This window comes from Phyllostomus hastatus, unplaced genomic scaffold, assembly GCF_019186645.2.
Source record: "Phyllostomus hastatus isolate PE091 unplaced genomic scaffold, TTU_PhHast_1.1 phas_scaffold_182, whole genome shotgun sequence".
In the NCBI taxonomy this organism is placed as follows: domain Eukaryota; kingdom Metazoa; phylum Chordata; class Mammalia; order Chiroptera; family Phyllostomidae; genus Phyllostomus; species Phyllostomus hastatus.
The window spans coordinates 6,618,659-6,753,381 of NW_025334013.1; the positions used below are offsets into that span (position 1 = coordinate 6,618,659).

The 134,723-nt window shown below is 58.8% G+C and overlaps 9 protein-coding genes across 20 annotated transcripts in view; 7 read left to right on the plus strand and 2 right to left on the minus strand.

Moving 5' to 3' along the window:
• Positions 1-42,311: 42,311 nt before the first annotated feature.
• FBXO2 (F-box protein 2) lies at positions 42,312-47,556 on the minus strand. The gene is made up of 6 exons (XM_045859443.1): positions 47,420-47,556; positions 44,147-44,503; positions 43,596-43,725; positions 43,431-43,526; positions 42,916-43,054; positions 42,312-42,737 (listed from the first exon to the last, which is right to left on the minus strand). Exons 1-6 carry the CDS (start codon positions 47,439-47,441, stop codon positions 42,603-42,605), a joined length of 879 nt encoding a protein of 292 aa, XP_045715399.1. The 5' UTR covers positions 47,442-47,556; the 3' UTR covers positions 42,312-42,602.
• A 429-nt stretch (positions 47,557-47,985) lies between these two features.
• On the plus strand, positions 47,986-53,000 carry FBXO44 (F-box protein 44). Of its 3 annotated transcripts, none has more exons than XM_045858914.1 (6): positions 47,986-48,106; positions 48,956-49,244; positions 50,407-50,533; positions 50,684-50,779; positions 50,889-51,024; positions 51,913-53,000. In XM_045858914.1, the coding sequence occupies exons 1-6, from the start codon at positions 48,101-48,103 to the stop codon at positions 52,093-52,095; spliced, it is 837 nt and encodes a 278-aa protein (XP_045714870.1). In that variant the 5' UTR covers positions 47,986-48,100; the 3' UTR covers positions 52,096-53,000. The 3 variants fall into 3 exon arrangements, with proteins under 3 accessions (XP_045714870.1, XP_045714872.1, XP_045714871.1); XM_045858916.1 differs by having other exon boundaries at positions 50,407-50,504; XM_045858915.1 differs by lacking the exon at positions 47,986-48,106 and adding an exon at positions 48,263-48,380.
• A 1,452-nt stretch (positions 53,001-54,452) lies between these two features.
• Positions 54,453-63,430, plus strand: LOC123831744 (F-box only protein 6-like). Of its 2 annotated transcripts, XM_045858912.1 has the most exons (9): positions 54,482-54,551; positions 55,931-55,987; positions 56,976-57,273; positions 59,209-59,335; positions 59,806-59,901; positions 60,797-60,932; positions 61,054-61,232; positions 61,907-61,972; positions 63,136-63,430. In XM_045858912.1, the coding sequence occupies exons 3-9, from the start codon at positions 57,006-57,008 to the stop codon at positions 63,410-63,412; spliced, it is 1,149 nt and encodes a 382-aa protein (XP_045714868.1). In that variant the 5' UTR covers positions 54,482-54,551; positions 55,931-55,987; positions 56,976-57,005; the 3' UTR covers positions 63,413-63,430. The 2 variants fall into 2 exon arrangements, with proteins under 2 accessions (XP_045714869.1, XP_045714868.1); XM_045858913.1 differs by lacking the exon at positions 55,931-55,987 and having other exon boundaries at positions 54,453-54,551.
• Positions 63,431-67,086: 3,656 nt separating this feature from the next.
• Positions 67,087-69,108, plus strand: LOC123831671 (F-box only protein 6-like). The gene is made up of 4 exons (XM_045858756.1): positions 67,087-67,208; positions 67,679-67,774; positions 68,669-68,804; positions 68,926-69,108. The coding sequence occupies exons 1-4, from the start codon at positions 67,087-67,089 to the stop codon at positions 69,106-69,108; spliced, it is 537 nt and encodes a 178-aa protein (XP_045714712.1).
• LOC123831742 (F-box only protein 6-like) lies at positions 68,673-88,480 on the plus strand. 7 transcript variants are annotated; one of them, XM_045858906.1, is made up of 13 exons: positions 74,919-74,925; positions 77,191-77,510; positions 79,449-79,575; positions 80,045-80,140; positions 81,033-81,168; positions 81,290-81,468; positions 82,131-82,196; positions 83,404-83,723; positions 85,539-85,665; positions 86,135-86,230; positions 87,118-87,253; positions 87,375-87,553; positions 88,229-88,480. In XM_045858906.1, the coding sequence occupies exons 2-13, from the start codon at positions 77,216-77,218 to the stop codon at positions 88,296-88,298; spliced, it is 1,827 nt and encodes a 608-aa protein (XP_045714862.1). In that variant the 5' UTR covers positions 74,919-74,925; positions 77,191-77,215; the 3' UTR covers positions 88,299-88,480. The 7 variants fall into 7 exon arrangements, with proteins under 7 accessions (XP_045714865.1, XP_045714867.1, XP_045714862.1 ...); XM_045858907.1 differs by lacking the exon at positions 74,919-74,925 and adding an exon at positions 76,914-76,936 and having other exon boundaries at positions 87,889-88,480; XM_045858905.1 differs by lacking the exon at positions 74,919-74,925 and adding an exon at positions 76,914-76,936.
• LOC123831748 (F-box only protein 44-like) lies at positions 70,837-73,351 on the plus strand. Its single transcript, XM_045858920.1, has 4 exons — positions 70,837-70,878; positions 71,029-71,124; positions 71,241-71,376; positions 72,265-73,351. The coding sequence occupies exons 2-4, from the start codon at positions 71,087-71,089 to the stop codon at positions 72,355-72,357; spliced, it is 267 nt and encodes an 88-aa protein (XP_045714876.1). The 5' UTR covers positions 70,837-70,878; positions 71,029-71,086; the 3' UTR covers positions 72,358-73,351.
• MAD2L2 (mitotic arrest deficient 2 like 2) lies at positions 87,893-93,179 on the minus strand. 3 transcript variants are annotated; one of them, XM_045858919.1, is made up of 9 exons: positions 92,943-93,179; positions 92,115-92,166; positions 91,907-92,025; positions 90,815-90,886; positions 90,301-90,401; positions 89,430-89,524; positions 89,065-89,138; positions 88,482-88,574; positions 87,893-88,236 (listed from the first exon to the last, which is right to left on the minus strand). In XM_045858919.1, exons 2-9 carry the CDS (start codon positions 92,152-92,154, stop codon positions 88,195-88,197), a joined length of 636 nt encoding a protein of 211 aa, XP_045714875.1. In that variant the 5' UTR covers positions 92,155-92,166; positions 92,943-93,179; the 3' UTR covers positions 87,893-88,194. The 3 variants fall into 3 exon arrangements, with proteins under 3 accessions (XP_045714875.1, XP_045714873.1, XP_045714874.1); XM_045858917.1 differs by lacking the exon at positions 92,943-93,179 and adding an exon at positions 92,578-92,714; XM_045858918.1 differs by lacking the exon at positions 92,943-93,179 and adding an exon at positions 92,276-92,504.
• An 18,283-nt stretch (positions 93,180-111,462) lies between these two features.
• On the plus strand, positions 111,463-121,227 carry DRAXIN (dorsal inhibitory axon guidance protein). Its single transcript, XM_045860030.1, has 7 exons — positions 111,463-111,904; positions 114,264-114,454; positions 114,909-114,911; positions 115,682-115,793; positions 116,158-116,247; positions 117,343-117,432; positions 121,115-121,227. The coding sequence occupies exons 1-7, from the start codon at positions 111,463-111,465 to the stop codon at positions 121,225-121,227; spliced, it is 1,041 nt and encodes a 346-aa protein (XP_045715986.1).
• A 12,068-nt stretch (positions 121,228-133,295) lies between these two features.
• The window catches only part of LOC123831903 (angiotensin II receptor associated protein), a 10,533-nt gene continuing 9,105 nt past the window's right edge, over positions 133,296-134,723 (plus strand). Inside the window, exon 1 of the mRNA XM_045859225.1 lies at positions 133,296-133,408. Within this exon, the coding sequence (XP_045715181.1) occupies positions 133,382-133,408 (27 nt within the window). The 5' untranslated portion in view covers positions 133,296-133,381. The remainder of the gene's footprint in view (positions 133,409-134,723) is intronic.

A 134,723-nucleotide genomic window follows, 5' to 3' on the forward strand; every position in this document is an offset into this window, starting at 1 on the left:
TGTGGAAGGACAGGAATGGGGGGTCTTCTGGGAACGCTTCTTGCGGGGGGGAGCAGGAATCAGCGGGGGGTGGGGGGTGGGGGGAGGGGAGGGCTGGAGAATGTCGGCGGGGGGCTGGGGGGAGGGCATCCTGTGGAAGGCCCAGGAGCAGCAGAAAGCACAGACCTCCCTTCAAGGAGGGTCCTAGCTGCTCCACCCCCGCCCACCCCACCCCCAGCACAGCTGGCGTCCTGTCCCCTTACAGGGGCATGGTGTACTTCTCCTCCGAGAAGGAGCTGGCTGCGGGTCATGCCTTGATGGCAGGAGAAAGCAGAATGTTTCGGCTTGCTCTGCGGTGATGACCTCCGTGGCAGAACACAGCCAATTTGTAAGTGCACGTGGTGCTGCGGGCGCAGTCGCAGGCCCCCATGGCCCAGAGCACACTGTGTCAGGGAGGATGGATGTGGGACTCGCGTGCGGCTCAGCAGGCAACTCAGTCGTGCCAGACAGCCAGACTCCCAGATGCGGACTGGACCAGATGCAGCCTGGGAGCGGGGCCGGCCCAGCAGGCTGCTGCCCCGGGGGGAGGAGCTGGGGCAGGGTCGCTGAGGTTCCACCCTGACTCATCCCAGGCCTCTTCCGGGCTGAGCAGCAGGCTGGGCCAGGGTAGGCCAGGGTGGTACTTACAAACCGAGGCAGCCTCCTGTGTTCCCATCTCACCTCTGCCAGCTCTGTGCTGTGTGGCCCTGGGCAAGTCACTCACCCTCTCTGAGCCTCTGTTTTCTCATCTGTCAAATGGGATACTAAGAGAACCCTCCTCACGGGGTCATTCATTCATTCAACGATTGCTAACGAAATTCAGTCATCCCGTAGAAATCCAGCGAGAACACCCGAGTGCGTGTGCAGCAGCGCAGTCTGGCCCTCAGGAGGCCTTGGGATGGTCCGCGTGACCCTTGGCCTCTTCTCTGGGTCTGCCACCCGGACAAAGGCAGGGCGGCAGCCAGCCTGGGGCCACCAGTGTGAGCGGAAAGAAGTCCCAGTGAACCATGGCCGTGAAGCTCGCAGCTCGGCTGTCCTGTGCTGGGGGCCTGAGGGTCCGCAGGGACACTGGGGACACATGTCAGGACCTTCATTCTGATGCAGGTGGAGACAGTTCACTCACTGCCTCACCATCGGGGTGGCAGGATACTTGGCTGGGATGCTGAGTTGTGTGTCTCACACACACACACACACACACACTCACACACACGCCCACCTCCAGCCTCCCCTTCAGAAACAGTAGCGTTTCAGCTGCAGTGGGGGTGGGGGTGGGGGGTGACAGACACACCTCGGGGCAGAGGTGACCCCTGCCACCATGCTTTTCAGAACCACCAGCGGTGGCCATAGGATCACGCGTGAGCTCCTGACAGCTCCATTTAGCCTGATCTAAGTGGCCACAGCAGGGACCACATTTGCTCAGGAGCTCAAGTGTGGGCCACACAGAACTCAAAGATCCTTAAAAATAGCCCACCTGTGATGTGGGTTAATGGGAGACAAAGGAAAATGACCGGCTTGAAAAGATTAGGAGGCTGGGGTGGGGGGGCAGTGAGAAAACGGCTTTCTTCTGGAAGACCTGGAGCTGAGTTTCTCCTCCCCTTCCCCCCCTCCACCCCCACAGGCGGCTCTGGCCAGGAGTCCCTCCCTTGTCACCTCCAGTTTAGGGCTTTTTCACGTAAGGGGACCAGGGGTCTCCGACACCCCTCCCACACACACACACACCTGAGGCGCTCTAGAGGGTTGGCTGGATGTGTCTCCCAAGTAAAAAAGCAAATCAATTATTCTATTCACATAGGATAATGGATTTTTCCGTTTCCAACACTTTCTTTAGCTTGTCTGTATTACTCTGAACGGTCACGCTTATGTAGTCCTTACCACGAGCCAGAGCATTACAAATGTTAATCCTTGAGACGCTCACAGCAGGTCTCCGTGGGATCAGCAGCACAGGTCAGGGAGCGGAGGCTCAGAGAGGCTGAATAACTCACCCAGGATCACACAGCCAAGAAGCGACAGAGGCTGACTGTGGGGTCCATGGCCCTGACCCTGCGTCCCTCCTGCCCATGACACCGGGTCAGCCATCCATCTCCCTCCACCGGACTCCATGAGTCAGACCATCCCCTGGGGGCACGGCTGTGCCCGTTTATTCCAAGGGCTTCTGAGACTGTTGCTCCCTGAGCCCGAGGGTCCTATTGCCAGTGTCTTCTCACCACCCAGCAATGTGGTGACATTGTGCTCGACCTGTCTTAACTCATGCAGTCCCCGCATGAAAGGGACTTCTGTTCTTATTTTTTTAAGATTTTATTTATTTATTTTTAGAGAGGGAAGGAAGGGAGGGAGATAGAGAGAGAGAGTAAAACATCATTGTGCGGTTACTGGGGGTCATGGCCTGCAACCCAGGCATGTGCCCTGACTGGGAATCGAACCTGTGATGCTTTGGTTCGCAGCCCGCGCTCAATCCACTGAGCTACGCCAGCCAGGGCTGGACTTCTGTTCTTGCTTGTCCCCAGCCCCGGCCTTTCTCCCCGCTGGCGATGGTGTGGGAGGCAGGGGTACAGTCGTCAATGAGAGAGACCTCTTCCCAGGAATGCGAGGTGACCGAGTCCCAGGGATCCGAGAGAAGACACGGCTGGGAGGGGTATTGTTTCACATCCTAGAGGGAGCCCACGGACGTCCAGATGCTTCCCTCCAATGCCTTCCCACTCACACGCTGGGTCAGACTCGTGTGTGTGGTCATTGTCACTGAGGTTCAGAAACAAGCCGGGCAGGGGTCCTCAGGAGCCAGGACGCAGAGGCAGCGGGGTGGGCGACGCAGGACCGTGGGTGACACTATCGGGGCGCCGGGCGAAGGGTTGCAGGGAGCTGCAGGGAGGAAAAGGCCTGTGTTGTTCCAACACCATCAGGTTCCAGAGAGCCAGGCACCCCGCTAGGGCCTCAGCTCCCGTGAGCAGGAATGCTCACCCGCTCTAGACCCTGTGCCGGAACCTGCGCCCGCAGCAACGCAGGTGCTCAGTGGGTGTTTGCTGAGTGGGTGCGTGACCCAGCAGAGCCTGCGGGGAGAGCGGCCATGTTCACCTTGGCCCCTCCGCTCCTCTGTGCTCCCCCCCCCGCCCTGATGGTGTCGGTAACGAGCCCTCAGCAGTAGCTCAGGAAGGAGGCGCGGATCTGGGTCACCCTGCCTTTTACTTTGTGGCCGATTGGGTGTTCGGAACATGTTTTCTGACCGATTTCCATTTGGAGTTTCTTGGAGCACCTGGTGGAGAGAGAGAGAACCGCAGTCCCCAAACCGAGCCGTGGACAGGAGGGGGTGGGGAGCTGCTCCGTGCCACTGCTGGGACTGGACCGGTGAAAAGGTCATTTGCATCCAAGACAAGCCACAGGAAGAGAAAGAATGGGAGGGAGCTGCCCGTCAGGGAGGACACAGGAGGAGATAAATGTCCTGGCGCTGCTTTTTCATTGCGCCTACGCTACAGCTGGAATAATGGAAATCGAAATAGAGGGTGAGGAAATGACCCACGGTCCTGGCAGGCTCCCTCCACAAATCACGCTGGACGTACTTATCTGTGACGACAGGCCCTGGGCGGAGGTGCGGGCCACGGTTCCAAGGACACGGCGCCGGGGACCGGGTTCCAGGGCCGCCACCCCAGGGTCCCAGCCTCGCTGCCGATGGAGCAGCTGAGCTGCTGCAGACGCAGGGCCAGCTTCCACTTTTGTCCCATCTGGACACAGCGGGCGGAGCCTGAAACACACAGGTGGCACATCCAGGAAGAGGCAGGTCGTGCAGCGGGTGAGAGGGAGGCAGGGAGGGCAGGGGCTAGAGCCCGGGGCTCGGGCACCAGACTGGGAGTCCATCTCAGCTCCACCCCCACCTGGCTGGGCGAACTTGGGCAAGTCACTTAACCTCTCTGAGCCTCAGCTTCAACCTTTGCAAAATGGGGATGCATTTCTCTCAAGAGGTTATTGTGGAAAGTCAATAACGTAATGTTTATGTATTTATATTTAGATACGTAGCGGTAATAACAAATATAAATACATATATTTATGCGCTATACACATACAATCCATCACATCTGCATGTCATTTTGCGTGTGGGTTAAGCCGTCTCAATAATAGCTATTACTATTACCACTACTCCTGCTATTATTTTGTGTATTAAAGGAAGAGCAAAGAGAACAGGGGGCAGAACTCAAGAATGAAGATCCTTTTCCTCCCCTGGGCTTAAGTAACATTTTGAGCCCAGCAGATGGAGGGTGGTGGACCTCCTTTAGAACATACTCAAAGCACAAGAAAATGGTTGTCTTCCGGGGGCGGGGGAGAAGCATCGTAGCTTAGCGCGCACACGTATTCGCTTTAATCAAAGGCAAGCCGCTGTGCGCGCAGCCTCCCAGAGACGCTCGGGGTGCACGCGCCCTCTGCACGGCCTCGCGGGCGGGGCTCTCCCCCCCACCCCCCGCCCCAGAGTCTAAAATCCACCAAGTGGGGGGGAATCAACAGCTTGGAAAATGGCAAGAACCCTGTGATTTAAGGAAACACACAGCGTGGGAGGTAAATGAGCCCTGATTCTCTCTGCCTCCTGTTTCTTCACCAGGTGCCGCCCGGAAGGAGCGGGCTGGCAGGAGGGGGCCCAGCCGTGTGCCGGGAGGCAGGAGGTGCGGAGCGGGCCGCGCAGGCTCTGCGGACCGAAGCCCGGCAGCCCCCTTCCCTCCTGGATGCGTGGGACCCTGGGCCAATCCTTTGACATCTCCAAACCTCCGTTTCCCTGTCTGTAAAGGGGATCACAAGAATCTCCTCTCCCTGAGCTGCTGGCGGTGACTGATGTGTGCAAATCAAGTAGCAGGTTGCCGGGTGGGTAAGCAGCTCTCGTAGTGGTTGCTGCGTCTGCCCCTCCAGGCCCACTGGTGCTCCCCCTTCCTGCAAAAGCCCGTGGCTTCCCCCCCGCAAGGCCTTGCCCCACGCCTGTCTCACCGCCCCGGCCCTTCCCTTCCAGATCTCAAAGAGATGATGCACAAATTGGTGGATACGTGTCTGGCTTCTTAGTCCCTTGCCTGGGGCACCTTCGAGGACTGCTCTTACCAGGTCCCCCGGGGATGAGCCCAGTTGCTCACTGCCACCTGCTCGTCACCACACCCTGTATTGGCTTTTTACTGCTTGCAACCTGACTTTCCCCAGCCAGTGTCCCCTAGGATCGCCCCCAAACATACTATTCCCACCCGCGTCTCTGTCCCTGCCCCTGGGAAGACTCACTCCACGTCGGCTATTAAAACAGTAGGAAGAAGATCGGGTGATAATGTGGCCGCATCTTGAGTCTGAGGTCTCAGCAGAACATCTAGTTAATGTCCGGTCTACAGCTCAAGAGAGAAGGTGGCCCTGGCTGGTGTGGCTCAGTGGATTAAGCGCCGGCCTGCACACTGAAGGGTCGCCGGTTCAATTCCCAGTCAGGGCACAGGCGGGGGCTGCAGACCAGGTCCCCAGTATGGGGTGCACGAGAGGCAACTGTGTCTCTCTCCCACAACCATGTTTCTCTCCTTCTCTTTGTCCCTCCCTTCGCCTCTCTCTAAAAATAAATAAATAAAGTGCTTTTAAAAAGAGAGAGAGAGAGAAAGAAGGTGGAGGAGACCACTGAGGGTCCTCCACAGAGACCAGACTGGGCTTTTTGCTGCTGTTAGGTTTTGATTTTCCGAAGATTTTCTGAAGCAGAGATGCGTTGGTCAGACCCTGGCTGGGGAGGAAAACAAGACCTGTTTTGGACTGAAGCAAAGCCCATCCCTGCAGATACCGTCTGGCACACCTTTACACGGGATCTGTAGTCAACTTCTCCTCCATCCTTTGAGGGATGCGCTTCCTAAGATCCGCCTAGTTCTGTGCCAAAGCTTGTCTGGCGCTCCGGGGAAGGTGCAGGAAAGCACTTTAAAGCTGATTCTTTAAGACATGGCTTTCTATTTCGCTCTCGTTAGAGAAACCTTGACTGTACTAAGCGTGAACCATCGCCCCTTCAGGCCGCTGAGATGGTAACAAGTTCCGAGGATGGCGCCCCCAATGCTGGCCGCAAGCCTTCCCCAGGAGGGTTATGTCTTATGGACTGTTTATCACGTAGTTACTTGGGGCCAGGAAGGGGACAGACACGATGCTGGGGGCCAGGGGTTGGAGGGATGTCAGCCAGAGGGAGATTGCAGAGGCTGGTTTCCCTCCAATTTTATAAAGGGGTCCCTGGAGAGAAAGGAAGGTGGCCAGACAGACAGCGGCGGGCACAGACATTGGTAGGGCGGCAGGGAGGCAGAGCCGGCCCTCCCTCCTTCTCCGCTCTGTCTACGTTTAGGGCCCAAACTCCAAACCCAGCTTCCCTTCGCACCTTCCCTTGTGATTCTCAAAAAATGCCCACCGTAACTGCCCCGCCTCTGTACGCTCCGGCCCCGCCTCTTTACGCTCCGGCCCCGCCTCCTTACGCTCCGGCCCCGCCTCTTTACGCTTCGGCCCCGCCTCCTTACGCTCCACCCATAAGTGATCCTGAGGCCAGGAGAGCGCCCCGCGGGATCAGGACAGTTGTCTACTAGGGCCTGCGTCGGAGAAGAGTCACAGACACCTTGTTTCAAAGATCTAGATCCCCACGCCTGGGTTTTCCTGGCATTTGGAAACGATCATGCATCCCTGAGGGAGTAAAGGAGTTTTCCAAAGTAATGATGCAGCATGCAAGGGTGCAGTAGGAGGCGGGCAGCAGGGGGCGCTGTGGGGCCACGAGAATAAACCATACGAATCCGTTCCCTGAGAAGAGGTGGTAGCGTTTGGCCCCGACGCCCGGGGCGAGTCCCCCGGAGATGGGCCTCCCAATGTCGTAGCCTCTGGCCGCGTGTGCCTGCCGAGTCCTCGGGAGATGGAGAGTCCCCAATGAGATGTGCTGTACGTGTAAAATAGACCCCAGATTTCAGAGTTGGCACAAAAATAAAAATACAAAGAATGCGACATAGCCCATGAGTGACTTTTACATTGCTTACATGTTTCAGGTTGAAATGATAATGGTTTGGCTATACTGAGATAAGTGAGATATAGTATTAAAATTTCACCTGTCTCTTTTTAGTTTTTGCCTGTGGCTGCTGGAAGATTTAAGTTCTGTATCTGGCCCTGGCCGGGTGGTTCAGTGGATTGGAGCATTGTCCCATACACCAAAAGGTTTTGGGTTCGATTCCCAGTCAGGGTATGAATGGGAGGCAACCAATTAATGTTTCTCTCTCTCCCTCCCCCCCCTTTCCTCTCTCCCTAAGGCCAATAAACATCGCCAGGTGAGGGTTAAAAAAAAATTCTGTATGTGGCTGGCGTTCAATTTCAACTGGATGCTGCTCTCCCAGAACACCTCAGGGGTCAGAGCCTGAGTGTTGGGGCCAGGAAGTGGCTGCATTAAGGGGACACGAAGCGGGCTGGGGAGAGAAGGTAGCTTTTTTCAGAAAATCGGCAGTGAATGAAAGAGGGAAGGTGGTAGACGGCCGGAGGGGAAGCGAGGGCCCGGGGAGCACCTTTTAGGACGGCAGTCTGGCGACACTGGCCGAAAACTAGGGTCCAAGAGAGGGAGGACAACTCTGCCCGAGAGAGCAGGAATGCGCAGGCCAGTCCAGAGTGGGGGTGGGGGGGGCAGACACTGGGGAGGAGGGCCTTCACGGGCTGAGTAAAGCGGCACAGTGCGGGCAACAAGTCATGAGTCCTGCACGCACAGGCAGAGCTAGGGGTCGGGCACCCACACGCTAGCGCTCTCTGGGAGTAGGGTGACTGTGTCCTCCAAGTGGGTTTTTCTGTGTCTTCCCAGTCTCCGTGTGCTAATAATTTTTTTTTCTTTTAAGACTTCAAGGGGCCCTGGCTGGTGTGGCTCAGTGGATTGAGTGAGGCTTTGAACCAAAGGGTCGCCGGTTCGATTCCCAGTCAGGGCACATGCCTGGGTTGCGGGCCAGGTCCCCAGTGGGGGCCAACTAAGAGGCAACCACACATTGACATTTCTCTCCCTCTGTTTCTCCCTCCCTTCCCCTCTCTCTAAAAATAAATAAATAAAATCTTTAAAAAGACTCCAAGAGGCCCGGAGAGCTTCTGGGTAGGAGGACACCCAGAAGGCAGTTGCCTGAGGACCCTGAGATTCACCCCAGGCCCCATCTGGCTTCTGGGATCTGATTCTTGGGGTAGGGGCTCCGCAGCCTTGCTGCACAGCCAGTAAAGGTGCCTGGAGGTACCGTGAGGCTTTGTAATGCAAATGTGGCCTTCGGTTCCAGGCGGTGGGGTCACCTGTCTCTTAGATCAGTGGCCCCTCCAGGGTTGCAGGCTCAGCAGCCAGTTCCCAGGCAGCGCCAAAGAAATGTGGGAGGGCTGCAGGGGGTCCCCCAGCTGGACCGGAGGCTGAGGGGACGGGTCGGCCACCACTCTGGCAGGGAGGTGCATGCCACAGGAGCCCCAGAACTGCCCATTACACCCTATGCCTCAGGCCCTCTGACCTTAACCCCCAGCTTCTTGGCCAGAGCTGATCTGGGTCGTCACCTTTCTCTTGGACTGCAGGATAAAACGAGTTCACAGCTCACTGAGGGAGCACCGTGTGCCCAGCACCAGGGAAGCGCTGGACAAGCCTCATGCCCCCTGAACCTTCACCTCCATGCTGCAGATGCTGACCTAATACCACCCATTTTACAGGTGAGGAAACTGAGGCTCAGAGAAGTTAAGCCACTTGCCCAAGGGAATGAAGGCCCCAGGCCGACAACAACGAAGTGGTAAGACAAAAACTCAAACCCAGGTGCGTTCACTGCCGAGCGGCCCTGAGCTTCCTCTCCTACCTGCCTCGGCCCTTGGCGTGCGGGTCTGGGAGTCTCACAGAAGCAGGGTTTGGACTCTGGGCAAGAGCAGAATCTTGCATCTCTCTGTCACCCACCAGGCAGGTGGGGAGGGGCCGGGGTCTGGCCTCCTGGACAGAGATGCTCAGAGGAGACTCTTTCAGGGATGGGGCTCCTGAGAGGGGCCCAGGGGTCCCGGGTTCATACCTCGTTATTCCAACTTGTGGGGATGTGCCCAGTGAGTTAGAAAAGCAAGCCCCAAATGACAGAATCGCGAGCCATTCATTTGAAATGTAAAACAAATAGGTGAATCTCTGGTGAGGAGGCAGAATGAATGGCATTTGGATGACATTTGGTGATTAAATTAAACAGTAATGAACTCATGAATAATGAGCCTAGAGAGGGCGAGGGAGGGCGATCTTTCCCCCGAAGCCAAGGGCTCGCAGCATCAGCCGCTCTCAGGAATAACGCCTGGGCGCCTCGCTGGGAGTCCCGGGCCCTGGGGTTGGAGGAGGGCAACCAGCCCACCTGCTTCGCCAGAGACCCAGCCTGGAGATCAGGGCCAGCCTGGGCGTCCGGGAGCCATGCCCAGGTCTGTGGGTGCCAGGGGAACCTTCGAGATCATCCAGTCCACTGTGGCCATATCACACCTTGGGAAGCTGAGACCTAGAACAGTCAAGACGCTTGCCCAAGGGTGACCAGCAAAACCAGCACTAGTCTTCTGACCCCTCCCTGAGCAGAGACCTGCCGGCTAGGACACCACGTCCTCTCTGCAGCCCTGCAGCAAGCGGCTGGTCTCCGGAGATGAACCGCACCTCCCGATACCCACACCCTCGTGCAGAGCCGTCCTGGAATCTGGGCTGGCCTGTGGCTCGCTGCAGAATAACAGAGCACGATGGGGCGGGGGGGGGGGGGGCGCACTGCCTGACTCTCAAGGCCAGGTCACGAGAAACCTGGAGCTTCCACCCGGGACTCTCGGACCACGTACTCCTGGGGAAGCCAGCCATTAGGGAGGAAGCCCCACCCCCTCCAGCATCTCCAGTGTGGCTCCAGACCAGGGCCGGCGGAAGCCACCTTGGAATCCAGCCCTGCCGCCCAAAGGACTCCTGTCCCAGCCACCATCTGGCTGTAACCACGTCCACCCAGCTGAGTCCAGCTACCTCACGGAAACGTGATCATTAACAATACACTGCTGCTTTTTTGTTTAATAATGAATGTGATTGTTTTTTTTAAGATTTTATTTATTTATTTTTAGAGAGGGAAGGGAGGGAGAAAGAGAGAGAAAGAGAGAAACATCAATGTGCAGTTGCTGGGGGCCATGGCCTGCAACCCAGGTATGTGGCCTGACTGGGAATCGAACCTGCGATGCTTTGGTTTGCAGCCCGCGCTCAATCCACTGAGCTACGCCAACCAGGGCACATTGCCGTTTTAATCTACTGTGATAGCTAGTTCTATGTGTCCACTTGACTGGCCCAAGGATGCCGGATAGCTGGTAAAACATTGTTTCTGGGTGGTGCTTGACCCACCAGCCGTGATGCTGGGCGGGCCCAGCCACACTGCGTCACCCAGGGGAAGTGCCATGGGTGAGATCGGGCCTGGGCAGTCCCTGAAGGCACAAAGTGTGTTACATGATGACGTGGCCCCAGTGCCCCTGGTCCCTTACTCCTGGTTTGGAGGGCAGGGTCAGGAAAGGAGGAAGAACGGATGAGTACGCCCTCCAGTGCGGCCAGACCTTCACATTGGAGCAGGCGTGTCCAGGAACAAGAATGCCTTGACCCCAAGGAGAGAGAAGGAGGGGGTGAGGTGGAGGAAACTGAGGTCCGGGGGCCGGGGCCGGGGGCAGCCAACGTTCCAGAACCAGCAGGTGCCCCAGCCCTGACCACAGCCCGCACCTATCTAGTTCAAAGGCTGCGCTGGCAACCCCTAGGCCATCAGGCCACAAAAGACACAAATGCCTGAGCGGGCCGAGCAGGTGGGGGGAGGGCCTGAACAGATGGGGGGCAGAATGTAGCCGTCGGGTCCCGCGGGGAGTGAGCAAGCCAAGGCCCTACGTGCACACGTGGCCAGCATTCTGCCCGGTCGGCAGTCACCACGTGGGAATGTGGGCCTGGGGGTAATGTCTTCTCGTTTTCCAGGAAGCGGGAACCCGGATTTTTACATGACGTGCTCTGGTTGGTAAAAGTATCTAACTAAAGCACGTTTACTCAGATGCTGTGCAGATCAAACAAGACACAACTACCTCCAGTTTGCATGAGTGCATTTAATAAATGTTTAATCAGCCCTTACAGGTGACAGGGAAGGTGACCATCCCTTCCCAGTGTGCCCAGACTGTCCTGGTTTGGGGACTGAAAGCTCTGCCTCCTGGGAACCCCCTCCATCCCTTGGACAGGTGCTGGGTTTTGATATATTTTGGCTGAAACATCTCCCTGACTCTGACCCACTGCATTTTATGGGGACAAGGGAACGTGTTCACTGACACCACGAAAGATGCCATTGGCAAACTCCAGACAGTGGGAAACTTGAAAATATAGAGACTCCGTTTCTTCACCACGGCAATTGCAGGAAGAGAGGAAAAGGGAGGGAGGGAGAGAGGGGGGAAGAAGAGGAGGAGAGGAGGAAGAGAGAGAAATGATGTGTTAACCGCAGTAAGGCTTAAGAGGCATGTCAACACATTGCCACATTCAGATGACCCTACTAAGTTCCTTCACAGACTACAAACTTTTAGAAGACGGGTGGCCGAGGCTTGGATGGAGGCGGCGGCAGCAGACCAGTCACTGTGGGAACTTAAACTGGGATGGGGAATGGTGCTGCGGGAAAGGCGCTCCCAGGACGCAGAAGAGAAAGATCGGGAAGAGAACAGTGAGAGAAGGGAGCGATTCCACAAACCGTGAAGGCTGCAACCCAAACGCAGTGCGTGCTCTTGAAGAAAATGGAAGGAATGGGGTAGAGGTTGTCATCGAGGGTGAAGTAAAAGAATACTTAGCTGCATCCAGAAGCCACCGGCGTCTGGAGACGGGCAGGAGCCCACGGTGTGCCAAGTGAAAATTCAATAAAAATAAACAGACACGTTGCTGTTAAAAAATAAATGGATGAGCCAGTAGGGGAAGTTTGAACACTGACTAGATGTGGAATGATATTGAGGAAATAGAGTTCATTTCTTAGATGTGATCATAGGGTTGTGGTTGTGTTTTGGGGAAGTCTCTTTATCTTTTAGCAATAACGCTAAAATATCCACAGATTAAAATACAAGACGTGTGAGTTTCACTTCACAACAATGCAGCAGAGAAGTGGGCAGAGCTATAAATAAAACAAGACTGGCCATGAATTAATAATAATCATTGGATCTGAGTGATGGAGAGAGGAGAGGTTTATTATTGTATTGCCTTTTCTTTTTTTAAAGATTTTATTTATTTATGTTTTAGAGAGAGGGGAAAGGAAGGGGAGAGAGAAAGAGAAACATCAATGTGCAGTTGCCTCTTGTGCGCCCCCTACTGGGGACCTGGCCCACAACCCAGGCATGTGCCCTGACTGGGAATTGAACCAGCCACCCTTTGGTTCACACAGGCTGGCACTCAGTCCACGGAGCCACACCAGCCAGGGCTGTGTTGTCTTTCCTATTGTATCTGTTTGAAGGTTGTCCATAATAAAAAGTAAAAACAAAGAAAACGGGATTTGGGGTGAGAACTTTCTAGACAGAGGCTATGAGCTCACTAAGACCGTGAAGCAGGTGTGGGTCTGGCCAGCTCACAGCGGTGGGTGCGGTTGGAGCGTGATGGACAACGGTACGAGAGTCAGAAGGGATCGGAGACGCAGGAGGTGTTGGCCACGCAGAGCCACGGCGCCGGCGGGGAAGTGTGGGGTTTCCTTTACTTCTCCACGAGAAGGAGCCACAAGGGAGCCTTGGGCAGGCAGGACGTGGCAGCATCTGACCCATGCCTCAGAGAGGTCCTCTTGGCTCACAACCCACGGGCTATGCCCACAACGGAACGTTGCTCGGCCACAAAAAGGGACGAAGTGCCCTGGCTGGCGTGACTCTGTGGATTGAGTACCGGCCTGGGAACCAAAGGTTTCGCCGGTTCGATTCCCAGTCAGGGCACGTGCCTGGGTTTCGGGCCAGGTCCCCAGTAGGGGGCGCGTGAGAGGCAATCACACATTGATGTTTCTCTCCCTCTCTCCTTCCCTTCCCCGCTCTCTAAAAATAAATAAATAAAATCTTAAAAAAAAAAGATGACGTGCTGATACACCCTATAACCTGGATAAGCCTTCGGAACACGCTAAGTAGAAGAGACCAGACACAAAAGCCACACGCTGCGTGATTTCATGTATCAAAAGGCCCGGAATTGGCAAATCCATAGAGACAGGAAGCCGACCTGTGGTTGCCAGGGGCTGAGGGAAGAGGAGAAGTGGGACTAACTGATAATCGGCACAGGGTTCCTTCCCTTCCAGAGGATGGAATGTTCTGGAATTAGAGTGCTACTGGTTGCCCCACATCATGACGATACTAAAAACTGCTGAATCACACACTTTAAAAGGGTGATTTTAAGTTTTATAAATTACACATTTTTTAAAAGACAAGCTCTTTGATGGTATTGAATGCTGAGCTGAGGCAGGGAGAGGCCCTCTTCAAGCCAACCCTATGCGTGTTTAGTCCGGGCCCTTCCGTGTCCAAGCTGCTGGGGCCGGCACACAGGAGGAACCCAAAAAGCATCCACGGTGTGCCATCGAAGGGGAGGCCCCAGAGCAGAGGCGGAGGCAGGAGTTGAAATCAGGTGGAAAGGGTACGTGGAAGAAGCTCTGTGCAGAGGAGAGAGAGAAAAGAGAGGGAGAGAGAGATCCCCCTCGGTGGCTTAGGCCACTTTGCACTGAATCCTTCTATCTTTATTGCAAGAGTGACAGAAAACAGAGGGACCTGGGGACCAGCCACCACGCTCTCCCCGATCATCTCTGTTCTGCCTGATGCCAAAGGTGGCCAGTGGCTAAAAGATGTCTGTATTTGTCGGGGTTCTCCAGAGCAACAGAACCCCTGGTGTGTGTGTGTGTGTGTGTGTGTGTGTGTAAACAGAGATGTATTTAAGGAAATGGCTCCCATGTGTATGGAGGCTGGCAAACCCAAAATCTGCAGGACAGGCCAGCAAGCTGAAGACCCAGAAAAGAGCCCAGGTTGCAGTTCAAGTTCAAAGGCATCTGCTGGACAGTCTCCCCTTGCTCAGGGGAGGTCAGTCTTTTGTTCTATTTAGACCTTCGACTGCTTGGATGAGGCCCACCACATTATGGAGAGAGCAACCTGTTTGACTCAAAGTTCACTGATTTCAATGTTATTCTCATCCAAAAATGCCCTCACGGAAACATCCAGAATAATCTGGACACTGTCACCAACCAAGGTGACACATAAAATAAATCATTCAGCCCTGGCCCATGTGGCTCAGCTGGTTGGAGTGTTGGCCGGTAACCATAGGGTTGTAGGTTCAATTCCTGGTCAGGGCATGTGCCTAGGTTACGGGTTCAATCCTCTATCAGGGTGCATTCATGATGCAACCAATCGATGCTCCTCTCTTGTATCGATGTTTCTCTTTTCCTTCCTTTCCCCCTTCCTCTCTCTAAAAAGCCATCAAAAAATGTCCTCGGGTGAGGATAAAAATAATAATAAAATCAATGTTTCAGACACATCTTGTCTAACCACCCATGTATACATATAAAGAAACACAGGTCCAGAGAGGCCCAGCAGTCTATCCGAGGTCACACAGCAATGTAGCAGCAGAGCCTGGCTACCTCCACCCTGACTCCCTGGCCAGTGCTCCCTGGACAGTCCCGTCACTCCTGTGGTGGCTGCTGGGAACCCAAGGGCTAGATGAGAGCAAGAACCTCCGACAGGGTGGTCACATTGCCAAGCCAACACCCCTGAGCAATTGGCCCCTGAGAAAAAAACTCTGGCTGCTGTGAAATTTGCATATCATTTGCATGCTGTTCCCTAAAGTTCAAAACACACGGAAATTCCCTGGCTGGTGTGGCTCAGTGGACTGAGTGCCAGGCCTGTGAACCAAAGTGTTGCTGGTTCGATTCCCAGTCAGGGCACATACCTGAGTTTTGGGCCAGGTCCCCAGAAAGGGGGGGGTGGTGTGTAAGAGGCAACCACACATGGATGTTTCTCTCCTTCTCTTTTCCCTCCCTTCCCCTCTCTCTAAAAATAAATAAATAAAGTCTTTTTAAAAACAATATACAGAAAGTCCTCAGATCCTCATATTTCCCTACAGCCTCCTAACTTCTTCAGCAGCATGTGTTTGGAAGGGCCTCCCAGGGCACTGGTCCTTCTGGGCTGGTCGCTGCCCACCTGCCTGCCTGCCTGCCATCCTTCCCCCCACGTGCCTCCCGACGCCCACCCTGGGGCCACAGGGGCCATGAGGCCAGGAAGTCCTTTCCTCAGCCCATCCAGGTTTCCCACCAGGTGGTGAACACGCCACTGCCCACGCGGGAGGCGCTTCAGGTGGTGAGCAAACAGGCATTTGTTACTTTAATAGGCATGCATTCATTTTTATGTTGCTTTGAATTTATGACTAGGTATGCTGTTTGCCATTTGTGGCAGTGACATAAAGTTTCCCTTTAAACTAAATCTAAGGTGTTTTTTTTTTAAAGCGAGTCCATGGAAATCAAAGTAGTAAATAAATAATAAGAACAGCCAGCCCTGACTGGTGTGGCTCAGTGGATTGAGTGCCAGCTTTTGAACCGAAGGGTCACCAGTTTGATTCCCAGTCGGGGTACCTGGCTGGGCTGTGGGCCAGGTTCCCAGTAGGAGGCACATGAGAGACAACCGCACATTGATGTGAGGGTTCTCTCCCTCTCTTTCTCCTTCCCTTCCCCTCTCTCTAAAACTAAATAAATAAAATCTTTTTAAAAATTTTTTAAAAACAGAACCGGACAGGCAGTATCTCAGTGTGGCCAAAACAGGACGGAAGTGACTGAGATTAATTGAAATGTCACCTGCCACCACATCGACCCGTCCTCTCGGCCTGCTCCTCGGTGAAGGTGAAGACCAAGGGGACAGCGTCCCGGGTGTCGGGAAGACATGCTGTCTCCCCCACGCGTGTCTAGCTTCGAGACCCACGGCCCAGGCACCACGGCACGTCTGGCCACGCCGCCCCAGGCTCCTGTGGGTGCTGGGAAAGGTCCCAGCACCGGGTGTGGGGACCCAGTGTCTACCAAGCAAGCATCTTCCCAGGACCCACCTCTCGGACCTCCCAGAAGTGGAATCGTGTTTTCCCACCCAGACTACCCACCCATGTGGAAAAAAAGCTATTTCCCCACACATACAAGCCTGCAAGGTAATTAATTTCCCAGTCATTTAACTCAGCTGTAATACCCTCCCCTTTAATAAGCTAGCTAAGAGAGCCACTTGAAATTAATAACTTGCAAATGACCCATGAGCCCTGCCTTCGTAACTTCTTTTTAAAAAAAAAAAACAAAAAAACAAAACAGAATTTAAATGGAAAGGCCATTTTCATTTATGAGCCAGTATCATTATTCATAACTGGAGAATTGTAAGGGGGAAGAGCCTTTCCCACTTAATTAGAATCTTAAACATCACAGGAAAAGGGAGAGGCCACATCGAGCGCAGGGGACAAGGAGGCGAGAAGCATGAATCAATAAAAGCTCCCCGCCCCCGCGCAGCCGCAGGTGGGCACAGCTGCGTGCGAAGCGGGACCCCGGGTCCGTGCGCGCACTGAGGCCAGAGGGTCCGGCGGAGCAATCCCTTGGGGAGCTGAGGCTGGCCGGAGAGGAAGACCCAAAGACACCAGCGTGTGATAGCCACGCCCTCAAGACACGAGCGATGAAGTCTATCTAATCTTCACTACGAGGCACGCCACGCGGGAAGGAGCGAACAGAGGCAGTCAGTGAAGATGCAGAAGCGAGGTCACAAGCCTCACAAAACAACTGGTATGTTTGGACAGGTAGGGAGGAAGCCGAGGGACTGCCCTGGCGCCGTCCCCCTGGTGAGTGGCAGAGCAGCCAAGCAAATCCAGGTCTCTTTGATTGCGTGCAGGGCTGAGTCACCGTAGCCACCAGCCCCTTCCGTGTGCACAGCTGTCTGTGCTGGTTTATCCCCCACCCCCACCCTCTCCTTTAAACCTCCCAGCCTCCTGGTAAAGGGACCTCATCGTCACACTGCACAGATTTGGAAACTAACGGTCAGGCCAGCCCAGAGCAAGTCTCGCCCAGGACCAGGGCCGAGACTTGAACCCAGGCCTTGGACTCAAAGTTCAGCGCTTGCTTCACAGCAGGGCACAAACCTCAGGAGGGCTGACGGGTGAGCGAAAACACACCAGGGTCAGCTGGGCCCAGGGCTGCCTGGAGGGCCAGGACCTGCCTCCACCCGCCCCCTAGGGCTGGGGGGAAACACATCAGTAATGGTACGGACACCCCAGACTCAGTTCTGCTCCATTAATAGTAACACCAACAACAAGAATCGCCTTTTTTAGAGTCTGGTGTAGGCTGGCTGCTGGGCTAAGCCCCTTTACCTGGAAACTCACAGGAGACTCACCCCAATAAAATAGATACTGTTCTCCTCCTTTTAGAAGGGGGAAACTGAGGCACGGAGTGGTCAGGCAACCAAGTCACATGGCCAGTCAGTGGCTCAGCCTCCAGGGACCTGTGCGTAACCGCTCAGAGACACTGCCCTGGCACTGATATAATGGCAGCAACGCCAACACCAGCTAATGCTCGGGGGGCACTGTTCTAAGGCTGACCTTGGAACCCCCGAGAGAGGGGCTATTACCACCATCCCCCGTTGTATATGTGAGGAAACTGAGGCACAGGGGTGGAGTGGCTTCCCCAGGATCACACAGCTGGGAGGGGGCTCAGCTAGCATTTGAACCAGAAAGAGAAGCTCTGGGGTGTGTATCTTTAGCACCGCCCCGCCCCCCCCCCCCAGCAATGACAAGGGGATCCCAGAGTCGGCCTGTGGCTCCTCCCATTTCTACCGGCCTCACCGGCCTCCCTGAGCCCTTGCTTTCCTGCCCCCACCCCACCAGGTTGGCTGGGGGACTCAGCCGCCCACTGGCTCCTGCAGGCAGAGCCCCTCCCCACACCCTGCTCCACACCCAGCAGCCCCCACTGCGTCCTCTCTGAGGCCCAGACTACATGCGCTCAGAACGCCGGAGCTGTAAAGGCCTGACAAGTCACCTCCGCCACGCCCGTGCTCGTTCTACCCGCGGGAAGGCTGAGGCTCCCCAGGGGACGACCCGACTCGGCCCAGCTCACGGGCTGCTCCCAGCCCCGGCCCGACCCCAGCAGGCTGTTCCGGGGCCCCTGGTGCCCCCCCCAGGCCCATGGCCCATGTCTCAGCCCCACACGCTGGCCTGGACTGAGACCTCCTGAGGAGGCTTCGATGTCCTTCACCGGCCGGGAGCCCTGGGTCCCCGGGGGGCCACCTGCCATGTGTGGGCCCAGGACAGTCACCACCAGGCCTGGGGCTCCTCCCACTTGTGTGCGCGACAGGCCTGGCAGCTGTCAACCAGCCGAGGAGGCCGGCGGAGCCTCAGACAGAAAGCGGTGCGCCGTGCCTTTTGAGGACCTGGATTGGTCAGGCAGCGGTTCCCAAACGCCAGGCTCTGAACCAGCCACACTGGATCCCTTCTCAAAGATGCAGCTTCCTAGGCTTTGCCCCCAAGGCAGGGTGACCTGGCAGGCCCAGGAATCGCACATGAAACGCCCTTGTCCCCACCCAGCCCGTTAGGGCAAGCGGGCTGGGGAGCCGCCACTCAGAGCCCTGGATTCACTGTCAGGTCTGGGGGCACTGTAAGGAGGCCTCGCCCAGCCCACCCATTGTACAGATGGGAAAACTGAGGCCCGTGGGGCTTATCCTGGGTCGAGGGGTGGCTCAGCCACAGCGCTGGGACTCAAACCCGGGTATTCTGGTCCCCCCGCCCCCCGCACTGAGATGCTGTGGTCTGTTAAGCCAACTCGGGGGACAGCAGGAAAGTCCCCAGCCCTCAGGGCTGAAGGCAGGGCCTTGGTGGAGAGGTGTTGAGGGGGATTAAGAACGTTGAAAGGGGGCAGGCCGTGCCTGTTTCGGCCCACCTCTCCCTGTCCCCTGAGGTCCTGATGGAGCGTCGTCACCGCGCTCTGTGCCACACACATGCGCACAGATGCACACGCGATGTGAGGGCTGGGGACCGGACTGGGCTGCCCCGGGTTCCTACCCCTCATTTCCATTTCCATGCCCCCTCCTCTGGGGACCTGTGAGGAGCAGTGTTGTTAAGGGCAATCGCCTCCTGACCTGTAGGCTCACCACCGCTAAAGAATGATAAGACCAGGCCCTGCCTGGTGTGGCTCGGTGGACTGAGTGCTGGCCTGCGAACTGAAGGGTCGCTGGTTCAATTCCCAGTCAGGGCACATGCCTGGGTTGCAGGCTAAGTCCCCAGTTGGGGGCGTGCGAGAGGCAACCACTTGATGTCTCTCTCACTCATTGATGTTTCTCTCTCTCCCTCCCTTCCCATCTCTCTAAAATAAATAAATAAGATCTTTTTTAAAAAAGAATAATAAGACTGTATTTTAAAACACCCCCGAACCTCAGTGTCCCCCATTTATAACCTGGGTTGCATCCACCCACTGCAAACAACCTTGAAACCGCATTGAACCCTGCAGACGGGAGGAGGCCTATCTAAGCCCACAGGCAGCCCTTTGAAAACCCCAGCATCCGACAGGCAGCCCCCTGACCAGCCCCCCTTCAGAGCAGGGAGGGCCGGAATGGTCACCCCTCTCCGCAGGTAGGTGTACTGAGGCACAGCCAGGTAGGCGACTTACCCAAGGACGCACAGCTGGTGATCCGAAGATCCGCGACTGGAAATCCAGACCTGGGAGAAAGTGTGATCCAGACCGGCGGGTGTTAACCAGGGAGCAGACCCTGAGGAGGTGGGGAAGCAGAGTGACAGGCACTAGGGGCCCATGCATGTCCACGCCCTCCATTTCCCCCCGGCCCCCAGAATTAGGGATGCGTGCGGTGCAGAGGACAGGCTAGACGGTTACCCTGCCTCTCCCGCCCCTCGCTGCTCCCTCCTTGTCCTGGGTCACCACTGGGAGTCTCTTTAGACTCACAATTAGTCTCCTTCCCCAGCTGGCCTTGTTTCCCCGCCTCAGCACGTGACTCCCCTCTCCCCAAGCTTTTCAGTCGCAGCCCAGAGAAGCCAGACAATCCCTCCCCGAAACAACGTACGTCTCGGGCTCAGAATAACCTCCCCAAACAAAGCAAAAAACCCTCATGAAGTGATTCCATTTATCTCAGAGCCTCCCGTTCACAGCAGCACGTCCCAGCGCCTGCTTTCCCCCAGGTCACAGACATTTCTTGTCCACAGTAGCCGTTCAGGCCAAGTCCAAGGACAGCCAGGGAGGCCCACGTCTCCAATGACTCCGAACAACCAGACCACAGTGATCAGACACCCTGCCTTCCCACCTTGAGTGGGTTGGGGGTCAAGAAAGAAGGATATCTGGTCTCTTGTGATGGTAGAGTGTAATAATTATAATTGTCACTATAAGTAACTGCCACTTACTGTATGCCAGGCACTATTCTAAGCACTTTGCATTAGCTCACTGAGTCCTCACGCCAACTCCATGAGACAGGTATTAATATCGTGCCCATTTTACAGATGGGGGCACTTGCGAAGACTGAGACCACCTGACAACCAGAATCAGCATCCTCACATGGCAATGATCATTGGAGCTCCTCCTTTAAGTGCAACCTGCACACTCCAGTTAGCCACAGTCCCCACCACTCCCTATTGTCTTGCACCTTGTCTGCCCGGCTCATTTAAGGGACTTGCTCCACCCCAAAGGTGTCTAAGCTTTCAACTCCTACACCTCCTCCCCTGTGCTTCCTACACACTCACCTGCTTCTTAAGGAATCAGGGTCTGAGACCTGCAGATGTGCAAAAAAAACTCCACCCTTCTCCGTCCTTCTGGCTGACTCCTCCAGGAAGCCTTCCTTGTTTAATCATCACCATTGCAAATACCTGAGCTGAGAGGACTCTTGGGGCCATCTGGTCCTAACCCAGCAGTTACAGATGAAGAGACGGAGGCCCAGGGAGCCATGAAATGCCGCTCGCCCCTCACCCAGTCACTGAGCTCTGCCCCACCTACACGGTCCCCACTCCCCTTACTACCTGTGGGGGGAGGTAGGAAGGGTCCTCATCCTTGTGCCCATTTGACAGATGCAGAAACTGAGCTGAGACACTGGGCCTTCCTTTGCAACATTCGAGGCTGCTCTCATTTCCAAGGTGTCCCGGCCCACAAGCCAAGGCTGGTTCTCTTCATTATTCACGACTCTCCTATTGGTCCCTGAGCTCTAGGGCCAGGGCTGTGTCCCCCTCGCCCTCGCCGGGACACAGGCCTCCAGTAGCCTGAGTCTGGTGCCCCTGTTGACCCTCCTCCTCTGAGATTCGGATCCTTCATCCCGCCTCCCCCACTTCACACCCGCCCCAGCGGCATGCTCCCTCTGGCCCACAGGGGGCCTGATTCTGCCCCTAATTTCCCAGCCGAAGAAGACGCATCGCAGAGGCTCAATGCGACCCAAGGTGACAGCTGCTCCTGGCAGAGCTGAGACCAGCCCCTCCCCCCTGACCCCTTTTCTCCTTGTTTCCAGCTCCACTCCGAGTTGCTCTCCACAGAAGCCAAAAAGGGACACTGTGATGTCACTGTGACCGTGTCCCTAGCTTGGACCTCCCCCCAAGGACCCCGGTCACCAGGGAGCCGCCTCCTTTTCTGGGTGGGCAGTGGAGTCTTGGACCCAGCCCAAGAGAGTCATTTACCGAGTGCCTTTGATATACGGGTCCTGGCAGACCCACAAGCTCACCCTCCCAGCTCCTTCCCGGGACTGCGACTGTCTCTGGACACCCCCAGCGCCGCCCATGCCTCTGCGCAGGTGCGCACAGCTCCCCTGGCACCTCCACGGGCTGCTGTCATAACTGTCACTCACGAGGCATCACCATTCGTCCCAGTGGTGCAGCTGCCCACCACTCCGCAGACCAGGGAGCCCCTCCTCCCCCGCCCCACCCCGACGCCCCCAGCCCCAGGGCCACCAAACTCCCTCAAGCAACTACGGACGGACCTCTGCCGGGACTGGCAGAAAAGCCTTCCCTAGCAGGGAAATCTTGCTCAGCTGTAATTGGACTCCGTCACCGCCCAGGCTGCAGACAAAAGGGAAGCCATAATGGGATTAGAATTGTCATAAATTAAAATCATAAATTCAATAAACTCCTTATCGGCTTCCCTCTGAGACTGGCTGGCCCACAGCAGCCGGCTTCCATAGGCACAACAGAGGGGCGGCGGGAAGAAGACCGTCAGTGCAGCCAGGCCAGCCTCAGGCAGGGGAGACTCTGGCCCCGCGTCCAGCCCACGCCGATGGGGCCGGGTCGGGGGGCCTTCACCAGAGAAGCCTCCTGCAAAGGCGGCCCATGGCGCTCCAGAACCAGCCACCACGATCTAATCCAGCCTAGCTCTTCGCCAGCATCCTGCCTCAGAGTTGCTGGCGCACTCTCTGCCGCCCGACCCATGGACACCCAGCCAGTGGCCTTTGGCCTCGAATGTGCAGTGTGGCTGGATGTACTCAGACCCAGCAAAGTTCCGGGTTCGGATCCTCATCCAGTTTTCTGAAGGCCTTGGACAGGCATCTGTGTTCAGGAGCATGCGCCTTCCTTCCCACCCTGAGAGCACCGCCACCCACCCGGCCACCCATCCTTGCGTCCTGCACGTTGTAACAAATTTCCGACTGAGTGCCAGGCTGTGCTCACCACTGGGGGAAAGAGCAGTGAGCAAGATACTCAAGGTCATGGAGCTGACATTGCGATGGGGGAGACGGGCAAGTTCATGAGTAATTGATTACAACTGCAGAGGGGCCACAAATGAGAAGCCCAGGAGACCCAAGCAAATTGGGGAGCACGTAGGGAGAAAAGATTTGTGTGAAAACTAGAGCCTGAGCCGGGGTCTGGAGGGTGAGCCAAGAGGACAGGGTGGGGGAGCGGTAAAGAGCTCACAACATATGGCAGAGCACGTGCAAAGGCCCTGGGGTGCGAGCAGCAGGGGGTCCTAGAATTGCGGGACCTGAAGTTTATACACCTTGGATGGGGCAGAGGCTTTTGAAAAAAGAATACAAAAATGCAAAAGAAGGCATCTTCATTCAACAGAACGCAAAACTGGATGTGAGAGTTACTGTTTATCTAGAACGAAAAATTGTTACAAACTGCACATTTTCAAGGCTAAAAATAACACAAACATCACAAAATCCGGAGGGGAAAATATTTTTATTAACTGCTTAGCACCTCCATAGTATTTTCTTCTTGTGGTTTTGGCTGCACGCTCTTGGATTCCCGTTTCAGATGTCAAGATTTTTGTAACATCATTTCCTACAGAGAAGACAGAACACTAATGAACACCCAGTCTGGTCAACAGAATCATAGTCTGATCCCCAGGACCTGTGAACGTGTCAGGGTACATGGCACAGGGGAATTAGCATTGCAGCTAGAGTTCAAGGTGTTGTTGATCAGCTGACCAGAAAAAAGGGAGATTGTCCTGGATTAGCCGAGCGGCCCCAACGTCACCACAGCAGAAGCGGGAGAGAGGAGAGGGAGCAGCAGAGAGCTGGCCCCATGAGAAGGACCCTGCTGGACACCGGTGGGGGAAGGGGCCACAAGCCGAGGAATGCACACAGCCTGCGGAGGCCGAGAAGGGCCAGGAGACCTAGCGCCTCCAGAAAGGAATGCGGTCTCTCGACACCCTGATTCTGGCCCCTGATCTGAGACCCATTTTGAACTTCTGACCTCCAGAATGTTAAGATAATAAATGCGTATTGTTGAAACCACTCAGTGTGTCGTAATCTGTGACAGCAGCCACAGGAAACGAATACACCTGCAAGCACAGGCATTCTGATCAGTTCTACTTCGGATGATTGTCCCTGAAAAAGAAACACACACACACACACACACACACACACACACACACACACTCTACACGTATTTGTATACAACGCTTCCTCAGGTATGTTCCTGCCTGGAAGAACACACTCCTTCTTTGGTAAGGCCTCAGTAACGAAATTCCCCACTGACAAATTTCCACATCTGGTGACTGGTTCCCACTCTGCCTGTGTCCGACCTTCTGGGCTGGGCACTGAAGGACACACTCAACCCCTGGCCCTCTGTCTTCCTGCCAGGACCTTCGGTGAGTCATGGGCGGGGCGGGGGGCGGGCAGGAGTGCTCCTTCTCTGGACTCAGAGACCGTGACCCACGTACGTCAATCCCACTGAACCCTCACTGCATAAACCCCCCACTCTGCTTTGCCTTAGAGGGATCGAAAACCCGCCCGTGGCCTCTCCAGCTCCCTGCGCCAAGGGCTGGAGGCAAAGATGTCCGAGCGGGCGGAGGGAGACACGGGCAGCAGGCTAGTTCTCCGAGCTCCGAGGCGTGAGGGGCGGAGCTTGTGGCCCACCCACACTCGCCCCATTGACGTAACTCAAAGTAGTGCAACGCCTGGCGCACAGAGAGCCTGGAGGAGTGATGGGAGTGGGGGCGGGCCAGACCTGGCAGGGCCTTGAACCCGCCCAGTCCACCCCGCCCAGTCCACCGTGGAGAGACAGCAGCAGCTGCTGGGTGGTGAGCAGGCTACAGGTGGAGGCGGTCCTGGGAAGGTTACTGCGGTTTGCAGGAAGGGCCTGCTGGAGGCTGGGGAGGAGGCAGAGTGACGATGGGGAAGGTGGGAGAACCACTTAGGAGGCAGCAGCCACAAGATCTGGGGACAGGTTAGAGGTGGGTTTAAGGGAAAAGCAGTGTCAGAGGTGACTTCAAACTTCCAGCTGACAGGTGGGAGGACTCGAAGGGGGGGGGCCCTGGGAGCAGGAACGGTGAGGGAGAAGAGGGGACCTTGTGTGCCTACCTCTCCTTCCCACCCCCAGCCCACAGGACCAAGAAAGAAGGTTTACCTCATTTCCCCGGAAGCCGCCCAGCCGATACACTGGGGCGACACTCAGACCTCCCCACCGCACCGCCAGAAACGGGGTTCTTCCCTTGTGCACGACACCTTCACAGCCTCTGGGGAACCCCACTCCCAAACCACGTGCTCCCCTCCCCTCTCAAACCCCACCCCAGGCCCTCTGGGGGAGCCTTTATCCCCCCTCTGCTCCCCAACTCTCAAGCCAAGGCCAGAGTCATTGCCAGCGCTTATTAAGCCACTAATTAATTGAATTTTTCCCCCTCGTTGCATGCTGTTAATTAGCTCCTTGTAGTAACAGAGGCTATGGTTCTTGGAAGTAATAAGTCGGTCCAGGAGGCAGTGCTAATGTTACTTAAATTGCTGAAGGAGATGGGGTCCAGAGCCCAGGTGGGCAGGGCTAATTCAGGAAAGTCAACATAATTATCTTATGTAAAAAATGACTTTCAGCCCTGGCTTCTGTGGCTCAGTGGATTGAGCGCCAGCCTGTGAACCGAAAAGTCTCAGGTTCGATTCCCAGTCAGGGCACATGCCTGGGTTGTGGGCCAGGTCCCCAGTAGGGGGCGCACGAGAGGCAATTGATTGATGTGTCTCTCCCTCTCTTTCTGCCTCCCGTCCCCTCTCTTTAAAAGTAAATAAATAAAATCTTTAAAAGAATAAAGAATGTCTTTTATTTTGTGTTCACGTTGTTCTGATTTTCCAAATTTCCTTCCTGGGAAACATTATTTTTATAACATCAAAAGTAAAGAATCTAGATAAATACATTAAAAGCAGGGAAGGCCTCAGAGCATCTGCGGAGATTGAGCCACCACTGCACGCTGGGCTGGCGGCCTGGGGGCGTGGTCTCCCTGGGCTCCCACCACTTCTGTTCCAGGCTGCCCTTCCTGTTCCCTCCCCGTGACCCCCCAGCTGGGGAGCACCAACACCAGGACACAAAGCAGGGCTCTGACTCCGAGCCAGGGACCTCATGCTGACCCAGGCCAAGGTACAAAACAGCTGGGGGCAGTTCTCTTCCCCGGACCGGGAATCGGGAAACGAGATAAGTTGATGAGGAAGAAGAAACACTTGCAATGGCTGAGGCCCTCTTGACTCAGTTTCCCACCTCCAGGGAGCTTGCATTCCAGTGAAAGAAACAGAGCCATGAGTAAATAGGAAGAAAACTGAAAGAGGAAACTGTGGGTGTGGGGAAACGTACTACAGATAGGACGGTCTGGGTCACCTTGAGGGGACGACATTTAAGCTGAGGTCGAAAGGATGAGGGGGAGATCCCAGCCACACAAAACGGGTATCCCAGACGACACGCCCATGTCCACCTGTGAGCAGGGGCCTCCATGCACGCCCCTGCCAGATGCCTGCCCCGTCCTCGCCGCAAAGCAGAGAGCTACCACTCACACCAATAAGGCGCCGGTTAACCTCGAATAAGACCTCAATTACCTGCAAGGCCTGAACTCCATCCTTAGCCTGGATGTGGGAGGGGAAGGTAGCTGGAACCGCATCTGATTCCCCAAACGGCCTGTGAGGTTGAAGAGTGTCCCAACAGAGGCCGGAAACCCCCAGCTCCCCAGGGAGACTTTGTTCTGCCATTCCCCAGTTCTCCCAGGATGCAGCAGCTGCTTCCCAGGAGGAGGGACAGTCCCCTCCCATGGATGTTCCCGGGGACAGCACTGGTCGCAGCACTCAGGGGTGTAAATGCCAACCCCCCGGGGGGAGTGGTAGCATCTGCCACTTTCCATGGTGTAAATACTCCCCCGCGGCCAGTTTCAAACCCTCCTGACGTCAGCAAAGGCCGCGCTGGAAAGAGTCTGCCCGGCACCGCACGTTGCTGCTGTAGGTGTGACCCTGGGCCAGCTGCCGCATCTGCAAAGTGAAGATTGAATGGGGCCCGTGCACCACCGTCGCCCTCAGGAAGGGCCTGGCTCGGGTTGGTGCTGATACGGTAAGGGTTTCTTCCTCCGCCCAAGGAACGTAGAGGATTCCTGACTTGAAGCTGGGAAATATCAGCAGAGCATGTAGGGACTGGCTGCCTTGTTTAACCCTCCGGGCAGAGCTGGGGTGAGTGGGCTCCAGGGGGCGGGGTCAGGACGGAGAAGGGAGAGCTGAATCCCCACCCCCACCAGCGCCTAGGCCAGAGTCTCACCCAATGAGTGGCAGTGGAGGGAGGAAAACGTGACACGACTGAGGATCCCCAGGACCAGGACCAGGCTCGGCTGGGTCACCCCTCTGTGCCCAGCCCCAGCCCGCAGCCCAGTGCGCAGCAGGAAACAGCAGGTGCCTAACAAATGTTTGCCAGATGAATGCATGAATGAATCGGGGTCCTCTCCAAATGGAGGGAGGCAGCCTTCTCCCTCTCTACGCCCATGCACATGCATGACAGGCGACCCAAGTCATGGGCTGCCGGGCGAGGGGCCCCGGGGACCCTGGGAAAGTGTCTTGGGCCTGCAGGGGGGCCCGTGGTGCCGCATGAGGGCAGGTTAGAGGCAGCCCTGTGATTGACGGCCAAGAATGTCCAGGAAAAAAAATACCCCACTGCCCAGGCCCAGCCCATCGCAGCCTCTAATATCCTTTCCGCAGGAAGAGGCCTCATTATTCAGGGCCCGTGGTGACAACTAACGAGTAACTGAGCGGCCCTGAGCCCGCTCCCTGGGGAAATTGGATGCAGCTTCTGGTGAGGGCCCCTCTGCAGGGGCCGTGTGGCCATTGGAGGAGGTCACTTTGGGGCAGGAGTCAGGACGGGGGCTGAGTCGGGACAGAGAAACTCCCTGCCCCTCTTTCCTGTTTCCCATGAAGCTCCCCTGATGGGAAACCCACCCCAGCCCCATCCCTGTGCTGTCACTGCCTAGATTCTCATCTGACTGGCAATGTGCCCCCCCCACGGCCCCCTCTGTCACTCACCTTCCTGACCCAGAACCAGCTCCCAGGGGACACACACGGAGGCGCACTTCGAAGGAAGCCTCGTGTGGTCGTCCATTAGGACCCTCTTCGGAGCCCCAGTCCTGGACCAAATTCACCCTCGAGGGCTGGAGAGGGCGGCAGCAGACCCACGATAAGACCCCGGGGTATCGACACCTGATTCTTCACCGCTGGCCTGGAACCCAAGAGCCCCTTGGTAAACATTGGTTTGTTGTGTGAATGGATGAGGAAGCGAAGGCACGAAGAAAGGGCTACAGGACAGAGCAGGCAGGGGTGTGTCTTTGCATCTATTTCTCAGCTGCGCCGTGTTCCTATTTTCCCAAGGACCACTTTTCTCCGCAGCAGCAGTGTCGGCCGCTGGGCCACACCCATTTCCGGTCCCTTGCTTCAGGGGCCGCTTGCTTTCACTTCCTTTCCTCCCACTCTCAGAACGGCAGTGCCCCGAAGCCCCCTCCCCCGCCCCAGATGGTGGGTGTCACATGCAAATTGGCCCGTATCCGCTGGTCTCCTGGTCAGTATAATGTGTCTCTGCATCCCCAGCAGCCCCCACGAGACAGCCCGCATGGCCAGAATTCCAGGCGCCGGGCCAGGCAAGCAGATGCTCTGGGGGCCTGAGGGCTTTGCCGTTGCCTTGAAACCTCACGGAGGAGCTGGTTTCTAGGGACCAATGCCTTATGGGACTTTGTAGAGAAGGGGAGCCATGAACTTGATAAGGGTGAAAGGCCCCGTGTCCAGCTCTCCCCGAGGTCAGCCGGATATGATAGCACCAGCCCCAGCGTCTGCCCCTCTGGCAAATTTTGCTCCTAATTATATCTGAATTATGCATATCAATACCGGTGTCGATATGTGATTTCCTCTAACAAGTGGAGAACATGCAAGAACGGAAGACCTGGGGAGACGGAAACCCATCTAATTAGGAACACGTTTCTCTGCTCTTCTCGGGGCCGGGGGAGCAGTGGCTGCGTGACCCCAGGGAAGATGAGGTCCCGGGATGAACAGGCTGAGGGCAGAGGGAACAGGATGACAGGGGTGGGCCCGAGGGCGTGGGGAGGTGGGGCCGTGAGCAGAGTAGCAGCAGCCACAGCACGAGTGGGTGATCTGGGAGACCCTCTTCCCACTGAGCAGTTTAAAGTCCCCCGAAGCTAGAAGTTGGAGGCCCAGGAACACAGAGCAGGCAGAGTCTGCCCCCTGGACGTGGGCCCAGGAGGAAAGAACGAATGGATGGATGGATGGATGGATGGATGGATGGAATGGGATGATGGAGCTGTCATACGCCGGACCTGCGCTCTGTGCCTCCGTGAAGCCCTGTACCTCCCCTCACTCGCCGAGTCCTCGACACTCGGAGGTAGGCTCTGCCGTGACCCCACTTCAGGGGTGCAGACAGTGAGGTCACGGAGGTGGAACGTCCTGCCAGGTCCCGTGGCCGTAAAGAGGAGGCAGGCCACCAACCCTGGCTGTCCCGCGGTACCCCACTGCTTCATTCAGTGCAACCGGGGGGTCCTAGGCGGCATGCATGGGCAGAGAGCTGCTCATGGGGGGATGGGAGAGGGGACAATGACTCCCCCCTTGAAGCCATGGGGGCCTTGGGCCCAGGGACCCCTTCCTGCAGGCCCCTCATGCGAGGAGACCTGAGCTTCAAGAACAGGGAGATCATCACGGGGCCGGCTCACATCCCTTTGGAGTTCACGGCCGGTCGCTTTGTCGCGGCATCTGCCCCGTGATAGAGACAGGAACACGCCTGACAGGCTGTTCGTGTGCCCAGTGCGCAAACCTTCTCTAAGCCGAGGGCCGGGCGTGAGGCGCTGTGCACAGCGGTTCGGGGCCTGGCCTCCGGGCAGCCGCCTCCTCCCACGTCCCAGCTCTGCCACGGGCGGCCATCTGGCTTATGACAGTTCCCCCCGTGCCTCAGTTTTCCCATTTCTAAAAGGGGACTGACAACAATGCCTGACACACAGTAGGTGTTCAATAAATGTTAGCTCTCGGGATGGCTCTGAGCAGAGCACCAGGTCTCAAGATGAGTGAGGCCCCTTGAGGAGCTCATAATACGAGGAGAATGGGGGAAAGGGAGCACCGTGGTAAGAAGGGGTAGGAAGAAAGTGACAGTTGTCGGCAAGTTACGGAGACGACCGAAGGGCCAGGGCAGACCAAGAAGGCACGTTTCTCCTTATCGGGCGCAGAGCTCCTGGGGAGGACAGGGCAGTCAGGGAAGGCTCCCTGCGGGTGGCGGCGCTGGGGCTGAGAAGCGGTGTTCTCCAGGTGGACAAGGGGAGCAGCAACGGCTTTGCAGGCAGAGGGCAGAGGGCTCAGCCTGTGCAAAGGCCTGAGGGCTTCAGCAGGTGGTCGTGGCAGCAGCTGAAGCTGGAGAGGTGGGCAGGGCCTTGCCTTCCTGAGGCCTTGAATGCCAGCCTCAGGGGCTGGGATTTCGTCCCAGAAGAACCAGGGTGACCCCAGAGAGGGACGAAACGAGCCTTGCACTTCGGGAAAGTTGTTCTGCAGCTGAGTGGAGGCGTGAGGAGTGGAGCCCGGGCCCCCAGCCCCCAGCCCCCAGCTCCCAGCCAGGCTCCCTCTGCGGGGGCCACGGTGGGAGCCAGAGCTCAGCGGGACCAGAGAGGTTATTAATCGCTCCACGACGCCGCAGGCCACGGTCCATTTGCTGCCTTTCTTGGTCTGTTTTGAAACTGTGAAATGAGCCCTCATCTTTAAGGCAGCTGTAATAACCACCCCAGTTCTGACATTTAAATTACAGATGGCATTTTCAATTAAACAGGCGCGCTCAGCAGGTTTAATTTAGCTATCAGTTCTGGTCTGTTCTTTAAGTGCTAAAAAAAAAAAAGAAAGAAAGAAAGAAAAAGGGGGGGAAAAAAGGTCAGCAGTGAGTTCTAGATCTCTTTTTAGGAAGCGGGAAGGTCTCCGAGATGTGACCCCAACTCTCATCCTCTGACTCCCACGGGGACTCCCAGGGCCTCCCGTAGATGGTCACATGGCACGGAATTCACACGCATGCACGCCAGAGGCATGCACACACCACACACGCAAACAGACCCAGAATCCCGCCTGCAAACCCAGGGGTGCTGGGGTCATCGTGGCCACAAGCCTGCAGAGGCCAAGCCTCTCTCCTGTCTGACCAGAGAAACCGCAAGAGGCTCTGGAGCCAGAAGAACGCGGGTGGAGGCCCACGGCCTGCTCCTAGTAACCAGCTGTGTGACCTGGAGCGACTGAGCCTCGCAAAGCCACCGGTCCTCAGCTGTCCCGCGAGAGCGAAGGCGAGGCCGGGGTGGCAGAATGTCTTCGCGCCCGGCCCTAGGGCCCTGGTTCTGGCTGATGTAAGTGTCCGACCACCCTTGTGCCTTCGCTCCGTGCTGCCTGAGACAGTGTCGCCTCCTGCCCACCCGAAGCCCTTCCACTCAGGATTTCCACACCTGGGCTCTCGGGGCCTCAAGGACGGCGGGGTGCTGGCCGTGGTGCTGAACCACACCCACGGCTTGCTCTCGGTTCCAGACGGGTCAGCTTGATCTGAGGCTCTCACCCCACCCCAGGCAGCCACCGCAGGTGACCTGGGTGACAGGGGCCCAGATTTCCCCTGAAGGTCCTGCCTCCCCGTGTTCCCAAGTGAGCGAACCCCGAGTGGGAAGCAGAGGCACCCAAAGGAACCGTGTGACTGGACCCAATCCCCGACCCCTATTGACACAGGAAATCCCCACCTTCAGCCAAGCAGAAGTCAGGCCGCAGGACTGTGGGGAGTTGTGCTGAGGACGTTGTTGGTCGAGGCTGATCTTCCTTCCGGGTTCTGGACAGCGTGTGGACGGGCCACCGTCCCGGCCACGGTGTGTTGGTGCCAGCAGCTCGGGGCCAGCTGGCTTTGGGAACAGTGCGAGTGGCCAGTGAGGGTGCGTCTGTGTGCACTTCCTGGCCTCTCACCCCCTGACCAGGTTCTGATTGGGCAGAATTAGGGCTAAGAGGGGAAGAAAGCAGAGGTCATCGCCCCACTTTGAAAGGCGGCCAGCCATGACCCAGAGAAACCCAGAAGCCCACCCAGTGTGTCGGCCCAGGTCTGCAGCTCCAGTCTGCCCTGTGCCCAGCAGCCCAGGTGATCATCCCTCCATGGACATGAGAAACTGGTGGGGTGGGGGGCAGGGGGACACGTGAGGCTGCAGCTCAGAATCTGCTCATGACAGCGTCTCCAAGGCCGTGTGTCTGGGGCGTGGCTAGGTTTCCAAGGGAGAGTTTCGTGAGACGGAAGACTCTTCACCTCTGGCGGGATCTTGTCTGCAGGCCGCGCACAGTCGCAAAGCACTGTCTCAGCCGCTCGCCTCCTTGGCCCTGGGGGCAGCAGCGTTCTGTGTGGGGAGCACCATGATCCCATGTCACAGGGGAGGGAGCTGAGGCTCAGAGAGGTGGAGTAACCCACCCAAGACCGTCCCAGGGGAAAGCAGCAGCTGCGCGCTTGACCTCTAGACGTGGGCGGTCCTGCTCTCCTTGTCCGCACGCCCCAGGCCGCCTGGCTCAGGAGGGAAGCGGAGCCGGCAGAGGGCAGCGAGGGCCAGTGCCCTCTCAGGGCAAAAGTCGGGGGGGAGGGGGCCTGAACTGAAGCTCTAGGGACTCAGGCCGGACTCCAGACGGCAGCTGGGTGCGTGCGCCCTCCCACACTTCCAAGACGGGGCGCCCCTGGCCTCAGGGAAGGCTGCAGCACACCCTTCCCAGGCAACTCATCTACTGTCACCCTTTCCTGCAGATCCAGTCTGAATCTCTGTCCTCTGTCCTCTGAGCCACATCTTTTTAGGAGCAGCTCTGACCAGTGAGGCCCCCAGTCACAGGCCCCCACCTCCCTACCATGTGTTGGACCAGTAGGGGATCCGAGCCCCCTCCCTGCACATGTCAAAACCAGATCAAGCCCTGGCTGGCGTAGCTCAGTGGATTGAGCGCGGGCTGCGAACCAAAGTGTCACAGGTTCGATTCCCAGTCAGGGCACGTGCCTGGGTTGTGGGCCACGACCCCCAGCAACCACGCATTGATGTTTCTCTCTCTCTCTCTATCTATCTATCTATCTCTCTATCTCCCTCCCTTCCCTCTCTAAAAATAAAGAAATAAAATCTTAAAAAAACAACAACAGATCAATACCAAAGTCCTTAGTGAGCCCCTGGGTGTACGCCCAATGCTTTATGTAGAAAAAAAACAACAACCCTAAGGGTAGGCATGAAGTCCATTTAAGAAAACAATTTTGTGGAGCTACGGAAAGGTAAGCAATGTGCCCAAGGCTACCAGGCTTGCTAATGGGAAAAATGAAATTTGAACCCAGGTCCTCGCTGCGCTCCTTCCAACCACGCTGACTCTCAGAGAGGCGCGTCCATTCCCTCCCCCAGCACAGCCTCGGTTTCCTCATCTGCAGCTGGAAAGGGGCAGCTTAGGGGCTGCCCAGAGAGGAGGCCAGTGGCACCACACTCTGGGGCGGGGGCCAGACGGGACGCTCCTCCTCTCTGTCCTCCGCCCCTCCCTGCCCCCATCGCCGGGGCAGGTGGACACTCGCCGGGGTGGGCCAGAACCTCTCAGAAGGGGTTGGAGGTGGCGGGTGTCGTGTGCCAAGGCAACGGCGATGTTACAGCAGGACCTGATGTTCGGGGGAAGTAGAACAGATACCCAGGGCTCCCGCAATAGAGGCTGGAGAAAATCGGGCTTGGCGAAATTGCCTTGGCCACGGCGGTGTTTCCTACATGAGGAGGGCAGGGGGCACAGAGGAGGCCCCTGCGCCCCCTGTGCCCCCTCCTCAGTCCCCCCAGCCTCTGTCCCAGTCCAGGCCTCCAGCCCCACAGAGCCCCAGCCTGGGCCAGAAGCAGCCCCCTCCCCAGCCACTCCCCGGGCCCCAGCTCGTTAGCCCTGACAAACCTGCTCACATCCAGGAGGAGCCGCGTCGAGGACTCCTTCTTGCTCTCCTGCCCACATCATTAGTGAAAGCGCAGCCTCTGCAGCTCCCAGGGCTGCGCGGGGTGACAAGCACCCCTCCCTGGGGACCCCTGGTCAGGCAGAGGGAGGAAGGTTGGGATCTGGCCTGGGGGGTGGGGGGCGGGGAGCAGATGCAGGCCCAGAGTGGGAGGGAGGCAGGGGGAGTCCGGGCAGAGCCCCTCCTCTCCTGCGCGGAAGGACACTGCATCCGCGTCAGCAGGGCCCGGATCAGCTGGGGGCCTGGTCTGTGTGCGCCCAGCGCTGGGCGGGGCACCCACTGCTCCCCTCCCTCCCCGGGCCTGTGAGGGGTGGGACTCCGAGTTGCTGTTTTGTCCCAGCAACCAGTCCCCCTTCTCTGAGCCCCACCGTGTGCACCTCCTTCCCTCCGCCTTGGGGTTCTCACGGGGCAACTCCACCCCAGGCCTTGCCCCTCGCGGGGGTCGGCCAGGCCTCCCGCCGCAGCAGCGGTTCAGAGGTGGGCGCCCGCTGGACTTGGTCCTGGAGGGACACAGACCTGGGGGCGCCCGCCTGGGGTGAGGTCACAGAGCCGAGAGACAAGAAGCAGCACGGGGCTCCGAATGTACCCGTGGAGCCTCTGGGTCCAGCTGAAAGAAATCTACACTGGGCTTTTCTGTTGCGGGGGGCCGCCCGCTTTGCTTTTTAAGTAAGCCACTTTGCATTGCATGTCTGCCCTTTGTAGCTGACAGGGGGGCAGCCGGTATAAGGATTTTAATAAACCCCACTTTTCAGATGAATCAAGTGAGGCCCAGAGAGGTTGAGCCACTTGCCCCAAGTCACACAGCTATGGATGGACGGGACCAGTGTCGAGAGTGGAAAGCTCTCACCCCCACCTTAGTCCGCTGAAGGTTCCCTGGAGGGAGAGGGGGTTCTCTGAGGCCACGTTCAGCAGGACCCCGAGGACAGAGCACAGGAAGCGAACAGACTGCCCTGGCTGCCACGCTACCGTGTGGCCTCAGACAGGCAGCCTCATGTCTCTGGGCCTCAGGCTGGGAACAAAACGTCCCACCCCTGGGGGGCGCAGGTTCCCCCTCGGGCAGGCAGGGTGGTTGCCCCTTGTCCCCACCCCAGAGGATCGTGAGTGGGGGAAGGGGGGTGCTCCCCAGCCAGGCAGCCGAGGCTCCCCCATAGCAAACAGACACCCCCCGCCACCGACACACACACCCTCCACCTGGTTTTAAATGTCTCTCAAAGACCAAATTCAATTTGGTCTGACTCCGCCAGCTCTGCAGTGCAGAATTCATCAGATGAGGAGCCTGCTTTTCAGGGAATAATTCATTTTTCCGGCGTCGGAGAGGAGAGTAATTGATCCAGGGGGCCGATGCCTCCCTCCGCCCGCCCGCCCTACCGTCTGATTCCAGACGCAGCCCCGAGACGGTTAGGCCAAAGTCACAGCAATAAATAGGAGGGGGCTTCTGCTTTAATATATTGGATTATTCCACTCGCTGGTGACAAAAAACAAGATTTAATTCCCGAAGAAGGCCAGCCGAGAAAATCATTTCCCTGTCTGCCTCTTCCTTTCCTTTTTTTTGTTTTTTGTTTTTTTTTTCAGAGACGCCTTTGTCTTTATGCAGGCTCCCCGCTGCAGCCTCCACCGCCAGAGGCTCCCCGCACCTGCCCACCTGCCTGGCCAGGGTCTTCCTCCGTGAGCTGGAGACGGTGTGGGATCCTCTCCGCCCAGCCCCCTCAGCCGTGGGTCCCTGGGGACAGAGGCTTCTATTCAAATGTAGATGCCTCTATGGCGCTTAGCATGCTGATAAATTAGGACAATAAGCCCTGGGAAAAGACCAGTTGGTCCCACAGGTGCGACTGATAGACAGGAAGCTAAGGAAGGAAGCTTCCTTGGCTAGCGAAGTAATTTTGTATCCTACTCTTCCTCAGCTCAACTGTCCACTCAGATCCAGTGTCTACTCACTGCCTTCTCCAAGAAGCCTTCCTTGATTACGGTCCAGGTTAGATGCCCCTCCTTCAGGCTCCCAAAACACAGGGCCTGGTGTCTCACAGCCCTTCTACCGCGGGACTGCGGTCACCCCTTGTTCATTGTATTTATTTAACAAGCTCACAGGCAGCACTTTCTCCGTGCAGACGCCGACCTGAGTGCTGTGTGAATATGGAATCGTGTGATCCTCCTAACGACCCTGTGAGGTAGGACCTATGACCGGCCCTGTTTTGCAGATGAGGACACTGAGGCAGTTCCTGGTTAAATGATGTGGCCAAGGTCACACAGGCAGGGAGGGTCCAGGCTGGGAACGCACCTCTGTCTCCCGCTTTAGCCTGTGAGGTCCCAGGGGCCAGGGCCTCGCTGGCTCGCCATTGTATCCTGGGAGCTGAGCGGGGTGTCTGGCCCACAGAAGGCGCTCAATAAATGCTTGGGCACTGCGTGCCTTCGCATAAGAACCACAGGTCTGTCCCCGAGGCTCAGCCGGACACCCTGTTGGTTCCACAGAACCCCGAGGCCCATGCCCTCCACCTCCGCCCCCACCACCCACAGCACAGTCACATCCCGGGAAGTCACATCCTTGGTGTGGGGAGAACTCCAGCTCTGGAGCGAGATGGGCCGCAGGTGGACGCAGCCCTGCACAGTCCGGGCTGCGTGGCCTTGGGCAGAACTGGAAAAGCGGCACTTCTCTGGGCCTCGGCGTCATCCCAGACTCTCCAATGGGGACGCTGCTAGCACACGGGCGTGCTGCGGAAATCAAATACAACTGCGTACGAGCAGTGCTTTGAACCTACCTCGCACGCAGCGAGCACACGGTAGGTGCGAAACATCAGGAATGATCAAATATGGATGAGGCGATACTGTTGCCGTGCTCGGAAAATAACGAAGGCTTATCGACCCGCGTGGTGAAGCGAGCTCTGAGACGCGGCTGGAAGGGTGCATCGTTCTTAATGCAGTGCCGGCGAGAGGGGCAGGCCGCCGAGCGTCGCCGAGGAGGGTCTGGCAGATCACACATAATCCACGGACGCCTGGGCGTGACCACGAGGCGGGAGAGCCTGAAACAGGGACTTTCTGGACCGGAAACAGCACCTGGCAAGTGTCCCTTCGTTCGTCCAGTGCTCGTGTAACGCCTCTCGTGTGCGTGAACCAACATGGAGTCAGGGAGGGGCACACGCTTTGGGGCTCCTCCCACCAGGCCCTGGCCCAGCTGGCTCTGCTGGCCACGGCCTCGTGACCTTGACCACTAGACCCTCCTCTCTGAGCCTTAGCTTCCTCCTCCATAACCTGGGTTGACAAAATGAAGCGTCCCCAGGGGCTGCCGTGGGCAGTGGATGACAGACTGTGGAGGGTAAAAGATCAACGAACGTTAGCTCCTCCCGCCTCTCAGCTGCCAGCCTGGTACCTCTGGTGTCTGGAACCTCGGGCACGTCAGCTCCTCGGGACAGCAGAGCAGGCTGGCAGGTGGCGGGCCAGGTCCCGGAGCAGGTCCCATGTCACCAATGGGACAAGGGGCGAAGCCAGGTGAAACCCAAGGGTTTCTGTCTCCAGATCCGTGCTCTCGAGCCTGGACATGTGGCCCCCCCACGACCCCTAGGACAGGAAGGGAAGAGGGAGAGCAGGGTGGGGAGGGGCTGGAGACCCCCCGCACGCAGGTTCATTTAGCAAAGGTGACCATGAGGCTGAGGCAGGTCACAGGGACATCCCCTGAGGGAGGGAATGCCGGGGAGCATGCCGCCAGGTGGCCTGGGTGGTCAGGGGCCTCGGAGAGCAGATGCCCAGTAGTTCAGGGGTTCAGGAACTCCCCCGAGCGCCCCTCTGTGTCTCACAAACATCACCCGGGTGGGTGGTTCCACGCCCTTCGCATCCCCCTCCTTGGCCCCAGCCCCCTCCCTCACCCAGGCAGTTCTTCCTGACATCTGACCGAAAGCTTTGCTGCTGCTGCCTCACCCACAGACCCCAGCTGGAGCAGCGGGAGAGGCCCCGGCCCCGCCTACCCTGTCTGCAGAGCTCCTGGCTCAGGGCGAGGTAATCCTGCCGACAATTAATTGGCTCTTGTTGGAGGAGAATGAATACCATCTCATCTTAATCTTCCTCATTATTCTCCTGGTTCAGCAGAGTCAACACAAGATTAGGTTTAATTTATGGGAGGAAAAATAGCAAAGTCATTACTCACCAGGAGATCAGGATTGGATCTGCCTGGGTGGTCTGTGCTCACCGTGGCTCGGGGCTCTGCGTAGGGTGGACAGGCTGGGGGCTCCAGGACCCAGATCTTTGGGGGCTGGATTCCCAGAGACCATCAGCCCTCCCTAGTCTCACAGGACTTATGACCCAGAGGACCCAGCCTCTGAAATGTTTCTTGGGAGCCTCTGGCGTAAGTAAGAGCATTCCCGAAGCAGGGCAAGAGGCCCAGCCCCCTGCAGACCCAGACTTAGCCCCAAGCAATGGAAAGAAATCAGGCTTTGGGTTCAAATTCAGCCTTCGGAGGCCCCCTTCTCTTTGAAGAACTGGGCAGAACCTGCTAGTTCTAGGTACTCCCTGGACAATGCTGCCACCTAGTGGTAGAACTCGTCCCTCCTTTCCTCCTCCCTCTAGGTCCACAACGAAAGGTACCACGCGTACAAAAATCCAGATTCACAAAATAAATAAACTAGAACGAGGAAAGGGGACTTTTGTCAACTGCAACATGGCTACAGGGCTCCATCAAGAAATCTGAAAGAGAATTCATCTTACCTCCCCGGCCACCGTAGCTAAAGTGGCCCCGAGACACTTCGCAGCTCCTCCTCCTCCCCCCGGGCTGTGATGTGCTCAGAAGCATTAACGCCCCACAGCCCTTACCACCTTCGGCTCTGCCCACTCTTCCTCCCCTCGGAGCCCCTAACTGCCGCCCCTGCTCTGTCCCCTGGCCTGCGTCCGTCTTCGGTCAGGCACCAGAGAGAAGGCGCCAGGACGTGAACTGGAAACCCGGCCTCAAGCACTGACTCCCGAGTCACGCCAGACAACCACCCCACGTCGCGGAATTGTCGCTCTCTTGTCTGATAACAGGAGTATCTGGGTCTACCAGGGAGGGCCGCTGGCAGATTCAATGAGCCTGTATGCTCGGCACAGGAACTGACACCTGTGCAGCCTCCACCGACGCCTGTCACTTGTCATCGCTGTCATCATTATGTTCACCGTCATCGTTGTCATCGTTACCGTTCAGCCCGTTCCTCTTGGGAAATCTGGTTTCATCAACTAGGCTGTCAGTGGCTGGTATCTAACTCCCCGTCCCGGGTCCCGCTGGACAAAGCAAGGCTTTGCCTTCAAGGGCACTGCGATCATTTCTGCCTCCTGTAGCATTTCTGCCTTATAAGACAGTGCACACAGTAGGTGCTCAGGGAACTCTCAGGACTGCCTGTCTACACCTCCAACCTCACGTCAAACCGTTCCCCAACTTGCCCGCTGAGTTCTGGCCATGCCGGTTGCCTTTCTGGTCTGTGGATAAGTCTATTCCCACCTCAGGGCCTTCGCACTTACTGCTCCTGCACTGTGCTTCCCCCAGCTGTCTGCTGGTTTGTCCTTATCGTTCAAATGTCACTTCCTCAGGGACGTCCCCCCAGTCCCCTTGACCAAAAGAGCACTCCCACCCTCACTCTCTACTTTGTCTACTGTGCTGTAGAAGTCAAGAGCCTACATGGCTGAATAGAATGCCATTTATTAGCTGTGTGGCCTCAGACAAGTTGCTTAACCTCTCTGTGCTTCAGTTTTCTCACCTATAAGAACTGGAAGTAATCATATCCCCACTTCATAAGGTTATTATGATAAAAATATATATATATTTATATATATTATATATATATATATATATATATATATATATATAAATATATATATATATATATCTTAGAGTAGTACCTGGTGTGGATAGTAAGTGCTGTACCATGTTAGTAATTTTTTTATTCATTCATTTAGCCTCTTGTGTTTATGTTTCTCCATCTGGGCTGTGTGTTCCAGAGCAGCAGAGTCCTTGCCTGTTTTATCCCTGCCTAACAGATAGTAGGTGCTCAATAAGTATTGATCAGTTAGAGAGGATCTTAGGGGACATGCAGGCCTGTCTCTCCTTAGCCAATGTCCATGGCCTTTGAACCATGTGGCTGGCGCACCTGTCTACCATCCCTGGCTTTAGCTCACCGCACTGTCTGGGAGGGCCCTCGGGCGCCCCCTGCTGGAAAGTGTGTCGGTTTCCCTAGAAGGAAGCTGATACCTGCAGTCCCGTTAAACTGTATGGTTCCTGGGGGTCCAGCTCTGCCCTCTAGATTAGAGACAATGAAGTCGGGGGTGGGGGGGGCGGTTAAGAGCAAGCTCTTTGGAGCAGGATGCATGTGGATTAGAACTTGTGCTTCTCCGGTCATTCTGTGTGCCACTTGCTGAGAAAGTCCCTCATCCTCAGTCTCATCCCGTGAAGAAAGAGGGTAACAATGCCCTCTCCCCCTTCCCACCTCCGTCTGCGTGGGGGGCCAGGGTGGTGTGACAGGATGTGCCCTGGGCACAGCGAGGCTTGCAGGCTCCCCCCACCCCATCCCACCCCCCGCAGCATCAGCCCTTCGACAGCTCAGGAGCTGCTGTCTTGTCTTCCCGAGCTAAACACCGCCAGTCTATCCGATGGTCCCTCCAGGGACAGGTGCTTGGGGACAGTGGGTCTGGACCACCCCATTATCCAAGCCCTCCAGGTGTACTCTGCAGGCTCTGGGGGGAGAATCTAGCCTCTGGGCTTCTGGCTCTTTCCTCTGAGAGCAGGCAGTTGTCCGGAGGTGGCCTCACTGGACCTGTACCCTCTTAGCCCACCCCACCCCCCTCCCTGGCTGCTCCGTCTCCCCATCACAGCCCAGAGACGGAGGTCTCCCTGGGCCCTCTCCTGCCTCACTGCACACTTGTCCCCGGCCCTCACCAGTGCCCTTGGCTTTGACTGGTGGCCACATACCCTGTGACTCCACTGTCTCCGGCCCATAGCTCCAGACACTGCACAGGCCTCTTTCCTGAATCCCCGTGGCGGGGGGGGGGGCTCCCCCACTGCAACGTCTTCCATGCCCCCCGAAATTCCCACCCTGACACCCAATCCTCACAAGCACTGGGGCCCACTGACATCTCAGTCCGGCCTCCTCCCACAGCCCCCACATGGGCTCTGGTCCTCTCCCGACTCATCCCTGTCTGGCCCCCCACATGCCCACCCTAGTCCCTCGCCCTAGAGCTTCCCGCTGCCTGTTACTCCTATACTTAAAACTGGGAGCTGTCAGCCTGGCTGGCGTAGCTCAGTGGATTGAGCTCGGGCTGCGAACCAAAGCATCGCAGGTTCGATTCCCAGTCAGGGCACATGCCTGGGTTACAGGCCATGGCCCCCAGCAACTGCACATTGATGTCTCTCTCTCTCTCTTTCTCCCTCCCTTCCCTCTCTAAAACTAAATAAATAAAATCTTTAAAAGAAAAACTGGGAGCTCTCAGGGGTGAGCCTCTTCCTTTGTAAATCCTCATCAAACTGGACCTCCAGGCCCATTGGCAACGCAGGTGGGTGTGGACGATGCCCTCCCCCGCCCGACTGTGAAATCCCCTAGAAAGGACTGGGGGTGCCCAGGGAGCAGGGGCTGCGCGTCCCACCTTGGGACTGGGCGTCCTCTGAGGTCAGGGCTCTGCTCCCCTCTGTCAGACTGAGGATGTCCCCGGAGCTGGGACTACGCCTCCACCATTAGACTGGAGACCCCGCAGGACACCAGATAAATCCCCTCCCAGGGTGCCACCTTTTCAATGTAGCCAGGGTGATGGCTCTTCCCGGGACGAGGAGGGTCGTGCTCACCGCTGTCACTTCAGGGCCCTGCACAAGGCCTGGCTGTGACGGGGACTTCAGGAACCGTGAGTGAATGGGTGGGTGAATGAATGAACCCATGAACCAGCGCAGGCGGGCCCCGCCTGAACCCTGCGATCCCGCCCGGCCAGCAGGTGGCGTCAGGGCTCAGAAGCAAAGGGAGGCTGGAGCGGCCCGGGGACTGTACTGGTCCCCACGGCGGCGGAGAGAGCAGCTGTTTCAGGACCTGGAACCACCCAGGAGCGGCAGCTGAGAGTCCCGGGGAGGGGCCTGGCTTCAGAGCTGCTGGGGAGGCTCTAAAGAGAGAGCCTGGCCCAGAGCCTGGCGCCACACCCGTCCCTCCTCCCCTCCCCTCCAACCGGCGCCAGGGGCCAGGCCCCCACAGGGCTCAGAAAAGGACCAATGAGACCAGATGCAAACAGCTTCTGCACGAGTCAGTAGCAAGCCGGGGAGGAGAGCCGGGACGTGGGCACGAACCGGAGAGGGGTACCAAGCTGACCCTTTCTGTGCTCCCCACCCCCACCTCCCCATCCCCCACCCCAGGTCATGGGCGTCCATCCCTGGGCCCAAGAGAATTCGTACCCCAGGGGAGATGCTGCCATCACCCATGGGGATCGAGAGAGGCCTGCAGGGCGGCCCCCTTCCGTGCTGGCCTCTGGGCAGCTTGGGTGTCAGTCAGGCGCCAGGCCCAGCTCCCCGCTCCGTGGCCTCACAATCCCAGCCTTTGTCCGCCGCCGCCCAGGCCTGGCTGGCTCTGCCGCGGCCCGATGGGCTCTGGAAACCCAAGCCCCTGGAGCCCCACCAAGTATTTTTCCAGGCTGAGCCAGGGGCCCTCAGGAGACAGGGCAGGGTGCAAAGGGGTGGGTGCTCATTCGTCCGTTTGTTCATGCATTTCTTCCTTGAACAAATAATATTTATTGAACGTCCACATTGTGGCAGGCACTGTGCTAGGGGTCGGGGATTCAGTGGTGGGCCCAGTCCAGGCCCAAGCCCTCACCCATCTTATTTTCCAGATGCAAACATATGCCGGCAAAACCCTTCTCTACCTGCGTGGGGGCTGGGCTTGGAATAAGGGGCGGGAGAGGAGTGCACGGGGTGGGGGGTGGGGGCGGTGTGGGTGCTACCACTAAGGCCTGTCTACCCCGGGCCTCTGCCCCTCCTGGGGCAGCTGCGGGGAGCGGGAGGAGGGGTCACTCAGGGCTCCACCCACACGCTGCTGTTGGTCACCCGGGCCCCGAACCAGCCCTTCCAGTAGACGGAGTCCTGGCCCCCGTGCTCGAAGCGGACGAAGCGAACGCCGGGCCCGTAGTCGGTGAAAGTGTGGGAGATCTGGGGGGATGAGGAGAAGGGTCAGTCTCGGGGCCCCGAGGCCTTCCCCGGCCACCCCACCCGGTCCACTGACTCGCCCCTAGCCCTGCTGGGTCTCTCAGCCCCTGAGCGCTCTCCCAGCCCCGCCCCGCCCACTACAGCCTGGTCCCGCCTCGCCGCCCCAAGTCTCCGAGCTCACCTCGATCCAGCCCCCACCGTCGTCCGTCTGCGGCACCGCCACCTGCCCGCTGTTGAACTCGGCCAGCACGTCTTCGTGCTCCGACAGCAGCTTCACCGTGAGCTCATACACGCAGCCTGCGTCGCTGCGCCCGGAGTACCTGCCCCCGGGAGGGAGCGAGAGCGGACGTGGGCCTCAGCCGCTAGGCCTGGGTACAGCAGGTAACCCTGCTGACCCTACTGCCAGTGTTCCCATTTTACAGATAAGGAAACTGAGGCCAGAGAGAGACAGTGACTTGCCGAAGGTCCAAACCCAAGGACTAAAACCCAAATGGGCCAGGCCCAACCTTGGGCACAAAGACGTGATTTGTTTGGACAGTAGAGGCATTCAAAAAAAAAAAAAATGCCAGCATTTAAACTCAAGAAGAAAGGTGGATTTCACCTTCTCCTGGAGACAGGTTCCACGTGGCCACCACCCCTAGGGGAGGCAGTGGCTTTGGTCCCCACCCCCCAGCCCAGCCCCGCAGGGCGGCTCACCAGTCCTTCACCACGATGGCCGGCTGAGTGGTGTCCAGCAGCTCCTCCCAGTAGCCCTCCGCCTGCAGGTCGATGACCTGCGCTTTCCGACACCACCTGGGGGAAGTGGGTTAGGAAGGAGTGGAGGCCCCCTTCCCCCTCCCCATCCATCCCCCTTCTCCTTACTCGAAGGAGGAAGCAAAGAACTTCTTGACGTTCTCATCGTGGACGAATTCCACTCCACAGTCTCCGGGCATTTCCTCCACCCTCCAGCCGTCCCCGCCGTGCTCCACGTCGCACCAGCCCTCCAAGTCCTCTGCGGGAACACGACAGCCCCACCCTCGTCACCCAGTCCCTGTGATGGTGTGGCGGCGCTGGCTTTTCCCCCCATAGCCGGGTGCTGGGCCAGCCGGTACTTGAATGGTGTCGGGTGGGACACGATGGTGGAGTTGAATGGCAGGCGCTTTCTGTTTGTCCCAGATTCTCTCTCCCTCCTGGGAGGGTCCCCTACAGGGCAAGCCTTGCCCTGGGTCACGGAGGGTGGAAGAGCCTGGGAAAGAGACCCCCAGGGAGCAGGCGGACAGGGAAATAATAGAGTTTCTTGGGGCTATTCTGTGCTGGGCGTTGTGCCAAGCGCTCTCATTTCACCCTCAAGCGCGCTGGCATTGTGCATGGCCCATTTTCCAGAGGGGGAAGCTAAGCCCCCCAGTCGTCGGGTACTAGGACCTGACCCTTACCTTCCCCACACGGGTTGCGCAGCAAGTTGCGCCGCCTCTTGCTCAGGAAGTAGAACTGCTGCCAGTGGTCGCGCTCGTCCTCCGCGCCGCCCTCGGGCACCAGCCCCTCCTGCTGGCACTTCAGCAGCCACAGGGGGGCGCCGTCCACCAGCTCCTTCCAGCGCAGACACACCAGGCGGCACACCTGCACGAGCTCGGAGGCCGGCAGCTCGGCCAGCACGCGCAGCAGCAGCGGCTCCGGCAGCTCTTCCAAGAACGCCGCCGCCGCCTCCTCCTCCTCCCCGGCGCTCGCCTCCTCCGCGCACGCCTCCTCCTGCTGCTCCTCGGGGCTCGCCTCCTCAGGCTGGCCCACGCTCTCTGCGGGGGCGAAGCGGTGGGCGGGGGGGGGGGGTGATGACTCCCCCCAAACTGTCTCCCTACAACCCCCAAAACCGCCCCCCACCCAGCAGCTGGGGGACAGAGGTTCTATGACCTGAAACTGGTGCCCAGCGGAGGCGGCCCGGGGGAAACCAGGACCACAGACCAGCCCCAAGGCCGAGAGCTGCCTTAGAGGCCTCAGTTTCCCCTGCAAGGCCAGCACACCCCACACCTGAGTGGATAACAGCAGCTGATGATGTTATTAACAGGACTGCCTTACATTTCACACATGAACTTCCTTAATCCTTCCAGCCACCCTCTGAGATCCCTGCTCCTGTCACCTCCTCATGGAAGCCCTCCTGGACTTCCCCATTACATCCTCTCACCGCCGGGGTTCCAGTCCTTCCCAAGTTTTGTCCTAGTGGGTAATGGTTTTTAAAACACCTTTCCTGGGACTAGATTGAGGGCGTGATGGGCAGGAACGGGGTCTGGGGAACTCGATGCTATATCCCCAGTGCCTGGCATCTGGCACACCATCAGTAGCTCATGTTTATTGGACACTTAGGGAGTGTGGGCCTGTTCTGAGCATTTTAATTTCATTTATTCTTTAAAGCCTCACAGCGTCTCTTCAAGGCTTTTTCTGTCGCTGTCCCTATTTCACTGATGAGGACACAGAGGCACAGAGAGGTGAACCGGCTAAGGATCACACAGCAAGTGGGTGGTCGGAGCCTAGACTTGACCCCAGGCAGCCTGGCCCCAGGGCCACCTTTAGCCCGCACTCGTCAATAAAACCCCTCCCTGAATTAGGAGGCACCGCTGTGATTTGGATTCTGCAGATGGAAGTGCTCAGACTCCGGGATGCGCGATGGCTTCCCGAAGGTCACGCTGCTAGGATTAGGGAAGGGGACACAGGGGCCTGAGGCCCGAGGGGGAGGCAACCAGGGGTCCTTGACTGGAGGTGGGGGAGAGGGGCTCATTAAAAGGCCCCATGAAGCTTTTTTCCACTCCTGGCCCTCCGGTTCCTGATCTATAGAATGCCAGGCCGTTCAGGCAATGCTAATGTCCAAATCCCCTGAAGGGGGTAGGGCATTCTCAATGGTCAGGAAGTGGACAGACGTCAGGTGCTGCGGGCTAGACCGGCCTCTGGATCCCAGGCGGCCTCAGCCAGGCCGCTGAAGCCTTGAGTAAGCGGATACCAAGTGCCCAGTGTCTCTGGAGGAGGGAGACAGTGTGAGGAGAAGACAGGGCCACTCTGGGTGACAGGGGAGGCCACAGCTCTGACTCGGGGGGCAGAGTGGTTCTATGGGCTGAACCCTGGAAAGCCAAGGTGGTGGTGGAAATGGGCTGGACACTGGGGAAGGGAACAGGCAGGGCCTGGGCCCAAGTCTGGCTGTCGCCAGGACCCCAGCCTGCCAGCCCTTCACCTCCTCCCCACACAGTCAGACCCTTGCTTGCAGAACCGGGGTTTACCCCTTCGGAGCCCAGAGCGCACAGTGGGTCCTCACTAGACCTTATCTGTGAGTCTTATCATTCAGCGCAGCACGTTCCCTTAATTATTAGCCTTTTTATTATTTACTTATTTTGCCACATCTGTATGATGTGGGGCTTCACCCCTTCCCTTTTGGCAAAGAGGAAGCTAAGGCCCAGGGACGCTACCTGGCTTCTCCCAAGCCACACTGCGGATCGGTGGGAAGTCAGAGAAGAGCACACCAGGCCCCAACGACGCCACATCACCCGCCCATCCTGCTGCCCGCGGCTCTCCGGGGAGCGGAGCCCAGTGTCCTCACCTCTCCACCCCTCCCCCTGCCCTGCCCTGGCCCTGGTGGACACCTGATGCTCCCCCGAAAGGTGCACCTCGCCCAGGCCCCTCTCCTGGCCCCAGGCCTGGCACTTGAGGCCCCAGATCTGGTTACAGGCCCCCCCCACCCTTGCTGCAGCGCACACAACTCTCCACATTGTTGCGGTCCTCGGAAAGTTATCTGGCCCCTGGAAGCTGCCCCCAGGGCTGATTCACTCACCAGGGAATAGCTAGCTGGGCCCTGACAAGAAGCAGGAGCCCATGCTGGGGCGCTAGACAAGGTGCGGCAAGGGGGCCGTGGAGGACTGGGGGTGGGAGCCCAAGGAGCTGGGGTTGTCGGGGCCGGGAGGAGGGGGCTTGGCTGCCTGAGCGGGCACCAATCTGTCTCCTGTCGCCTCCCCCAGGCAGTGCCCCCTCTTAGATGGGCCTGCTGAGGGAGGGCCGGGCAGTCTGCAGGCGGGACTTGCTCCCACCACCCTGACTCAGCGGCCAACCCCTACAGGCCAAGCCAGGTCCGCCAGCTCGGAGGCCGGGGAAGGGGGTCTCTGGTGCCAGACAAGATGACTGGGCAGTCTCAGAGGGCCCCGGGTATTGGCGAGAGCTGGTGCCTAACCTCCCCTCACTACTGGCCGGGTCCCCACTGGGCACCGGGCCACCCAGATGAAGGGTGGCCCCTCCAGACCAGGGAGCCCAGGAGAATGGGGTGGGGAGAGGCTGGTAACCCCAGGACAGCCATGCGGATTCAAATAGCGCAGCAGTCGGAGCCGCCAAATGAAAGAAACTGATGGAAGGAAAGGGCGGGCAGCCTCCTGCAGTCTCCTGCATCCTAGATGTCGCCCAGACCCCGGCCTGATACACCCTCAGCAAGCTGGGAGGCGGGAACGTGGGATTACTCCTATGCTGTTTCCTGGGTAAACGGAAACCCAGAGTCCTTCCTCCCTGCCCGTCACCTCTCGAGGCCTCAGAGGACTGTGCTCTTTTGAGACTGTGTCAAGGGCTTTGCTCAGGCGAAAGTTTGCAGCGCTGGGTTTCGGCACCCCCACCCCCTGGAGCACTCGCCCGCCCGCCCCGGTCTCCCCTCCCAGGCTGAGCTAGTGGGTCCGGGGTGCGGTAGCTACCTGGGTCACCGTCTCCGTCCATCTCTGCGGAGGGCGATCGCAAGGAGGAGGAGCCGGAGCGCTGCGGGGCTGCCCGGGTCCCTAGGCGTGGGCGAGTCTAGGTGCTGCCTGCGTCTGGGTCGGGTCCGGGCCTGCGGCTCCTCTTAAAGGCCCCTGCCTCCGCCCCCGCCCCGCCTTTGGCCCCGCGCCGCGGCTGGCCGCCCCGCAGTCCGGAGCTGTCGGCCCCGGCGGGGCCTGAGGCTGCAGGTTCCTCGGCGGACCCGGGAGGCCGGGAGAGATCAAGAATCATTCTTATTTTTTGTTTGTTTGTTTTATTTTTAATTGGGGGGGTCCGATCTGAGCCTTCTCCCAGCTCCCTCCTGGGTTGGCTGCGGGGAGGAGGGCGCGAGGGGACAGGGAGAGTCTGGGTCACGCGGAGGGTGCGGGGCACGCAGCCAAGCAAAGGGGAGGGGCAGAGGCTCCTCCCGACACCCCCACCCCGGGTAATTTTCCTACTTCACGGTCGGGGGGGGGGGGGCCGCGTCCCAGGTCCCGCGCACCCGGGCGCACGCCGGCGCGGCTCCGCGCGGGGAGGGGAGCGGGCGGTGGAGGCGGGGCCGGGGCAGGGCGCTTACACCGGCGACCGCAGGCGGAGGCCGGCTCGGCTCCTGCGACCGAGCGGGATCTCGCCGCGGCGGCCGAATGCAGGTGACCGGCGGGGGTGGGCGCGGGGGTTGCCGCGGCAGGGGCGCAGGCGCGGGCGGGCGGGGGCCTGGCAGCCGGCTCTGCGGTTCCCGGCCCCGCCGCTGTGCGCGGAGGGAGGCCCAGCTCGGACGAGTCGCGGGCCGCCTGGGCTGCGCGGTGCGGCCCCCAGCGGTGGCGCGAGCGGAAACCGGGCAGAGTTCTTCCTCGATGTGCAGGGGTCCGAGTCCCGACTTTGGGGGACTTTGTTAAAGTCGCGACGCGGAATGAGAGGCCGAAGGTGCGCAAGGGGACCTGGAGCTGGAGCCCAGACACGGAAATGGGGGTGGGGGGAACAGGCAAGGCCTGTCCGTCGCCCACCTCTTCTCCAGTCCCCGCTGGGCGGATCATGTCCACTGCGGTTCGAGAATGTCGCCGGAGCCCTTTGGACCTCCGTCTGAGACAATAATTATCCCTGCCCCCAACATCGCCCCCTCTCTCCGAGGACAGGAGAGAGGCCGGAGAAGGCACGGGACAGCCTGGACTGCTCTGCGGGGCTGCGCTCCGTCACCTCCGTTCCAGAGGCTGCCTGGCCCCTGGGAAAGGCTGCCTCAAGAATCGAGAATCGGAGAAAACTCGGGCTCCTCCCCTCGGCTCCCGTGTGTGTGTGTGTGTGTGTGTGTGTGTGTGTGTGTGTGTGTGTGTGTCCTTAAGCCTCCTTTACAGAGGAGGACACGGAGGCTCAGAAAGGCACAGTGACTTTCCTGAGACAGTAAATGCCGGGCCTGGGACAGGAACCTCCGCCACCGCGGGGTGCTGCACTACCGGGCGCAGGCAGAGGGCTTGGTCTGTAGCCGGACTTTTCAATGTCCACAGGAGAGCGTCCGGAAGCCGGGAGCCATGGCGGCCGGGAACATCAACGAGCTGCCCGAGGCCATCCTGCTGGAACTGTTCACGCACGTGCCCGCGCGCCAGCTGCTGCTGCGCTGCCGCCTCGTCTGCAGCCTCTGGCGCGACCTCATCGACCTCGTCACCCTCTGGAAGCGCAAGTGCCTGCGGGAGGGCTTCATCACCGAGGACTGGGACCAGCCTGTGGCCGACTGGAAGATCTTCTACTTCCTACGGAGCCTGCACAGGAACCTCCTGCACAACCCGTGTGCAGAAGGTGGGGCGCGGAGTGGGTCTGGCATGCTCCCAGCACACACGCTGTCGGGACACCTGCTAACTTTTACTAAGCACTTACTAAGCGCTAGGCACTTTCAGTGGTTTAACTCCTTTAATCCTCTCACAATAACCCTAAAAGGCAGGTACTAGTAGCATACCCATTTTTCCAATTTACACACTGAGGCCAAGAGGGACATTTCTTATTTCACCCTTAAGACTACTTCCCCGGTGACCTTTCCTAGGAGAGGGAGTGTTGGCCTGTTAGGACTAACTATGTCCCAGGCACGAGGCCAGGAAGTCAGCCTCCAGGGCCAGGCCTACTAGACCGCCCCAGAGGCCAAAGGGGGCTTCCCTTATGGAAGAAGGACAGAGCCAGTCTTCTCTCCAGCACCTCCCAACAACAGATTAAGCAAGACCTCTGCAGCCATCCAGAGCTCCCTTGTTCCCTCGGTGTGGTGAACTCGTGGGCTGCACGCCTGCACGGGTGGGGGAGAGGGGGCGGGAACCTCGTTCTCAGTTACGCGGCCAAATCCTGGAGCAACAGGACGGTAAAACAACTCCAGGCTCTCCAGCGCTGTCGGAGGCCCGCCTCACTGGACGCCCCAACAGCCTTGTTCTCGCCCAGCAGCGGGCGCACTATGTAGTCTGTGAGCCAAATCGGGTCCAGAAGCTAAGAATAGTTTTTACAGTTTTGAAGGGTTAAAAAAAAAAGCATACTATGTGATAGAGACAGTGCCTGCAAACCCTAAAATATTTTGGCCTTTTACAGAAAGTTTGCCAGTTCCTATTCTTGACCCCAGTTTCTAGAAGACAAAACCAAGGCTCAGAGGGGGAAAGCAACTTGCCTAGGGTCACACAGCCCAGATTGGGCAGGGGCGGGACTAGACCCAGATCTGGCCGGAGTCACAGCGTTCTGCGTCACAGAAGGGGCTGCTGCTTGCTCATCACCCCGTGTCTCAGGCTTCCAGTGCAAATCACCTGCCGTGCGCGGTGCCTGACACACAGGAAGTTCCTCGTTCGAGGCAGGCGATGCTGACCTGCAGAGTTCCACGGCCGGGACACAGGGCTGGAGGGCACCTGCTGAGGTGCAGGAAGAAGGGGCCCCTGGGAGACGGCGACCACGGAGGGGCGTCCCCTTGATGTGCACGGTACTTTCCTGCCAGAGGGATTTGAGTTCTGGAGCCTGGACGTGAATGGAGGCGATGAGTGGAAGGTGGAAGATCTCTCCGGAGACCAGAGGAAGGAATTCCCCAATGACCAGGTCAAGAAATACTTCGTGACTTCTTATTAGTAAGATCCAAGGTCAGGGGGCCTTGGGGTGAGGGGGGGAAGCCCAAGTCACTTAACCCTGGGGTCTCTCCTGCTCTGGGCCGGCAGTCCTAGCCTCCCAGTGCCTTAGTGGAGAACCTCAGCTCCCCCCACCCTGCACCCGCCCCCCAGCACCTGCCTCAAGTCCCAGGTGGTGGACCTAAAGGCCGAAGGGTATTGGGAGGAGCTGATGGACACCACACGGCCGGACATCAAGGTCAAGGACTGGTGAGTGCCCGGAGCGAGGGTTTGAGGGGGGGCCCCTGCCACTCAGGCGCCCCACCCCCACCCTGCCCCCCATCTCCAAGGCCCTTATGGGCCTTCCCTCTGCCTGTAGGTTCGCAGCAAGGCCGGACTGCGGGTCCAAGTACCAGCTGTGCGTTCAGCTCCTGTCGTCAGCGCACGCGCCTCTGGGCACCTTCCAGCCAGACCCAGCGATGATCCAGCAGAAGAGCGACGCCAAGTGGAGGGAGGTATGTGGGCCGGGAAGCGGGCAAGGGCACACCGCTCAAGGCTGAGACTACAGCCAGACAGGTCTGGGTTCAAATCCCAGCTCTGCTGCTTCTCACCCGGGCTTCGGCCGCTCTGAGCTCTGAAAGACGTCAGCGAGGTGATGCCGGTGAAGCCACACTCAAAAGGCTACGATTAATGACTAATGTCGACTGTTGCTGCTGTCTCGATGCTGGCAGGTGACAGCAAGTGGTCAGCCAACATTTTCTTAAAGGGCTAGATGGAAACACTTCAGCCTTTGCAGGCCGTGCTGTCCCTGTTACGATTGTTCGACTCTTCGACTCCGCAGTTGCGTTGTGAGACGCAGCTTCGGCGAGTGGACACGTCTGTGTTCCGATCAAATTTGCAAAAGTGGGTGAGGGGCCAACTCCGGATCTGGACCAGTGGCGTCCAGGAAACTTTCTGCGGTGATAGCAATGATCTGTCTGCGCTCTCCAGTGTGGTAGCCAATAGCCTCTTGATAAGAGCCAGTTCCCAGTGTGACTAAGGAACTGAATGTTTAAGTTCCCCTAATGCTAACTGATTTTAACCTAAATAGCTGCATGTGCCCAGCGATGATGGAACTGGGCATCCTTTGAAGGCTTGCGAAATCGCCTTCATCATTCTGTGCTGCACTCGGACCCTCCAGGACTGTACCCCGTTTTACAGATGAGGAAACTGAGGCGTAGAAGGGGGAGGTGGTCTGCCCAGCATCTCAGAGTTAGAGCTGGGACTCAGTTCCTCTGACCCCTCGACCAGCACTAAGATAGCAGACGCCTACTGGCCCCCCCGTCCCCCGCCCCTCAGGCAGCGCTACCCTCAGGGTCAGCTCCCTTGACCTCACTCTCCTCCCTCCACCTGCCCCCTCCCAGGTCTCCCACACCTTCTCCAACTACCCGCCCGGCGTCCGCTACATCTGGTTTCAGCACGGCGGCGTGGACACCCACTACTGGGCCGGCTGGTACGGCCCGAGGGTCACAAACAGCAGCATCACCATCGGGCCCCCCGCTGCCCTGATGTCTCCGAGCCCCCATCCACAGAACGCTGACTGGTAAACTGTTGTCAGAGAAAGGCGGGGCTTGGGGAAGGGAGGTGGGCCAGGCTCCCCCGGAGCTCCTAGTTCAGCCTCGCTCCACCCCCCCCGCCTCTTTGTGGAGCCCCTCCATTCGTGCGCCTTCACGTGCCATGGACAGCCAGTTCTCCATCCCAGGGCTCAACCTGAACAATGAGGCCTTTAAGAGAGGGGCCCCTGAGGTTAGGGAGGTACAGGGTGTTCCCCAGGGGCCTCCCCCAGACCCTCTGAGGGTGGGTCTCCAAGCTCAGATGGCAGGCAGCCTAGATCTGGGTTTTTCTACCTTCCCCTCCTGGGCCTTTCTCCGTGTGTCTTTTGGGGCCCCTCGAAGCAGGGGCAGAGTAAAGGGCATCTGGCAAGCCTGTGGCTGCCCCGGATCGTGCAGATGCTGGCAGGTGACTGTGGAGCTCGGACAGGCCTGAGAGGGGAAGGAGGGCCCTGCTATTGCCAAGCTCTCGCTCTGCCCACCGGCTCTGAGTGGTGGCTGAGGCCCAGGGGCTCGTGCCTGGTCTGAGGCGGGCAGGCCCAGGGAGGGGTGGAGCCCACATCAGGTCTGGGCTGTCCTCACCATCGGTGACGCCCCAGAAGCCAGATGGGGTGGGGCTCTCCAGAAAACCTCCAGAATCCCCTGCGTGGTAACGCAGGGCAGGTGGGTGCAGGATTGGGCTGTGATTCTGAGAGCTAGGACGTGTGGGCATAGGATGAGTGGGGTGGGGGTTTTCGAGGACCACCCGTCCACCTGCATGCCTGGACCAGGCCCCCACCCCTCCCTGGGAAATGCCACTCACAGGGCCTCCCCGCCCTGCCCTGTGCCTCTCCCTCCTGCTGGAAGGACACCAGCGCTCTGATCCCACCCCTGCCGCATGCAGCCAAATAAAAGGCCATCCCAGCCCAACTTGTGCCGTGTGGTTTCTGGGGGGTAAAGGGCCAACTTCATGGGAGGCCCCAGACCGGGCACAGGGGCAGCACGCGTGGCCTCTGTCCAAGGAACAGAGAGGGGCAGGCCTTTCGGGAGCCGCGCCATGGAGAATCAGGGTCACGGGACAGGCCCCTCGATGAGCGGCAAACACCTGGCCCTAGTCGCCATCAGCCTCGCTTGCTTCCGCCCTGGCCTGGCAGCGCGGCCTGGCAGCCAGCGCGGCGGGTGGGGTGTGTAGATATCTCCCGGCAGCCCTTGTGTGCCCCTCGTGCTAGGGCAACAGGGGCATCCCAGCCCTGCTGGGTGTAAGGTGTTTCACCTACTCTTCCCAAAGCTTTAATGACGTGAGGTGAAGCCAAGGCACTTAGAACGGTTCTCCGTGGGTGCTCAGTAAGTACTGTTAAACTGAATTATCTCACTCAACAAGGAGCTAGATGAGGGCCTCAGCCGGGGCAGGGCCCCCACTCAACAGCTGTGTGCAAGTGAGCAGAGGACGCCCCTCCTTGGAGGAGACACAGCCCTAACGAGGAGTGAATGGGATCTGGCCAGGCACCTTGGTGCCGCTCACAGCCTGCACAACCCTTTGTGGTTCCCTGCGGGACCAGGTGCTTGATAATTATTTGTAGCATGAAGGATCAGTGAATTTTTTAATAACATTTTTAAAAAAGATTTTATTTGCCCTGGCTGGCGTAGCTCAGTGGATTGAGTGCGGCTGGGAATCAGGCATCGCAGGTTCAGTTCCCGGTCGGGGCACGGGCCTGGGTTGCAGGCCATGGCCCCCAGCAACCGCACATTGATGTTTCTCTCTCCCCTTCCCTCTCTAAAAATAAATACATTTTTAAAAAATTATTTATTTATTTTTAGAGAGGGAGGGGAAGGAGAAAGAGAGAGAGCCACTAATTTTTATAGCATTTTTTTTTATTTTAATTGCTGTTCATGGATCAGTGGATTTAATCCAGACAAGCACACAGAGAGATTTTTACCTTTGAGTAAATGGAGGCCTGCCTGTGGTCAAGCCCTAGGGAGGGTAGGAGACAGGCTAAGCCCGGGTGCCCCCGGGAGCACCCACTGATCCCAGTCAGTCGCCCTCGCCCCACCTCCTTTCCCTATCTCGGAAGCGGATTAAGAGGTCTGAGGGGGAGCCGGTGCAGGGGTCGGGTATTTAGGGGCTTGGTTAGGACAAGCCTCGGTTTCGCCGGGAGCCGGAGTAAGCAAAGGGAAAAATATAGAGTCCCGCCACCGCTGAGCCGCCCACCGCCTGGGGGGAAAAGCTGATGTTGCGAGGGAAGCGAGGACCTCGGGTGCCGCGAGGCAGCCCCAGACCCGTTTTCCCAGAGCCTCAGCCCCGCGCCGCCCACGTCTCAGCCGGCAGGCCGCCGGGTGCTGCAGCGCATGCGTCCTGCGAGGCGGGGCGCCCGCCCTCTCCGAAACGGACGACACGCCCACCGGGCCTGCCGCTACTTCCGCAGCTCTCCTCCGGGCCAGCACGTGGGCCGGGGACGACGGGGCGGCGGCGAGGGGTGAGTGTCCCGCGCCGGGAACGGGGTAGACCCAGGGCATTACCCGCGGACGCTGTGTCAGGAGGGCCCGAGAGGGCCTCCCGGGACCACGGGGTGGGGTTCCGGCGGGGCGCGGGGCTGGGGCTGGTCTCTCGGGTCTGGGCGCGCGCTGCGCGGAATCCCGTGTCGCCCAGTCCTGACTCCGACTCCGTCCTGGCCTGCGGGCCGCCCCAAAACACGCCAAGCCTCTGGGCCCACACCTCGCGGGCAAGACCCCCGCCGGCGGCTGACTCGGGACCGGCCTGCACTCCTACGCCCGCGGGGCTTGGAACCAGCGCCTGCCGGTTCCGGGACTCTGCTTCTGCTTTCGAGAGCGCTTTGAGTTGTTGGGAGGGTCCAGGGCGACCCTGACTGTGCGCGACTCCGGGCGTGCCTGTGGGAAGCTTAGTAAGTGCGAGGTGGCTTCTTCAGGCTGGCGTGGATGTCCTAGGGTGGGCTCCCGTTCCTTGGCCCACCACCACCGCGCCGTCAGATTTCCCGCAGGACACAAGGCCCACGAAGGACAGAAACTAAGGGTAGGGGGAGTGATAACAGGCGACCAGGGCCAAAGACGGGGCTTCGGATGCCAAAGTGAGGAGTTGCGGGTACCGAACTCAGAGCCCAGAGACTTTTGCTTAGCCAGGGGCGTCCGACCTGCGGCCCCCGGCCGCATGCGGTCCAGGATGACTGGGAATTTGCACCACAAAATTGTAAATTTACTTAAAACATTTTTTTTGCACATCAGGTTTCCTTAGTGTTTGTGTATTTAATGTGTGGCCCAAGACAACTCTTCTTCTTCCAGTGTGGCCCAGAGATGCCAAGGTCCTAGACAGTGCTTTTAGAAGTGGACCACATTTAAAAACTCACAGGTTTCATGATTAGGAAATGTTCACAGTTCCTCCTGAAAAATTAGATCTGGCCACGTGAGTGTTTAATCGTCACAGTATTTTGCATAGCGATTGTACAGTGATTTACTTATATTTGTTTTTCTCTGCCGTGCTAAAACGCTGTCCGCTGGGCAGGAGCCAGAGTGTGTGTGCCCACCCCCCTTCCGCTCAAGATGGCGACCTGCCTCTGTGTCCCAGTCTTTATGGGACACGAGAAGCCTTCCCCGTGCTTCTCACTGTGGGGGGCAGGAAGTTCCCTCCCCACCCTGCCCACCTGGGGGACCTACTAGGACAGCTGCCTTACCAGCCCCCCCAGAGTCAACACCCTTGTGCAGTTCAGGTGTGGGGGCAGGGAAGCCTTCCTGGAAAGGGTGAGGGGGCTCTACCACTGCCTATTTCGGTTTGGTTTCAGTTGCTTTTGGTTTTGGCCAGTGATGGAAGTGAGAATAATGTTCTGCCAAATGCTTTTCTTAGGTGTTCCTGTCCCTCTGAGGCTGAGACACTTATCACCTCCTTCTTACAGTCTCACAAGTGAGTCACTGCAGGCCAGGCTTCGAACCCGGCAGCCTCGCTCACGGCCCCGGAAGTGCTTTTCGGGTTCTGGGCCTTTCTCCGGGCTCTGGCCTGACCACCACCGAGGAGGGAAGGGGCGCGCTCACGGGGGTGCTTATCACACCTGGCCTCCGGGCCGAAGCACGCACTTTCTTCCTCGGTGCTAGCAGCCTCGGCGCTTAGTCAGGTGTGACACGGTAATCAAGATTTGAGAACAGCCCTCGCTGGCGTAGCTCAGTGGATTGAGCACGGACTGCGAACCAAAGTGTCGCAGGTTCGATTCCCAGTCAGGGCACATGCCTGGGTTGCAGGCCACAGCCCCCAGCAACCGCACATTGATGTTTCTCTCTCTCTCTCTCTCTCTCTCTCTCTGTCTCTCTCTCTCTCTGTCTCTCTCTCTCCCTCCCTTTCCTCTCTAAAAATAAATAAATAGAATCTTTAAAAAAAAAAAAAAAGATTTGAGAACAGTGAGTTCACAACACTAAAACACCAGCACAAACCCTTACCGAGCTCCCAGACAGCAGTGTGGCATTGGCAAACTCTTACTGTGCACCACTTAAAATTAAGCAATTATTTTTTGTAATGGGAGAGAAAGGCCTCTTAAAAAATTAGTCCGGCTTTGGCCAGATATCTCAGTTGGTTAGTGCCACCCAGTTACACCAAGGTTGCGGGTTCCATCCCCCACCCGGGTCAGGGCACATGCAGGAAGCAACCAATGAATGCATTCCTAGGTAGAACAGGAAATGGGTGTTTCTCTCCTTTTCTCTCCCCACCCCCGACAAATCCATTTTAAAAACTTAGTCTGTAGTTTGGGAGTCTCCTGTGAACTGGAAGGCTGCTCAAGCACTTTGGTCTTAACCTCCCGCTTCACAACAGAAGCAGGATCAGGGGTCCCTGGCCCGGGAACCCAGGGATCTCAGGCGGCCACCTCCCTGGTTGACACTCTGACCGCTATTGCCCCCCACAGGCCGTGTGCCAAACTCACCACACCCGCGCCATGGCCCTGCTCAGCATCAACGAGCTGCTGCCACGGACCGTCCTGCGGGAGGTGTTCACGCACGTGCCCGCCCGGCAGCTGGTGCTTTCCTGCCGACCCGTCTGCAGCCTCTGGCGCGACCTCATCGACACAGCGACCCTCTGGAAACTCAAGAGCCTGCGTGACGGCTTCATCACCGAGGACTGGGACCAGCCGGTGGCAGACTGGAAGAGCTTCTATTTTTTGTGCATCCTCCGCAGGAACCTCCTGCGCAACCCATGTGGTGAAGGTGGGCTGCTCCTTGTCAGAACCTCAGGACCTTTGCACTTGCTATGCCCACGCTACCCAGAGTGTCCGCTCAGAACCTAGCACCCACCATGCTCCCTCGGTCCCTCTTCCTTCTTGAGGCCTCATATTGGGGTCCTGCCCTGGCCCATCTGAAAGCAGCGTCCCCTACCTCTGTCCTTCCATCTCCATCCAGTTCCTTCCTAGACCTGTTCATACCCTAGAAGTACCTTTTCAGCTCTTTTCTTTCTCACAAACTTCCTGCTTGCCTCTGTACATCCAGCGTCCACAGCACCTTCACACGGCAGGTGCTCGAGAGGATGAACCAACCGCAGGTCCACCCTCCCCCTTCACTCAGTCCGAGCTGCCTGAGGTCCGTGGGGGCTGCTTCTGTGCCAGGCACTGTCCTGAGCTCTTCCCAAGAGGGACTGCCTCCCTTATCGCCATTATGTGGATGACGAAAAGGAGGCTTTTGAGAGGTGGCTGCAGTCACTTGATTTGAGGTCCGTTTATCTTGTTCTCGCTAGGGTTTTTCCCCTTCATGCAGCCACCTACTACGTACCAGGCACTGTTCCCCTTGTAGGGGGCTACAGCAGCAACTGACTAAGAGGCACTGTGTGTGTACTTGGAGTCCCTCTCACCTGGGTCTCAGGGGTTGCCCATTAAGGCAGGCCGGCTGCATGGTGCAGGTGGGAACATTAGGCCCAGATCAGGACGGGTTTCTGGCCAGGAGACCCAGAAACACCCAGCTGCTGAAGGCCCTTGGGCCCCTCAGCACCCCCATAGCCAGTGGCCCCACACTCAGAGCTCCCCGCCCTCCGCCCCAGGCCCCGCTCAAGCTGCCCAGCCAGGCCACCAACTCGGCTCACACAGCTCGGTGCAGCCCCGCTCCTGGCCGCCTGTGCTGCCCGTCTGCCTCTGCCCTGCACAGGCCCTAGGCCCCAGGGTGGTGGGTATGGAGCCGGCCCCTGTAGAGGAAGCAAGGGAGGGGTCTGGGAAAGCGCCCCTGGTGCTGGTTCTGGAGAGCCTTGGGGAGAACCCGCTGTTCCTTGTTGTGTGAAGGGCTTCTCAGCTCAGTCTGAAGAGGGAGACTGGAACCTGCTGCCCGAGCTGGTGGGAACCCTTCTGCAAATGGGGGGCACTGCACCCCACCCACCCAGAGGAGGCCTCTTCTCCCAGCTGTTACCCCTCCTACCCCGGGCAGAGGTTTCCCGGGATCCACCCACAAACCTGTAAACGGTCCTCACACCCCTCAGGTCCTGGTGACATGGTTAAGGCACTGGGGCCAATGTCAGTTGTCCCATTGGGACACACTCACATGAGCCACTAGGAACGGAAGTAGCACCCTGGCTGGTGGGACTCAGTGGACTGAGTGTCCACCTGCAAACCGGAAGTTCCCCTGTTCGATTCCCTGTCAGGGCACATGCCTGGGTTGCAGGCCACGTCCCCAAGTTGGGGGGCATGTCAGAGGCAACCGATCCATGTTTCTCTTGCACATCAGTGTTTCTCTCCCTCTCTTCCCCCCCCCTCAAAATCAGTAAAATCTTTAATTTAAAAAGATCAATATTAAAAAAGAACGAAAGTGTCATCCTAATGTAATGTTCTGAGAACCGAAACCTGGGTGTTTCCTGGAGATCCTCAGCACCATGGAAGGGAGAAAAGGTGACGTTTTCCCCAGCCTCACGAGGGGAGTCCATCTAGTCAAGGACACAGCAGGGGGGGCGGGTCGCAGATCAGAAGGGGTTCCCTGGGGACAGGTGGGAATGGGCTGGAGGAGCTGAGCTTTGTAGGGGTGTTCCCAGGTGCAGGGGGGCCCAGCTTGGGACCTGAGAGTGTGAGCAGGCCCTGCCTTTCAGCGCCCCCTTCCCCCTCCCTCCCAGGACCACATGGGGAGGGCCAGGCTGCGCGGTTTCGTTTACCCAGCTCCTGTCTCTTGCAGAGGGTATGGCAACCTGGCATATCGACGACAATGGGGGCGACAGGTGGAACGTGGAGAGCTTACCTGTAGCCCGTGGGACAGACTTCCCAAGCCCCCAAGTCAGGAACTACTTCGTCACATCCTACCGGTAAGACACACTGCCCCGAGCAGGCTGGGTTGTGGGCAGGAGGGTCAGGACACCTTTTGCCAAACCCCAGGCCAACCTCCTCAGGGGCTCCGTGCGGCTGGCAGCCAACTGCCTCCTGGGGCAGAGTCAGCTCTGACTGGGGGTGGACACCAACATCAGGAGTCCGGGAGCCCGTGGGCCAGTTAGGCTGTCAGGGTGCCTACAGGCTGTCCCTAACCTGGGAGGGTGGGTTCCCTGGGGCCCCGGGAGACTGGGCCTAGGGACTGGGATCAGATGCCCCCCAGGCTCAAAGGGGTCAGCCTCCCGGCATGTGTCTTACGGGTCTACACCGAGCTAGGAGCCAGAGTCAGCACCAGCCAGCAGCTGCCCTGCAGCAGTCAGGGGACACTGCTGGGTCCCCTGGGGCACCTCCCGGGTCCGGGCCATTCAGAGCGCACCTGGGAGTGCAAGCCTCTCCTCCTGCTCCTTAGCCTCTGCCGCAAGTCCCAGGTGGTGAACCTCAAAGCCGAGGGCTACTGGGAGGAGCTGATGGACGAGTACCGGCCTGACATTGTGGTGACAGACTGGTGAGTGCAGCGGGGGCCCCGAGTTCTGCATCCTCCACTGGTCCTGAGGACGCCCGGGGGAGTGCCTGTTCTGTGCCCGGTAGTGTCCTGCGGCAGGGGCCGCCCCAAGCCAGGCCACCCCCTCCCCATCGCCAGACCCGGCACTTGCTCATCCCGTAGCACCTTCTCGCCTCTCCACCACCCTGTTCGCAGTGAACACCGACCCCCACTTTACAGATGGGGGAGACTGAGGCCCACAGATGGCGTGTCACGAACAGCCACTGCAGCAACAGACAGCCAACCTCCAGCCTCCCTGCACCTCACGGTGCTCACGTGCCTTGTCTGCCTCCCTCGCCCTGGCCCCCGTGCAGCCCACGCCTCTCTCGTTCCTCCTCTGGACACAGCTCTGCCGGGCTCTGACTTGGCCCAGGGCAGAAGCAGGACCCCCGTCCCAGGCAGGGCCAGGCCTCTGAGGGCGGAGGGCAGGGATGGACGGGCGGACAGAGCTGCGGGGGGTCGGGCGGGAACAGCGGGGCTGAGTGGAGGGCGAGCTCTGTGTCAGCCCCGACTTCCCAGGCCACCGCTCCCTCAACCGCCCACGGAGGCCACAGCCCGGCCCCCGGCAGCCTGCAGGTGACACCGCTCCCACTGCCTGGGCCGTCATCTCTGTGCTCTGCCTTTTAAGGCAAACTCATCTCTGAAATCCCCAAAAGGGTCGCCCTTTGCTCAGACACAGAAACTGAGGCCCAGCCCAAGCAGACTGCTTCCCGGGGTCCAGGGAGTGGGGAGGGAGGGCCTCGTGGGCTGCACAGGAAATGAACCTCAAGAGCTCCAATGTGCAGGCCTGCTGCCGGCCCCCCACAGGGCCACCCTTTGTCTGGGGTGCACAGTCCTGAGTCCCCCGCCCCTCGCCTAGGTTCGCCTCCAGAGGAGACTGCGGCTGCACCTACAGCATCCGAGTGCAGCTGCTCTCGGCCGACAACATCGCCTTGGCCTCCTTCGAGCCCCCACCTGTGACCATCCCTCAGTGGAACGATGCCACGTGGACAGAGGTGAGGCCTCCACGGCTCTCCTGCCACCCACTTCTGCCAGGGCCTGCACCGCCCCCGGCGCTGCCACCTGGAGCTCCTGCCCTCCCCATCCTGGTGGTCACTTCCTCTGCCCTCCCTTCAGGTCACCCACACCTTCTCGGACTACCCCCGGGGCGTCCGCCACATCCTCTTCCAGCACGGGGGCAAAGACACCCAGTCCTGGGCAGGCTGGTACGGGCCGCGCGTCACCAACAGCAGCATCGTCATCAGCCCCAAGGTCACCAGGAACCGGGAGCCCTCCACGGGCCCGCACAGGCCCAGGTAGGGTCGGGAGGAGATGCTGAGCCCCCCACCCCCTGCCCCATTCTACAGGCCCTCCTGGCAGTCTGTCATCTGACAGCTGCTTGTCCGGCCTCTGTCCCTGCCAGCCCAGGGACCTCCTGCCACAGTCCTAACCTTGGGCAACCCCACCAGATTTTCCTAACTTTCTGTTACAACTTACTGTTAAATATAGCACTGCGTTGTTTTCATAAGAAATGTTTTCAGTAAAACCAGCCTGGGTTGGGGGTGGGCGTGGGGGTTGGGGTCCCTGGCACTTTGACAGAGAAGGGGCCGTTGCACCAGGTGAACTTGGCTGCATCAGCCCCTCCTGCTACAGGTGGTAAGAGTCCAGGTCGGCCCTTGGGGCCCTTTATTCAAACAACTCACAGCACAGTGTTTGAGGCAGCGTTGGCCGGCGAAACCCCAGGGGGCCGAGGCGTGCAGGTCCCACAGCCTTCCTGCCCTTCTGGGGAAGTTCCTCCATGCAGACAGCCAGCCCGAGCTGGAGGCCGAGCCATCCATACACAGAGGCAATAAGAGCACTTGGAATCAGGGGCGCCCTGCGGCGCTGCCTGAGGCTGAGGGCCCCCAAAGTCCGACAGCTGTGGCATCTGCGGGGGGCGGGGGATCAGACACACCCTCAGCTGCTTTTATGGGCTTGTTCTTCCTTGTAGGGCTGCATCTGATGGACAGGAACAAATGACCTCGTCGGGGGACGGCCCCGTCGGGGCACCTGAGTGGTGAGCCCACAAGCCCCTGGCAGGCGACCCTGTGCCAAGGGTCGGGGTGCACGGCCACAGCCAGAAGTGAAGGGAGAGGGGCGTGGGAGGAGCCTTACACCAGCACTCCCTGCAAGTGCCCCCCAGCCTTGCCCACAAGGCCTCAGCACACCCTATAGAGCCTTCCCCGTGCTTCTGTGTGGGGGCAGGGTGTTCCCTGCCCACCCCGCCCACCTGGGGGACCCCCTAGGACAGCTGCCTTACCAGGCCCCCCAGAGTCAACACCCTTGTGCAGTTCAGATGTGGGGGAGGGAAGCCTTTGTGGAAACGGGGAGAGGCGGGGTCCTCTACAACTGCGTCCTTCCGTTTGCTTTTGGTTTTGGCCCAGTGATGGAAGTGAGGAACTGTTGTGCCAAATACTTTTTTTAGCTCCTCCCGTCCCTTGAGGCTGGGACACTTATCACCTCCTTGTCACAGACTCTCATGTGAGTCACTGCAGGCCAGAATTCGAACCCGGGCAGCCTCGCTCACGGCCCCAGAAGTGCTTTTCAGTTTCTGGGCCTTTCACAGCGGCTCTGGCCTCCGGGCGGACGCACGCACTTTCTTCCTCCATGCTAGCAGCCTCGGCGCTTAGTCAGGTGTGACACGGTAATCGAGGTTTGAGAACAGTGAGTTCACAACGCTAAAACACCAGCACAAACCCTTACCGAGCTCCCAGACGGCAGTGTGGCATTGGCAAACTCTTACTGTGCACCAACTTAAAATTAAGCAATTATTTCTTGTAATGGGGGGGAAAGGCCTCTTAAAAAATTAGTCCGGCTGTGGCCAGGTATCTCAGTTGGTTACTGCCACCCAGTTACACCAAGGTTGCGGGTTCCATCCCCCACCCCGGGTCAGGGCACATACAAGAAGGAACCAATGAATGCATTCGTAAGTAGAACAGGAAATCGGTGTTTCTCTCCTTTTCTCTCCCCACCCCCGTCAAACCCATTTTAAAAACTTAGTCTGTAGTTTGAAGGTCTCCTGTGAACTGGAAGGCTGCTCAAGCACTTTGGTCTTAACCTCCCGCTTCACAACAGAAGCAGGATCAGGGGTCCCTGTCTGGGACCCTGGCGATCTGAGGCGGCCACCTCCCTGGTCTGCACTCTGACCATTGTCACGCTCCCCCCCTCGCCCCCACACAGGCCCCTGGTGTGCAGACTTCCACCCATGCGCAAACCTCGCCGGAGGTGCCCACGCACGTCCCGCACGTCCCGCCCGGCAGCTGCTGCTGCGCTGCCGACCCGACTGCAGCCTCCGGCGCGACCTCATCGATACGGTGACCCTCAGGAAACTCGAGCCTGCGTGACGGCTTCATCACCGAGGACTGCGACCAGCCGGTGGCAGACTGGAGGAGCTTCTTTTTTTTTTCTTCTTTTTTTTTTCTTTTGTTTTTCTTTTTTTTTTCTTTTTTTTAAATAAATTTTATTGATTATGCTATTACAGTTGTCCCATTTCCCCCCTTCTCTCCCCTCCACCCTGTACCCCCTCTCCCACCCACGTTCTCCCCCTTTAGTTCATGTCCATGTGTCGTACTTGTGAGGTCTTTAGCTTCTCCATTTCCCGTACTATTCTTGCCCTCCCCCTATCTATTTTCAACCTGCATTCTATGCTCCTTATTCTCTGTACCTTTTCCCCCTCTCTCCTCCTCCCACCCCCCTGCTACTAGCCCTCCATGTGTCCTCCATTTCTGTGGTTCTGTTCCTGTTCTAGTTGTTCGCTTAGTTTCTTTTGGTTTTGCTTTAGGTGTGGTTGTTAATAATTGTGAGTTTGCTGTCCTACTATACATGTCTTTATCTTCTTTTCTTAGATAAGTCCCTTTAGCATTTCATAAAATAAGGGCTTGGTGATGATGAACTCCTTTAACGTGACCTTATCTGAAAAGCACTTTATCTTCCCTTCCATTCTAAATGAGAGCTTTGCTGGATAGAGCAATCTGGGATGTAGGTCCTCGTCTTTCATGACTTGGAATATTTCTTTCCAGCTCCTTCTTGCCTGTAAGGTCTCTTTGGAGAAATCAGCTGACAGTCTGATGGGAACTCCTTTGTAGGTTACTGTCCCCTTATCTCTTGCTGCTTCTAGGATTCTCTCCTTCGTTTTTACCTTGGCTAATGTAATGATGATGTGCCTTGGTGTGTTTCTTCTTGGGTCCAGCTTCTTTGGGGCTCTCTGAGCTTCTTGGATTTCGTGGAAGACTGTTCCCTTTGCCAGATTGGGGAAGTTCTCCTTTATTACTTGTTCAAATAACTTTTCCACTTGTTGCTCCTCCCCTTCTGGTACCCCTATAATTCGAATGTTGGAACGGTTAAAGGTGTCCTGGATGCTCTTAAGCTTTTCCTCGATTTTTTGGATTCTTACTTCATCATGCTTTCCTGCTTGGTTGATTCTATCTTCCTTCTGGTCCACTGGATTGTTTTGAGACCCACATTCCTTCCTTTCACTATTGGCTCTCCTCCGCATATCTTCCTGCATCTCTTTTATGGTAACCTGCATCCTTTCATCTAAATTGCGCCCAAAGTCGACCAGTTCCGTGAGCTTTCTGATCACCAGTGTTTTGAACTGTGCATCTGATAGATTGGCTATTTCTTGGTTGCTCAAAAGGATGAGTCCTGGGGGCCTGATCTGTTCTGCTGGAAACATGTCTTATGTCTTTCCCTGTCTCCCTTTTGTTTTTGTTTTTTTTTCTTTTTTTTCCGGTCTGGTCGCTCTTGTTACGGTGGGGGGCAGAGCCTTAGGTGTTCACCGGAGCTGGGCACCCCAGTCGCTAGATTGTGACGTTATATGTGGGGGCGGGAGTGGGAGCGGGGATGGGAGGGAACAATGGCGGTAGTTCCGTTCTCCTGGGCTCAGACACCTCTTTGGGATCCTGGGCTGCGAGCTCTGCTCTGGTCCACAATCGCTGTCTCACTGGTTCCCCCAGCCACAGCCTGCGTACTCAGGGATCCCTGCTGCGTTCTTGCGCCCCGGATGGCTGTTGCGCCGATTTTGCACCAAATTTCCCCCGACCTCCGCGCGCCGTCGACCCGCGCCAGCCCCGCGCCCACCGGACTCGTTGTCCCCGACCGGTCTCGATGTACGGGTCTACTTCAACTTCTTGGCTGTCCGACTTCCATTCATATAAATCCTCTACCAGTTCTGAGTGATATTATGACTGTAAATTATTGTTGTTCTATTCTTGGTTGTGCAAGGAGGTATAGTGCGTCCACCTATTCCTCCATCTTGCCAGAAGTCCCCGAGCTTCTATTTTTTGTGCATCCTCCGCAGGAACCTCCTGCGCAACCCGTGTGCTGAAGGTGGGCTGCTCCTTGTCAGAACCTCAGGACCGTTGCATTTGCTATGCCCACACTACCCAGAGTGTCCGCTCAGAACCTAGCACCCACCATACTCCCTCGGTCCCTCTTCCCTCTTGAGGCCTCAGTTTGGGGACCTGCCCTGGCCCATCTGAAAGCAGCGTCCCCTACCTCTGTCCCTCCACCTCCATCCAGTTCCTTCTTAGACCTGTTCATACCCTAGAAGTACCTTTTCAGCTCTTTTCTTTCTCACAAACTTCCTGCTTGCCTCTGTACATCCAGCGTCCACAGCACCTTGGATAACCCAACCGCAGGTCCACCCTCCCCCTTCGCTCAGTCTCAGCTGCCTGAGGTCCGTGGGGGCTACTTCTGTGCCAGGCACTGTCCTGAGCTCTTCCCAAGAGTGACTGCCTCCCTTATCCCGATTATGTGGATGACGAAAAGGAGGCTTTTGAGAGGTGGCTGCCGTCACAAGATTTGAGGTCCCTGTTTATCTTGTTCTCGCTAGGGTTTTTCCCCTTCATGCAGCCACCTACTACGTGCCAGGCACCGTGTCCCTTATGGGGCCTACAGCAGCAACTGACTAAGACACACTGTGTGTGTACTTGGAATCCCTCTCACCTGGGTCCCACGGGCTGCCCATTAAGGCAGGCCGGCTGCAGGGTGCAGGTGGGAACATTAGGCCCAGATCAGGACGGGTGTCTGGCCAGGAGACCCAGAAACGCCCAGCTGCTGAAGGCCCTTGGGCCCCTCAGCACCCCCATAGCCAGTGGCCCCACACTCAGAGCTCCCCCCCTCCCACCCCAGCGTCCCTCTCAGAAGCTGCCCAGCCAGGCCACCAACTCGGCTCACGCAGCTCGGTGCAGCCCAGCTCCTGGCCGCCTGTGCTGCCCGTCTGCCTCTGCCCTGCACAGGCCCTAGGCCCTTGGGTGGTGGGTGTGGAGCGGGCCCCTGTAGAGGAAGCAAGGGAGGGGTCTGGGAAAGCTCCCCTGGTGCTGGTTCTAGAAAACCTTGGTGAGAAACCGCTGTTCCTTGTTGTGTGAAGGGCTTCTCAGCTCAGTCTGAAGAGGGAGACTAGAACCTGCTGCCCGACAATGGGCCTCCCGCCCCTCAGGTCCTGGTGACATGGGTAGGACACCAGGGGCAATGTCAGTTGTCCCATTGGGACACACTCACATGAGCCACCAGGAACGGAAGTAGCACCCTGGCTGGTAGGACTCAGTGGACTGAGTGTCCACCTGCAAACCGGAAGTTCCCCTGTTCGATTCCCTGTTCGGGCACATGCCTCGGTTGCAGGCCACGTCCCCAAGTTGGGGGGCATGTCAGAGGCCACCGATCCATGTTTCTCCTGCACATCAGTGTTTCTCTCCCTCTCTTCCCCCCCCCCAAAATCAGTAAAATCTTTAATTTAAAAAGATCATCAATATTAAAAAAGAACGAAGGTGTCATCCTAATGTAATGTTCTGAGAACCGAAACCTGGGTGTTTCCAGGAGATCCTCAGCAGCATGCAAGGGAGAAAAGGTGACGTCTTGCCCCAGCCTCACGTGAGGAGTCCAGCTAGTCAAGGACACAGCAGGGGGGGCGGGTCCCAGATCAGAAGCGGTTCCCTGGGGACAGGTGGGAATGGGCTGGAGGAGCTGAGCTTTGTAGGGGTGTTCCCAGGTGCAGGTGGGGCCCAGCTTGGGATCTGAGAGTGTGAGCAGGCCCTGCCTTTCAGCGCCCGCTTCCCCCTCCCTCCCAGGACCACATGGGGAGGGCCAGGCTGCGCGTTTTCGTTTACCCAGCTCCTGTCTCTAGCAGAGGGTATGGCAGCCTGGCATATCGACGACAATGGGGGCAATAAGTGGAAGGTGGAGAGCTTACCTGTAGCCCGTGGGACAGACTTCCCGAGCCCCCAAGTCAGGAACTACTTCGTCACATCCTACCGGTAACACACACTGCCCCGCGCAGGCTGGGTTGTGGGCAGGAGGGTCAGGACACCTTTTGCCAAACCCCAGGCCAACCTCCTCAGGGGCTCCGTGCGGCTGGCAGCCAACTGCCTCCTGGGGCAGAGTCAGCTCTGACTGGGGGTGGACACCAACATCAGGAGTCCGGGAGCCCGTGGGCCAATTAGGCTGTCAGGGTGTCTACAGGCTGTCCCTAACCTGGGAGGGTGGGTTCCCTGGGGCCCCGGGAGACTGGGCCTAGGGACTGGGATCAGATGCCCCCCAGGCTCAAAGGGGTCAGCCTCCCGGCATGTGTCTTACGGGTCTACACCGAGCTAGGAGCCAGAGTCAGCACCAGCCAGCAGCTGCCCTGCAGCAGTCAGGGGACACTGCTGGGTCCCCTGAGGCACCTCCCGGGTCCGGGCCACGCAGAGCACACCTGGGAGTGCAAGCCTCTCCTCCTGCTCCCTAGCCTCTGCCGCAAGTCCCAGGTGGTGAACCTCAAAGCCGAGGGCTACTGGGAGGAGCTGATGGACGAGTACCGGCCTGACATTGTGGTGACAGACTGGTGAGTGCAGCGGGGGCCCCGAGTTCTGCATCCTCCACTGGTCCTGAGGACGCCCGGGGGAGTGCCTGTTCTGTGCCCGGTAGTGTCCTGCGGCAGGGGCCGCCCCAAGCCAGGCCACCCCCTCCCCATCGCCAGACCCGGCACTTGCTCATCCCGTAGCACCTTCTCGCCTCTCCACCACCCTGTTCGCAGTGAACACCGACCCCACTTTACAGATGGGGAGACTGAGGCCCACAGATGGCGTGTCACGAACAGGCACTGCAGCAACAGACAGCCAAGCTCCAGCCTCCCTGCACCTCACGGTGCTCACGTGCCTTGTCTGCCTCCCTCGCCCTGGCCCCCGTGCAGCCCACGCCTCTCACGTGCCTCCTCTGGACACAGCTGTGCCGGGCTCTGACTTGGCCCAGGGCAGAAGCAGGACCCCCGTCCCAGGCAGGGCCAGGCCTCTGAGGGCGGAGGGCAGGGATGGACGGGCGGACAGAGCTGCGGGGGGTCGGGCGGGAACAGCGGGGCTGAGTGGAGGGCGAGCTCTGTGTCAGCCCCGACTGCCCAGGCCACCGCTCCCTCAACCGCCCGTGGAGGCCACAGCCCGGCCCCCGGCAGCCTGCAGGTGACACCGCTCCCACTGCCTGGGCCGTCATCTCTGTGCTCTGCCTTTTAAGGCGAACTCATCTCTGAAATCCCCTAAAGGGTCGTCCTTTGCTCAGACACAGAATCTGAGGCCCAGCCCAAGCAGACTGCTTCCCGGGGTCCAGGGAGTGCGGAGGGTGGGCCTCGTGGGCCGCACAGGAAATGAACCTCAAGAGCTCCAATGTGCAGGCCTGCTGCCGGCCCCCCACGGGGCCACCCTTTGTCTGGGGTGCACAGTCCTTTGCACCCCCCACCCTCGCCTAGGTTTGCCGCCAGAGCAGACTGCGGCTGCACCTACAGCATCCGAGTGCAGCTGCTCTCGGCCGACTACATCGTCTTGGCCTCCTTCGAGCCCCCACCCGTGACCATCCCTCAGTGGAACGATGCCACGTGGACAGAGGTGAGGCTTCCACGGCTCGCCTGCCACCCACTTCTGCCAGGGCCTGCACCGCCCCCGGCGCTGCCACCTGGAGCTCCTGCCCTCCCCATCCTGGTGGTCACTTCCTCTGCCCTCCCTTCAGGTCACCCACACTTTCTCGGACTACCCCCGGGGTGTCCGCCACATCCTCTTCCAGCACGGGGGCAAAGACACCCAGTTCTGGGCAGGCGGGTACGGGCCGCGTGTCACCAACAGCAGCATCGTCATCAGCCCCAAGGTCACCAGGAACCCGGCGCCCTCCACGGGCCCGCACAGGCCCAGTTAGGGGCGGAAGGACATGTGGACCTGCCCCCCACCCCCCGCCCCATTGGACAGGCCCTCCTGGCAGTCAGTCATCTGACAGCTGCTTGTCCGGCCTCTATCCCTGCCAGCCCAGGGACCTCCTGCCACAGTCCTAACCTTGGGCAACCCCACCAGATTGTCCTTTCTGTTTTCTTTTTTTTTAAAGATTTTTTATTTATTTATTTTTAGAGAGGGAAGGGAGAGAGGTAGAGAAACATCAATGTCCGGTTGCTGAGGGTTATAGCCTGCAACCGAGGAACGTACCCTGGCTGGGAATCGAACCTGCGACACTTTGGGTCCCAGCCCGAGCCCAATCCACTGAGCTACGCCAGCCAGGGCAATTTGTCCTAACTTTCTGTTACAATTTACTGTTGAATGTAGCTCTGCTGTTTTTTCATAATAAAGGTTTTTAGTAAAACCAGCTTGGCTTGGGTGTAGGAGTGGGGGAGTTGGGGTCCCTGGCACTTTGACTTGGAAGTGGCCCTTGCCCCAGGGCCACTTGCACGCTGTCGGGACACCTGCTAACTTTTACTAAGCACTTACTAAGCGCTAGGCACTTTCAGTGGTTTAACTCCTTTAATCCTCTCACAATAACCCTAAAAGGCAGGTACTGGTAGCATACCCATTTTTCCGATGCGCACACTGAGGCCAAGAGGGGCATTTCTTATTTCACCCTTAAGACTACTTCCCCGGTGACCTTTCCTAGGAGAGGGAGTGTTGGCCTTTTAGGGCTAACTATGTTCCAGGCACGAGACCAGGAAGTCAGCCTCCAGGGCCAGGCCTACTAGACCGCCCCAGAGGCCAAAGGGGGCTTCCCTTATGGAAGAAGGACAGAGCCAGTCTTCTCTCCAGCACCTCCCAACAACAGATTAAGCAAGACCTCTGCAGCCATCCAGAGCTCCCTTGTTCCCTCGGTGTGGTGAACTCGTGGGCTGCACGCCTGCACGGGTGGGGGAGAGGGGGCGGAACCTTGTTCTCAGTTACGCGGCCAAATCCTGGAGCAACAGGACGGTAAAACAACTCCAGGCTCTCCAGCGCTGTCGGAGGCCCGCCTCACTGGACGCCCCAACAGCCTTGTTCTCGCCCAGCAGCGGGCGCACTATGTAGTCTGTGAGCCAAATCAGGTCCAGAAGCTAAGAATAGTTTTTACAGTTTTGAAGGGTTAAAAAAAAAAGCATACTATGTGATAGAGACAGTGCCTGCAAACCCTAAAATATTTTGGCCTTTTACAGAAAGTTTGCCAGTTCCTATTCTTGACCCCAGTTTCTAGAAGACAAAACCAAGGCTCAGAGGGGGAAAGCAACTTGCCTAGGGTCACACAGCCCAGATTGGGCAGGGGCGGGACTAGACCCAGATCTGGCCGGCGTCAGAGCGTTCTGCGTCACAGAAGGGGCTGCTGCTTGCTCATCACCCCGTGTCTCAGGCTTCCAGTGCAAATCACCTGCCGTGCGCGGTGCCTGACACACAGGAAGTTCCTCGTTCGAGGCAGGCGATGCTGACCTGCAGAGTTCCACGGCCGGGACACAGGGCTGGAGGGCACCTGCTGAGGTGCAGGGAGAAGGGGCCCCTGGGAGACGGCGACCACGGAGGGGCGTCCCCTTGATGTGCACGGTGCTTTCCTGCCAGAGGGATTTGAGTTCTGGAGCCTGGACGTGAATGGAGGCGATGAGTGGAAGGTGGAAGATCTCTTCGGAGACCAGGGGTAGGAATTCCCCAATGACCAGGGCAAGAAATACTTCGTGACTTCTTATTAGTAAGATCCAAGGTCAGGGGGCCTTGGGGTGGCGGGGGGAAGCCCAAGTCACTTAACCCTGGGGTCTCTCCTGCTCTGGGCCGGCAGTCCTAGCCTCCCAGTGCCTTAGTGGAGAACCTCAGCTCCCCCCACCCTCCGCCCGCCCCCCAGCACCTGCCTCAAGTCCCAGGTGGTGGACCTCAAGGCCGAAGGGTATTGGGAGGAGCTGATGGACACCACACGGCCGGACATCAAGGTCAAGGACTGGTGAGTGCCCGGAGCGAGGGTTTGAGGGGGGGGCCCCTGCCACTCAGGCGCCCCCACCCCCCACCCTGCCCCCCCCCCATCTCCAAGGCCCTTATGGGCCTTCCCTCTGCCTGCAGGTTCGCAGCAAGGCCGGACTGCGGGTCCAAGTACCAGCTGTGCGTTCAGCTCCTGTCGTCAGCGCACGCGCCTCTGGGCACCTTCCAGCCAGACCCAGCGATGATCCAGCAGAAGAGCGACGCCAAGTGGAGGGAGGTATGTGGGCCGGGAAGCGGGCAAGGGCACACCGCTCAAGGCTGAGACTACAGCCAGACAGGTCTGGGTTCAAATCCCAGCTCTGCTGCTTCTCACCCGGGCTTCGGCCGCTCTGAGCTCTGAAAGACGTCAGCGAGGTGATGCCGGTGAAGCCACACTCAAAAGGCTACGATTAATGACTAATGTCGACTGTTGCTGCTGTCTCGATGCTGGCAGGTGACAGCAAGTGGTCAGCCAACATTTTCTTAAAGGGCTAGATGGAAACACTTCAGCCTTTGCAGGCCGTGCTGTCCCTGTTACGATTGTTCGACTCTTCGACTCCGCAGTTGCGTTGTGAGACGCAGCTCGGCGAGTGGACACGTCTGTGTTCCGATCAAATTTGCAAAAGTGGGTGAGGGGCCAACTCCGGATCTGGACCAGTGGCGTCCAGGAAACTTTCTGCGGTGATAGCAATGATCTGTCTGCGCTCTCCAGTGTGGTAGCCAATAGCCTCTTGATAAGAGCCAGTTCCCAGTGTGACTGAGGAACTGAATGTTTAAGTTCCCCTAATGCTAACTGATTTTAACCTAAATAGCTGCATGTGCCCAGCGATGATGGAACTGGGCATCCTTTGAAGGCTTGCGAAATCGCCTTCATCATTCTGTGCTGCACTCGGACCCTCCAGGACTGTACCCCGTTTTACAGATGAGGAAACTGAGGCGTAGAAGGGGGAGGTGGTCTGCCCAGCATCTCAGAGTTAGAGCTGGGACTCAGTTCCTCTGACCGCTGGACCAGCACTAAGATAGCAGACCCCTCCTGGCCCCCCTGCCCCCCCGCCCCTCAGGCAGTGCTACCCTCAGGGTCAGCTCCCCTGACCTCACTCTCCTCCCTCCACCTGCCCCCTCCCAGGTCTCCCACACCTTCTCCAACTACCCGCCCGGCGTCTGCTACATCTGGTTTCAGCACGGGGGCGTGGACACCCACTCCTGGGCCGGCTGGTAAGGCCCGAGGGTCACCAACAGCAGCATCACCATCGGGCCCCCCGCTGCCCTGATGTCTCCGAGCCCCCATCCACAGAACGCTGACTGGTAAACTGTTGTCAGAGAAAGGCGGGGCTTGGGGAAGGGAGGTGGGCCAGGCTCCCCCGGAGCTCCTAGTTCAGCCTCGCTCCCCCCCGCCCCCCGCCTCTTTGTGGAGCCCCTCCATTCGTGCGCCTTCACGTGCCATGGACAGCCAGCTCTCCATCCCAGGGCTCGACCTGAACAATGAGGCCTTTAAGAGAGGGGCCCCTGAGGTTAGGGAGGTACAGGGTGTTCCCCAGGGCCCTCCCCCAGACCCTCTGAGGGTGGGTCTCCAAGTTCAGATGGCAGGCAGCCTAGATGTGGGTTTTTCTACCTTCCCCTCCTGGGCCTTTCTCCGTGTGTCTTTTGGGGCCCCTCGAAGCAGGGGCAGAGTAAAGGGCATCTGGCAAGCCTGTGGCTGCCCCGGATCGTGCAGATGCTGGCAGGTGACTGTGGAGCTCGGACAGGCCTGAGAGGGGAAGGAGGGCCCTGCTATTGCCAAGCTCTCGCTCTGCCCACCGGCTCTGAGTGGTGGCTGAGGCCCAGGGGCTCGTGCCTGGTCTGAGGCGGGCAGGCCCAGGGAGGGGTGGAGCCCACATCATGTCTGGGCTGTCCTCACCATCGGTGACGCCCCAGAAGCCAGATGGGGTGGGGCTCTCCAGAAAACCTCCAGAATCCCGTGCGTGGTAACGCAGGGCAGGTGGGTGCAGGATTGGGCTGTGATTCTGAGAGCTAGGACGTGTGGGCATAGGATGAGTGGGGTGGGGGTTTTCCAGGACCACCCGTCCACCTGCATGCCTGGACCAGGCCCCCACCCCTCCCTGGGAACTGCCACTCACAGGGCCTCCCCGCCCTGCCCTGTGCCTCTCCCTCCTGCTGGAAGGACACCAGCGCTCTGATCCCACCCCTGCCGCATGCAGCCAAATAAAAGGCCATCCCAGCCCAACTTGTGCCGTGTGGTTTCTGGGGGGTAAAGGGCCAACTTCATGGGAGGCCCCAGACCTGGCAGGGGGGCAGCACGCGTGACCTCTGTCCAAGGAACAGAGAGGGGCAGGCCTTTCGGGAGTCGCGCCATGGAGAATCGGGGTCACGGGACAGGCCCCTCGATGAGCGGCAAACACCTGGCCCCAGTCGCCATCAGCCTCGCTCGCTTCCGCCCTGGCCTGGCAGCGCCGCCTGGCGGCAAGCGCTGCAGGTGCAGTGTGTAGATATCTCCCGGCAGCCCTTGCGTGCCCCTCGTGCTGGGGCAACAGGGGCATCCCAGCCCTGCTGGGTGTAAGGTGTTTCACCTACTCTTCCCAAAGCTTTAATGACGTGAGGTGAAGCCAAGGCACTTAGAACGGTTCTCCGTGGGTGCTCAGTCAGTACTGTTAAACTGAATTATCTCACTCAACAAGGAGCTGGATGAGGGCCTCAGCCGGGGCAGGGGCCACCACTCAACAGCTGTGTGCAAGTGAGCAGAGGACGCCCTTCCTTGGAGGAGACACAGCCCTAACGAGGAGTGAATGGGATCTGGCCAGGCACCTTGGTGCCGCTCACAGCCTGCACAACCCTTTGTGGTTCCCTGCGGGACCAGGTGCTTGATAATTATTTGTAGCATGAAGGAACAGTGAATTTTTTAATAACATTTTTAAAAAAGATTTTATTTGCCCTGGCTGGCGTAGCTCAGTGGATTGAGTGCGGCTGGGAATCAGGCATCGCAGGTTCAGTTCCCGGTCGGGGCACGTGCCTGGGTTGCAGGCCATGGCCCCCAGCAACCGCACATTGATGTTTCTCTCTCCCCCTTCCCTCTCTAAAAATAAATACATTTTAAAAATTATTTATTTATTTTTAGAGAGGGAGGGGAAGGAGAAAGAGAGAGAGCCACTAATTTTTATAGCATTTTTTTTTATTTTAATTGCTGTTCATGGATCAGTGGATTTAATCCAGACAAGCACACAGAGAGATTTTTACCTTTGAGTAAATGGAGGCCTGCCTGTGGTCAAGCCCTAGGGAAGGTAGGAGACAGGCTAAGCCCGGGTGCCCCCGGGAGCACCCACTGATCCCAGTCAGTCGCCCTCGCCCCACCTCCGTTCCCTATCTCGGAAGCGGATTAAGAGGTCTGAGGGGGAGCTGGTGCAGGGGTCGGGTATTTAGGGGCTTGGTTAGGACAAGCCTCGGTTTCGCCGGGAGCCGGAGTAAGCAAAGGGAAAAATATAGAGTCCCGCCACCGCTGAGCCGCCCACCGCCTGGGGGGAAAAGCTGATGTTGCCAGGGAAGCGAGGACCTCGGGTGCCGCGAGGCAGCCCCAGACCCGTTTTCCCAGAGCCTCAGCCCCGCGCCGCCCACGTCTCGGCCCGCAGGCCGCCGGGTGCTGCCGCGCGTGCGTCCTGCGAGGCGGGGCGCCCGCCCTCTCCGAAACGGAGGACACGCCCTCCGGGCCTGCCGCTACTTGCGCAGCTCTCCGCCGGGCCAGCACCCGGGCCGGGGGCGGCGGGGGCGGCGGGGGCGGAGGGGGCGGCGGCGAGGGGTGAGTGTCCCGCGCCGGGAACGGGGTAGACCCAGGGCATTACCCGCGGACGCTGTGTCAGGAGGGCCCGAGAGGGCCTCCCGGGACCACGGGGTGGGGTTCCGGCGGGGCGCGGGGCTGGGGCTGGTCTCTCGGGTCTGGGCGCGCGCTGCGCGGAATCCCGTGTCGCCCAGTCCTGACTCCGACTCCGTCCTGGCCTGCGGGCCGCCCCAAAACACGCCAAGCCTCTGGACCCACACCTCGCGGGCAAGACCCCCGCCGGCGGCTGACTCGGGACCGGCCCGCACTCCTTCGCCCGCGGGGCTTGGAACCAGCGCCTGCCGGTTCCGGGACTCTGCTTCTGCTTTCGAGAGCGCTTTGAGTTGTTGGGAGGGTCCAGGGCGACCCTGACTGTGCGCGACTCCGGGCGTGCCTGTGGGAAGCTTAGTAAGTGCGAGGTGGCTTCTTCAGGCTGGCGTGGATGTCCTAGGGTGGGCTCCCGTTCCTTGGCCCACCACCACCGCGCCGTCAGACTTCCCGCAGGACACAAGGCCCACGAAGGACAGAAACTAAGGGTAGGGGGAGTGATAACAGGCGACCAGGGCCAAAGACGGGGCTTCGGATGCCAAAGTGAGGAGTTGCGGGTACCGAACTCAGAGCCCAGAGACTTTTGCTTAGCCAGGGGTGTCCGACCTGCGGCCCCCGGCCGCATGCGGTCCAGGATGACTGGGAATTTGCACCACAAAATTGTAAATTTACTTAAAACATTTTTTTTGCACATCAGGTTTCCTTAGTGTTTGTGTATTTAATGTGTGGCCCAAGACAACTCTTCTTCTTCCAGCGTGGCCCAGAGATGCCAAGGTTGGACACCCTTGCGGGGTGTCTCGGTCCTGGACAGTGCTTTTAGAAGTGGACCACATTTAAAAACTCACAGGTTTCATGATTAGGAAATGTTCACAGTTCCTCCTGAAAAATTAGATCTGGCCACGTGAGTGTTTAATCGTCACAGTATTTTGCATAGCGATTGTACAGTGATTTACTTATATTTGTTTTTCTCTGCCGTGCTAAAACGCTGTCCGCTGGGCAGGAGCCAGAGTGTGTGTGCCCACCCCCCTTCTGCTCTGCCCCTGCAAAGAGGAGCATAGAGAAGATGGCGACCTGCGTCTGTGTCCCAGTCTTTATGGGACACGAGCAGCCTTCCCCGTGCTTCTCACTGTGGGGGCAGGAAGTTCCCTCCCCACCCTGTCCACCTGGTGGACCTACTAGGACAGCTGCCTTACCAGGCCCCCCAGAGTCAACACCCTTGTGCATTTCAGATGTGGGGGCAGGGAAGCCTTCCTGGAAATGGGGGGCGGGGGGGTGGCGCGGGGGGGGCGACTGTACGACTGCGAATTTCGGTTTGGTTTCGGTTTTGCTTTTACTTCTGGCCAGTGGTGGAAGTGAAGAAAATGTTCTGCCAAATGCTTTTCTTAGCTGTTCCCGTCCCTCTGAGGCTAGGACACTTATCACCTCCTTGTGACAGCCTCACAAGTGAGTCACTGCAGGCCAGGCTTCGAACCCGGGCAGCCTCGCTCACGGACCCAGAAGTGCTTTTCGGTTTCTGGGCCTTTCACAGGGGCTCTGGCCTGACTACCACCCTGGGGGCAAGGGGCGTGCTCTTGGGGGTGCTCATCACACCTGGCCTCCGGGCCGAAGCACGCACTTTCTTCCTCAGTGCTAGCAGCCTCGACGCTTAGTCAGGTGTGACACGGTAATCGAGGTTTGAGAACAGTGAGTTCACAACGCTAAAACACCAGCACAAACCCTTACCGAGCTCCCAGACGGCAGTGTGGCATTGGCAAACTCTTACTGTGCACCAACTTAAAATTAAGCAATTATTTCTTGTAATGGGGGGGAAAGGCCTCTTAAAAAATTAGTCCGGCTCTGGCCAGGTATCTCAGTTGGTTAGTGCCACCCAGTTACAGCAAGGTTGCAGGTTCCATCCCCCACCCCGGGTCAGGGCACATGCAGGAAGCAACCAATGAATGCATTGGTAAGTAGAACAGGAAATCGGTGTTTCTCTGCTTTTCTCTCCCCACCCCCGTCAAACCCATTTTAAAAACTTAGTCTGTAGTTTGAAGGTCTCCTGTGAACTGGAAGGCTGCTCAAGCACTTTGGTCTTAACCTCCCGCTTCACAACAGAAGCAGGATCAGGGGTCCCTGTCTGGGACCCTGGCGATCTAAGGCTGCCACCTCCCTGGCCTGCACTCTGACCAATGTCACGCTCCCCTCCCCTCCCCCACACAGGCCCCTGGTGTGCAGACTTCCACCCATGTGCACACCTCGCCGCACCCACGCCATGGCCCTGCTCAGCATCAACAAGCTGCTGCCGATGCCGATCCTGCTGGAGGTGTTCACGCACGTGCCCGCCCGACAGCTGGTGCTGCGCTGCCGACCCGTCTGCAGCCTCTGGCGCGACCTCATCGACACGGTGACCCTCTGGAAACTCAAGAGCCTGCGTGACGGCTTCATCACCAAGGACTGGGACGAGCCGGTGGCAGACTGGAAGAGCTTCTATTTTTTGAGCATCCTCCGCAGGAACCTCCTGCGCAACCCATGTGGTGAAGGTGGGCTGCTCCTTGTCAGAACCTCAGGACCCTTGCACTTCCTATGCCCACACTACCCAGAGTGTCCACTCAGAACCTAGCACCCACCATGCTCCCTCGGTCCCTCTTCCATCTTGAGGCCTCAGTTCGGGGACCTGGCCTGGCCCATCTGAAAGCAGTGTTCCCTACCTCTGTCCTTCCACCTCGATCCAGTTCCTTTTTAGACCTGTTCATACCCTAGAAGTACCTTTTCAGCTCTTTCTTTCTCACAAACTTCCTGCTTGCCTCTGTACATCCAGCGTCCACAGCACCTTCACACGGCAGGTGCTCGAGAGGATGAACCAACCGCAGGTCCACCCTCCCCCTTCGCTCAGTCCGAGCTGCCTGAGGTCCGTGGGGGCTGCTTCTGTGCCAGGCACTGTCCTGAGCTCCTCCAAAGTGTGACTGCCTCCCTTATCCCGATTATGTGGATGACGAAAAGGAGGCTTTTGAGAGGTGGCTGCCGTCACAAGATTTGAGGTCCCTGTTTATCTTGTGCTCGCTAGGGTTTTTCCCCTTCATGCAGCCACCTGCTACGTACCAGGCACCTTGCCCCTTGTGGGGGCTACAACAACAACTGACTAAGAGGCACTGTGTGTGTACTTGGAATCCCTCTCACCTGGGTCCCAGGGGCTGCCCATTAAGGCAGGCCGGCTGCAGGGTGCAGGTGGGAACATTAGGCCCAGATCAGGACGGGTGTCTGACTGGGAGACCCAGAAACGCCCAGCTGCTGAAGGCCCTTGGGCCCCTCAGCACCCCCATAGCCAGTGGCCCCACACTCAGAGCTCCCCGCCCCCCGCCCCTGGTCCCGCTCAAGCTGCCCAGCCAGGCCACCAGCTCAGCTCACACAGCTCGGTGCAGCCCAGCTCCTGGCCGCCTGTGCTGCCCGTCTGCCTCTGCCCTGCACAGTCCCTAGGCCCCTGGGTGGTGGGTGTGGAGCGGGCCCCTATAGAGGAAGGAAGGGAGGGGTCTGGGAAAGCGCCCCTGGTGCTGGTTCTGGAGAGCCTTGGGGAGAACCCGCTGTTCCTTGTTGTGTGAAGGGCTTCTCAGCTCAGTCTGAAGAGGGAGACTGGAACCTGCTACCCGAGCTGGTGGGAACCCTTCTGCAAATGGGGGGCCACTGCACCCCACCCACCCAGAGGAGTCCTGTTCTCCCAGCTGTTACCCCTCCCACCCGGGCAGAGGTTTCCTGGGACCCACCCACAAACCTGTAAACGGTCGTAACGCCCCTCAGGTCCTGGTGACGTGGTTAGGACACTGGGGACAATGTCAGTTGTCCCATTGGGACACACTCACATGAGCCACTAGGAACGGAAGTAGCACCCTGGCTGGTGGGACTCAGTGGACTGAGTGTCCACCTGCAAACCGGAAGTTCCCCTGTTTGATCCCCTGTCGGGACACATGCCTGGGTTGCAGGCCACGTCTCCAAGTTGGTGGGCATGTCAGAGGCAACCGATCCAAGTTTCTCCTGCACATCAGTGTTTCTCTCCCTCTCTTCCCCCCCCCCAAAATCAGTAAAATCTTTAATTTAAAAAGATCATCAATATTAAAAAATATCGAAGGTGTCATCCTAATGTAATGTTCTGAGAACCGAAACCTGGGTGTTTCCAGGAGATCCTCAGCAGCATGGAAAGGAGAAAAGGTGACGTTTTGCCCCAGCCTCACGTGAGGAGTCCAGCTAGTCAAGGACACAGCAGGGGGGGCGGGTCCCAGATCAGAAGTGGTTCCCTGGGGACAGGTGGGAATGGGCTGCAGGAGCTGAGCTTTGTAGGGGTGTTCCCAGGTGCAGGGGGGCCCAGCTTGGGATCTGAGAGTGTGAGCAGGCCCTGCCTTTCAGCGCCCCCTTCCCCCTCCCTCCCAAGACCACATGGGGAGGGCCAGGCTGCGCATTTTAGTTTACCCAGCTCCTGTCTCTTGCAGAGGGTATGGCAGCCTGGCATGTCGACGCCAATGGGGGCGACGAGTGGAACGTGGAGAGCTTGCCTGGAGCCTGTGGCACAGACTTCCCCAGCCCCCAAGTCAGGAACTACTTCGTCACATCCTACCGGTAAGACACATTGCCCCGAGCAGGCTGGGTTGTGGGCAGGAGGGTCAGGACACCTTTTGCCAAACCCCAGGACAACCTCCTCAGGGGCTCCGTGCGGCTGGCAGCCAACATCCTCCTGGGGCAGAGTCAGCTCTGACTGGGGGTGGACACCCAATGAGGAGGCCGGGAGCCCGTGGGCCAGTTAGGCTGTCAGGGTGTCTACAGGCTGTCCCTAACCTGGGAGTGTGGATTCCCTGGGGCCCCGGCAGACTGGGCCTAGGGACTGGGATCAGATGCCCCCCAGGCTCAAAGGGGTCAGACTCCCGGCATGTGTCTTACGGGTCTACACCGAGCTAGGAGCCAGAGTCAGCACCAGCCAGCAGCTGCCCTGCAGCAGTCAGGGGACACTGCTGGGTCCCCTGAGGCACCTCCCGGGTCCGGGCCATGCAGAGCGCACCTGGGAGTGCAAGCCTCTTCTCCTACTCCCTAGCCTCTGCCGTAAGTCCCAGGTGGTGAACCTCAAAGCCAAGGGCTACTGGGAGGAGCTGATGGACGAGGTCAGGCCTGACATTGTGGTGACGGACTGGTGAGTGTGGCTGGGGCCCTGAGTTCTGCATTCTCCGCTCGTCCTGAGGACGCCGCAGGGAATGCCTGTTCTATGCTCGGTAGTGTCCTGCGGCAGGGGCCGCCCCCAGCCAGGCCACCCCCTCCCCATTGCCAGAGCCGGCACTTGCTCATCCCGTAGCACCTTCTCGCCTCCCCACCACCCTGTTCGCAGTGGACACCGACCCCACTTTACAGATGGGCAGACTGAGGCCCACAGATGAGGTGTCACGAACAGGCACTGCAGCAACAGACAGCCAAGCTCCAGCCTCCCTGCACCTCACGGTGCTCACGTGCCTTGTCTGCGTCCCCGCCCTGGCCCCCGTGCAGCCCACGCCTCTCACGTTCCTCCTCTGGACACAGCTGTGCCAGGCTCTGACTTGGCCCATGGCAGAAGCAGGACCCCCGTCCCAGGCAGGGCCAGCCCTCTGAGGGCGGAGGGCAGGGATGGTCGGGGGGGGGACAGAGCTGCGGGGGGTCGGGCGGGAACAGCGGGGCTGAGTGGAGATCAAATTCTGTGTCAGCCCCGACACCCCGGCCACCGCTGCCTCAACCCCCCCGAGGAGGCCACAGCCCCGCCCCCGGCAGCCTGCAGGTGACACCGCTCCCACTGCCTGGGCCGTCATCTCTGTGCTCTGCCTTTTAAGGCGAACTCATCACTGAAATCCCCAAAAGGGTCGCCCTTTGCTCAGACACAGAAACTGAGGCCTAGCCCAAGCAGACTGCTTCCCGGGGTCCAGGGAGTGCGGAGGGAGGGCCTCATGGGCTGCACAGGAAATGAACCTCAAGAGCTCCAATGTGCAGGCCTGCTGCCGGCCCCCCACGGGGCCACCCTTTGTCTGGGGTGCACAGTCCTGAGCCCAGCCCTCGCCTAGGTTCGCTGCCAGAGCAGACTGCGGCTGCACCTACAGCATCTGCGTGCAGCTGCTCTCGGCCGACAACATCGCCTTGGCCTCCTTCGAGCCCCCACCCGTGACCATCCCTCAGTGGAACGATGCCACGTGGACAGAGGTGAGGCCTCCACGGCTCGCCTGCCACCCACTTCTGCCAGGGCCTGCACCGCCCCCGGCGCTGCCACCTGGAGCTCCTGCCCTCCCCATCCTGGTGGTCACTTCCTCTGCCCTCCCTCCAGGTCACCCACACCTTCTCGGACTACCCCCGGGGCGTCCGCCACATCCTCTTCCAGCACGGGGGCAAAGACACCCAGTCCTGGGCAGGCTGGTACGGGCCGCGTGTCACCAACAGCAGCATCGTCATCAGCCCCAAGGTCACCAGGAACCCAGCGCCCTCCATGGGCCTGCAAGGGCCCAGGTAGGGGTGGAGGACATGCAGACCCCCCCACCCCCTGCCCCATTCTACAGGCCCTCCTGGCAGTCTGTCATCTGACAGCTGCTTATCCGGCCTCTGTGCCTGCCAGCCCAGGGACCTCCTGCCACAGTCCTAACCTTGGGCAACCCCACCAGATCGTCCTAACTTTCTGTTACAACTTACTGTTGAATGTACCTCTGCCGTTTCTTCATAATTGTTTTTAGTAAAACCAGCCTGGGCTGGGTGTACGATTGGGGGCTGGGGGGTTGGGATCCCTGGCACTTTGACAGAGAAGGGGCCCTTGCCCTGGTGAACTTGGCTGCATCTGTCCCTCCCGCTGCAGGTGCTAAGAGCCCAAGTTGGCCCTTGGGGCCCTTTATTCAAACAACTCACAGCACAGTGTTTGAGACAGTGTTGGCCGAGGCATGCAGTTCCCACAGCCTTCCTGCCCTTCTGGGGAAGTTCCTCCATGCAGACAGCCAGCCCGAGCTGGACGGCGAGCCATCCATACACAGAGGCAATAAGAGCACTTGGAATCAGGGGCGCCCTGCAGCGCTGCCCGAGGCTGAGGGTCCCCAAAGTCTGACAGCTGTGGCATCTGCCGGGGACGGGCGGGGGATCAGACACACCCTCAGCTGCTTTTATGGGCTTGTTCTTCCTTGTAGAGCTGCATCTGGTGGACAGGAACAAACGACCTCATCGGGGGACGGCCCCGTCGGAGCACCTGAGTGGTGAGCCCACAAGCCCCTGGCAGGTGGCCCTGTGCCAGGGTCGGGGTGCACGGCCACAGCCAGAAGTGAAGGGAGGGGGGCGTGGGAGGAGCCTTACACCAGCACTCCCTGGAAGTGCCCCCCAGCCTTGCCCACAAGGCCTCAGCACACCCTAAAGAACCTTCCCTGTGCTTCTGTGTGGGGGCAGGAAGTTCCCTCCCCACCCCGCCACTTGGGGGACCCCCTAGGACAGCTGCCTTACCAGGCCCCCCAGAGTCAACACCCTTGTGCAGTTCAGATGTGGGGGGAGGGAAGCCTTCCTGGAAACTGGGGGGCTCTACAACTGCGCACTTCCATTTGCTTTTGGTTTTGGCCCAGTGGTGGAAGTGAACAACTGTTCTGCCAAATGCTTTTCTTAGTTTTTCCCGTCCCTCTGAGGTGGGACACTTGTCACCTCCTTGTCACAGCTTCAAAGTGAGTCACTGCAGGCCAGGCTTCAAACCCGGGCAGCCTCGCTCACGGCCCCAGAAGTGCTTTTCGGGTTCTGGGCCTTTCACAGGGGCTCTGGCCTGACCACCACCCAGGAGGGAAGGGGCGCGCTCACGGGGGTGCTTATCACACCTGGCCTCCGAGCCGAAGCACGCACTTCATTCCTCGGTGCTAGCAGCCTCGGCGCTTAGTCAGGTGTGACACGGTAATCAAGATTTGAGAACAGTGAGTTCACAACGCTAAAACACCAGCACAAACCCTTACCGAGCTCCCAGACGGCACTGTGGCATTGGCAAACTCTTACTGTGCACCAACTTAAAATTAAGCAATTATTTCTTGTAATGGGGGGAAGGCCTCATAAAAAATTAGTCCGGCTCTGGCCAGGTATCTCAGTTGGTTACTGCCACCCAGTTACAGCAAGGTTGCGGGTTCGATCCCCCATCCCGGGTCAGGGCACATGCAAGAAGCAACCAATGAATGCATTCGTAAGTAGAACAGGAAATCGATGTTTCTCTCCTTTTCTCTCCCCACCCCCGTGAAACCCATTTTAAAAACTTAGTCTGTAGTTTGAGGGTCTCCTGTGAACTGGAAGGCTGCTCAAGCACTTTGGTCTTAACCTCCCGCTTCACAACAGAAGCAGGATCAGGGGTCCCTGTCTGGGACGCTGGCGATCTGAGGCGGCCACCTCCCTGGTCTGCACTCTGACCATTGTCACGCTCCCCCCCTTGCCCCCACACAGTCCCCTGGTGTGCAGACTTCCACCCATGCGCCCACCTCGCCGCACCCGCGCCAGGGCCCTGCTCAGCATCAACGAGCTGCTGCCAGAGACCGTCCTGCTGGAGGTGCTCACGCACGTGCCCGCCCGGCAGCTGGTGCTGCGCTGCCGACCCGTCTGCAGCCTCTGGCGCGACCTCATCGACACGGTGACCCTGTGGAAACTCAAGAGCCTGCGTGACGGCTTCTTCACCGAGGACTGGGACCAGCCGGTGGCAGACTGGAAGAGCTTCTATTTTTTGTGCATCTTCCGCAGGAACCTCCTGCGCAACCCGTGTGCAGAAGGTGGGCTAACCTCAGGACCTTTGCACTTGCTATGCCCACACTACCCAGAGTGTCCACTCAGAACCTAGCACCCACCGTGCTCCCTCGGTTCCTCTTCGTTCTTGAGGCCTCAGTTCGGGGACCTGGCCTGGCCCATCTGAAAGCAGTGTTCCCTACCTCTGTCCTTCCACCTCCATCCAGTTCCTTCTTAGACCTGTTCATACCCTAGAAGTACCTTTTCAGCTCTTTTCTTTCTCACAAACTTCCTGCTTGTCTCTGTACATCCAGCGTCCACAGCACCTTCACACGGCAGGTGCTCGAGAGGATGAACCAACCGCAGGTCCACCCTCCCCCTTCGCTCAGTCCGAGCTGCCTGAGGTCCGTGGGGGCTGCTTCTGTGTCAGGCACTGTCCTGAGCTCTTCCCAAGAGTGACTGCCTGCCTTATCGCCATTTTGTGGATGACGAAAAGGAGGCTTTTGAGAGGTGGCTGCCGTCACAAGATTTGAGGTCCCTGTTTATCCTGTGCTCGCTAGGGTTTTTCCCCTACATGCAGCCACCTACTACGTACCAGGCACCGTGCCCCTTGTAGGGGCTACAGCAACAACTGACTAAGAGGCACTGTGTGTGTACTTGGAGTCCCTCTCACCCTGGTCCCAGGGGCTGCCCATTAAGGCAGGCCGGCTGCAGGGTGCAGGTGGGAACATTAGGCCCGGTCAGGATGGGTGTCTGACCGGGAGACCCAGAAACACGCAGCTGCTGAAGGCCCTCGGGCCCCTCAGCACCCCCATAGCCAGTGGCCCCACACTCAGAGCTCCCCGTCCACCTCCCAGGGTCCCCTCAAGCTGTCCAGCCAGGCCACCAGATTGGCTCACGCAGCTCGGTGCAGCCCAGCTCCTGGCCGCCTGTGCTGCCCGTCTGCCTCTGCCCTGTACAGGCCCTAGGCCCCTGGGTGGTGGGTGTGGATTGGGACCCTGTAGAGGAAGCAAGGGAGGGGTCTGGGAAAGCTCCCCTGGTGCTAGTTCTGGAGGGCCTTGGTGAGAACGCTTTGTTCCTTGTTGTGTGAAGGGCTTCTCAGCTCAGTCTGAAGAGGGAGACTAGAACCTGCTGGCCGACAATGGTCCTCACGTCCCTTAGGTCCGGGTGACATGGGTAGGACACTAGGGGCAATATCAGTTGTCCCATTGGGATACACTCACATGATCTACTGGGAACGGAAGTAGCACCCTGGCCGGTGGGACTCAGTGGACTGAGTGTCCACCTGCAAACCGGAAGTTCCCCTGTTCGATTCCCTGTCGGGGCACATGCCTGGGTTGCAGGCCACGTCCCCAAGTTGGAGGGCATTTCAGAGGCAACCGATCCATGTTTCTCTTGCACATCAGTGTTTCTCTCCCTCTCTTTCCCCCTCCCTCCTCCTCTCTCTAAAATAAGTAAAATCTTTAATTAAAAAGATCATCATCAATATTAAAAAGAATGAAGGTGTCATCCTAATGTATAGTTCTGAGAACTGAAACCTGGGTGTTTCCAGGAGATCCTCAGCCGCATGGAAGGGAGAAAAGGTGACGTTTTGCCCCAGCCTCACGTGAGGAGTCCAGCTAGTCAAGGACACAGCAGGGGGGGCGGGTCCCAGATCAGAAGCGGTTCCCTGGGGACAGGTGGGAATGGGCTGGAGGAGCTGAGCTTTGTAGGGGTGTTCCCAGGTGTAGGGGGGACACAGCTTTGGATCTGAGAGTGTGAGCAGGCCCTGCCATTCAGCGCCCCCTTCCCCCTCCCTCCCAGGACCACATGGGGAGGGCCAGGCTGCGCGGTTTCGTTTACACAGCTCCTGTCTCTTGCAGAGGGTATGGCAGCCTGGCATATCGACGCCAATGGGGGCGACGAGTGGAACGTGGAGAGCTTGCCTGGAGCCTGTGGCACAGACTTCCCCAGCCCCCAAGTCAGGAACTACTTCGTCACATCCTACCGGTAAGACACATTGTCCCGAGCAGGCTGGGTTGTGGGCAGGAGGGTCAGGACACCTTTTGCCAAACCCCAGGCCAACCTCCTCAGGGGCTCTGTGCGGCTGGCAGCCAACAGCCTCCTGGGGCAGAGTCAGCTCTGACTGGGGGTGGACACCCAATGAGGAGGCCGGGAGCCCGTGGGCCAGTTAGGCTGTCAGGGTGTCTACAGGCTGTCCCTAACCTGGGAGGGTGGGTTCCCTGGGGCCCCGGGAGACTGGGCCTAGGGACTGGGATCAGATGCCCCCCAGGCTCAAAGGGGTCAGACTCCCTGCATGTGTCTTACGGGTCTACACCGAGCTAGGAGCCAGAGTCAGCACCAGCCAGCAGCTGCCCTGCAGTGGTCAGGAGATACTGCTGGGTCCCCTGAGGCATCTCCCCGGTCCGGGCCATGCAGAGCGCATCTGGGAGTACAAGCCTCTCCTCCTGCTCCCTAGCCTCTGCCGCAAGTCCCAGGTGGTGAACCTCAAAGCCGAGGGCTACTGGGAGGGGCTGATGGATGAGTACCGGCCTGACATTGTGGTGACAGACTGGTGAGTGCAGCGGGGGCCCCGAGTTCTGCATCCTCCACTAGTCCTGAGGAAGCCTGGGGGAGTGCCTGTTCTGTGCCCCGTAGCGTCCTGCGGCAGGGGCCGCCCCAAGCCAGGCCACCCCCTCCCCATTGCCAGACCCGGCACTTGCTCATCACGTAGCACCTTCCCGCCTCCCCACCACCCTATTCGCAGTGGACACCGACCCCACTTTACAGATGGGCAGACTGAGGCCCACAGATGAGGTGTCACGAACAGGCACTGCAGCAACAGACAGCCAAGCTCCAGCCTCCCTGGACCGCACGGTGCTCACGTGCCTTGTCTGCCTCCCCGCCCTGGCCCCCGTGCAGCCCACGCCTCTCACGTTCCTCCTCTGGACACAGCTGTGCCAGGCTCTGACTTGGCCCATGGCAGAAGCAGGACCCCGTCATAGGCGGGGCCAGCCCTCTGAGGGCGGAGGGCAGGGAAGGACGGGCGGACAGAGCTGCGGGGGGTCGGGCGGGAACAGCGGGGCTGAGTGGAGGGCGAGCTCTGTGTCAGCCCCGACTGCCCAGGCCACCGCTCCCTCAACCCCCCACGGAGGCCACAGCCCGGCCCCCGGCAGCCTGCAGGTGACACCGCTCCCACTGCCTGGGCCGTCATCTCTGTGCTCTGCCTTTTAAGGCGAACTCATCTCTGAAATCCCAAAAGGGTCGCCCTTTGCTCAGACACAGAAACTGAGGCCCAGCCCAAGCAGACTGCTTCCTGGGGTCCAGGGAGTGCGGAGGGTGGGCCTCGTGGGCTGCACAGGAAATGGACCTCAAGAGCTCCAATGTGCAGTCCTGCTGCCGGTCCCCCACGAGGCCACCCTTTGTCTGGGGTGCACAGTCCTGAGCCCCGCCCTCGCCTAGGTTCGCTGCCAGAGCAGACTGCGGCTGCACCTACAGCATCCGAGTGCAGCTGCTCTCGGCCGACTACATCGTCTTGGCCTCCTTCGAGCCCCCACCCGTGACCATCCCTCAGTGGAACGATGCCACGTGGACAGAGGTGAGGCCTCCACGGCTCGCCTGCCACCCACTTCTGCCAGGGCCTGCACCTCCCCCGGCGCTGCCACCTGGAGCTCCTGCCCTCCCCATCCTGGTCGTCACTTCCTCTGCCCTCCCTTCAGGTCACCCACACCTTCTCGGACTACCCCCGGGGCGTCCGCCACATCCTCTTCCAGCACGGGGGCAAAGACACCCAGTTCTGGGCAGGCTGGTACGGGCCGCGCGTCACCAACAGCAGCATCGTCATCAGCCCCAAGGTCACCAGGAACCCGGCGTCCTCCACGGGCCCGCCCAGGCCCAGGTAGCGGCGGGAGGACATGCGGACCTACCCTCCCCTGCCCCATTCTACAAGACCTCCTGGCAGTCTGTCATCTGACAGCTGCTTATCCTTCCTCTGTTCCTGCCAGCCCAGGGACCTCCTGCCACAGTCCTAACCTTGGGCAACCCCACCAGATTTTCCTAACTTTCTGTTACAACTTACTGTTCAATATAGCGCTGAGTTTTTTTTAAGAAATGTTTTCAGTAAAACCAGCCTGGGTTGGGTGTAGGAGTGGGGGGTTGGGGTCCCTGGCACTTTGACAGGGAAGTGGCCCTTGCCCCAGGTGAACTTGGCTGCATCTGTCCCTCCTGCTGCAGGTGGTAAGAGCCCAGGTCGGCCCTTGGGGCCCTTTATTCAAACAACTCACAGCACAGTGTTTGAGGCAGCGTTGGCCGGAGAAACCCCGGGGGCCGAGGCATGCAGGTCCCACAGCCTTCCTGCCCTTCTGGGGAAGTTCCTCCGTGCAGACAGCCAGCCCGAGCTGGAGGGCGAGCCATCCATACACAGAGGCAATAAGAGCACTTGGAATCAGGGGCGCCCTGCGGCGCTGCCTGAGGCTGAGGGCCCCCAAAGTCCGACAGCTGTGGCATCTGCGGGGGACGGGCGGGGGGGCAGACACACCCTCAGCTGCTTTTATGGGCTCGTTCTTCCACGTAGAGCTGCATCTGATGGACAGGAACAAATGACCACGTCGGGGGACGGCCCCGTCGGGGCACCTGAGTGGTGAGCCCACAAGCCCCTGGCAGGCGGCCCTGTGCCAAGGGTCGGGGTGCACGGCCACAGCCAGAATTGAAGGGAGAGGGGCGTGGGAGGAGCCTTACACCAGCACTCCCTGCAAGTGCCCCCCAGCCTTGCGCACAAGGCCTTAGCACACCCCAAATAAAGCGTACCCAGTGGCCACACAGCTCACCTTCAGGATGTCCGACGTCATGGTCTTTAGGGGTATCAGCCGGGGGTCATGCATGTGGACGTCCTGCTCATCTGCTAGGATCCAGGGGAAGTCCTGGGGAAGGAATCGAGGGGAGGAGGGAAGGGGGGTTGGACCCTGGACTGCCCTCCCTTGGCTCTCTGCCCCCAGCGCTGGGGTCCTCAGACTTTGGGGAGCCTCAGAATCGCCAGGGCAGGGCAGATTCCCAGGCTCCTCCACAGGACAGGGTGGGTCTGTAGGTCAGACCTGGGCCGGGAACCCAAGTAACTTAATAAGCCCTAAGCACCAACTCTGAAACTGGTGAGCAAGGAACCCCCGCCCTGGAGAACCCCCACCAAAATCACCAGCATTCGGCCCCACCCCTCCCTCGGGGCTGACAATGGCAGGCCTGTGGCCACACAGTTAACACCCAGAGGGAGCCGCCCGGGTGCCAAGCCCTGTCACACGCCATGTGATCAGTGTGGTGGCCACGGGCAGCACCCCGCCCACTTGGAAGTGTGGCATCTGCTCATCAGAGCCTCCCAGCTGTCCCCCTGCCCGCCAGCCCAGACCAGCGTCATCTCACCTTGATGACCTGGATCTTCTCCATGTTGCGAGTGGCGGCCTCCCTCGTGTGCACCAGGACTGTGAAAGTACAGCCTGAAGAGAGGAGCGTTTGGTCACGCCCGGGCCACACCACGCCTGCCACTCGGCTCGGTCTCTTCCCACCTCCCCGGCTAGCTCAGCAGCCCCACAGGTCGGAGTGGAAACCAAACGTTAAGACACGGTCAGCAGGCAGACCGAAGCCAGGGTGGCGTCAGCCAGGGAAGCCTCCTGGAGGAAGTGGACTTTCAAAGGGGTTCTGAATGGCAGGAGGGGACTCGAGAACACAGACCAACCCAAGGCAGCCACGGGAAGACCCAGGGAGAAGGCCGCAGGCGGGGGGCACACCTGGGGGGTTGTGGTCCAGGACAGCGTCGCACACGCTGATCTTCAGGATGAAGGCTCGGAGCAGCTGCTCCACGTGCGACAGCAGGGAGTCTGAGCTGGAGGGGAGGGGAGGGCCTCCGGTCGCACAGGTGCCCCCTCCCCCCCCCGCGCCCGCAAGCAGGCAGCCCGGGAAGCAAACCAGGGGCTCCAGGGACCCTCTAGTCCTTCTGAGAGTTTTGGCTTCTAAGAGCCTGGCTACCTATCCTCTGGGAAGTTTAAAACCAACGCAGAGCCCCACCCCAGACTGATTAAAAGTCAGGATGGGGGAAAGGAGGGAAGGGATTCCCTACAGGTGGCTCCTATATGCTGACATCCCCCCACCGCACCCCTCAGGCTGGGAACCAGGGCCCCAAGCCTGAGGGGGAAGGGCTTGCCCAAGGCCGGACTAGGACAGGGACGGATTTTATTGTCCTGATCTCACCACAGGAAGCCAGCAGCCGACCCGCCAGCATTCCTGCCCAAGGTCAACTTCTAGTTGACCGCGGACTATATACCACTTGACTGGGAAGTTAAGACACTGGGTCTTGGCCTGGCTCTGCCACCATGTGGGAGACCCTGGATAGTTCATGTTACTCCTCTGGACCTCAGTTCCTCCAGCTCTGTAAGATGAGGCTGGGATTAGCCGTCCGCCAGCGCCATGGTTTTCCAGGCACAACAGAGGAGAACCTCTGTGTAACCTGTGTGACGTCCCAGGACCACTTGGCGGCCTGCCTGTTAGGCTGGCACACCCTGCATTTTTCCAAGGTACTAGGAGCTGCCTTAAAGGGGCGATGCAAGGGCATTCCTAGGGACCTCACACCATCAGCAGGGGGACGGCGGGGCGGCCGCTCACCTGATGGACAGCAGTGGAGGCTGGGTGATTTCAAAGACGAACTTCTCTACTGGACGGTGCTCTTTGTCCAAAATCACCACCACCACTTTCTCCACATCGTTCTGCAAGGACAGGAACCCCCTACTCCAGAAGTGGGCCCCACCCACCACCGCCCCCGCCCAAGGAAGGAATGGGAAGGGCACACTCACAGCCCCTAGGCCGAGGGTCCCCAAGAGCCCAGAGAAGTCTGAGGAGTTCAAGTAGGTACTCCCAGACAGGAGTGGTACAGGCTGAGGGGAGAGACCACTGGGTCCCTTAGGGGGTCCTAGGACATCTCAGAGAGCAGGACGAGACAGGAGGAGGAAACCCCAAGGGGCGGAGCCCCGGCAGAACTCGGCGGTGGGAGTGAGAAACAGGCGTGAGAACCCAGAACCCTCCCAGGGAGGCCCCGCTCACAGAACCATCCACCAGCCAGAGCTCCTGGGCCCAGCATGACGCCACCCCACAGCGGGGATGAGGGGGGCCGGGGGCTCACCTTCTCCAGAAGCGGCTTCACACAGTGCAGCGTGTCCTGGATGTACTGGTTCAGCTCCGGGTGGCAGGACATCTGCACACGATGCCGTGACGGCCGGTGAGGCCCGCGGCACCAGCGGGGGACGCCCACCATCCCCGCCAGGAGCCCAGGCCCTGTCTGTCTGCCTTTGGAGAGAGGCCCGGCAGTTCCCTGGAGCCTCCCACCAAGGATACTGACTTCCCATCATGGGGTGAAGAAAGAACTGAGTTATCCACAGGAGGGGATGAGTTAGAGGATAAGAATTTCATCTCAACATCAGCACTTAGCATTCGAGTTTCCTAACGTAGGGTCCTTTGGCTCCTCCAGAGTCTGAAGAAAGCCCTAAATGGTATGTATTTGGGCATGTGGGCATTATTCCAGAGAAGGGATCCAGAAATGTAATCAGTTTTCCAAAGTGAAGAATCTGGAGCTAAGGAGCTGTGTGGCCTCAGGCGAATTACTTCTCTGAGCTTTAATAAACTTTATCCGTGAAGATCTCAAAGAAAAACTGAGAATTAAATATGAGATGTATCTCAGGGGTACTCAGTAAGTGCTGTTCGCTTTTCCTTTCCCTGTACGCCCTTGAAGCTTCCACCGCCTTCCAGGATCCAGTCATTGATTCCAATGTTTACTGCGTGCCTTCCAAGGGGCAGGCACTGCTAGAGACTGGGAGTTGAGTAGTGTATGGCTTTGTCTCCTTTTTAACCTGCAATTAGGGTAAGTGAGGGCAGGAAGAAGGTGCCTGAGGTTTACAGGAATCCCCAAACCAACCACTGACCAGCTGTTTCAGGAACTCTTCCAGTATAATCATGCCCCAAGGCAACTCTAATCCGAAGGCCTGGTCCCTAACGTCTGGAGGGGAACTCCCAGTTCCGAGGGGATGGAAGTAGCTGAACTACTGCAAGGAGGGGTGGGAGTGGCTACCAGCAGCTGCAAGGACCTGGGAGGCAAGACCCCCTCCGCTGCAGAAAGGAGGCTGGGCCTGACGGTGGGAAAGAATTTTAAAATCCACTCTCCACCTACTCTGTAATTAGGGTGTGACCCAGTGGCTCCCAGCCGGCTGTGGGAACTCACCTGGACAGGCACGTTGTACTTCTTTCGCTTCTGGAAAATGCCCACCGGGTAGACCTCGCGCACGTAGAGGATCAGGTGCACGGCCACCTCCAGGAACTCACAGAGCACATCGGCCACCACTGCGAGGGGACAGAACCCAGTGTGCTCTGGAAAGCCCGCCGGCCCAGGCCCTCCCTCGCCCCTAAGTAGGCAGGCCCAGCATCCCTACCTTGGCCAAAGTTGAGATCCTGTCGTGTGAGTGTAGTCATCCTTCCCGCCTCCTAGGGGTGGGACAGGAGAGGGGGTTGTTCCAAATGTCCAGTCAGCCACAGGACCCGCCCGCCTCAACGCCCCCTCCCCTCCTCCTAAGGGAACTAGGGCAGGACTCCCCAGAACACAGAAGCAGGGCGGCCGCGAAAGACCCCCAACACTGGCGTCACAGCTCGGGGCATCAGCTGCCCCTCGATCAGCCAGCTTTCACTGGCACTTCACCAAACGTCTCGTGGCGGGTGGTAAGAAAGGCCAGAGCTGTGCGGGCAAAAAGGACCGCAGAGATAACCGCAGGATGCGTAGGGCGGGGAGCGGAACGCGGGACACGCGAGAGGAGAAACTCGGCTGCAATAAGGCTCCACCCTCTCCATGGCCGAACCCCTCCCCGTAGGGAATCCCGCCCCTCTCCCCTCCCCTAGTACCGGCTGTGGCCTCGGTGGCCAGCTCGAGGCCCAGCCCCCGCGCGGGGAACCACGGACCCAGCCACTCGCACACCCAGCTCGATCTGCGCGGTCGGTGCGCCGCTACGTGACGTCCGTGGCGCCGCGGCGGGTCCTGGAGCGCGCTTCGAGCCACGCCTACTCCCCCCCGCCCCCCCCCGCGGCCGAGGCGGGGGCGGGGGCGGAAGAGGCGGGGCCAGCCTCGGGGCCGGAGAGCCCCGGCGGCCGGAATGGGACGGCACTGCGCTAACCCGCCTGGTTTCAATTTTGAGTGGGCGCGATAGAAGACAACTTCGGCCTCCACGCCAGACCGCTACGAATCTTCTTCTCCAGGACATTTCACTCACTTTAGGAGGCGCGGTAAGGAGGTGGGTACGTGCTGCTGGTGCGAACCAGATGGAGGTCACAGCTGGGAACTCTGGACAGCGACATCTACTGCTAGTTCCGGAGTCACGGTTCCCGGGCTCCGCCGCCCAACCGAAAGCGAATCCGCCGGCTCCGGAGCGGGGAGAAGGGGGAGGACGAGGGTGCACCTGGGATGCCACCACCCCCACCCGGAACCTGTACAGCCTGGCTTTACCTCCCAAGAAGATAAAACCTCCCGGGCCCACGCATCAAAACAATAGCTGGCCTTCATAAAGGCTCATCCGTGTGCCAGACGCTGCACTGTGTGTACATGGATCGTATCACTAAATTCTCAAAACAATTCTACGCGAGTTACTCTCATTGTCCCCATTTTGCAAATGAGCCAACGAGATGTAGAGGTGCAGTAAAATGTCACACAGCAATTGGGGGAGGGGCGCGCAGAGCCGCGTTCTGCCACTCAGCTCTGGGATCATCCCCTCCCCACCCCCATGGGCTCCTGAAAGGTATTCATGTTAAAATAATTACTAACATGGATTGAGCACTTATTATATGCCACGCGCTGATTTCTTTAATTCCCTCATTAACCCTAGGAGCTAAACGCCCATTATACAGCCCCACTTACAGATGGTAAAACAGGCACAGAGATGTTCTCTGTTTTGCCAAAGTCACACCGTTGGAATACAAACCCAGTTCTGACTTCTGTTCAGACTTCAGCTTATTTTCAGCCCCTTTCTTTTACAGGTGGGGAAATTACGATCAGAGAAATGGCTGTGGAGTTATGGAAAACCAAGTCGGAACCAGAAGCCCAGGGACCTTGTCTCTGACCTCTGAGAGCTTGTCAGAAGCCACACCCATCTGTGGGGGTGCAGATCTAGCCAAGAATGTGGGAGACCCTTTACCCCAGAAGCTTTCAAATCTTCATTTACACACTTCCGATGGGGTGGGGGCAAGAGGAGAGAAGGTGTAGCTTGGCCCATTAAGCCAGTAATGCAGCAGAGCGGGTCTCAAAAGGGGTCCTTGGAAATCTGCATCTGAATCCCTGGGGAGCCTATTAAATACTGGAAACCCTGACCTCCCAGACCTACCAGTTCAGCCAGAGTGCACAGCATGGTACTGGCCCTTTAATAGCTCCCCAGGGGCCCTGATGCCCAAGAAAGTATGGGAATCACCACAACTGGTTTGGGCTGTTCCCAAGGAAAAGTCTGCATTTCATAAAACTGCAGCACTTAACCCAAAGGGGTGGATGATTTATTTCAAGAGTTGATGTGCCTGGCAACACATCTGGGGCACAGCAACTCTTTTTGAGACATGGAGACTCTGGCCCCATCATGCCATGTGTGAGAGGACCACTTTCACACAGGGGCAGCCAAGCTGCTCACTGGCTGGTAGGTGTCCCCTGGCTCGAGATTTAATCATTGTGATGCTTTGGCCACTAGGGAAGTGAGGGTCCTTCATCGCCTCTTTCTGGAGGCTGTTCAAGTAGCTTTTTCACTGGTGACAGGAAGTGGCAGTCTTAGGGAGGCAATTCGTCGTCAAAGGTCCCCAGGGCATAGTGGGAGCATCATGGGGCTTGTGCCAGGCCCCCCTTCCGTGGGCCCACAGCCCCAGCCCTCTGCCCTAAGAGGACGCAGTGCAAGCCACCCAAAGGTCTCCTGACACACAGCTCAAGAGCTCCAGAGAAACCTTGGAGGACATACAACCCAACACTTAACATTTTCCCACCTGGGAGACTGAGGTCCCAACAGCCCTTGTTAGACACTGGGGAACCCACTTTGTCAAAACCCAAAGGTAAAAGTGCCTGGGTGTGGGGCTTTGTATTCAGAGTCAGCCCTACGCAGAGGAAAGCAGGCGGGAGACAGATGAGGGATTCGAAGTGACCTGACCCCTAACCCCAAAGAGGCCCTTTCTCATTCCTGAAATGAAGAGGCTGGATGGATGTCCCCTAAACCTCTGGTGGCCTTGGGTTCCACAGGGGGTGGGGGAGGCAGGGGGCTGCAGGGGCGCGCTGTGGAAACTCATCTGTCACTCCCATCCACACGGCTCTGCGGCATCTGGCTTTTCATATCTTAATCACATCAGCATGATGGATGGTCGAGGGGCCCAGATGACATTATGGGGTTAATTTATTACATGTTTGAAAACCCATTTGCTGGGAGACTGTTTCTGTTTTTCAAAGTTATTTGCGTATTTTTCACCACAACGACACACTGCAGGAGGGTGTCTGAGAGGGAAGGAGGGATGTTCAGGAGGAGGAGGAGCTTATTTGCCAACTGCAGCAGGTCCCCAAGGGTCTGCAAATGGGAACAGAGACAAACTTGTTCCCGAGGGGCGTTTATATTGAAACTGCAGAGAAGGCAAGATGTAACAACATCCTGCAGAGAAAGGCCTTGCAAAGATGAAGGCCTACGTGGGCCAACGAGGGCTCCTGGGGCCCACCGAGCAAGCACACCACGCGTGAACTGGGGAAGACAACAGACAACAGTGTTCAGACCCTAAGATGCTTTCAAAGCCCTGCCCCCACACCCACCAGGCTGATCACAGGCTGAATCGTGGATCCTGCCCCTGCTGGAGGCTCCTGGGACACCAAACACAGGGAGTGGGAGAGTCACAGAGTCAGCCACAGACACCCCAGTGCTCAGGAACCCATCCACTTGGAACAACCCCTAAGCAGATACCCAGCCTCATTCATTCTTTTAGTTCAGCACCTCACCCAGGCCCCGGCCAAATCCAGGCTCTCGATGAGTGTGTGTTAAATGAGTGAAGGCAAGAACAGAGGAACGGAACAATGGCAGACAGTGGCTCATTGCCACTTGCCCGACTCAAACCCTAACAGTCTGGATGAGGAGCAAAGACCCCCGATTGCCACTGTAATCGGCATGGTGTGTGGCAAAGAGCTGCTTTAGAAAAGGAGTGAGGGGTGTGTGTGCTCACTGCGGCGCCCCCACACCCACTAGGCTGCTCGTGCGTGCATCCAACCTGCCGCTTCTCACCCGCCGCTGCCTCTGCACCAGCTATTTGCCCCTTCACTCTCCGAACCTCAGTTTTCTCATCTGTAAACTGGGATAGTAGCGGCACAAATTCCATCGAGTTGAGTAGAAGTAAATGAAATAACGCTTGTAAAAATTGGAGGTGTACCATGCCTAGCACATAAATGCTCAATGAATGGCTGTCACGACAAGGATATTAAAGTTGGCACACACCGTTTAAGCCCCTAGAGCAAACGCTCTGGGCCAAGCAGCATGCTTTTCAAAACCCCACCCAAAACAACCTTAGCTGTGCACCCTCCCACCCCGTTTTCATTCCCCCAGGCAGCAGGCAGCCCCCAAGGTGCCCTAACGGAGGACATGCACCTTCAGGGCCCAAGATGCCCAACAAGGGGCTGCAGCAGACAGACCGTTCCGCTCCTCCCTCATCCAGCCTTCTGGTGTGCGGCCTGGCCTGCACAGCTGTCCCAGACCCTGGGCTCCACTGCTGACCTCCGACCTCAGCCAAAGGCCAGTGACACTGGGCGCTCTCCATACTTCAGCCAGGGCTGAACTTCTTAATTTCTTCTGAAACTCTGAACTTCTGCCCAAATGCTCAGAGACTCTAAATGTCTCCCACCAGTCTAGGGGTGTCCAGGCCCTCCGACGTCATCCCGGACCTCAGGGTAAAAGCCCTTGATCCAGCTCAGCTTGTAAAAAAGAACCGTTTTGTTAAGATGCAATTCACGAAGCACAGAGTTCACCCTCAAAGTGTGCACGTCAGTGGTTTGGAGGAGAGCCCCAGAGTTGTGCACCAACCACCGCGGTCTAATCCAGGGCATTTATTTTCTTCACTCTGAAGAGGAAAAACTCCACACGCAACAGCAGTCTCGCCGCAGTCTCTCTCCCCCAGCCCCAGCCATCCCTGGTCTGTTTTCCGTCTCTGTGGACCTGCCTATTCTGAACATGTCCCATGAACTCAGTCACCTGATACGTGGTCTTGGACATCTGGCTTTCAGGTCTTATTTCCAAGATTTGCCCAGCTGTGAGGTGCATTGGTACTTCGTTTCTTTTTATGGCCAAATAATAGCCCGTGGTATGAATACACCACATTTTGTCATTCCCTCTTTGGCTATTCAACTACCACACTTTACAGGTGGGGAAACTGAGGCTCAGAGTCACCATAACCTGGGTGGGATAGGAGCCCAGGCCTCCCCTCACACCCAGCTTTCCCCACTGTGTCGCCCTGAGGAGAACCCAGAGGACAGAGAGTCTGGGCACGGCCACAGACCGCCTGCCGGGGAGCACTGGAGCCAGAGTGCCTAGCACTTTGCTTCTGGTTCAGTGAGTGCCTGACCGACCACGGCTTCCTCCTTGGAAAGGAGGACCATGACCACTGTCCCCCTCCCGGGCCCAAGTGCCCGTCCCCTCTTCTCTGCCACTGTTCCTAACCGGTCTCCCCGCTCTTGTGCTTGTCCCTGCACGGGGTGTTCTCAGCTTTAGGAACCGGAGTGAGTCGCTGTTAAAGTCCAACTCGGTCCCGTCTCTGCAGGGCTCAGACCCCTCCGGCCGGCTCCCACCTCACTCTGAGTACACGTCCACGTCCTCACCGTGGCCTTTGGGGCTCCCCGGCCCGCGCCCCTCCGACGTCAGCGCTCTCTGCTCCAGCTGCTGGGCTCTCCCAGGCCCCACGCACACTCCCGCCTCTGGGCCTCTGACTGCCTCCTGCCTTTCCCGCCTGCATCCCGCATCCTTCTCCTGGCCGCCCGGCTCATCACCTCGTTTTCTTCGCTTTCTTTCCTTTTAAAAACGTTTTTGTGCCCTGGCTGGCGTAGCTCAGTGGGTTGAGCGCGGGCTGCGAATCAAAGCATCGCAGGTTCGATTCCCAGCCAGGGCACATGCCTGGGTTGCAGGCCACGGCCCCCAGCAACCGCACATTGATGTTTCTCTCTCTCTCTCTCTCTCTTTCTCCCTCTATTCCCTCTCTAAAAATAAATAAATAAAAACGTTTTGTGTCGTCCTAGTCATTTCACTACTTCATTTTCTTTTCTTTCTTTTTTTTTTTGTCGCTGTTCTTAGTCATTCCACTACCTCATTCTCTTTGCCTAAGAAACTGCCCCACCAAAGAGGCCTTTTCTGAGAATCTGCTGGGAAACAGCTCTTCCCCTTCCATGTCTCCTCTCCTTAATGTGCTTTCTTACCCTTTCTCACAGCACTGGTCACCACTTGGCGTGTTACACAGACACGTGCTCGCTCTCTCCTTCACTAGAACGGAGGCTCCGTGAGAGCAGGCAGTCCAGCCCATGCTGCTCATCGCTGTAGCCCTGGCGCCCAGAACAGAGCTGGCACATAGTAGGTGCACAGCGGGTATTTATGGGATAGGGGGTTTAAACCTTCCAGTGAATAAGCTGCCTCGCCCTTTGGCCAGTCCACCCTGAGGCCTACCGAGTGGATAACATCACAGTGACAACAGCAGCTGGTTTTCCTAGAGCATTTCCTGTGGGTCCAGGACCTTACGAACAGCATCTCCTCACCCAGGTTATCTATCACGCTTAACCCTTGAACCCTGGAGTCAGGGATAGTAATGAGCTCAGAGAGTTTACGCCGCTCGCCCAAGGACAAGGGGAATGGCCTCAGAAGAGGAGCCCACGCATTCAGCCTGACTACAAAGCAGAGCTCTTAGACCTCTGAGCCATAATTTGCCATATTCAGGAGAAACACACACACACACACACACACACACACACACACACAGTCGAAATGGAAAGACTGCCGCTTCCCTCGCGCAGGTCCCACCCCATCGCTCTTTGATCTTTTCAGCGCCCATGGCCCCGATGACCCCGCCGTGAGCTATGGGGGCAGCGGGACCCATAACACAGCATTCCCGGACTCCCGGGGTCGGCAAGACAAGGAGCCCCGAGCGGTGATGGATGAGCCAGTTCCCGGCCACTGGCTTTGTCCCGTTCGGGCTGGGCTGAGAGCATCAGACTTTGGACGGGGCGTGGCGAGGGGCCGGTGGGGGGGTGGGGGGTGGGGGGGTGGGAGAAAGGACAGGTAGGATTGTCCTGCTTCCTTGGGAGGGTGGGGCCGCGGCGCATCAGTGCGGCCGTCAGCGCCTGGGAATCTCACCAGGTGCCGCTTTGAAGACCCCACACCCCTACGTGCAGGAGCGAATTCTCCTAGAATGCTCCCCCGCCCACCACCACTTCATGTACTTTCCGGGGCTACAAAGGCTCAGCGGTGCCGGGTCCCGCTTCCCTCGCACCGGGGCATTTTTTTCTGTCCTATTTGACAGCTTAGGCGGAATAATCCTTTTGGGGACCCGCCGGCCCCTACCGGGCCAGACGCCGCAGCAGCTGAGCGCTCAGCTCCGATTCATTGTTGGGGTCCGCCAGGGACCCCCTGCCGTGGCCCTTTGTCGCCCGCTCCCGGCGGAGCCACTCCAAATGCGCCACCGCCTCCCATGCCCCGCCCGTCCCACGCGCCTCGGGCCGCGCCGAGGCGGCTCTTACGCACCGGGAGGAGTGGGCCCGCCTCGCCCGGAGCCCGCACGGCCGCCCGGCTGCGCCCGCCTTTGTCTGCCTCCTTTGTCTGCCCCGCGCCCTCGCCGCGGCGGCAGCGGCGGCGGCTAGGCCTCTGGGGAGCGGGCCGGGAACGCCGAGGGCAGCTGGCGAGGGCGCGCCGGCCGGGAGCGCGCGGGCCTGGCGTGGCCGGGGGCTGCCCCTCCGCGGGGGGCCTCCGAGCCGACTCCCCACCGCCCCTCCTCCGCCCCCCCTCCCGTTGCTCCCGCCCTCTTCACTCTCATCCGCCTCCGCCCCCTCCCCCTCCCCTCCAGCCCCGCGCAGCCTGGGCGCGTCCTCTTGACGCCCGCGCACCTCTCCGCGCGGTTCCCGCTCAGCCGCGAGTTTGTCGGCTGCGTTCGGCCCCCGCAGGCTCTCGGCCCCCGCCCCGCCGGCCGGACAGGTAAGGCCTGGCGGTGGCCCGCCCCTGGCCCCGCCCTCCCGCCTCACCTGGCTGCGCGCCGGGACAAAGGTGGGCTACCTGGCGCGCTCAGGGGCGGAGTGCGCGTACGATTTAGGCTAGAGGTGAGGACGCTGCTTTCTGCCCTGCCCTCCCGGCCGTCGGCCGCGCGGGTCGGTCCGTCTGCCGCCTCCGCTCCCCGCCGCGTCTCCCCTCGGCTCTTGGCTCCGCTCCGGGTCCGTCATCCACCCACCTTCCGCCGGACACTCACTTTTCCACGCTTTGACACTCTGCCTCGCGCGCGCCCTCGCCGCCCTCTCCCGGTCGGTCGCGGGTGTCGCCCACGCTCTTCCTTGGCACTAGCCTTCTCCTTCCGGGACCGGTCTCTCTTTGTCTCTCTGTCTCTCATTCGCCGGGTGGTCGGTCTCTCTGGCCGAGGACCCCAGTCCACTACCGCTCGAAGAAGCTTTGAAGACTCCCCCGAGCCCCGACGGAGCTGGCAGGTACGCCCACCTGCCCCTTTTGAGGTTGCCCCAGGGGCTGAGGTGTGTGGCAGGGAGAGGGGACTCTGAGTGCGACCCCCGCCCCTCGCGAGCTTCACGTTCGGTCCCGCGTTCTCCGGTTCCGCCCGGGCAGGTACCGCGCCCTAGCCACCCCGACGGCGGCGTAAGCTCTCTCCTCCTCCCCGGGTGCAGCCCCTCTCCCTCCCCGTTGCCGGCTTCCCTCTAACTGCGGGCTGGGGTCTCAGCCTCCAGCAGGCACCGAGGTTTCAGCCGAGAGGGCTCTCGGGTTTCCCGCCAAGTCCTCTCGCCTTCCTCCACTGGGTGCGCCCCCAGCCTTGCCTCTGCCTGGGCTCGGCAGCCCAGCGTACTCCTCCACGCTGCCCACCTCCGCGCCTCGTGGCACGCAAGAAAGTGCCCAGCTCCTGGTTTAGTACCATCCCTCTGGGGTCAGGCAGACACGTTCTGGGAGTGACTTCGACAAAGGAACGCACTTCTCTGAGCCTCAGTGTCCCCTTCACAAAACGGGGATAATAATAGCACCTGCATGTGGGGATGTGTGTGGAATCAGCGGGAGGAGAAGAAAAAAAAAAAAAAAAAGCGTGCTGGATACCAGCGCAGCACCCAGCGGAGGCGGCGAGGGAGTCTACAGCCCCTGGGTGGGGTGGGGATGGGGCCTCCACAGAGAGGGGGAAATGGATCAGAAATTCAAGGTTAGAGATACCGCAGAGAAACCAGCGTGCGCGCCCCCTCCCGCACCACGGGGCCCCACCCACCCATACACGCATTTGCATTCTTACCCTGTTCTCTCTCTCTGCCCCTCTTCCCCCTGTTTGTCCTCAAACCAGAGTTGAAACATCAGGGCGAAAAGTGTCTCTGCTTTCAAAATGAGATCAGCGTAGCGGACGGTGTTGCCAACAGCAGCTCATTTATCACAGAGGCAGCCAGGGGGCCCATCCCCAGTTCTGAGCCCCTGCCTCACACTGATCGCTTCTTCCCAGGGCACTGGCTCCCAAACCCTTTGCTTTCCTCCGGGGGAGGGACCGTCTTGCTGGACCCCGGACCTGCCGTGTCGTCGCCCAAACCCTCCGATCATCCTCTGTGTCATCCTAACAGGTGACACCCACCTCACGTGTCCGCCGGGATGTGGGCTAAGTGGCCTCATGAGAACTACTTCGGAGAAGGGAAACCTTCTCCCAGGTGGCGAGTTGGCTGAGTTCTTGCCGGCAGCCACGCCCAGGGCTGACCCCTGGAGCCTTTCCCCTGTAGAGAGGCCGGGATGGGGCTGGGGACCCCTCACCTGCGCGCCCCGTTCAGCCCGCAGCTTATGATCTGCCTGGCAGACAGGCCCACTCTGGCCACCCAGAGCCTTCCTCCATGTCTGTGCCCTGCCTCCCGGGGCCGCAGCCGTCCTAGGGACAGCCAGCTGAGTGGCCCTGCGACCTCTAGGAGCCTCTTTCAGAGCCTCCTTGCCCCTCACCCCGCCCCCGTGAAAATGATGGCACCTTCTCTGTCGTCCTCACCATTCAACCTAAAAGCCCCATGGCTTCCTAACGCCACTAAATTAGCTGCCTGCCTCCAGCGCGCCCCATCCACAGCTGGGGTCTCAGCCGTGATGAAGGACAGGTCATCTCCGTGCCCTGGCTCCCTCGTAGCTTTGGCCGGGACGCCTCCCTCCGTCTGCAGTGTCGTCCCTGCTCTGCGTTCAGCGGAAGGCTGCCCGTCCTTGCAGGCCGAGGGCAGACGCCCCTCCAGTGGGAAGCCCTCCTGCTACCCTCCTGCCTCCCTGTGTCTCGTGGTCCTCACTTCCCTGGGTGGGGCTGGCTCCCACTCCACCTGTGGGCCCAGTCCCTGGCCGACGGTAGGTGCTCCGCACACACCTGTTCTGTTGAAGGGGATCCTCGGTCGAGGAGGCGGAATGAGCTGAAAATTGCAGCTCACAGGTTCCCCCCGAGGTGCCACTGGGTTCTGCTGGCCAGGCCAGGGGCGGAGTCAGTCCTGCAGCCAAGGACCGTGGCTGGGGGCAGGGGCGGGGGGGGGGGTCGGAGGGGGAACGAGCTGCCCGGAGAAGCCCCATGCACCCCTCCGGAAGGTGAGGGGGATGCTGTACCTGACCAGAGGGGAGGAAACAGACTAGCCAGGGACGGGAAGGCCAAGGTCCTCAGGGGGGTTTTCCCCCGCTGATTTGCTTAGCAGCTCCGTGACCCAGAAGGAGCTACCCCACTTGTCTGAGCCAGGACTGAGGCAGGGCTGGGATCTGCATCCCGGCCTCCCTGACGCCGCAGCCCGGGAGAGCAGAACAGAGAGGGGTCCTGGGCATGTTCCCCAGCGGGGCATCGTGCGAGCGTCCCTGTTCTGACCCTGACAGTGGAGACCTGCCTCTCTGGCTGCTCCAGGCCCTCGGCCCGCCCCACCCCACCCCTTCCTCTCCAGTAGACGTGAGGGGCTGGCTGAAGACTTACCACGAGAGGCCCTGCCCCCCCTGCCCCCAGGTCCCAGCTTCGGCAGCCCCCACACTGCAGCACCACGGCCTGGCCTTGATTGCCTGCACCCACCCCCGGAGGGATGTGGGCTTATGAGCGATGAAGACTTTGCCTGATCTAGAGCAGCTGGGGTGAACTAATTGTATATCCCACAAGTTTTTAGGGGTCCTCTCTGTGCCCCCAGAATGCGTCACCCCTGACAGTCGTGTCTGCACCAGTATCAGTCCCTGACTGTGGCATGAGTGGTCAAGACCTTGCCTTTGGAGTCAAATGGCCATGGGTTCAAATCTCAGTTGTACCACTTACCCTACCTGTGTAACTCTGGGCAAATCTCCCAAATCTTTGTCCCAATGTGGAGCCATTATTGCCATTATTATGGGAAAAATACCGCCCACTTCAGAGGGCTAACTTAGACCATGCAACTAAAGCTCCAGGACCAGCTTAGTAAATGCCCAACGCATGAAACCCAGACAAACACTCCTCTTTCACATGTGGGTCTGAAGCCCAGAGAGGTTAATGGACTCGCCTAGGGTCACACAGCTACGAAGTGCAGGGAGCCAGGACTCATGCCCAGGCTTGCCTGACTCCAGGTGTCTTTCTGCCCCACGCTGGCTCTGCCAGCGCCGACAGCAGGCACTTTTGTCACTCGATGATTAAGCTGTGGGTCTGATGGACGGCAAGTGGTGGTCAATGGTCTGGGCACCGAGATAATGAAGTTTGGGGAGCGGAGAGCGGGGCGGGAGGGTTGCCTAGGAGGGGAGGAGCACCTGTAACCAGGAGGTGGGGGTGGGGTGCCGGCAGAGGAGCACCCCTCCCCCAACATCCCTGCACAGGCTCTCAGAGGCCTGGTGGGGGGCAGGAATTCCCGAGGCTGCTGTTGGAAACAATAAAAGCAGATGGGGCTGCTCCTGCAGGGAAGCCAAACCTCGGAGACAATGACCGCTTCCAGGCTGGCCTTGGCCCGGCCCGGCCTGCCCCGTGGAAGCCATCGATCACCCCACCAGACGCAAGAGGGGACCACCTGTGCCTGCCCTGCACACGCAGGCACAGATGCACCCCCGCCCGCTCTCCTCCCTCCACAGTTGCTGCCTATCGGGTCCTCAATGGGTAACAACTCATTTACCTTTCCTTCCCTCACCCTCACACCCACTGGTGCCCTGCAGGAGGGGACGCTGAGGCTCAGAGAGGTGGACGGCTTGCCCAGGGACACACAGCTCTTTGTACTCGGCTCGGTGGGGCTCCCCCATGGCTCGGCTTCGTGGCTTTGGGCTGACGTCTGCATGTTGGCATCAGTAGGACTTACGACGGTGCCTCAGTCCTTCGTTAGACCTGTGCTCTCTGCCAGGTCAGAGCGGACACCTGGAGGGCCGCGACTGAGTCTTTGCCTGTAGGTGAGCAGCTCCGTCCGCGACATTCCAGGAACTTCCCAGGCCAGAGCTGGGTCTCTCCGGTCAGACTGGGAGTTCTGTCCCTAAGGGCAGCAGCTGGAACTCACCCTCTGGACCGGAGGCTTCCTGGGGTGAGGGCTGCTTTGCCTGCATAGACAGAGTACCCCAAGGCAAGAGCTGGAGGTCCCTGTCACACTGCGACCCCCCTCCTCCTGAGCCAGGGCTCATCGCCCCCAGTCAGACCCGTGATGTCCAGGAGCAGGGACCCTGTCTCCCCCTTCAGATGGGAGCAGGTTCCCTTGCGTGGCTCCCAGAGGGGCTCCGCAAGTGGTGACCCCCTGGCGTCACTCTGCCCAGCAGTCTCCATGGCAGAGAAGCACCTGCTGCTCCGCAGGTTGGGAGGCAGAGTTCTGTGAGGGAGACCAGGGCGGGTGAATGCATGTGGCGGAGTAGGTGGGGCTCTGGCTGTTCTGCAGCCTAAAGGGAGCCGGGACAGGCCCCTTCCTGTTGGGCAGGGGACACTGCAGGGCTCAGAGCCGCAGGGAGGCAGGAGATGGGCAAGGAGCTGGCTGAGGACTGTCCACACCCCAGCTGCCCGCGAGCGCCTCCCCAAGCAGCTGTTTCCAGTCTCGCCCACCGCAGTGAGCTCCTCCTCGCCGCCGTTCGCCCCACGTACCCTCCTGTTTCCGTCCTTCCCCAGAACCACCCCCGCACCGCACGGAAGGACCGACTTCCTAAATAGTCAAACTCTCATGGCAGGCGAAGGATCCCATTTCCCAGACTGTGAAATGGTGACTCGAGAGACTCGATGGTGGGAGAGATGGTGAGAACGGTTAGAGGGACAGTCTAGTCCCAAACTGCCTTGGGAGGAGCCCAGTCCATGTATTTAGAATCTACCCACCTATCCCTGACTCTCATGGGGAATGTAGATATTTTGATTGAACAAGCAAAACTATGCACTTTGCAACCCTGGGGGAGTCAGCACCCCCTAAAGAAGACAGCAGTCTGATCCCAGGGGCCAGGAGCTCTAAGACGCCCCCTCAACTGGAGTCCCAGGTTCGAGGAGCCACCTGCAGGGTAGCCCCCCTGGTCTAAGTGGATGGAGGGCACCTGAGGACGGCCACCTCCATCCTCCAGTTCCAGCTGTTCCGGGAAGAGTCAGGCCCATCAGTTCCAAGTTAGAGCACCCCTAAAATCTTCAGGGATGTTTGGGAACACAGCATCAGAGATTCCTGCCTCTAATAAGATCTGTCCTCGGCAGTACTGTGTCGGGGTTCTGGGCAGACAGTCTTGCCCCCCCCGCCCAGGGTCCCAGGCTGGCGGTGCCCAGGACTGAGAGGGGGGTGAAAGATAAGGAGTAGCTTGTCTGCTGTAAGTCTTGCAGCTTTGTCTACTGAAGAGTTTTAAGCCGCCAGAGCGCCAGTGATCAGGCTTGTTCTGACCACGACCTGGACAACATTTTGGCGAGAAGCAGGAACGAGGCAAAAGAACAGTGTAGGGGGCTTTCATTGCCTGCAACATGCAGGGGACTTGGAGAGAGTTTTGTCACAAAGGGGCCACCGACAGGGAGGCCAGTCCTGCCTGAGGCTGCCGCTCAAAGGGCAGAATTCAGCCCTTGGTGTCCAGACTCCCCAGAGAGGCAGGTGTGAGGTGCCCAGCTGTGCCCAGCAGGCCGAGAAACCGCAGGCCCATTCCCCCAGGAGCTGGGAGGGCTCATCCCTTGGGCCCAGACTGCATCCGAGTAAGGCGATGTGTTCGGGGTGAGTTCGGCAGGTGCTTCCCCGTCTGGGTTCTCTCAATGGAGCAAGATGTCCTTGGACGTGTTTCTTGGCCTCTCAGGGGTCAGAGGTCCCTTCCCATCCAAAGTTTGCCGAGAGCAGAGGAGGTTTAGGGTGTTTGCACGGGGAGCGTCATTTCAAGATCTGTGCTGTGACCGGAGGAATGGCCAGAATTAGGCCCCCTCCCCAGCCAGTCCCCCACCCCCACCGGAGCACCCTTCCCCCCTTTCTGAAGCTCCCACAGAAGAGAGAAGGGCCCCAGTCACCCCAAAGGGACCCCGTGCTGGTCTCAGGGTGTCCATCCTGGCAGCTCGGCAGGTGAGGGTCGCATCTGTGCCACAGAGTCGGGCACAGTCAGGAAGGTGGACAGACCAGGCAGGGCACGTCCAAAAGTGAGTGGGGTGATAGCCCTGAATGTGTCGGTTGTTGCTATGTATTGTGTTTTGCTTCATCTTTTTTTAAATTGATTTTTACAGAGAGAGAGGAAGGGAGCAAGGGAAAGAGAGAGAGAGACATCAATGTATTGTTCTACTTACTGGTGCATTCATTGGTTGATCCTTGTATGTGCCCTGACAGGGAATCGAACCCACAACCGTGGTGTATCAGGACGATGCTCTAACCAACCAAGCGACCTGGCCAGGGCTTGCTTTATCTTTTAACATTTACAGATATGACCTCTGCACACTGCCTCCATACATGTCCCTAGCCCCTGGGGACTCCCTCTAGATCCTGGAGAATTATCCGTCATCCCTCCCCACGGGGCAGTGGGGCGGGGGGGGGGGGCTGTCAGTTGGACAGACTGACAGATGGAGGAGTCTTGTTGTCCCTGTGGATCCTGAATTCCCACCGCCCTTGGCAGACCGTCTCACCCCGCGATCCAGTGGTCTTCTCCCCCTGCGCCCCCCACCCCGATGTTCTGAGCAGGGCAGATCCTTTTCCGGGCAATCTCACCCGCAATCCCAATCCCTAAGGCCAGCAGAGGCAGCGCCAGTGAGCGGCGCAGCGCCCACCACCACCACCACCGACACTGACCCCTCCCCCGCATCGCGGTTGCCCCTGCTGGCGGCCGCTCACGGTCCGACTCCGCGGCCTCTTCTCCCTAGGGGTGCTGCGCGGCCGCTGCTGTGCCCCCCCCCCACCCCCGTGTACAGTGTTGCCTGGCTTTCAAGTAAGTTGATGAGGAAAAGGAAGCTGCCCCTCAGGGACGCGGAAGGATGCAATGGACGTCGGTCGGTCGGTCGGTCGTACGTGTCTGGACGAGACCGAGCCTCTGACCAGCTCCGGTCGCTCGCGCCCGGAAACCCCTGGAGCGGACGTGCGAATACGTAGCTGCAGATGGCAGCGGTTCTTCCAAGGGCGCACCCTGTGTCTGCGGGACACTCCGGTGACGCAGGGGAACCCCCTAGTCACGACGGGGCGGGGGGTGGGGGTTGGGGAGCTGTGCCTGTGTGACAGCTGGTGGAGAACATCTCGGAGAGTGTCTGTGGTTTTCACTCCAGTGTACCTGATAGTGGGAAATACACTTTTAAAAAGTCAGGTTAGAAGCGAATGCTTGCAGAGCCCCTGACACGTCTGTGCCAAACGTGTCCCTTTTGGACACATGAGGAGGAGACTGTGGGTCAGGGTGGGGGTGGACGGGCCAAGTTCTCCCAGGGGGTGGCTGCCTGGCTTGCAGCCTGGAATGAGCACCATAGCCCACCCCTCTGAGATCCCTGTTGGGGGATTCCTATCGGATGCCCCCCCACCCCACCCCCAAACCACCTCCTTCTCCTGCCACAGCCCACCATGCGGCGGGTGAGCTGATCAGCAAGGCAACAAGACTGCCCGGTGGCCGCCCAGCTCTGCAGTTGTGCACCAGACAGGAGCCCCCCCCCACCTCGTGGCCCCCAAATGCAAGGCTGTTCGGAGGGGGAGGGGCTCAGGAGTCAAAGCAGGCTCCAGGCTGGATTCGCTGCCTTCATTTGCATGTGATGCTGCTTCCTGGCAGCCTGGATGGGGACAGTTTTGCAGCTCCGCTCTGCACAGGATAAGAGCCTGCGAGAAGCCCCTTTTCCCCTCCTTGGCCCTGGTCTCCCCTGCTGGGTGCTGACCGCACCCTCAGCCAGGACAGGACGGGGTGGGGCGGAACGCAGGGGACCCCCGAGGCAGCGCCGTGCACAGACGATGGGGAGCAAGGGCTGCCCCTGTGCAGGGAGGTCCCAGCCTTGAGTGGCTTTGCCACTCTCCAGTCCTGTCACCTTGGATCTGTGGCTCACCCTCTCCTCGCCTCGGGAGTCCTCATCTGGAAAACGAGGAAAACGACCCGCCCTGCGGGGCAGTGGAGAGGATGCGATAAGAAAGGGGCCAAAGGCAAGACCCAGCCTGGGCTTCACCCCTGTGCCGGGAGTGGCGCGGCCGTCCTCACGTTTGCTTTTGTTTGGCTTTGCTTTTAAGGAGTCACTATCAGACCCGGGCTGTGAGAGCACCGTCTCTAGGTTGTGGGTGGTCCTGATGTCCCTTGACACCTCTCGCCAGGGCAGCTCCCAGCTGCTGGTTGTCGCCCGTCTGAGAGGTGAGGGGAATGAGACCCAGCCCCAGACGAGTAGACTTTGTGAGCAGAACCCTCTGGGGCCAACTGGGGGTGGGGAGGGGTGCCTGCTGCCCCCTTTTTGCCTGGATGCTTGACGCTGTGCGACTCAGCCCCCAGCCAGCTTCCAGAGCAGCAGAAACGACGGGAGCCCCTCATCGCTGTGGATCCTTGGCACGGGCCTGTCGCAGCCCACATTTCCCGAGTGGCTCTCCGCCAGGCTGGCGTCTTGGCTGCTGGGCTGTGCCAGGATCTGCGTGAAAGCCCTGTGGGCTTGGAGAGAGTTCCAGGCGCTTGTCAGGACAAAGCGGTGCCAGGTCCCCCGGTGCTCACTCCAGCCCCTCCCCTCATGCATACGCACGAGAACATGTTCAGGATCCTGTGATCAGGGGTCAGTAGGGTTGCACTCGATCCACTTCCATTCCGATCCACGGTCTTTGGCGCCTACTATTGGCAGGGCCCTATAGACCCGATAGGACCAGAGGGAACAGTGGGACAGAGCCCCTGAGGGTCTTCCCTTGTAGCCAGGGGCTTTACAAAGAGCTGATCACCCAGCAGGAAATGGCTCGAGAGGCCCTGAAGAGCCGGTAGGAGCACATGGGAGGAGGCACAGCCAATCGGAGGGCTGAACAAGGCTTCCTGGGAGAGAGGACATGTGGGAGGGGCCAGGAGACGGGCAGGGTTGGGACAGAGGGAACAGCCTAAGGGAGAATAGAAACAGAAAAGATGGGGCGTGTTGGGGGCCAATAGTCTATTGGCTGTGCAGGGGGAGAAGTCGAAGTCAGGGCTGCGGAGCTAGGTTGGGGCCACATTATACAAGGTCTTAAGTGCCAAAGGGAGGAGTCTGTGATTAAAAGAGAAGGCACTAGGGAGCCATGGATAGTTTTGGGCAGTGGATGGGGAGGGGATATGATCCGAGAAATCTGGCAGCAGTACAGGCTGGGTCTGGGTGGAGGGGAGGGGGGTGGGGCAGGCACCAGGACTACTCACTGAAATCCCCTCTCCCCTGCCCCAGGCAGGCTGCATGTGATCCGTGGGGAACAAAGGGTGGGAGGGAACAAAGGTGACATCATGCCTCGGTTCTGGGAACAGGGTTTGAGGAGTCCCTGGGAGGGCAGCAATGCTTAACTGACAGCCCTTTGAAATGGGCCCCTTCCTCCTGCCTCCAGGACCCTCACGATGGCGAGGCTGGAGGGGAGGCTGAGGGTGCAGAGGTCCCCTGGGGCCTGCCAGGCGGACAGGCCATCCGACCAGGGCCCCCGAGTTATCAATAATGGTCTGAGGAACGGAAGGACGTGTGATGAGATGCGGTTGTCACAACAAGCCCGTCCCAGGGTCCCATGCAGCTCACCGAGGCTCACCCAGGAGACGAAGGTGGCTCCGGAGACGGGGGCTGAGCGGAGAAGGGATGGGGCAGCCTCTTTCTCAGTCCACGGTTCTAGGAAGAGCGGAACCGAGGGCGGTGGAGGCCCAGGCCCCGGCCTCCCAAGGGACCAGGACACGGGAGGCCGGGATGAAGGGGGAGTGAGGTAAAGGGCAGCAGGTGCCCGGGCCCCCTCAGAGCGGGTCAGCCTGCCCCCTGCGCCCACTTCAAGGGCCCCTCAGGCAGGGTTGGCTAAAGGCGCACCTGGGGTGGAGGGGGGGCCAGGGTGGGGGCAGCTGGCACCAGAGGGCTGGCGGAGGGCATGCGGGAGCCCTCACAGGCCCCGCAGCCCTCCCTGGACAACCCCATGGCCACCGATCACCGGGAAGTGGAGTATAAGCACCTCTGTGAGCCTAACGGGGTCCTCCGGGGTGGGGGCCTCGGGGAGTCCACAGAATTCAATCAGCCTGGCTAACCTGGCACCAAGACTCGTCTGGATGCAGTGAGGCGGGTGTAGGGGCCGCTGTGGGGGAGGGCCCAGGGGTGCTTTCCAGAGTCCGGCTGACACCCCACCACCACCAGCCACAGGCCCTGTGGGCCTTAGCTCCATGGTCTTCAGCTCCACGGTCCTCTGGACCGTCCAGGGGTCTGACTCTTCCTCCAGCGTGGGGCAGAGTTGTGGGTCCCCTGAGGGGGTGCCGCTTCTGGTAGAGAATGGGGGGGGGCTGTCGGCTCACTCCACCCTGCAGGGTTTAGCGTCAAGCCTCCAGAACCCCTCAGCCCAGCAGGGAACCTGCCCGGACCCTGGAGGGGAAAACGGGCCATAGCAGAACCAGGATGTCCAGGGATGGCCACGAGACAGCTCCGAGCACAGGCGTGAGATTGCACCCACGCCAGCCCTCTGGCCTGACCGACGTGCTCTGGGCCTTAACCTCCACTTCGGAGCACAGCAGGCGCCACCCCAGAGCGCCGTGGAGACGACCGAGCCGTGTGATGCCCCGTTGGGCACTGAACATGACTCCTGCCGTGGCGCGTGCCCAAAGGCTGTCGTTCCATCTGTTTGCATTTAGGCTTCGGTTCGGGTCCCGGGACCAGAGACGTGATTCTGAGCTCATTCCAGGGACTGGGCAGAGGGCAGAGGTGTGTGTCCGGGACTAACCCGGAGCCTGGGTGCTGTTCCAGCTATTTTCCTGCGGGGGGGGGGGCAGTGCTCAGCCCAGCGCGGTGGTCTGTCTGGGCGGGGAGTCTGCTGTGGGGGACCGTCCGGGCTTCCAGCATCTTTGCCACCGTTCTGGCCTCCAGCCAGCAGCCAGTGGCACTGCCCAGTTTTGACGACCAACGTCTCCAGATGTTGCCAAGTGTCCCCTGAGGGGCACAGTCCCCCTCTGTCCCTGTTGAGAAACTCCAGGCCGTGATGATGGAAGGGAGGGGGTTTGGGAGCGGGAAGTGGAGGAGGAGGGCCGCCCGCTCACAGGCCGCTTTTCTTGCAGGGAGGAGCCCATGGCCCGGCCCGCCCCCCGTGGTGCCCCCATGCTTTTCCTGGCCCTCCTGGTGCTTCTGGAGCTGAGCCTGGCGGGCTCCCTGGGACCTGGAACTCCTGCTCGAAACCTCCCTGCGAATCACCTCAGCCTCCCGGGCCCAGCACGATGGATGCCACAGGCCAGCCACCACCGCCGGCGGGGGGGCCTGGGCAAGAAGGATCGGGGTCCCCGTGTGCCTGGCTGGGCCCAGGAGGGAGCTGTGGGCACCTCCACCAGGCAGGCCTCCAGGCTGCCAGGGGCAGAGGTGCTGCCGCCCAGACAAAGTCCTGCTGGCCTGCTGCAGGACAGGAATCTGTTCCTGGGGTTGTCGCTGCCCTACCCCGAGAAGGAGAACCGGTCTCCGGGGAGGAAGCGCGGCAGGGAACACAAGCGACGCAGGGAGAGGTTGAAGCCGCACAGAGGTAGCTAGACTGGGTGGTGTCCTTCCACAGAAGGGAGGGACCGAGTGGGGGAGGGGAGAGGGCTCAGACCCAAATGGCCGAGGGAACTTCAGGGCTGGAGCCTGGGGGGGGAGGAGAGGGACCTGTGGCCACAGAAGCTCTTATCAATAGATGATCCTCCTAAGTCAGAAAGTTCTACTTGGTATCTGACCCAAACCTATCCTGCTGAGTAGAGATGGGCCAGTTCAGTGCCCTCCGAGAACACCGCTTAACCAGCTCTGAAGCACACAGCAGGGGCTGAGCCCTTAGTTTCTGACGCCAGACCTGCCCAGGTTCAGGTCTTGGCTCCACTGTTTACTGGCTGTGTGGCCCAGGGCAAGTCACCGGGATTTGCCTCATTTTCCCCCTCTGCAAAATGAGGATAATGGTCCCCATGTACCCTCAGTGTAGATTCGGAGACCGCTTGATATGTAGAGGGCTGAGAACGGTGCCTGGCAAGTGGCAGGGACAGTGAGCAGTTGTCACTGGTTTGCCAGCTTTCTCTCGATGCCAAATCGGTGTCCTCCAACCTGGACATAGATGTCCCAGGAGAGGCACCCCATCCTTATCCCTCCTGCCTCTGCCCTCTTGGTTTCCTGTGATGCTCCCCACCCCCCGTCAGCCCCCCTGGCCCTCCTTTAAGTTTCCTCCACGTTTGCAAATCCCCATAAGCATCTGGCCTCAGCCGCCCACTCCCTTTGCCCATTCGGTCTCTGAGCAAGCATTCCCAGCAGCTCTGCTCGGCTGGACCAGCCCCAGTCTCACCTGGCCTCCAGCCCACTGCCGAACCAGCTTCCCTCCATGTGACGAGGCTGCCCCTAGGGGCCGGTCTAGTGCTGCAAGCAGGGATGGGGCAGGGGCTGGGTAGCCGGAAGGTGGTGGAGCCTCAGACCCACCTTCCCCTGCAAATAGCTGGGGCATGCTTCCCCACCTGGTCTACTGAGACCCCCGCCCCCCGCCAAGTGTGTGCATGTGGGGGGAGGGGCGGGGAGTCTAAGCTTGGACTCTCAGCCTCCCACGCCTGGATGCTGGCATCCTTGAGGCCAAGGGAACACGGTGTGTGGATCCTGCTCAGTTCAGCTCCGGCCCCCAGTTCCAGTGGGCCAGTGGGGCCCTCCTAAGAGAGTGGGCAAGAGGAGGGGACTGCAGAGGTCCGGAGGCCAGGCCCTGCCCTGCTGACCAGCTGTGAGGCCTGGGAAATGAATGGAGCAGATTCCACGGTCCCTAAGCAGCCCTGCTGCTCCCGGGATCCATCTCTGGAGAGCAGAGTGATCCCAGCCGACCCGACCACCCTTGGAGTCAGATCTTTTTTTTTAAGGTTTTATTTATTCATTTTTAGAGAGGGAAGGGAGAGAGAAAGAGAGAGAGAAACATCAATGTGCGGTTGCTGGGGGTCTTGGCCTCCAACCCAGGCATGTGCCCTAACTGGGAATCGAACCTGCGACACTTTGGTTCGCAGCCTGAGCTCAATCCACTGAGCTACACCAGCCAGGGTAAAGTCAGAGCTTGCTGAGAAAGAAGAGGCCAGGAAGAGCCCGGCCCTTCCAGCTTCGCTCAAAGCCCCTTTGTCCCAAGCGCCCAAACCTGCCTAGTCACACCCTGCCTCGTGCCTGTGTGTCTTAGAAGGCAGCCCTGGTGGTAAAAAGTGCCGAGATTCTACACTCAGGCGTAGCTGGGTTCGAATTCAGACTCTGACCAGCTGTGTGCCCTCAGGCAAGTGTCTGAACCTCTCTGCTTGCGTTTCCTCCCTGGAGGATGAGACTGAAGGAGTGCCTTCCCGCCGCCCCCCGCCCCACCCAGAGCTGCTGCAGGGTCACGTAGTAATGCTTGTGAAGCAGGGTCGGGCCCGCCACGGGGCTGTCACACACAGTGGGGCCTCAGCACACAGGGTGATGATTCTCACCGCCTGGCAAGCCCTCCCTGCGTGTGAAAAGCTGCAGCTCAGCCTCACCCCCTCGCTCCCCTACTCAGACTGTACATCCTCGGGCCAGCCTCCTGGAGGCAACCCTGTCTGTTCCCACTTGCTGTGCATACACCCCCGGCTGCACCCAGCCAGCCCCGCCTTGGACTTGCCGGACCGTTGCCGCAGACCGAGAACCCTTGGGTGGTCTCCCCGGCAACACTGCAAGTTCCTCCAAGACTTTGCCTCTCGCCTCCCCGTCCCCGTCTCCACCTCCCCAGGGGAGTGAGCAGCAGGGATGTCTGCTGAGCCAAGGGCTTGTCAGGCTTGTCCCGTGCTGCCCGCCGCCCCTTGTTTGCAGCGGGAAATGTGGGTTCTGCTTTGGGCCGATACGGGGCGGCGAGCAGATAAAGGTCCTGTGTTTCCAACTCTGTGTCTCAGGCCGAGCCTTGGTCCGAGGCCCCAGCTCCCTGATGAAGAGGGTGGAGTTGTCTGAAGACCAGGCACCAGACACCACAACAGAGGAATCCTCCACCAGCCTGGCCCCGACCGTCCTCTACCTCTCCACCTTGGAGGCAGCGCCTGCCACAGAAGAGTCCCTGATCCTGCCTGTCACATCCCTGTGGCCCCAGGTAAGGGGCCTCCAAACGGCCTTGGAGCCAGAGGAGTCCTTACGGCCACATCATACAACCCCTCCTAGGACACGTAGGGAGACTGAGGCACAGGGGCGGGAGGGGATGGGCGGAGGCCCCTGGGGCGAGCTGGAAACCGGGTCTCCTGATGCCCGTCCAGCCCAGCTACAGCCTGGTGGGTACCCTGTCCTCTGAGGGCTGCCGCTGTCCAGCAGAAAGTGGTCCTGGGACTCACCCTAGGGACCGCCCAGGAACCCAGTGCCCGCTCAACACCCTGGCCTCTGCACCGAGAAGAGCGACGCCCTTGGGGAGAACTTAGATGCCCCAGAAAGTACAGGAAATTCCAATACTATGAAAACCCAGGTCCCCGGGACCCAGAATGAACAGGCATTCGTCAACACTTAGCACGTGCTTCAGAGCTTTAGGGCGGATGTATGGAGAGGGAGCGGGCAAGCAGGTGCGGCCAGGTCGCTACCGCTGGCAGGTCCAGAGGCAGGGACCGCGGGAGTTCATCGTGTCGTTCTTGCAGTTAGCGAGGTGCGCATTATGGCGCCTCTTCGGTAGCTTTGAAATATTTTCCAAAAATCATATCATTTAAAATGAGCAGTAACATCTGTGTGGAAGAAAAGCTTTATTTTTTTAGCAAATCTTTCTTATTCTCTTTCTTTGGGTCTTGCACCCCCTGAGATTCTGATAAAAGCTGTGGACCACCCCCATAAGTACGTGGCTCTCCCTGCTGTCCCAGTCCCCTTGAAGCCCAGCCACGGAGCGCCCAGCCCCAGAAGGTGCTTTTACTGCCCACGTCCTGCCATGGGCAGGTCCGGCCCTGAGACGGCTGGCCTGTGGCTGTGAGTGGAGTGGGGCTGTGGCCGTGGCCTTAGTGGGGAGCTGACAATTTCTGAAGGGGCAAGAAGGGGCGGGGAGGTGAACTCCCTCCACATGGGTGCAGAGCCCCTGAGCAGGCACGATTGCCTTCCCAGCCCCCACACCCCGCACCTGCTGTCTGCATGGGTTGCCTGTGGGCACCATTCTGCTCGACTGTCAGATGAGGCGGGCACCCCGGTGACTGGGGATTGCTGGGGCAGGGACCACAGGGGACTGTATTCTAGCAGAGGGTGAGCTTGCCTCCTAGGAGCCCCTCCCTCGCCCCCTGGCCCTGGGGCCCCACATTTCTGCTTCCACCAGTTGGGATCTCCTTACTCTCTCCTCTCCACCCCCGTTTTGCAGGTTCAGCCCCGGCCTGGTGGGGAGGTGATGCCCACGCTGGACATGGCTCTGTTCGACTGGACTGATTATGAAGACTTAAAACCCGAGGTCTGGCCCTCTGCCAAAAAGAAAGGTACGTCCACCTGCCTGCCACCCCTGCCTGGGCCCCCTCCCCTCCCCCACCATCCGTCTGTTCGTCAGCCCAGCCTGACCGACGGATGTCCAGAGTGGGGGATGGGTGGGGCATGCATGGAGTCCACACTGGAACGGGCACCCCAATGGAAATACCACTATTGAGAACTTGTCACATAGCCTGAAAAAAAAAATGTTAGGTCCATACTGCCGTTGACCCCATTGTAGAGAAGAGATAAGTTGAGGCAGAGTGTCCTAGCCACACGGTGGGGGTGGCACCTCAAGCACTCTGACACCAGCGTCCTGCTGCTTAGTCTCTGCTCTGCTGGGCCTTGGCTCCTGACCGCCAACCTTCTCGTCCCCAGAGAGACACCGGGGTAAACTCTCCGGCGACGGCAATGAAACGTCACTGGCCGAAGGGGAACCGTGCGACCACCACCAAGACTGCCTGCCAGGTACCGAACCAGCATCGCCCGGGCACTGGGGGACCTGGGTGGGGGTGGGGTGGGCCTTCCCGGGCACATGAGGGGGGCCTTGGGGTTCATGACCCTCTGGGGATCATAAGGGGGAACAGCTCCAGCTTCCACTTCCCTGAGAGTTGCTGTCACACTTTATTTAAATCCTCATGGCAACCCAGGGAGAGAGACCCCGTCACCCCCAGTTTTCAGGCAAGGAAACTGAGCCCCAGAGAGGCTGAGGGTCTCGGCCAAGGTCGCATAGCTGGGAAGTGGCCCACACCTGAACCTGCTGGGTAAACCACTGCCCCATGTGCTGCCTTAAGTGCTGGGGCCGCTCAAGGGCCAGTGTGACACGGGCCCAGGGTGACATCCTGAAGGTGCTAACCGCTCTCTCCACTGTTGGGCAGCAGTGCCCTGCAGGGGGAGACCCAAATGGCGCACCTCCCTGGTGGTGCCCCGTGGTTTACTCGGTGGCCGGAATAGTCTCCAAAACGGCAGCCGAGCCGGCATTTGGCCGTGTGTGAGCCCGACCACCGGCTCCCCGACCGGCTGTTTTCTTTCCAAACCGTTGTTTTCGCCCTGAGCACAGAGAGAAAAGGCCACAGTTTGGGCCACCTGGACAGTCACTCAGAGAGCTGGTTTGCGGTGGGCCAGGCTTGCCTCGGGAGACCTCCCTGTTTCCTGGGGGGCGGGGCTTCAGTTGCCCCATCTGTCCGAAGAGGACGCTGGTGCCGATGGTCCCGGAGGCCTCGCCCCCAGCTCCGAGCTGACTCCCCAATGGCGGCCCCTAGCCGTCCTGCCCGCTCTTCCAGGGAGGTGACCCCGCACCGCCTCCGCCCCCCTCCCACGGTCAATCACTCGCCCATCTGGGGCAGCTGGGGTCTCTGCCACCCGCCCGCCCGCGGGGGCCTGGGCCGTGACAGCCGTCAGTGGTTCCGGCTGGGAGCCCTGCGCACCAGATGGCCCCACCCCGCCAGGGCACGGCCCTGCCACAGAGATGATGGATCTCCTGTCCATTGGGGACCGCGCACGCCGGCCGGTGGGGCGGGCCCACTCAGCTGGGCTGACCGCGTGTGCTCGCTGTGCCGGCAGGGACCTGCTGTGGCCTGCGGGAGCACCTCTGCACGCCCCACAACCGGGGCCTCAACAACAAATGCTTCGACGACTGCATGTGTGTGGAAGGTGAGCCGGGGCCCCCGGGGAGGGGCCTCAGTCTCTGAGAACCACACAACCTCCCTCCCTCCGCGGGTTCGGCGCTGCGTGGGGGGACACGGTTCCCTGGCAGAGGGCGGGCCGAGGGGGGCCTGCGGCGAAGGCGGGGGTGGGAGAATCCCTCGGGAGCTGCAGCAGCGAGCAACGGCAGCTTTGCTCGGGGCCTTCCCAATCTGCGAACTCGTTCAGGCTGGGTTCCTGGCATCGCTTGTGAGATTTGCTTTTCTCACCTCTGAAATACAAGCTGGCGTGATCTCCCACGATCTGGAAGCGGGAGAAGGGAGCAGAGAGGAGCCTATCTCTTTAAATAAGATCAAACCTGAGAAGGCCCGAATTCTACCCCAGGGGAGCCTTCCAAGTGTGATAGCGGGGCTGGGGGTGGCTTTCCCCGCACGTCCCAGGGAAGAATGCCCTCGGCCAGCTACCCCTTTAACTACCCTGAGCGCCCGCCCAGCGCGGGAGGTGCCCTCCTGCCCAGGTGCACCCAGGTGTGCCCAGGTGTGCCGGGCTCTGTGCTAAGCACTTGACTCACACTATCCTCCTTAATCCTTAGTCCTTATGTCTCCTCAATCCTCACAGCCACCCAGGAAGGGGCTATTCTGATCCCCATTTTACACAACAGCAAAGGAAGGCACAGAGAGGTTATGTTTAAGTGACTTGCCCAAACGCACACAGCTAGAAACGTAGGGGAATCATTTCAGTGTTGTATTCTGAGAATTTTCAAACAATATGTTAAGTAGTCAGCATGATGAGCCCCCGCTGCCCAGTGCCCAGCTGCCCCAGTGACCAGCTCACTGCCGGTCCGTGTCGTCTCCCCCCTGCTCAGTGTCCCCCATTCCGGAATGATTCTGAAACAACTCCTGGGAGTTTAGAGATATTGCATCTGTGAATATTTCAGTCTATCTCTCAGAGATAAGGACGCTCTTAAAAACAAAATACCAAAGCCCTGGCCAGGTGGCTCAGGTGATCGGAATGTCCTTCCGTGCACCGAAAGGTTGTCGATTTCATTCCCAAGCAGGGCACAGACCTGGGTTGCGGGTTCGATCTGGTCGGGAGTGTGCAGGAGGCAACCAATCGATGTTTCTCCCTCTGTCTCACTCTCTGTCTCAAATCCATAAAAACATATCCTCAGGCGAGGAATAAAAAATAACAAGAATAAACAATAATTACTCAATATCATTCAATATCTCATTAGCGTTCATACCTCCTGAGTGGGGGAGTTTGGTCCCAGTTCCTCTATCAGCCAACCTGAGATACGTGCCCTGGTTTGGTTCACTTCAGCTAAAGACCGTCTGCTGTGAACGCCAGAACACTACCTAAGTCCAGTTATTCATTCATCCATTCAGTCAAGAAACACTTACTGAGTACCTACTATGTGCCTGGCACTGTTCTGGACACTGGGGATTCAGCAACTTAAAGAACCAGCAAGTTCTGCACCCACAGAGTCCATTCGAGTGACATGAGCAGACAATAAGGAAATAAATAGATAAAATGTCTTTATAAAGTGAGAAGGGCTGTAAGGAAAATGGTCCGGAGGCCTCATTAAAGGATGGACAGGAGTGGACAGTGGAGTCAGTCACCTGAGGATGTTGGGCTGCTGGAGGGGAGCCCCAGGTGAGAGGCAGGGAAAAGGCAAGGGCCTCGGGCAGCACTGAGGCCGGTGTGGAGGGTGGGCTGGGCACCTAGAGGCCCCAGGGAGGGTAGCAAAAGGCCCGGGGGCATGGAGGGGGTACTGGTCGGGAGGATCTCGCAGGCCCTTGTTTGACTTGTAATCAGACGGTGCAGGCGGGTTTTAAACGGGGGACTGACATGGTCTGACTTTGTGGTTAAAAGCTCCCTATGGCTGAAGGGCTCTGAGGGGCAGGAATGGAGACAGGAAGGACCAGCTGGGAGGTCAGAGGGGATGGGGGCAGCGGGGCCAGCTGGTGTGGGAAGCGGGGGGATGCTGGAAGCTGCTTTCTGGTACCTGCGTGCAGGGTCGGGGCCCCGTTTCACAGAGGAGATGACCAAGGTGCAGAGGGGGCAGGAGGCACTCCAGTCCATGGAGCCCGGAACCGCACTGGGGCCAAACCTCAGCCTTGGCCTCCAGGTCCAGCCCAGCCGAGTGAGGGGGGCTTGGCCCTACTGAGCTAGCTGCTCGTGCCTAGTTGGTGCCTGGCTGGGTGCTCAGTGGTGGCTCCTCTGCCCAGGAATCAAAATCAGTCCTTCCTCCCTCCCTTCCTCCCATCTTTCCTCCCTTCCTCCCTGGGCCTCCAGTGGGAAGGGACCACTTTCCAGGCATCCAAAGGGTATGTCTACAAACAAAGCCTCATCTGTTCATTTCCGCTGATCCCTCGCACTGACCGGTTCCATCCAAACCCTTGCCTCCTCCTCCTTGGAGACTCAGGCTCAAAAAAATGAAGAGCATAAGTGACAGTTCAGGCAGCTCCTTCAAGGCTGTGCAGGAGGAAGTTCCAACCGAGATGCCACCCCAGAGGGGTCCAGGGGGTGCCAGGAGCCCTCAGGAGGACCAGGAGTCCTTAGGATTCCCAAGATACCCCAAAACATTGAACACGGGGCTCAGGGCTGAAGTCCAGCAGGCGGGCCAGCCTGGTCTCTGGACGGTTCCAGAAGGGCTTCTGAAGTGGCTACCAACCACTCCTGCTCGTGAATCCCCTGCCTACTCCCGGGTACCACTTGTGTGGCCATGGGTCTGAAAGCCCAGTGACCCAGGTGTCAGTTCTAGGCCACTCAGCACACACTTCATAGAAGTCCCCTTATTCTCTTGACAGTGACATAAGTGGACCTTAAATTAGCAATGTCCTCTCTGTCTGCGGTCACTCCTAACGGGAAACGTTGGGATTTGCTCAGGCCACGCTGACATGCCCTTCCCCCACCATCCAGAGGACACGGCCTCAAATGAAAAGTGTATCTACCCATGGACCTCCGAGGGTGGCTGTGGCAGAGCGGAGAGAGCCACAGCCAGAAAGCCCTCCCACAGGTGCACCAGGAGGCCACGCCTACTTTGATTTGGGTGGGTGGGTAGGGGGTCTCTGAGACCTGAAGGCCACGAAGGAGCCAGCTATGCACAGGGCTTGGGGAGGGGTTTCTGGCTGAGAGAACGGCAGGCGCAAAGGCCCTGAGGCAGGAGATGCCTGGCTATGCGAGGGAAAGCAGGAAGACTGAAGTTAGATTTCCGTCTGAGTACAGTGGGGATCCTGGGAGGTTTTGTAGGGAAGGGCAGCACCTGCGGTCCTTTCAGAAGTCTTTCCTAGGCTTTTTTCCAAGCAGTGTGTTACCTCACATTAGCATGGTACACTTTTTACAACTGATGAACCAATCTTGATACATTATTATTCATTAAAGTCCATAATATAAGTGAGGGTTCACGCCTCGGGCTGTACGTTCTGTGGGTTTTTGTAAATGCTTAATGACGTGCATCCAGCATGACAGTATCGCGCAGAACGGTTTCACAGCTCTGCGCGCCCCCAGTGCTCCATCTGTTCTCCGTTCCCTCGCTCCGCATTCTGTAGAGGACGGGCTGGTTGTAGGGCAGAATAAAGAAGGGAGTGGGGGGAGGGTGCAGGGGCCCCAGAGGGTGTGTGTGGGAGGATGGGGAGGAGACTGGCGGGGGTGGGAGGCACCCCTGACCCTCTGGACTCCCTTCGCTCAGGGCTGCGCTGCTACGCCAAGTTCCACCGGAACCGCAGGGTCACACGGCGGAAGGGGCGCTGCGTGGAGCCCGAGACGGCCAATGGCGACCAGGGATCCTTCATCAACGTCTAGTGGCTCAGGTTGGGGCGACCCCCCGCAGGCCTGGGAACTGACCGCCGGAGGTTTGGAGAAGCAGGCAATTTGTGTATTAACTAGCAATGGGAGACCAAATCGGGGGGACCAGATGTCTGAGCCTGCAGGCTCCGGCCCAGGACCCGCAGTCCCAGGACGGGAGCCCTGGGGACCTCCCTTTGTTCAGGAGCGGAGCAGCAGCACATCCGCACCCACCATCCCTGGGGGACCCACACACAGGACCTCCGCAACAAGGTGCCCAGTTCTCCGCGATGGCAATGTCCAGAGTGCCCTCTACTGTCCGACCGCAGTACTGCAATAGCTTCGAGTTTAATTTGAAACATGGAAACGCCCTGAGATAGGGAACTCAAAGACAGCAGTTGAATAGCAGCACCTCTTCCCTACCAGGCACTGTGCTGCAAGCCGCATACAGTAGCCCATTTAGTCGTCACGTGACCTTCTCAAGTAAGCATCATCACCATTTCACAGGTGAGGACACTGAGGCACAGTTGAGTCCTATGACCTGTTCAGGGTCCCAGATCAATGCTCCTCAAACCTTAACCTGTGTACCAGCCCCCTCTGTATAGTGAAAACTAGGTTTCTATTCAGTCGATTCTGCCTTCCCAGCCAGCTCTGGGGGCCTGCCTGCCTGTGCTGCTGGCCCTCCCCGCCCCCCCACCCTGAGAGCACCCACCCATGCCTTCAGGGGTGTCCAACCTTTTGGCATCTCTGGGCCACACTGGAAAAAGAAGAGTTGTCTCGGGCCACACATTAAATACAGAAACAGTAACGAAAACTGATGAGCAGGAAAACGTTTTTAAGTAAATTTACAATTTTGTGTTGGGCCGCATGACAGCTGTCCCGGGCCCCAAGGGTCGGACACCCCTGCTTAAGGGATAGACGTGGAGCTGTGGTCAGAGCCCGGCCCAGGGTCGTCCAGCTCCACAGCCCGGTTCTTGCTTCCCCACCACTGAGCACGTGCTGTGGGCTCTCCGGGGCTGGCAGCGAGAGAAGTGTGCCCTGGTAGCCCCTTCGCTGGCGTGCAGCTGCAGTGACTGACCTCCCTCTTCCTTCCCTGGACAAATGGGCATCCTCTCGAAGACCAAACCAAACCTGCGCTGAGCACCTGCTTGTTCGTGAGGCATGCTACGGGCAGATGGGCCCCTGCCCTCTGGGGGCTGGCATCTGGAGATTCGACGGGTTCCTGAGATTCCTCTAGCCCTGCTCCCCCAGGCCTGGGACATGCAAGTTGGAGTTGCCCCCCGCATCGCCTTCCACCCCAGGGGTTCTTCAGCTTTGGTAGTTTGAGCCCTTTGAGAATCTAATGCAGCCATGGACTCGAAAAAGCACACGCATTGCCCACGTGCTTCCACTTTGCTATTTCGTGGTCCTCAGGCCTCCTGGAGACCTTGCCAGGACCCCCACCCCACACTTCTGCCACAGAGCCCGCTGAGGAGTTGGGGCACCTCTGACGTTGAGGTGCTTGAAGCTAACTGCTCCCACAGGCCAGACCCATGATGCGCACTCAGAACATCTCTCCACTCGGAGCTGGCTCTCAGGGGCAACCTGGATGCTCGACCCCACCTGGCACCTCACTCCTGGTCAACCCTCTGGCCCAGGGCAAACCAGGTCTCAAATGACAAAGGCCCCACCCATGCAAATTCTTTGCAGGCCTGGACTCCTGCAGGAGGGAGGGGCCCCGCCCCCAGGATGCCAGGGCTGTTTACTCCCCTGGGAAAATCGGTCGGGGTCAGGGGTCTGGCACCAGTGAAGGCAGACTCATCTCGCAGAAACCAAATATGCTTGCTCTTTCCTGCTCCTCAAGTTCGATGGGCAAGGGACCCTTGTGGGGTGGGGCGGGGGGACTGAAAGAGATCAAAGCCAGCTCTTTGGAAATCGAACCCTCTATCGGTCGGCAGTTTTGTCTGTTGGAGAGCTGTGTGTGCCTCACGTGAAGGGGCTGATGGGAGATTGTGATACAGCCCAGAGGGTGTGGCTGCAGGCAGGAAGCCCAGCGTCAAGTCTGGGGGCAGTGGTTAGATGGCCCCAGGCGTCAGCAGTGGAACCCGGAAGGTCAGGACAAAGCTGAAACCCCCACCCCACGGAACTCTCAGTGACCACCAGGGCACGTGGGAATTCGGGGCCTAGTTATCTCACTTGCCCTGGCTACCTCCACGTGGGGTTTGCAGAGGGGATGGGGGTGGGGGTGAAATCCTCTTATCTCCAGATTTAGCGATCCCAAGGCCCCCTCAGTATTTAACAAACCTCTCTGCCTTAGGGTCTGTCTTAGGTCCTAGTTCTTCCTTAGGTCTATCTTAAATTCCTTCTGCTGGTACAGGAGCCACTTTCCTCCAATCCAGGGTTTGGCAGACTTGACCGTGAAGGACCAGATACATATTTTAGGCTAGGTTCCATTGAAACTCCTTATGACACAGAGATTTGAATGTCGTATACTCTTGACATGTCACAAGCTGCTATTCTTCTCTTGGTTTCCTAAAGCACATTTAAAAATGTAAAAACCTCATGTAACTTGGGGACTACACGAAAATAGGCAATGGGTTGGATGGGCCCCCCAGGCCGCAGTTTTCGGGTCCCCGCTCTAGATGCAACCTGGGCTGCACGGTAGAATAATCTGGGGACTTCCAAAGGCGCTGCTGTGCAGGGTCCACCTGCAAAGATTCTGGCTTGATTGGCCTTCGTTGTGTGTGGGCTCCCCGTATTTTCAAAGTTCTGCAGGCGACTAAGGCGCAGCCGGGCCGAGGGCTGCTCTTGTCCCACTGACTGGGGGGCGTGGAGCCAGTGACCAAAGGCCTGCTGCACCCCTCACCGCCATCGTGACCTTAGAAAAGTTCCTTAAGGTCCCCGTGCCTTGATTTCTTCATCTGTGTAATGGGAACAATAACTCTTTCTTCATTGTGGGAGGTAACCACCAAATCCTTATAACGTGTTTTAAACAGTGCTGGGCACATAATAAGCCCCCAGGGTTTGAGAATTTATTTTCTAGGATCATTTGAATAGGTGTCCTGTCCTTTGCTAATGATATGTCACACATTCAGAGATCATTTCCAAGTCAGCATCAGGCTCCTTCCCCAAAGTGTATCCCCCAGAAGGCTGGGGCCCGGAGATGCTCCATTAGGAAAGAGGATGGGGGCGCGGTGTTCCGTGGTCGCAGAGGTTTGACAAACTGGTACAAACTGCTCTGGACTCGTCCGAGGCAGCAGACTGGGCAGGGCTGGAGGTGTGGGTGGCTTTGAGATAACAGGTTCACGGGTTTTTAAAAATATGCTCCGGGGGCGGGGGAGCCGAGCAGGGGCCAAGTGGACACCCGTAGCCGCTGGGACAGTCACCTGTGCCCTCCTGCATTCCTCCTGTGGAGTCTCACACGGTTCCCCAGAGATACCCGCCATTCCCACGGGCTGCCTTTCCCCGCTCTGTCTGGTGACGCCAAGCCAGGCTCTGTCAGGCTGCCGGGAGTGCCCTGAAGGTCAGAGGACACAGGAGCCCAGCCTCCTGGGGAAGTGACAGCTCCACTTGCCCTTTGGGGAGTAACTGAGATACGGGTCCAACCGCAAAGCCACGAGCCCTTCCCCTGCGGAGAGGCTGCAGGTGGGTCTTCCCTGCAAGCCGTGTCCATCACACCCCACAAAATCAAGGGTTGGGTGGTGGGCACGCAGCCCCCTGGAGTGGGATCCCCCGGCAGCCAGAGGGAGAGACGGCGAAGACCCAAGTAACCTGCGGGGAACGTGTTTGTAAAACAGGACAGCGAGGGAAACCGGGTGCTGGGAGCGAGGGGCCGAAAAGCAAACTCTTTCGGCTCCCAGTTCTCACGGGAGGCTGGGAGGAGGGTATGAGAGTGTGTGTGTGTCCTGGTCGGGAGGGGTGGCAGGCGCTAGCGGCTGGCTCACATTGCCACGGGTGTATCTTCTGCATCCCATGTCAGGGCGGGTGCCGGGAATCAGGATCGGTGGCCTCTTCCTGGCCCCTCCTGACTCCCGCTGTGCCCGACCTGGGAGCTGCGGAGAAATGCAGGACCCCCCCCCCCGGGGCCCCACCTGCTGCGTCAGAATCTCCGGGGGTGGGGGTCCAGCCACGTGAGTTTTAACAAGTTCTCCAGGCCATTTTTACGCAACGTAAAGTGAGAGACAGGTCTAGGACACAGGGACGTTTGGATGATTCAGGGGCGTTTACATTCAGGTGCAGGTGGGCAGTTCGGTTTGCCCAGTTGATAACCCGCGTGAACGCGCAGGCTCTGAGACCCTGCCTCCGGGGCTGGAACTGGTCCTTTATTTTTAGAGAAAGTCAGGTGGGGCACCTGGGCCTGGGGCCCTCCGCGCTGGCCGTTCTGACTCCCTGGAACTCCCCTGGGGGTCGGTGGTTCCTCCTGACAGTGTGGGACAGCAGGGGCGGGGGAGGCGCGAGGCCCTGCGGTCCCGTGTTGCATGTGCCCTCCTGAGCTGTAAATAAAGAGACGATGCTTACTAAGCGGACTCCTTGTCTCTCTCTGCCCCTCCAGGAGGTGGCCTGCCCGTGCAGGCTGAGTCTGGAGGGGACTGTAAGCCCGTATTTCCCCCTGCCACTGAGAGTCTCATCCATTCACGCACACCTTTGACTGAGCCTTCGCCGCCAGCTTAGCCGTAAACAAGGCAGAAAGGGTCTCTGCCCTCCCCCGGTCCTCCTATCTTTACCTCCCTCCCCATTGTCGGGCTGGGGCAGCTCAGGTCCCCAGGAGACTACCAGGCTGCTCACAGCAGGCTGGCCTCCAGCAATGTCATTCCGGGCCCCGGTGGCCCGAGAGCAGAGAAACAAGGTGCCACACTTTGCAGGATGGGGAACAACAGAGTAACGCCACCGAAAGCCCGGCCTGGGCAGGCTCCGATGCCACCTTAGGACAGGACATGAACTGGGCAAGGGGGTGGCCTGGCTCAGCACCAAGGAGGACGCTTCTTGTCTCAGTGGCCGCTGCAGCGAGCACCGGTCAGCTCACTGACCTTGCATGACCCTTATCCACGCTTTCACTTTCCATGGTTTCAGTTACCCGCGGTCCAAAATTATTCAATGGAAAAGTACGGAAATAAACGATTCATACGTTTTCAACAACTGCATGCAGTTCTGAGTAGCGTGGTGAAGTGTCCCAGCATCCCACTCTGTCCCACCTGGGACATAAATCATCCCTTTGTCCACTGTATCCGTGCTGCACCAGGGGCGTCCAACCTACAGCCCTCGGGCCGAGTGCGGCTCAGGATGTCTGTGAATGTGGCCCAACACAAAATCGTAAATTTACTGAAAACATTGTGAGATTATTTTGTGATGACTCGTCGGAACGTATTTAACATGTGACCCAAGACAACCCCTTCTTCTTCCAGCGTGGCCCAGAGATGCCGATGGCGTGGGCACCCCTGGGCGGTACTCCCAGGGGGCAGCCGCCTTGGTTACCAGATCGACCGTTGCTGCGCTTGTGTCCCAGTGACCTTTGTTTTCCTTAGCGTCTCACTCACCTCACTTCACCTGGCCACGTAGGCGCCGCGTCCTCTCCCGTCGTCACGAGGAGGAGGGGGCGCCCAGTACCGGACATAGTGTTTTGTGGGAGAGAGCACATTCACATGACTTTTATTACAGCATGCTTGTTATAATTGCCCCACTCTTATTGGTCATTGTCGTTCATCTCTTCCTGTGCCTGATTTATGCATGGAGCTTTATCCTCTGTATGTGCGTTTGCATAGGAAAGGACAGTTTATGTAGGGTTTGGTCTGTGTAGGGTTCAGTACCACCCGCGGTTTCAGGCATCCACTGGGGGTCTTGGGCTATCTAAGAGGGATGGATAAGGGGGAACTATACATGGTTAGACAAGAAACACACCCATCCAAGTACGACCCTGGCCTCTGTCTATCAGGCTGTGTCCACTGCATGTCCCCCACCCACCCCCTTACAGAGATGGAAATTGTTGGACCCCATTTTGCAGAGGAGAGAAACTGAGGCACTGTGAAATAAAGCCACTTGTCAAAGTAGTGCGGTGGCGACAGTACCAGGGGCTCCACCCAAGTCTCCCCAACTCCCAAACCTGACTGTGCTCACCCACCCCGTGTTGCCTCTGGAATGCCTCAGGTTTACTGAGTACCTGCTGGTAGCCAGCCGCCCGTCCTCGCACTGCCCACCCCCCGCACTCCCCAGCTCAGCCAGGATCTCCGAGGTCAGGGCCTGCAGGGGACGGGGGCTCCGTGGGACAGGCCCCGGCCCTGGCTGCCAGAACCAGAGGGCATGTCCTGGCCCTCCCGCTGCCTTCCCTCAAGAACCAGGGTTCTTCCCTCAAGAACCTGAGGGACCAGAGGGTCCCTCAGGTTCTCTCCCAGGGGCTCCCCAGCTGGCAGGAGCTGTGGAAGCACCCTGCTACCCCCCACCACCTGCCGCCTCATTCTGCTCTTCTCCCCGCCCCACCCCCACCGGAGCCCCAGCCTCCTCGCTGCCCTCGGGGAGCCTGCACAGAGCCGGACGGGAGCCATCTGCAATGAGCCGGCCCAGCGATCGGGAGTGGAAGCGAACTCCAGGATAAGCCCCGAGGCAGGTGGGCATCCGGGGGGCCGCAGGGCATGGGGGCCGTAACTGGCCTTGAGGGTGCATCTGAGCCACCTCCAGGGCGCAGCCAGGGCCTCCCTCGGAATTGGACTTCCATCCGCATGGAGAGATGGGAGGCTGGGAGAGAGAAGGCGGTGGCAGCTTGAACTCGGACAGTCGTGGCCCAGGGGGCAGAGCCAGGACAGGCAGGGGGAGGCGGGAGGCAGCCAGCGCACATTCAGTGTGGGCATGGGCGTGGGCGCACACACACATGTGTACACGTGTGCACACACGTCCACATGACGACATGGAGAGCGTTGCTGGAGCAGGACGAGGAGAGCAGAGAATGGCCACAGGACGGGTCAGTGAGCCCTGGGCAGACGGGCTGCCTCGGTCTGGAGCAACAGCCTCTGGAATCCGCTCTCTCTCCGGCCGGTGTCGGACACAACCACCGTGTCCTGGGGTTTGAGAAGCCCCAGGCGTCTCCTTTCTGCTCTTCCCACACGCGCCAAGCGTCCGAGGGCATTCCGACGGGTTCTCTGGTGCCCGGCGTGGGCGCCCGGGTCTGTGGAGGGCCAGAGCGACGTGGCTAAGGGTTGGGTGAGGACTCGCCAGGAAGGGGCTCACCCAGTAGTAATTTGCATAGGACCCCGACCAGCTGGGGAAACAATAGGAACATTAGACATTACTGGCTGCATTTTAAGGTTCAAGGTTGAGCATTCCAGGAGCCTGGCTGGGCCTATAAAAGTCAGCGATGGAGGCTGCTGGAAGTCTGAAGTCTGTGCCGTTGGGGCAAATAGTTCTGAATCAGCCCCCCTTCGTTTTGGTTAGTCCAAAAAACAAGCGTCTCCTCTGGAGAAGGGCCTCTCACACCTCCCAGCAGTGCCCAGCCCCCTCCAGGAAGAGGGACGCCACAGACTCGGCCCCCCAGGCCTCCCTCCAGCCACGTGCTTCCCCCAGGGTCACGCCCCCTTCCCACTTTGAGTGAATGAACGGCTGTAGGGACACAGCGATTCTACTAATGAATCATAGTGGCGTTTGATACTTTTAGAACCTTGGCATCAGCCAGAACCTGGGCCAAAGGACAGCGGGGTGGAGTCTGGGAGCCCAGAAGAGGCACCCTGACCCCCGTCCACAGGGCTCTGTTCTTCCTGTTCCTGCTCTTCTGCCCCATTTCCCACTGCCCGTTTCCCGCTGCGGGCTTCGGAGCGAGACGAGCCCGTCCATAGACCCGGAGTACGAGCCACACACGACGCCGGGGCTTCGTTCCCCCGCTCTGCCGGAGCCGAGGCGAGGGAGCTCGGTGCCGGCCGGTGCGTGTGTGACAAACCGAGAAGAAACACGGGAGGACAGGTCTCCAGACCAAATCCCCGTGACGCTGCCTGGGCCACCGAGAGCCACACTCTGCCCTCCAGACCCTTCTCGGATGTGGAGGGCCCTGCTTTCTCACAGGAGCATGTGCTTTGCAGACGGCGTCTTGCTTATTCTCTCTGTTCCAGTTTGCTTTACCTGCTGGGGCAAAAGGAGGTGGCCAGCCCATGTCAGAACTGTTGGATGTCCAGAACTTTGAGGACCGGAGGACAGCTGGAAATCATGTCACAGCCTTTCATATTCAATGCCTCCTTTGTGCCTGACACAGCCCCGAGGTTGACCATTACTGTCCCCATTTTCTAGATGCAAAGTGGGTTGGCGGGGGTCGGGGCTGGGCAGCTCTCCACGAATGGGTGGAGTCTTCTCTGCATCGAAGGGGACTTTTTTTGCTGCTTCCATCCTGGTGTTTATGGTGGGCCAAGGAGGTGCCAAGAGACGCTGACAGGTGCTGCATTTTGCCATCGCAGCAGGGCAGCTGCTGACTCACTGGGCATTTACAAAGGGCCAAGAGCTGCGCCAGGCAGGCTGTGTAATTATCTCACGTGATTTCCCCAAATCACCCTGAGGCTAAGTAACTTGCCCAAGATCACTCTGCTGGGGGGGGGCGGCGGCGGCAAGCAGGGACCAAAAAAAAAATACCTTTAAAGGACACAAGCAGCTGTCGGAAGGAAATGGCTGTGGTTGCTTCATCAGCCACTTTCATAACCGGCGGCACTGACCAAGTGACTTCCAGGCCAGAGCCTGGACTGCCAGCAGCACCCTGAGGACAAACGGGGAGCTGGGTGACAGGTCTTCCAGGCGCCTGTGAGAGAGGAGGTGGCACACACAGATGTGTCCCATGGGTGGGTGTCCGTCCATCCCCTGAACACCTACTATGTGCCAGGCAAGTGTCAAGGTGGCAAGACCCTCTTAGGAGTTGCAGACTCCTTGGTGGGGGGGGCAGTGGTCAGACAATGAACAAGGAAACAAGTGAATCGATAGGGCAATACCTTCAGATATTGGTAAGTGCTACAAAGAAAATAAAATAGGATGGTACAAACAACCTGGACAATCATCGGACAGTTTCTTTCTTTTTTTTTTAAGACTTATTTATTTCTTTTTAGAGAGGGAAGGGAGAGAGAAAGAGAGAGAGAGAAACATGAATGTGTGGTTGCTGGGGGTCATGGCCTGCAACCCAGGCATGTGCCCTGGCTGGGAATCGAACCTGCAGCACTTTGATTCGCAGCCCGTGCTCAATCCACTGAGCTATGCCAGCCAGGGGGACAGTTTCTTAAAAGGCTCCATATAACCCCATCGTGGGATCAAGTTCCTCCTCAGTTAGATATTCACCCAAGTAGGTGTTCAGTAGCTGTTGTCTGAAGAAATGAATGAACCTATTCTGCAGGTCAGTTTCTTTGTTGAAGGTACTGAGATAAAACGTGGCTGAGACAGACGGGACTGATGAGGGACATGAAAAACTTAAACTCGACTTCCAAAAGTGTACTCGCTAAATGTAGGACCTCCCCGCAAACAATCTTGTGGGGTGTGCTTTTTGGGGGGTCCACTTGTCCTTCCTTAGTCGTGACTGGGTCGTAGCAGGGACTGGTGATTGTTGAGAAGAGTTTCACTTTCCTTTGTCCCCCTGGGCTCCCTCCCCACCCCGGCCAGCTGGGTCTGTCCCCCCCAACCCCAGCTGGTCAGGATGAATGCAGTGTCACAGTGTGAGCTGCAGAGATATCACACAGACCGGCCTTGTCTTTCATCCGGCTCCGATCTGTCTTCTCCGTCTCAGCCTGGGCAGCATTGCCCTTGAATGTGGGCAGCGGAGCTGAGCGGCTGAATGTCAGGACCCTGGAGCCGGACCTCCTGGGGTCCCAGCCCAGTTTTGTATAGTCAGCGATGTGACTTTGGGCGCGCCTCCTGACTCCTCCTAACCTCGGCCCCCTTACTGGTTTTACTCTGGTTAAGACTGATACCTGCAGCTCGGGGCGGTAGTCAGCGGTTCCCCTGAGCGCCTCTCACACCGCCTGCCACAAAATGAGCACTTAACGAATGTCAGCTCTCATCCCGGAGTTGCTCGTTTTGCATTTTCTCCTGACAAGGTGACCACGGTCTTGTTACAGACCTACAGGCTCAGGCAAAATGCCTCTAGGATTTAGAGTACCTGGGGGATATTTCTTAGAAGGAAACTGATCAATAACAATCTAATAACAGTGTTATCATACCCACCACTTATTGAGGACTCACTCTTTTCTAGGTACTCTGCCGACAACAGTAATTCACAATAATTAACTAACCGTCGATGGTAAGAAAATCTAGCCGATCCTGATTTCGTCTGCCAAGCACCGTTCACCGTGTTTTTCATGTGTGGGAAATCCTAACTTGGGGGAGGATACTGTTATCACCCTCATTGTACAGACGAGAAAACTGAAGCACAGGGAGGCAAAGCAGTTTGTCCAAGTCCGGACAGTAAGTGGACAAAGCCACCTGTTGACTCACACTCTTGTCCCGTCTACACCTGCTCCCCTGTGCTCTAAATCCCGAAAAGTCCAGCTTGGTGTAGCCATGTGGCCGCTCTCTTCAGCTCACCATCCTTGGCTATAAGGGCAGGGGCTGCACTGCTCTGCCCCGGGCAGGACTAGATCTCCACGTGGGGCATGAGATTCGGCCCGCAGGCCCTGCAGAAGTCCCCATGCCCTTCCGGGAAAACCCCCTCTTTGTATCTGAAGAGAGCTTGTGTCTTGTTACGATCTCAGGACGACCCAGGAAGTTTCGCAGGTTCCCACAGAGATCCCCCCTTCCTGGAAACAAGAGCAAGTTCTCAGATGGGCCCGGGGGACGGTTACCCCAGGGGACTCCCACCTCGGGGGACTCCCACCCCAGGGGACTCCAAAGGAAAGCTGGTGTTCTGCATGCAGAGGTTTTCTCGGGTCATGGGTGAAGGAGGGGGTGGGGAGGAGGATGGAGGTCGCAGGAACTGGTGTTCCCGTTTGGGGGGGTCAGCAGTCTTTGAGATGCCTGGTGAGAGAGACTTTTCTTTCCTCAACTTCTTCTATTCTCGGTTAAGGGACAAACAGGATGTTGACAGGACCTGTCTCCCCCAGTCTTCTTCCTTCCGGAGGCAGACGCATCTAACAGGTTTTCTGGTGGCCTTCCCGCCAGGTTTTCTCAAGCTTTTAGCGTCTTAACTCAGGTGGGCACCAACCACTGGCCCCCTTGCGTGCGGATCGTAACGCGATTGTGTGTGTACTGTCCATTCGCCGAGTGCCAGGGGCTTGGCCTCGACAGAAACTCTGTCCTTGACCAAACTTGAGTTTGGCTCCTTGGAGCCCTCTCCTTGAGGCCAGTGTGGCTCAGCCTGGCCTCTGTGTCCATCCTGCTCTCGCTGGGCCCACATAGCCCAGTTTGAGCGGGAACCCTGACCTTGATATCGGATCCCCCTTGGTGTCTGATCAAGCACCCCCCCCCCAAACACACACACACTTATGATGTCTGAGTCCCCGGCCTGCCTTTTAGCAGGAATCGGGTCAGGTCAGGTCAGCAGAATCCTACCCACCCTTGACGTCTCCTCTCAGGAACTTTCCATCCACTGACCCCTCACTCTGCTGCTTCGCTAGGAACCGCACTTGTCCTTGCTGTGTTCACAATTAAGCTTGTTTTCCCTCCCCTCTTGCAATATCCCTGTAGCAAGAGTCTGGAATAAAGCCTTCCTGGCCATTTTAACAAGTGTCAAAATAATTTTTCTTCGACAACATGAATTCGGCCATTTATCCTCGCAAGGATCCTATGAGGCAGGTCCTGTAAAGGTCTCCTCCTTAACACGGGGAAGTAGGGAGGAGAGAGGATGCCCTAAGAAATGAGACACCAGTTGTTGCCACATCCGCAGTTTGCACCTGGACATCCCCCCCGGGTTCTCCCGGCAGCAGGTGGTCCCATCAGTCCACCTGTTGGAATATTAACCAGGCAAGATAGTGCGCCCTTTGCGACAGGAGTCCTGCCGGTCTCCAGGCGCCCCGGGCAGCTGCCTGAGCAGTGAGTGGCAGGAGCTGGGAGCTCAGAGCAAGCGCGGGCAGCCCGACGCCGTCTCCTAGCAACTCGGCAGCGATCCCGTGACCCGACTCACGTGGCCGGGGGTTGAGCTGGGGTTGGACCCGGAGCTGCGGGCGGGCGGGGTGGGGCTGGCAAGTTTTCATTCGGAGTTTGCAGGCCGGGAGCCGCCGCGGCTGTCGCGCCGGTGCCTTCGTCCTAGGTCGGGATGGAGCTGCCCGTCGTGAACCTGAAGGTGGCGACGGGCGTGGCGGGGCGGGGGTGGCCACGCCGCAGGCGGGCGCGCGCGGAGCGGGTCTCCCGAGTGGGCGGGGGGCGTTCGCTTTTTTCAATGGGGTATTAGAAGTGAGAGGGCCAACCGGGGGCGAGAGAGGAGAGGTAGGGAGGAAGGGAATGTGCAGCCTCAGGTGAGAAGGAGGTGGGCAGACAGACCAGGACAGGGAGCGGGGTTCAGGGAAAGGTCTTCAGGGAAGACCGAGACGGGACTGGAGGCGGAAGGGGGAGGGAAAGGGCCGCCGTTCCCGGAGCCAGCCCCCTCCAGCTGGGAGCGTTCTGCCCTACACGCCCAGAATTCCCCTGGAGAAAGAGGAAGGCGCGGGGGAGGGGCCCACGGAGAGCCCGGGACGGGACTTGGAGGCGGGACACCTCCCCTCACCTACAGAGATGGGGGTGGGGCTAGACCTTTCACCTGTCCCCCCAGCACCGCCTGGTACCCTGCTTTGCTTGCTAAGCCAGGTTACGAAAATTAGATTTCCCAGACAAGCAGTTTTTCCAAAATCTATAAGCCCAGCGTAGTTATTTCCTAAGGAACATGAACTCGGGTAGAAATTGCTTGAAAGCAGAAAACCCCAACTTTGCGCACTTACGAAAACTGCCGGGCTTCCTGGGGTGTCTTCATTTCCTGAGCCTCGTCCCCAGCTCTGCAGGGTGCCCTTGACTGAGCTTTTTCTGCCTGCCCTCCGCCCCCAGCCGGCTCCCCCGCCGCCAGCCTGCTGTGCTCCGTGTGGTGGGGGGCAGAGCCTGTAGCTTTTGATCGGGAGGCTGTGAACCTTGGACCAAACCTGTCATGTTGGGTACTGGTGCAGACTCCTTTGAGACCTGTGTCCGGGAAGACTCACAAGTGACAAAGCATTTAGCAGCCAGCGGTGTCTGGCACCAAAGGAGCCCAAGGGATAAATGACTACAAACAACACAGCATCCATGTTTGGGTCACGAGACGTGTTCTGTGCTCTGACTTCACACTGGCCGATCTTGTAAGCACACTCCCCTGGGCACACCGCTGGGAGGTGTTAGCTGGGAGGAAAGTACACGAGGGCAGCTGAGGTTTGTAGGCATCGGTACGCATGCTGTTTCAGGCAGTGTGAGGTTAACGCCAGCTGCCTTTTCTCGGATTGGGGATTTGCCCAAAATAATGCTAAGAGAAAACGAGGTGACGGACAGAGGGGCCGGAGTTGAAGGGGCATCTGTGGTATGCCAGGTTAGCTATTTAATCACAGCAGCCTTCCGAGAAAGCCGATACCGTCATCTTTTTACGGACGAGCAAACTGCAG

What these genes read in the sequence shown, in the direction of transcription:
- LOC123831748 (XM_045858920.1), top strand. Translation starts at nt 71,087, where the DNA reads ATGGACACCACACGGCCGGACATCAAGGTCAAGGACTG. An exon ending in GACATCAAGGTCAAGGACTG is followed by an intron (nt 71,125 to 71,240) that starts GTGAGTGCCCGG and finishes CTCTGCCTGCAG; the next exon opens with GTTCGCAGCAAGGCCGGACT. An exon ending in GCGACGCCAAGTGGAGGGAG is followed by an intron (nt 71,377 to 72,264) that starts GTATGTGGGCCG and finishes GCCCCCTCCCAG; the next exon opens with GTCTCCCACACCTTCTCCAA.
- FBXO44 (XM_045858914.1), top strand. An exon ending in GACATCAAGGTCAAGGACTG is followed by an intron (nt 50,780 to 50,888) that starts GTGAGTGCCCGG and finishes CTCTGCCTGTAG; the next exon opens with GTTCGCAGCAAGGCCGGACT. An exon ending in GCGACGCCAAGTGGAGGGAG is followed by an intron (nt 51,025 to 51,912) that starts GTATGTGGGCCG and finishes GCCCCCTCCCAG; the next exon opens with GTCTCCCACACCTTCTCCAA.
- DRAXIN (XM_045860030.1), top strand. Translation starts at nt 111,463, where the DNA reads ATGGCCCGGCCCGCCCCCCGTGGTGCCCCCATGCTTTTCCTGGCCCTC. An exon ending in GAGGTTGAAGCCGCACAGAG is followed by an intron (nt 111,905 to 114,263) that starts GTAGCTAGACTG and finishes TCTGTGTCTCAG; the next exon opens with GCCGAGCCTTGGTCCGAGGC. An exon ending in GCCCTCTGCCAAAAAGAAAG is followed by an intron (nt 115,794 to 116,157) that starts GTACGTCCACCT and finishes TCTCGTCCCCAG; the next exon opens with AGAGACACCGGGGTAAACTC.
- LOC123831744 (XM_045858913.1), top strand. Translation starts at nt 57,006, where the DNA reads ATGGCCCTGCTCAGCATCAACGAGCTGCTGCCACGGACCGTCCTGCGG. An exon ending in TACTTCGTCACATCCTACCG is followed by an intron (nt 59,336 to 59,805) that starts GTAAGACACACT and finishes CCTGCTCCTTAG; the next exon opens with CCTCTGCCGCAAGTCCCAGG. An exon ending in ACGATGCCACGTGGACAGAG is followed by an intron (nt 60,933 to 61,053) that starts GTGAGGCCTCCA and finishes CCCTCCCTTCAG; the next exon opens with GTCACCCACACCTTCTCGGA.
- LOC123831671 (XM_045858756.1), top strand. Translation starts at nt 67,087, where the DNA reads ATGGCAGCCTGGCATATCGACGACAATGGGGGCAATAAGTGGAAGGTG. An exon ending in TACTTCGTCACATCCTACCG is followed by an intron (nt 67,209 to 67,678) that starts GTAACACACACT and finishes CCTGCTCCCTAG; the next exon opens with CCTCTGCCGCAAGTCCCAGG. An exon ending in ACGATGCCACGTGGACAGAG is followed by an intron (nt 68,805 to 68,925) that starts GTGAGGCTTCCA and finishes CCCTCCCTTCAG; the next exon opens with GTCACCCACACTTTCTCGGA.
- MAD2L2 (XM_045858919.1), bottom strand. Translation starts at nt 92,154, where the DNA reads ATGACTACACTCACACGACAGGATCTCAACTTTGGCCAAG. An exon ending in AGTACAACGTGCCTGTCCAG is followed by an intron (nt 90,887 to 91,906) that starts GTGAGTTCCCAC and finishes CATCGTGTGCAG; the next exon opens with ATGTCCTGCCACCCGGAGCT. An exon ending in TGAAGCCGCTTCTGGAGAAG is followed by an intron (nt 90,402 to 90,814) that starts GTGAGCCCCCGG and finishes CTGTCCTTGCAG; the next exon opens with AACGATGTGGAGAAAGTGGT.
- LOC123831742 (XM_045858905.1), top strand. An exon ending in ATGGGCCTGCAAGGGCCCAG is followed by an intron (nt 81,469 to 82,130) that starts GTAGGGGTGGAG and finishes TCTTCCTTGTAG; the next exon opens with AGCTGCATCTGGTGGACAGG. An exon ending in CCCGTCGGAGCACCTGAGTG is followed by an intron (nt 82,197 to 83,403) that starts GTGAGCCCACAA and finishes GCCCCCACACAG; the next exon opens with TCCCCTGGTGTGCAGACTTC.
- FBXO2 (XM_045859443.1), bottom strand. Translation starts at nt 47,441, where the DNA reads ATGGACGGAGACGGTGACCCAG. An exon ending in GCGCAACCCGTGTGGGGAAG is followed by an intron (nt 43,726 to 44,146) that starts GTAAGGGTCAGG and finishes GTGTTCCCGCAG; the next exon opens with AGGACTTGGAGGGCTGGTGC. An exon ending in TTCTTTGCTTCCTCCTTCGA is followed by an intron (nt 43,527 to 43,595) that starts GTAAGGAGAAGG and finishes CACTTCCCCCAG; the next exon opens with GTGGTGTCGGAAAGCGCAGG.